This window comes from Oncorhynchus masou, chromosome 15, assembly GCF_036934945.1.
Source record: "Oncorhynchus masou masou isolate Uvic2021 chromosome 15, UVic_Omas_1.1, whole genome shotgun sequence".
Taxonomy (NCBI): domain Eukaryota; kingdom Metazoa; phylum Chordata; class Actinopteri; order Salmoniformes; family Salmonidae; genus Oncorhynchus; species Oncorhynchus masou.
This window is the reverse complement of record NC_088226.1, coordinates 65,677,151-65,810,031: the sequence shown is the minus strand read 5'-3', so window position 1 is coordinate 65,810,031 and position 132,881 is coordinate 65,677,151. Positions and strand designations below refer to the sequence as shown.

The window sequence follows — 132,881 nt, the reverse complement described above, 5'->3', positions numbered from 1 at the left end:
ATTCGGCTATTTTAGCCATGCCAGTTGCTGACATGTTAGTCAAACATTGGCAGTAGAATGGCCTTAATGAAGAGCACAGTGACTTTCAACATGGCACCGTCATAGGATACCACCTTTCCAACAAGTCAATTTGTCAAATTTCTGCCCTTCTAGTGCTGCCCCGGTCAACTGTAAGTGCTATTATTGTGAAATGGAAATGTCTAAGAGCAACAACGGCTAAGCCGCAAAGTGGTAGTTCACAGAATGGTACCGCTGAAGCGCATAGCTTTTAAAAATCGTCTGTCCTCGGTTGCAACACTCACTACCGAGTTCCAAACTGCCCGAATGCATAGTGCCAACTGTAAAGTTTGGTGGATGAGAAATAATGGCCAGGGACTGTTTTCCATTGTTCGGGCTAGGCCCCTTAGTTCCAGTGGAGGAACGCTACAGCATACAATGGCACTCTAGACGTTTCTGTGCTTCCAACTTTGTGGCAACAGTTTAGGGAAGGCCCTTTCCTGTTTCAGCATGACAATGCCTCCATGTTCAACGAGCAGGTGTCCACTTACTTTTGGTCATGTAGTGTATACGTTCCTCTCAAGTTCTTGGCTTTTTCCAGAGTTAAATGGGAAACACTGCAACATAGTCAAATCTTTAACACGTTCAAAAGTGTTATTTCAACACCAGTTCAGTGGGACACTTTCTGAATTAAAGGTACACCTTTGATTTTGTTGTATTTTAAGCCTACACTGTAAGAGTATTCTGTAATTTCAACAGTAAAACACTGTAGAATGCACAATATAATACTTTAAATATGATGTAGATTGCACTGCCTTATGGTTAATATGCTGAAAAAATTGTTATTAACTGTAATCAAAACAGTAATCAAAATTGTTAAGTGCCGTTTTATGTCTGTGTTACTGTTTAATCTAATAGTTAAAATATATATATACTGTACATTAATACTATAACTAGGCCTAATCTTTATTGCTAGCCAACTTGGGCTTTGGTGTTTGTGGGATCTTGTCTATGTGTAGTTGCCTGTCAGCACTCGTTAGTATAGATTCACGTTTTGTTAGTTTGGTCAGTGTTCATTCTTTAAATAAATAAGGATGTACGCATACCACGCTGCGCATTGGTCCGATCTTTATGACGAACGTGACCAACGGACCAAGCAGCGTGTTCAGGAGGAATGGACCTGGGAGGAGATTCTGGATGGAGCAGGACCCTGGACGCAGGCTGGGGAGTATCGCCGTGGAATAAAGGAACGTGTTGTCAGTTTGGTGCCACCTGAGTCAGCTCTCCGTACTCGTCCTGAAATGTGTGTTAAAGTTCCGGAAAAATTGATGCCGGCTATACACACCAGGTCTCCAGTGTACCTTCGAAACCCAGTGTGTCATGTGCCTGCTCCCTGCACTCGCCCTGAGGTGCATGTCACCAGCCCAGTACCACCAGTGCCGGTACCACACACCAGGCCTCCAGTGCGCCTCCCACAGTCCAGTACGTCCTGTGCCTCTTACCCGCACTCGCCCTGAGGTGCGTGTCATCAGCCCGGTGCCACTTGTACTGGTCCCACGCACCAGGCCTCCAGTGCGCCTCCACAGTCCAGTACGTCCTGTGCCTCTTCCCCCGCGCTCGCCCTGAGGTGCGTGTCATCAGCCCGGTGCCACTTGTACCAGTCCCACGCACCAGGACTCCAATGGGCCTCCACAGTCCAGTTCATCCTGTTCCTGCTCCTCGCCCTGAGGTGCATGTCCCCAGCCCGGTACCACCAGTGCCGGCACCACGCATCAGGTCTCCAGTGTGCCTCCACAGTCCAGAGCTTCCGGCGACAGTTCCCAGTCCAGAGCTTCCCGCGACAGTTCCCAGTCCAGAGCTTCCGGCAACGTTTCCCAGTCCAGAGCTTCCCGCGACGTTTCACAGTCTGGAACCTCCAACGACGGTCCCTTGTCCGGGGTCTCCGGTGACGGTTCCCAGTCCAGGGCCTCCGGCGATGATTCGCAGTCCAGAGCCTCCGGCGATGATCCACGGTCCGGTTCTACAAAGGCGGTGGGATCAGCATAAGGAGGAGGGGCTGCGTCCAGAACCGGAGCCGCCACCAAGGGTAGATGCCCACCCGGACCCTCCCCTATAGGTTCAGGTTTGCGGCTGGGAGTCCGCACCTTTGGGGGGGGGTACTGTCACGCCCTGACCTTATGTCAGGGTGTGAGGTGGGTACGCTAGTTTTTGTATGTCTAGGGTTTTTGTATTGTGTAGAGGTTTTTGTATATCTATGTTGACCTGATATGGGTCCCAATCAGAGACAGCTGTTTATCGTTGTCTCTGATTGGGGATCATATTTATGGCTATCATATTTATGACTTCTGACCCACTAGGAATGTGATGAATGAAATAAATACTGAAATATATAATTCTCTCTACTATTATTCTGACATTTCACATTTTTTAAATAAAGTGGGGTTCCTAAATGACCTAAGACGGAATTATTACGAGTATTAAATGTCAGGAATTTGGCTAAGGTGTATGTTAACTTCCAACTTCAACTGTATATACTGAATATGCATACATACTGTATATATTTGTGCACGTACATGTACATGTGAGTGCTATGACAAACTGCAGTGGACTCCACTGCACACTGAACATGCAAAAGACACAAGTTAGTGCTGTTTTACATTTGTCACATCTGTGTGTAGGTGGAGGGTATAAGAGCTAATCATTTGATGGTTTGTGTGTAGAGTTTTGATGCAAAAACACAACTTTGAGAAGAGTTCAAATAGTTTTGAATGAAGTGTTTGGTTTTGCAAGAGATGTGTGACGTTTTGCATGTTGTGTGTTTTGGGGTTTTGTGTGCAGAGTCTAGAGAAAATGAGCCAGAGTTTCAGAAATCATGTGTAAGCAATTGTCAAAAACTGTAACAGAATTTTTCCAAAATAGCATCTACCACATTCCACCATACAGGGAAACAGACTTTTCCCAGATTGGCAGCAACCATCTTCAGAGACGATGGTGAACGTTTCATCCCATGTAGGAGCTACACCTATTTAGCACATTTCTGGGATAATATTGTCCTGCCAAATTTCCAATGTGGAAACTGTCCGTTTAATGAGGAATGTACTGTATTTCTGAGCTGGAGGTCCAGAGTAAGCAAATTGAAACATTGCAATGTATCCTGGATCGGTCGCACTCTAAGACCTTTTCCTATACTACTCCTCAGCCTGGTCGTTGTGCCACTGCATCACCACGGTGTTGCCACTCTGACTGGGTAGGGTTGCCCTGCAGAGACCCTCCCTAGTGAAGTCACCACTACCCCCCCATCCCCCTCTTTGGAGAATAAAGGAGCAAGGACGCTTTATGAGGAGCTGGTGAATGCCACGGTCATCAATCCTGCATCCCAGCATTTATTTGGGCTGCAACTTCTGAGGCTGGTACTGTTAATTAAAAAAATGTGATTTGGGGTGTTGTTTTAACACTATATGGTGTAAAGCCTAATTTGCATATTTCCCATAGTGCCTTTTCCTTCCGGGCGAAGCGTAGAGTTAATTCCCATGATATGAAGTAACTCTAACATGTTTGTTGAATTCTTTTTTTCTTACCACCTTTTCATGGTATCCAATTGTTAGTAATTACAATCTTGTCTCATCGCTACAACTCCCGTACGGGCTCAGGAGAGACAAAAGCCATCCGTCCTCCGAAACACAACCCAACCAAGCTGCTTCTCTCCTGAGCCCACGCATCCAACCCGGAAACCAGCCACACCAACGTGTCAGAGGAAACACCTTGCGACTCTGTTTAGGGTGCCTGCCACGGGAGTCGCTAGTGTGCGATGAGACAAGGATATCCCTACCGGCCAAACCCTCCCTCAACCCAGACGACGGGCACGAACCCAGAGTCTCTGGTGGCACAGCTAGATGCAGTGCCCTAGACCACTGCGCCACCCGGGAGGCCACTAATTCTTTCTTTTTAAAGGCCTGTGTCTGTCATCAAATAAGTATATAGTTTATCTTCATACCAGTACAGCGATAACAAGGCTTCGCTTTGACGGCTTTGTTTTACACTTAAACAGTGGAGTTAAGAAAATCCTAGTTTACAAATTAAAGGCCACGTCAAGCCTGCAAGTCATGTGCTTGCTGGCAAAGTGATGTGTAATTCCTTTAGGAATTCAACCAGAGGAAGGAAATGCAACAGTTGGAATGTTTATTTACCTGCAAACTGCATTCAGAATGACTACCAGGGTTAGGAAATCTATTAAAGAAGACTACCTCAACCATTTAAACCAGAACAACCATTTCAGTAACATGTGCAATAAATCTAACCAACTGATTGGAGTAGTTTAGAAAAGTGCATTTTATGTATCTTTGTGTAGCATAAGATTAATCAATCAATCAATGTAAATGCCATAAAATCGGCCTGCAGAGCATGCTTGGAAATATGCTAATGATGGGTGTGGTTTTGATGGAACTGTTTATCTCCACAGTGTATGTAAAAGAAACTGTGGTTATTAACAGTAACAATGGGGTTATTTTACTCACTGTCATGACACTAGCCCTTTCAGTGAATTGGCTAGTAGAGATGTGAACAATTTGAGAACGGAACAATATTCCTATTTTGGAGAATGTGTAAACGGTCAGTGGAGAAGCCAGCTACAACCCAGTCTGTTTTGTTTCATGTTTGTGACCTCATGAAAGACAATACAGCCACATTACTCTAACTCTGTTTATACAGGTGCTTCAGTTATGAGGTTTGCATCGAATTCTTGTATAAAATTAATGAGTAAAGATTAAACTATTTGCGAAATTATGTAATGTGATGTGAACTTTTCAAATTAGAAAATCATCTTCCCTGTAAAGTTTAACTAAGTCAGCAGCCACGCCCAAGAGAATAGGCATTGGTTGGAAATTATAAACCAACCCCTTTCTACATTTCTATAAAAGTCCCCGTGACCCAAAGTCACCTAAATTCCATTATAACAGGAAGACTTGACCTCACGTTTAAAAAGGGCTAATTTATAATTTCAACCATACAGGCCAGGAAACGTGAGAGCTTGTGCCACACGTGAAATGGCATGAACTCTGAACTATTGATCACCTAAAGAAGAAGTGCATACTAAACTAGCATATATCAGACTGCAGCTGAACATGTGCGTAAATCTAGTACGAGAACACTGACCGACGTGGACGAATCTCTAGAGTGAGATAAACTTTTCAGACCCCGTAACCACACAACGACCCGGAAGATTCCACAAAGGACAGGGCAAACCAGAGCCTCACATCACCAGCTTCACGTAAATACAATGCATTGCTTTTGCGAATGAGCGATCATAAGTGGCATATGTATTTATGTGAGAATAGCTTCCCAGGTCCGATAAGGTTTCCTTCCAAAATCCCCTTCTCTTCTCTCTGAATCTATCATGTTAACCAAACTGTTTTTGTTTAGTTTAATCACATAATAATAATTACAGAGAATTTATTTGATAAAATAACAATCTTCAACTTTAATGATGCCACAGACACGATGTTACAACTTCTGCCGAAGTCGTTGCCTCTCCTTGTTCGGGCGGTGCTCGGCGTTCGACGTCACCGGTCTTCTAGCCATCATTGATCCATTTTTCATTTTCCATTGGTTTTGTCTTGTCTTCCCACACACCTGTTTTCAATCCCATTCATTACCTGTTGTGTATTTAACCCTCTGTTTACCCTCATGTCTTTGTCAGAGATTGTTTTATTGTCAGTGTAGTTTGATGTTGTATAGGTGCGCGTCGGGTCCTCGTACCCATGTTTGTATGTTTATGTACATTTTAGTGTTATGGAGCATACTACTTGGACTTTATTAAAAGACTCCATTTTACACTCCGTTTGACTCTCCTGCGCCTGACTTCCCTGCCACCTATACACCTATGCCTGACACATGACACCACTGAGTGTTAATTTCCCTCCAACTGTGTTAATTTAACTCCTGAATCAACACTAGAAATTAAACACTGAAAAATCAACACTAGAAAAGTTACAATGAAAAATCAACACTGGACAATTTGCTGTGTAATAACAGTACTTATTGTACTAAGACAAGAAGCGACACAAATGAGTCACATTTCCAAGATATTGACTCTGTGTTCTTGTCTCCAATCTGCAGTTGCTGATGGATTTGTCTCCATTGGGTCATAAAAATGTACTGAAATAGCAAGTCTGCTATCAGTTTTCAACATCAGAGACTTACAGTTAACAACAGGCTTAATGTCTTGCTGCATCTCACTCAATCTCCAGGGGTAACTGTCATAGAGGTGTCATTGTGGAACGAGTGCCAGCGTTCAATGCTTGATTTGCCTGTGATCGTGTTGTGCTGCAAACCTTTCCTCTATGGTGCCTCGCGAACACTATCCTCGGTGTCCATGCAGGGAAAGAGGGGTGATGTAGGCCATATGAAATGTGACCCTGGCACGCTGTACGGCTGTTGTATAACGATTCATTACAATTGAATCATTGACCCGAGCTGTCTGAGCTAAGGGGCGACTGTCACATTGTCCTCATTATGACTTCAGAGTAGCTGCACCGAAAGAAGGAAAAAAACATGTTTTATCACTTCTTAAGAAATTAAGAGACGTGGCAGATAATAAAAATACATTTTATTGGGGCAATGTTGTTTATGCCAGTGTTGCTGTGTAGAGACAAGCAAGGCTTCACCTTTCTGCTTTTACAGGTACAAGAGGTGGCTGGAGCGTTTTCAACATGTGTGAGCTAATAACCCAAAGGCAAAAAATCATAGGGCATTGTTAAGCAGTGGGCCAGTGTCCATGGATAGAAGGGGGATTGGAGGACATTGTTAAGCAGTGGGCCAGTGTCCATGGATAGAAGGGGGATCGGGGGGGGGACATTGTTAAGCAGTGGGCCAGTGTCCATGGATAGAAGGGGTATCGGAGGACATTGTTAAGCAGTGGGCCAGTGTCCATGGATAGAAGGGGGATCGGGGGGGACATTGTTAAGCAGTGGGCCAGTGTCCATGGATAGAAGGGGGATCGGGGGGACATTGTTAAGCACTGGGCCAGTGTCCATGGATAGAAGGGGGATCGGGGGACATTGTTAAGCAGTGGGCCAGTGTCCATGGATAGAAGGGGGATCGGGGGGACATTGTTAAGCACTGGGCCAGTGTCCATGGATAGAAGGGGGATCGGGGGACATTGTTAAGCACTGGGCCAGTGTCCATGGATAGAAGGGGGATTGGAGGACATTGTTAAGCAGTGGGCCAGTGTCCATGGATAGAAGGGGGATCGGGGGGGACATTGTTAAGCAGTGGGCCAGTGTCCATGGATAGAAGGGGTATCGGAGGACATTGTTAAGCAGTGGGCCAGTGTCCATGGATAGAAGGGGGATCGGGGGGGACATTGTTAAGCAGTGGGCCAGTGTCCATGGATAGAAGGGGGATCGGGGGGACATTGTTAAGCACTGGGCCAGTGTCCATGGATAGAAGGGGGATCGGGGGGACATTGTTAAGCAGTGGGCCAGTGTCCATGGATAGAAGGGGGATCGGGGGGGACATTGTTAAGCACTGGGCCAGTGTCCATGGATAGAAGGGGGATCGGGGGACATTGTTAAGCAGTGGGCCAGTGTCCATGGACAGAAGGGGGATCGGGGGGACATTGTTAAGCAGTGGGCCAGTGTCCATGGATAGAAGGGGGATCGGAGGACATTGTTAAGCAGTGGGCCAGTGTCCATGGATAGAAGGGGGATCGGAGGACATTGTTAAGCACTGGGCCAGTGTCCATGGATAGAAGAGGGATCTGGGGGACATTGTTAAGCACTGGGCCAGTGTCCATGGATAGAAGGGGGATTGGAGGACATTGTTAAGCAGTGGGCCAGTGTCCATGGATAGAAGGGGGATCGGGGGGGACATTGTTAAGCAGTGGGCCAGTGTCCATGGATAGAAGGGGTATCGGAGGACATTGTTAAGCAGTGGGCCAGTGTCCATGGATAGAAGGGGGATCGGGGGGGACATTGTTAAGCAGTGGGCCAGTGTCCATGGATAGAAGGGGGATCGGGGGGACATTGTTAAGCACTGGGCCAGTGTCCATGGATAGAAAGGGGATCGGGGGACATTGTTAAGCAGTGGGCCAGTGTCCATAGATAGAAGGGGGATCGGGGGGACATTGTTAAGCAGTGGGCCAGTGTCCATGGATAGAAGGGGGATCGGGGGACATTGTTAAGCAGTGGGCCAGTGTCCATGGACAGAAGGGGGATCGGGGGGACATTGTTAAGCAGTGGGCCAGTGTCCATGGATAGAAGGGGGATCGGAGGACATTGTTAAGCAGTGGGCCAGTGTCCATGGATAGAAGGGGGATCGGAGGACATTGTTAAGCACTGGGCCAGTGTCCATGGATAGAAGGGGGATCGGAGGACATTGTTAAGCAGTGGGCCAGTGTCCATGGATAGAAGAGGGATCTGGGGGGACATTGTTAAGCACTGGGCCAGTGTCCATGGATAGAAGGGGGATCGGGGGACATTGTTAAGCAGTGGGCCAGTGTCCATGGATAGAAGGGGGATCGGGGGACATTGTTAAGCAGTGGGCCAGTGTCCATGGATAGAAGGGGGATCGGGGGACATTGTTAAGCAGTGGGCCAGTGTCCATGGATAGAAGGGGGATCGGGGGGACATTGTTAAGCACTGGGCCAGTGTCCATGGATAGAAGGGGGATCGGGGGACATTGTTAAGCAGTGGGCCAGTGTCCATGGATAGAAGGGGGATCGGGGGGACATTGTTAAGCAGTGGGCCAGTGTCCATGGATAGAAGGGGGATCGGAGGACATTGTTAAGCATTGGGCCAGTGTCCATGGATAGAAGGGGGATCGGAGGACATTGTTAAGCAGTGGGCCAGTGTCCATGGATAGAAGAGGGATCCGGGGGGACATTGTTAAGCACTGGGCCAGTGTCCATGGATAGAAGGGGGATCGGGGGACATTGTTAAGCAGTGGGCCAGTGTTCATGGATAGAAGGGGGATCGGGGGACATTGTTAAGCAGTGGGCCAGTGTCCATGGATAGAAGGGGGATCGGAGGACACTGTTAAGCAGTGGGCCAGTGTCCATGGATAGAAGGGGGATCGGGGGACATTGTTAAGCAGTGGGCCAGTGTCCATGGATAGAAGGGGGATCGGGGGGGGGGGGACATTGTTAAGCACTGGGCCAGTATGACACACTCCTCCAAGGGGGCACAGTGTGTATGCTAGCCAGGAAACGGATGAGGATACGGTAGCGTGCAGATAATTCAACCTTTAGGCTTCGCCACATCAAGCTCATGGCCTTTCACCTACTAAAAGAGAGCCCTCCTGAACTGTTCACTTCTACCTCTTCTTCTTTATGTACGCTGTTTTCAGATATTGAGGTATTTTTAGACAGTCTGCTTCTATAAAGGATGCTGGTATACAATGTGTTGGTCTGAGTCCAACTCGAACCTTGGCTCATTCAGCCCCAGCCAGAAGAAATCAAGAGAGAAGCATAAATGGATGTCCTGGCTGGCTGGAGTGCAGTACAGTCCATGTGGGGTGCTGGTCAGGAACTTTTTTGCTGAGACACTTGTGTTCTATATTTACTCAATTTGAACACATTCCTCTGTGTTGGTGGGGGAGGATGAGGATTAGAGATATTCTCGCTTCCAAAGCTTTGCGTATTTGTCACGTATACAACATTCCACACACAGATAGCTACGCAGCAAACAGAGTACCCCCCCCCCCCATTCCAAGTCCACTTCAGGCTACAAACAGAGTGTGTATGTGTGTGTGTGTGTGGGGGGGGGGATGCACTTACCCCATGTTTGTGTGCATGTGTAACCTCTGACCTCGTATAAATCCTGCTGTAGAAGGCAGAATGGCAAACCACTCACCTTTAACTTGGCTATTTCTATTGTTCAGGGATATTTATAACTGGATGGGCTTGATTTCCCTGCAATGGCCTCAAGCCTGGCCTTCCTGTGAGAGAGCAGGGCAGACTGAAGTTAGAAACTCTGATTGGATCCAGATTCCTTTGTCTCAAACTCAGAATCGTTGAGCCCTCACAGAATCCAACACAATGCTATAACCTTGTTGTTGTATTACCCTTGTTACATAAAGGCAGTGATAACTGAACCCACATGTGTCATTGTGATGCAACAGGACAGGTGATAGTAGTGTCTACATGACCCCTTAATTCTGTATGTTCTCTGCCTATATTTCATGGTTTGCCACTTTATGAGAGGCTGTGTTACATGTGCTTGAAATACGCATAAATGTTTTCTATTCCAGGTTTTATAGCTGTTTACAATCACCACACATTTTCTGCATTGGTATCAGAAGTCTGATAACACTATGGGGTCTATTAAATTACCTTTTTCTTTCATTTTTTTAATGGGTTGACGTTAAGGGGTCTACTACCAAATATATTTATATATTTTATTAAATACATAATTGTTTAAACTTTATTTAACCAGGAAAAGCCCATTGTGGACCAGAGTCTATTTTTCAAGGGAGACCGGGACAAGAAGTCAGATACAATCAATACATTACAGAATTAAAACATACAACAATACAATACAACAACATGATCCAGAATTTTTAAAAGCATTTACACTCCTCTGTAACAGTCTCCTATCAATATTTTGGCACTAACATGTCTAGATGAAGCATGGATTGTAGACTATTCCATACGTCTGGTGCACAAGAAGAGAAGGCAGTCTTGCCTAATACTGTGAATGTCCTGGGGACTTTAAGTAGCAACGACCTTGCAGACCGGGTCTGGTAACTGCTGGTGGTGAAGGAGACCAGACTACGGAGGTAAAGAGAGAGTTTACCTGCTGGTGGTGAAGGAGACCAGACTACAGAGGTAAAGAGGGAGTTTACCTGCTGGTGGTGAAGGAGACCAGACTACAGAGGTAAAGAGGGAGTTTACCTGCTGGTGGTGAAGGAGACCAGACTACAGAGGTAAAGAGGGAGTTTACCTGCTGGTGGTGAAGGAGACCAGACTACAGAGGTAAAGAGGGAGTTTACCTGCTGGTGGTGAAGGAGACCAGACTACAGAGGTAAAGAGGGAGTTTACCTGCTGGTGGTGAAGGAGACCAGACTACAGAGGTAAAGAGAGAGTTTACCCAAAAGGGCTTTGTAGATGAACACATACAAAAGTATATTTCTGCGCATATAAAGTGAGGTCCAGCCTACCATTTGGTACAATGTGCAATGGTGGGTGAGTGACTTGGCATTTGTAAAAAAGCGCAAGGATGTATGATAAACAGAGCCCAGTCTCTGTAAGACGGAGGAGTCTGCATGATAAACAGAGTCCAGTCTCTGTTAGACAGAGGAGGCTGCATGATAAACAGAGCCCAGTCTCTGTAAGACAGAGGAGGCTGCATGATAAACAGAGTCCAGTCTCTGTTAGACGGAGGAGGCTGCATGATAAACAGAGTCCAGTCTCTGTTAGACAGAGGAGGCTGCATGATAAACAGAGTCCAGTCTCTGTTAGACAGAGGAGGCTGCATGATAAACAGAGCCCAGTCTCTGTAAGACGGAGGAGGCTGCATGATAAACAGAGTCCAGTCTCTGTTAGACGGAGGAGGCTGCATGATAAACAGAGCCCAGTCTCTGTTAGACGGAGGAGGCTGCATGATAAACAGAGCCCAGTCTCTGTAAGACAGAGGAGGCTGTATGATAAACAGAGTCCAGTCTCTGTTAGACAGAGGAGGCTGCATGATAAACAGAGTCCAGTCTCTGTAAGACAGAGGAGGCTGCATGATAAACAGAGTCCAGTCTCTGTAAGACGGAGGAGGCTGCATGATAAACAGAGTCCAGTCTCTGTTAGACAGAGGAGGCTGCATGATAAACAGAGTCCAGTCTCTGTTAGACGGAGGAGGCTGCATGATAAACAGAGTCCAGTCTCTGTAAGACAGAGGGGGCTGCATGATAAACAGAGTCCAGTCTCTGTAAGACGGAGGAGGCTGTATGATAAACAGAGTCCAGTCTCTGTAAGACGGAGGAGGCTGTATGATAAACAGAGTCCAGTCTCTGTGAGACAGAGGAGGCTGCATGATAAACAGAGTCCAGTCTCTGTAAGACGGAGGAGGCTGTATGATAAACAGAGTCCAGTCTCTGTGAGACAGAGGAGGCTGCATGATAAACAGAGTCCAGTCTCTGTAAGACGGAGGAGGCTGCATGATAAACAGAGTCCAGTCTCTGTAAGACGGAGGAGGCTGCCTGCATATACAACGAGTCACTGTCATCAATTACAGAGAGAAAAGTGGCCTGAACAAGCTTCTTTCTAGCCATAAGTGGGAAGCAAGCCTTATTACGAAAATAACATTTTATTTAAGCTTTGTCACAAGATTATCCATATATGAACATTAAAGGATAACTTGTCGTCCAACCAAATACCTAGGTGTTTGTAGGATGACACTTATTCAGTGAATAATCCACCAGATGTGACAATGCTAACGTTCTCTGGCTCTGGTAAAGGTCATGAATTTAGTTTTTTGTACATTCAAGACCAGTTTGAGACCATAAAGGGAGGCCTACAGTGACTGAAAAGCAGTCTGGAGCGCTTCAACAGCCTGAACCAGAGAGGGAGCACACAAATAGTTGACTGTATCATCTGAATATAGATGTAACCCATTTCCCAAAACATGAGGAAAAATTTAGAACAACACAGGAGCTAAAATGGAACCCTGGGGCACACCTCTATTTATCACAAGAAAGCTTGACTTGTGATTGTCAGTATATACACGTTGTGTTCTGTCAGAAAGATAGTTCCTAAACCAATGTACTGCCCCTTCACTGAGACCAATGTTTCTGAGTCTAGCTTGCAACATTTTTTAATCAAAGGCCTTTGATAAATCCACAAACAGAGCAGCACAATGTTGCTTTTTATCAAGTGCATTACTTGGCAAAAGTATTTTATTTTGATACATTGGTCTTTTAGATAAGGTTTTTCTATTTTGACGTATCTTTATCTCCTTTTATGAGCTGAGGGTGGACATATGTTTGTATCACTGACCTGAACAAAACATTTCTGTGGACATGTTAACATAAGCCTACCGTAGAGACAAATGCTGGACAGATACTATGATATACTATTTCCATCTTGCCAGATGCTTGTTTAAGGTCACTCAGCTTTTACTACATCTGAATGCCGGTTGCAAGGGAATAAAAAGTCAGACTCTGGTTTTGCTTCATTACGCACACGCCTGCACTGAGGAGTCTTCGGAGTTGTGTCTCTATTTTTCATTTATTTCAATAGGCTAGTGGACAGTGCTAGTAACAGTGGCTTGACTGCGGCTGGTTTTGTTCCCTTGAGGAGACGACAGACTGCAAGCCTTGAGGCGAATAGAAGCCCTGCCGTGGCAAGCCTTTACTCCCTCTACCCCCTGGCCTGCAGACGGAGAAGGATGTAATTGCAAACAGCAATTAGGGGGCGTTTTCAGATATAGGCATTTCTTGATATCAAGTCACACACATTGATACTCGCCATTGGCCCGTGGATGTTTCTTTTGCATCGGGGACAACAGTTATTGGCAACTGTAGTATTGTAGCTAAGCCAAACTAGAACCCTTTTCCTAACCTTAACCTCAGCCTCCTAACCTGCCACGCTAATTCACCTAACCTGCCATGCTAATTCACCTAACCTGCCATGCTAATTCACCTAACCTACTATGTAAACAAATAATCTGTGTCTCATAACAATGGAAGTGACCAATGGCTGGTATCAAAGGCCGTTTCCTGATATCAGAGAACACCCACATCATGAAACGGCCCGAATTGTGGTCTTCAATTACACCATATTCTGCAGGCCTCCCCTGCTTTCTATCTCCCCATCTGCCTTCCTCAGGCCACAACTGACCAGATAAGGACCAGCTGACCGACCACCCGGAGCAGTTTCACCAGAAGGAGACACCAGACCAGACCAGATGCAGAGAACACCACCACGAAGGAATAAAGCCCTTTAAAGATACCAACCCACGTTCGGAGCGAGCAGACCACTGAGGAGTGCCTCCATTGACCTTCGGCTCACGAGCTTCCAGGTGTGTCTGCTCGCTCTGAGGTTGCCCTGCCTCCCCCTGCAGGAACAGAGCAGATCAATGACCAGACCAGACCAGACAACACCAACACCAAGACCAGGCCAGAACCAACACCATTCCAACCCCCACCTGACGATAAGTGGTCTATGGTTATGTTCTGTAAGTCAAAGTTAAAACTTATCTAGGGTAGGGGTCAGCATTGGGAATTTTGGATGAAAACCTTGCTCAAATTAAACTGTTTGCTACTCAGCCATAAAATATAGAATATGCATATAATTAGTAGATATGGATAGAAAACACTCTGAAGATTCCAAAACTGTTTGAATGATGTCTGTGAGTATAACAGAACTCATATGGCAGGCAAAAACCTGAGACAAAATCCAACCAGGAAGTGGGAAATCTGAGGTTTGTAGTTTTTCAACTCTTGCCCTATCGAATACACAGTGTCTATGGGGTCATGCTGCACTTCCTATGGCTTCCACTAGATGATAACAGTCTTTAGAACCTTGTTTGATGCTTCTACTGTGATGTGGGAGCTAATGAGAGGGGAATGAGTCAGAGGTCTGCCAGGAGCCACGAGCTGACCAAGTGCGGTCACGTGAAAGTTAGCTTGCGTTCCATTGCTTTTCTACAGACAAAGGAATTCTCCGGTTGGAACATTATTGAAGATTTATGTAAAACAAATCTTAAAGATTGATTCTATACATCGTTTGACATGTTTCTACGGACTGTAGCGAAACTTTTTGACCTTTCGTCTGCTGCTAGTGACCGTGCATCGTGAGTTATTTGGACATAAATAATGGACATTATCGAACAAAACATTTATTGTGGAACTGGGATTCCTGGGAGTGCATTCTGATGAAGATCATCAAAGGTAAGTGAATATTTATAATGTTATTTCTGACTTCTGTTGACTCCAACATGGCGGATATCTGTATGGCTTGATTTGTTGTCTGAGCGCTGTACTCAGATTATTGCATGGTGTGCTTTTTCCTTAAAGTTTTTTTAAAATCTGACACAGCGGTTGCATTAAGGAGAAGTGAATCTAAAATTCCATGTATAACACTTGTATCTTTTATCAATGTTTATTATGAGTATTTCTGTAAATTGATGTGGCTCTCTGCAAAATCACTGGATGTTTTGGAACTACTGAACATAACGAGCAAATGTAAACTCAGATTTTTGGATATAAATATGAACTTTACCGAACAAAACATGCATGTATTGTGTAACTTGAAGTCCAGCATGTCACATGTCAAACCAGAGGGAGAAAAAAACTCTATACCACCTTTACATCAATGACGTCGTCCCCACAGTGACCGTACGTACATATCCAAACCAAAAGCCACGGATTACAGGCAACATCCGCACCCAACTAATGGCTAGAGCTACCGCTTTCAAGGAGCGGTACACTAATCCGGACACTTATAATAAATCCCGCTATGCCCTCAGCTGAAGCATCAAACAGGCAAGGCGTCAATACGGGACTACGATTGAATCCTACTAAACCGGCTCTGATGCTCGTTATATGTAGCAGGATTCGCAAACTATTACAGACTACAAAGGGAAATCCAGCCGCGAGCTGCCCAGTGACGCGAGCATACCAGAAGAGCTAAATGCCTTTAATGCTCACTTCGAGGCAAGCAGCACTGAAGCATGCATGAGAGCACCAGCAGTTCCAGATGACTGTGTGATCACGCTATCCGTAACCGATGTGACCAAGACCTTTAAACAGGTCAACATTCACATGGCCGCGGGGCCAGATGGATTACCAGGACGGGTACTCAGAGCATTCGCGGACAACTGGCAAGTGTCTTCACTGACATTTTCAACCTCTCCCTGACCGACTCTGTAATACCTACATGTTTCAAGCAGACCACCATAGTCCCTGTGCCCAAGAAAGTGAGGGTAACTTGTCTAAATGACTACCGCCCCGTAGCACTCATGTTGTTAGTCATGAAGTGCTTTGAAAGGCTGGTCATGTCTCACATCAACACCATCATCCCTGAAACCTTAGACCCACTCCAAATCGCATACCGCCCCAACAGATCCACAGATGATGCAATCTCAATCGCACTCCACACTGCCCTTTCCCACCTGGATGAAAGGAACATCTATGTGAGAATGCAGTTCATTGACTACAGCTCAGCGTTCAACACCATAGTGCTCACAAAGCTCATCACTAAGCTAAGGACCCTGGGACTAAACAACTACCTCTGCAACTGGATCCTGGACTTCCTGACGAGAGCCCCCAGGTGGTAAGGGTAGGCAACAACACATTTGCCACAACACGGAGCCCCTCAGGGTTTTGTGCTTTGTTCCCTCCTGTACTCCCTGTTCACCTGTGACTGAGTGGCCAAGCATGACTCCAACACCATCATTAAGTTGATACGCCTGATCATCGACAACAACGAGACAGCCTATAGGGAGGAGGTCACACTGCCAGGACAACAACCTCTCCCTTAATGTGAGCAAGACAAAGGAGCTGATCGTGGGCTACAGGAAAAGGAGGGCCGAACAGGCCCCCATTCACATTGACAGGCTGTAGTGGAGCAGGTCGAGAGTTTCAAGTTCCTTGGTATCCACATCCCCAACAAACTATTATGGTCCAAACACACCAAGACAGTCGTGAAGAGGGCACAACAACACCTTTTCCCCCTCAGGAGACTGAAAAGATTTGGCATGGGTCCTCAGATCCTCAAAAAGTTCTATAGCTGCACCATCAAGATAATCCTGACCGGTTGCATCACCGCCTGGTATGGTAACTGCTCGGCATCTGACCGTAAGGCGCTACAGAGGGTAGTGCGTATGGCCCAGTACATCACTGGGGACAAGCTTCCTGCCATCCAGGGCCTATATACTAGGAACGCCCCAAAAAATTGTCAAAAACTCCAGTCACCCAAGCCATAGACTGTTCTCTCTGCTATCGCACAGCAAGCGGCACCGGAGCACTAAGTCTAGGTCCAAAAGGCTTCTTAACAGCTTCTAACCCCAAGCCATAAGAATGCTGAACAATTAATGAAATGGTCACCCAAACTATTTACACTGCTGTTACTCACTGTTGGTTATCTATGCATAGTCAGTTTGCCCCACTTACATGTACAAATTACCTCAACTAACCTGTACCCCCTCACATTGGCTCAGTACCGGTATCCCCTGTATATAGCCTCCGTATTGTTATTTTACTGTGTTACTTTTTATATATTTTTTACTTTAGTTTATTTAGTCAATATTTTCTTAACTCTTCTTGAACTGCATTGTTTTAAGGGCTTGTAAGTAAGCATTACACTTGTTGTACTCGGCGCATGTGACAAATAACATTTGATTTGATTTGATTTGATGGAGTAAGACAGTGTATAACCATCTATTTGCATATCCTACGCTCCAAACAGCCAGAGCAGGTCCAGAGAGACTCGAGGCTCCTTAACTTGGAGTACCCCTTCAAAGCATATACCTGAAATTCCTTGGTCTTTCCAAATTGTCTGTATTTGCAGGCTTTTTCCACCCCTGCGTATCTTGCTCTGCGGATACACTGAGACACGAGTTCACACACAGACCCCCAATGGATTCCATCTTTGTGGATACACAGATACACGGAGACACTCTCTCTCTCTCACACACACACACACACACACACACACACACACACACACACACACACACACACACACACACACACACACACACACACACACACACACACACACACACACACACACACACACACACACACACACACACGCGATAGATTCCAGATCAGAGGGGGAATTTATTGCATTCTCTGTTTCGCATCACGTCCCTGGAATGTTGTACTCAGGCTACAGGCCTCATAACCCCGAGCTGATGAATTTGAGGAAGTTTAAGGAGGCATGATGGGATGCAGACTCCGCTGGGGGTGGAGGGGGTTTGACAGAGCGCTTCCGGAGTGGTGCTTGGCGTTAATGACAAGCTGCCCTGTTGCTTAAAGCAGTGTTAGTACAGCTGTGGTGTGTGTATGTGAAGCGCATCTGGAGCACATCTTTAGGTTTTTTTCCTGACTGCCCTCTCGCTCTTTTCACTCAAGCAAATGAACAACGATTGCACGATATGCAAGGAAGACAGGGTGAATAAAATAGTTCATTATTGTGGAGAACAGATTAGCTTGATTGATTGGCTTTTGAGAGTTTGGGATGTTTAGAGTTTACACCTGTTTAGAGTTTATTCTTCCCTCCATCTCTTTGTATTTTCACTTGACCTGCTGCCTCTTTGCAGCCAAAGAATAAATTGCATCGCCACTTACTAGAAAAAAAGAGGCCCTTCGGGATCTTCTAGTCCAGAGATTTTGGCCAGAAAAGCTATGAAAACAATATTTATTTAAAATATGAAAGAATGTTCAAGTTTTTCAGCAGATAATTACTAAACAATGCAGACAATATTAGTTTACACAGGCTGTCCAATTCTGATCTTTTGACCAATCAGTTTAGCTCTTTCTACAATAATTGGGCAAAAGATCAGAACTGGGATGCCTGTGTAAACGTAGGCGTAAGGAGAAGACAAGAATCTATTTTATTTTGGAAAGTGGCGGGTTTGTGCAGTGTAGTAATGGAAATAGGGCCCCATCACTGAAGACACGCATGTGCGCATGCACACACATACAGTTGACAGCATAACAGGTTGTATTCATGACATAGTTTACTTTAATTCATGTTGTAGGGATCATCAACTAGATTCAGTTGCGGTTAAAATAAATTATTTAGCGGATGGTCGGATGGCCGGAACATAATTACAGATCAATTGTAGACTGTAAATTGACCGCAAGAAGCACAAACATATCTAATATTTGACTAAAACATAATTACAAAACTTGCTTACATTTGTATACTATCATGTCTCTATTATGTATGGGAATACTTGGGAACAGATTTCCTTAAATTACAATCACTTGGGGCTGATTATTGTTTTTACAGTCTTTTATGTCCAACATAAAAAAATGGATTATAATAATTTTTGGGCTCAAAACTTGGGAGGCCAAATAAAAGCCTGCGGGCCACCAGCTGGGGTACCCTTTTGTAGGAAATGACGACCAACGATGTGTAGCCTTGCCTTTCTGAAACTGTAGTGCCCCCTGGAGGACATCATCTCAAACAACCATACTAGTCCCGTTGTATCGCTTGCAGCATCATATCAACTGCAGAGACTGGGTTCTTATGTCTATCAGTGGAGGCTGCTGAGGGGAGGACAGCTCATAATAATGGCTGGAACGGAGCGAATGGAAATGGAAACCATGAGTTTGATACCATTCCACTCCAACCATTATCACGAGCCCATCCTCCCCAATTAAGGTGCCACCAACCTCCTGTGATGTTTATTGTGTTCTGTTATGAACATTGTTAAATTATACATCAATAATCAGTTGATAGAGAACAAATGTGTAACTACTTGCAACAATTGCACAAAACTACTGTTTAAGATTGATGTAATGTTTTATTACAGGGTTCTTTCTTAAGCGATTTACAAACATTAAAGAATAGAAAAAAAACTAAAAGTTCAATAACAACTCCATATCCCCCATGATCATGGATCTGGTACGGAGGTACAAAGCCCTGTAATTTGCTAGCAACAATGCTTCAAGTGTAATGTTGCAAAATGCCCTGTTTCTTACAGTATGTGTACACAAAAATGACATGAAATACTGGGAGCAGTACAGTATGATGGCTAGTTATTGAGATAAGCTCCGGCCATTTGATTTTCATGAATTGTCATTTCATGATGTTATCATGGGATATTTGTTCGTACTTACATGGGCTATTTAAGTGCTATACATTCTATCACTTTGACAATGGAACCAAAAACAGTCACTAAGCAAGCTGTAGTTTTAAACATGCAAAAAAGACAAACTGTGAAATCTTAGGAAAAATTGAAATACGCCAAAACACGCTCAAAAACATTTTGATAAAAACGACTCCACCTTCCCCACAGACATTTCATTATTAGTGTGAAGTGTGCAGCTCCTGTATTCCTTCATATGAAAGCTATGTTAATCTTGCTGTTCATTTCCCTCTAAGGCTATCCAGGTAGTATCCAGATCTGTGCAGCACCTGCTCTGAACTAGGTTGTGTTCATTAGGGGACGCAATAGAAAACCTTTCAAAACGCTTTGCAACAGAAAACAAAAATTTGCCTTTCGTATTGGACAGGTCCAGGTAGGCCCTCACCGTTTTATAACCCTGGTGTCTGTGTAAAAACAAGCCTGCCTTTCCTGTTTTCTTTTGAGTTGGTCAACGAATGCTGAAGACGCAACTTGGCACACTGAGGGCAACATTGCATTAATGTTCCAGCAACCATGAGTTTGTTGAATGTGGGAATGGGGGCTCTACTGGTTCTCGGCGGCTTGGTTCTTCCTCTCCTGCCAGTCTTTCTCCCGCAAGCTCAGTTCTGCCTCAGTGAAGGACGCTGGGCCCCAGTTAGTGATTTTCTGAGGCCCCTTCGAACCTGAGAAAACAAATCAGAAAGTTCACTCACATCAGTGCAGACAAAGGAAAGTTCACTCACATCAGTGCAGGCAAAGGAAAGTTCACTCACATCAGTGCAGACAAAGGAAAGTTCACTCACATCAGTGCAGGCAAAGGAAAGTTCACTCACATCAGTGCAGACAAAGGAAAGTTCACTCACATCAGTGCAGGCAAAGGAAAGTTCACTCACATCAGTGCAGGCAAAGGAAAGTTCACTCACATCAGTGCAGACAACGGAAAGTAAATGAGGAAAGGAAGCCACTTTAGATTATTGAGATGGATGCACCCAGAGAGGGTGAACAAAAAAACAACACAACAGAGGGAAGAATGAAGAGAGAGTATTGATAAAAGGAGGAAAGTGTACAGTAATATAGTGTTGTGTTACCTGGTTGAACGAGGCGGACTAATCCCTCATGGTGGGCCACTTTATGTTTCCAGGTCCTGGTGTTATTCGCTGCATCTTCCAGTTTCTGCACTACCTCCTGTGACAAACAAAGAAAATACGATATCAGTTGTTTTTTTGATAGTGATACAGGACAATCCATGGCTCATCTGTGGAACTCTACTGCCACCTACAATTGTCATCTGGTACTATTTGCTTCACAAGGAACCCACCCTTCTAGCACCCCCTACATGTATAATTAGGTATTGTTCTAGCACCACAACTCAAGCATCCCTGTTCCAGCTGAACAAAATGAGTCCTACTCCTGAACAAAAAATAATTGAGAATCTTTGTTCAAAGTACACTTTAGTCCAAAAATAGGCCGTGGAATATTTGTCCTGGAAACCGGCCCTAAAACATGCCTCACCTGGTATTGCTCCAGTGCCCCCTGCCTCTCTTTCTCTAGCTTTTCCAGCTGCAGCATGGCGGCCTGCAGGGCATTCTCCTTGGCCGTTCCCTCCTTCCGCAGCTCCTGCTTCTCCACCTCTGTCTCAGAGATGGCCCTCTGCTGGTGGAGGTGGATCTGTTCCAGCTCAGCCCGCTTGATAGCCTCCTCCTCTAGTAACCTGGAGAGAGGTACATTAAGTACAGGGAACAGCCTCCTCCTCTAGTAACCCGGAGAGAGGTACATTAAGTACAGGGAACAGCCTCCTCCTCTAGTAACCTGGAGAGAGGTACATTAAGTACAGGGAACAGCCTCCTCCTCTAGTAACATGGAGAGAGGTACATTAAGTACAGGGAACAGTCTCCTCCTCTAGTAACCTGGAGAGAGGTACATTAAGTACAGGGAACAGCCTCCTCCTCTAGTAACATGGAGAGAGGTACATTAAGTACAGGGAACAGCCTCCTCCTCTAGTAACCTGGAGAGAGGTACATTAAGTACAGGGAACAGCCTCCTCCTCTAGTAACCTGGAGAGAGGTACATTAAGTACAGGGAACAGTCTCCTCCTCTAGTACCCTGGAGAGAGTTACATTAAGTACAGGGAACAGCCTCCTCCTCTAGTACCCTGGAGAGACGTACTAGGGAACAGTTAGTTCAGAATGTGTAATATACAAACAAAAGGGATATGTTGATTAAAACAATTATATTGCATACATATCCATCCTGGGGGTAAACACACATCGCGCACACACACACACACATACAAATTCCCATTGAGAACACAATGTGAAAAGTGCTGAGCCCAGAGAAGCACAAATGTCAGCACAGAGGAAGAAAGGGTTTCTGGACGGGAGGGACTGTTGCCTTGTCTATGTAGGAAACATGTAGATGCCTTGGTGTGTGTGTGTCCCCCTTGTGTCTCATTGTATCCACATAAATGGAATTGTGTGTGTGCGTGTGCGTGTGTCACCCTCTTCCACATTGACTCACTCCACTTGTCAGACAATTACAGTGACTCTAGTCAGAGAGACAATCAAGTCCATCAATTCGTCTCAAGAGTGTGCATGTGTGCATATGTACAGTCTGTGCCTGCCTATGTGTCTGTGTGTTGAGCACCGACCGGGCCTGGAGCCTGCGGACCGTCTCCTCGTCCTGCCTGGCACGTTTCTCGTCCTCCAGGGCGTCCTCCAGGCGGTGGTACATGTCCTCCAGCTCATTGACGCGCTGCAGGTACTGCTCCAGCTCACTGGACTTCTGAGCCACCTGCTCCTCCATCTCCTGTCGCACCTGAAGACCGGCAACATGACAATGTAGAAAGAGCACCACAGTTCACCTGAAGACCGGCAACAAGACAATGTAGAAAGAGCACCACAGTCCACCTGAAGACCGGCAACAAGACAATGTAGAAAGAGCACCACAGTTCACCTGAAGACCGGCAACAAGACAATGTAGAAAGAGCACCACAGTTCACCTGAAGACTGGAAACAAGACAATGTAGAAAGAGCACCACAGTTCACTAAAACTAAATCTATTGGTGCTCTTGGACCTGAGGAGTCCGTGCTTAGTAGGTTGTAGCACTGATAGAAGGGGTTGGTTGGTTAGCAACAAAACCAAAGAGTGCACAACTATGGAGAAAAATGAGCACTTGTTGTCTCTCAAATATGTTGTTACAGTTGGTTAGCTAGCTAGCGAATCCGTCAAAACAAGACATGGTATCAATAACGAGATTCTTTTGGTCACATAATCTATGTGGACACCTGCTGGTCAAACATTTCATTTCAAAATCATTTGCTGCTATAACAGCCTCCACTCTTCTGGAAGGGCTTTCCACTAGATGTTGGAACATTGCTGCTATAACAGCCTCCACTCTTCTGGAAGGGCTTTCCACTAGATGTTGGAACATTGCTGTGGAGACTTGCTTCCATTCAGCCACAGGTGCATTAGTGAGGTCGGACACTGATGTTGGGCGATTAGGCCTGGCTCGCAGTCGGCTTTCCAATTCATCCCAAAGGTGTTCAATAGAGTTGAGGTCAGGGCTCTGTGCAGGCCAGTCAAGTTTTTCCACACCATTCTCAACAAACCATTTCTGTATGGACCTCACTTTGTGCACGGGGACATTGTCATGCTGAAACAGGAAAGGGCCTTCTCCAAATTGTTGCCACAAAGTTGGAAGCAAAGAATAATCTAGAATGTCATTGTATGCTGTAAGCGTTAAGATTTCCCTTCACTGGATCTAAGAAGCCTAGCCCGAACCATGAAAAACAGCCCCAGAACATTATTCCTCCTCCACCAAACTTTACAATTGGCACTATGCATTGGGGCAGGTAGCGTTCTCCTGGCATCCACCAAATCCAGATTCGTCTGTCAGACGGTGAAGAGTGATTGATAAGAGAACGCGTTTCCACTGCTCCAGAGTCCAATGGCAGCGTGCTTTACACCACTCTAGCCGACGCTTAGCATTGCGAATGGTGAGTTTAGGTTTGTGTGCGGCTGCTCGGCCATGGAAACCCATTTCATGAAGCTTCCGACAAACAGTTCTTGTGTTGACGTGGCTTCCAGAGGCAGTTTGGAATTCGGTAGTGAGTGTTGCAACCGAGGACAGATGATTTTTACACACTTTAACACTCAGCGGTGATGTTCTGTGAGCTAGAGTGGCCTACCACTTCGAAGCTGAGCCGTTGTCGATCCTAGACGTTTCCACTTCACAATAAGAGCACTTACAGTTGTCCGGGGCAGTTCTAGCAGGGCAGAAATTTGATGAACTAAATTGTTGTTGACGGTGCCACGTTGAAAGTCACTGAGCTCTTCAGCATGGGCCATTCTACTGCCAATGTTTTTCTATGGAAATTGCGAGGATGTGTGCTCAATTTTATACTCCTGTCAGCAACAGGTGCGGCTGAAATAGCCCGAATCCATTAATTTGAAGGGGTGTCCACATACTTAAGTTTATATAGTGTAAAACGGGCTGAAACGAGCCTCCTACAATTCCCCACATGGCAGCTAATTGTCCTTGTTGTCAGCTATTTGACCTTTCGTTGATGCATGTTGTCAGCCAAGCAGTCTATTTAACTCACTTATTGAATCTAATATGGCTGAACTATCCCTTTAATATAACTAACTTAACCCATTGCGTCATCTCTTTCACATATTTATTGGAGACCCATTGTATCTTATAACCACTCATTTGAATTTAGTATCCTAACTAACTAACTAACTTCCTACCATTCAGTCCTACCCTTCAGGCTATGAAAATGAATTATGTGATGATTGGAAACACTTGCCATCGCTAATGCTAATCTGTAAACGTTCCCTTCTTTTTTTTATACATATAACAAAGAAAAGAGGAAGCAACCCTTCTGGATACTTCCTGAAACAGAGCAGACATTGGCCTGAGATCATGAAATAATGTAACACCTTATTAAGCTGAGAGAAATAAATGTGAAACCTTATTGATGGCAGTCCTATGAACGGAGGATGACATTTATAAAGTGTGTCAGTAGGAAGGATGTGTGGAATAAATGTCAAAAGTTATGAGCTTAGGGGTATAGATGGGAGGATGAAAGAACTAGAAAGTTGCAATCATTTTCATGGACCCAAGAATTTACTGAATAAATGAAGAAAACCTGCTGAACAAGTTGAATCAGTGGTTAGGGACAACTTCCACCTACTCAATGAAGTCTCACAGGGTGCAGGACAACTTCTACCTACTCAATGAAGTCTCACAGGGTGCAGGACAACTTCTACCTACTTATTGAAGTCTCACAGGGTGCAGGACAACTTCTACCTACTTATTGAAGTCTCACAGGGTGCAGGACAACTTCTACCTACTTATTGAAGTCTCACAGGGTGCAGGACAACTTCTACCTACTTATTGAAGTCTCACAGGGTGCAGGACAACTTCTACCTACTTATTGAAGTCTCACAGGGTGCAGGACAACTTCTACCTACTTATTGAAGTCTCACAGGGTGCAGGACAACTTCTACCTACTTATTGAAGTCTCACAGGGTGCAGGACAACTTCTACCTACTTATTAAAGTCTCACAGGGTGCAGGACAACTTCTACCTACTTATTGAAGTCTCACAGGGTGCAGGACAACTTCTACCTACTTATTGAAGTCTCACAGGGTGCAGGACAACTTCTACCTACTTAATGAAGTCTCACAGGGTGCAGTGTGTATCTGTAATTCTGAAGTAACCAGTGTAAGGAAAAATTTGCCAACTAAAAGTGTGAGGGGGAAATTTTGTTAAAGTCAATTAAGTAGCCGGCCACATAAGGGGTAGTAGTCAGCGATGGGTGTAGTTTACAGTACAAACATATTCTCCTTTGACCGCTAAATTGTGAGTAGCTAGGTAGGTACCATTTTCTCCCTCTCCAGGTCCATCCTGTAGCGATCCTGTTGTTCAGTCTGGGTCTGCAGGAGTCTCCTCTCCTCCTCCGCCGCATTGGCCGCCGCCTCCTCTAGTTTCTAACCAATAGCAGAGGGGACAGTCGTTACATAATTGAAGACAGATACACAATCTTCTCTTCGTCAAAGTTGACTGCGTTTCTGAATTTAAAATCACTTCCTGAATTGAAAATTAAATCTACCCAGTGCAATGCATTAACTAAATTCTTAACCTAAGCTAATGGATATGCGGCTTTGTAAACAAAACGATCTGAAAAGCTCCTAAAGAGGAAGCAAGCACAGCACTGACGTCTGACTTGGCGTCGTCACAGCACAAACAAATGTATTGGAAACATTGCCCAATGTCATCTAGTGCTGACAATGCATAGAAAGTAATATATCTTAGTGAGTTGTATGATTTTTTTTCTTTCTAAATTAGCGATTTTTATTCAACTTTTGTTTAGAAGGGGCATTATTTAGTTGGTACATCCATTTTTGGACTAAATTAATTATATGTACGCAGTGACTATTGATTTTTTTTTTAACTTAGATGCGTAATGAGCTTAGTTCAACTGTAATACCACCCCATCAGACCCCAAAATCGAAGTTTGTTTTACTCCATTGTTTGTAAACAATGTAAATGTAAATCGACATTGTGTGCAGACTCAAAACATTGTTAAAACCATCATTTTGATCTCACAGATGGTCAGTCCCTGCATCCATAACTCTGTCTATGAATTTGAGAGTGGTTACATTTCTACAGCCCCATAGCTCAGGTGTTTGCCAACATAATGGCAGGGTCGTTTTTGTTATTGTTTGAACTGCAGATTTCCCCTTGGTTGTTAATCGGTGATTCCTCTAACATTTGACTCTTTCCATACAGCTGTGACTTGTCATTTGACCTTTCTCATTCGTTACTCACTCACCATGGCAGGTTAGTGTGAAGTGACCAGCCAATTACAGTGGCTATTGTGTACACGTGAATCCAAGGTTAAAAGGTTTAAAGAGGGTTGACCCTCAATCTCCAGTCCTGTGTGTATCAGAGAGTACGAGAGACGGGGACTTGTTGCACCTCAATGGGAGAATGTCTAAACATTCATTGTGCCTCTACTCCTCGATGCATAATGAAAGAACAACAAAGAGAGATTGTTTCCTCAGGAAATCCAATGATTGTCCACGGCTACACTATACGTGTTACATTGGACAATAAAGTTGTATTGTAAGTCTCGTGTGAGTTTGTCCAAATGAATTGTCAAGGGTCTCATCTATAAGAGCTCAGCTACAATGGGTATTGAGGACAGGCACTGGTATTGAAATGTACAGCACAATCTCTCTACCAATCTCTACAGCGTGAATAAAACTTGTTTTTTGTTTGTTAGAACTATAAGAGTGAAATGCAATGACCACATAAGACAACATTTATGAATGTTATTTCACTCATAACTAGAACTGCCTTGTTTATATAATCAGCTCAATAGGAGAATATTGTCACTATGTATTCCATGTTTGTTTGCTGATGAGTGAAATGAGGAAACATCTAATTTAAGTGACATTTCATCCGTAATTAGAGACCCAACTGAGCAGCGATAATTGGATTTAAACTGTCAAACAGCATCAGAAGGCCAGACTAAAGAACTTCATCAGGATTAAGAGGTACTGTACAATTTAATCACGATTAAGATAGGTACTGAGGCTGGTAAAAATGAGTTGCGGGACAGGATAAGGTGAGCTGCGGGACAGGATAAGGTGAGCTGCGGGACAGGATAAGGTGAGCTGCGGGACAGGATAAGGTGAGCTGCGGGACAGGGGTGAGCTGAGCTGTGGGACAGGGGTGAGCTGAGCTGTGGGACAGGGGTGAGCTGAGCTGTGGGACAGGGGTGAGCTGAGCTGTGGGACAGGGGTGAGCTGAGCTGTGGGACAGGGGTGAGCTGAGCTGTGGGACAGGGGTGAGCTGAGCTGAGCCGCGGGACAGGGGTGAGCTGAGCTGCGGGACAGGTTAAGTTGAGCTGCGGGACAGGATAAGGTGAGCTGCGGGACAGGATAAGGTGAGCTGCGGGACAGGATAAGGTGAGCTGCGGGACAGGATAAGGTGAGCTGCGGGACAGGATAAGGTGAGCTGCGGGACAGGGGTGAGCTGAGCTGTGGGACAGAGGTGAGCTGAGCCGCGGGACTACCTTTTAAAACCATGCCTAGCTTTATTTCCCAAACACAATTCTACCTAATCACAACTGCGTTCTTGTCTTTTAATCATTTTAATCATCTTTCAGGCTTAACAAACACTTTGTACTTTTTAGTCGCTGGGATATGAGGTAACAGGGCCTTGCATTACACCTGGGAAGCAAACACTTCAATTTACTCAACTTGACATTGACTCAACTTACCCCATGGCCATTGGCTCAAATCACCCCAAGGAAAACATTTTTACTATTTTAGCACACAGCTAAATGGATGCACTTTCATGCTAGGTTTATGACCTCATATTTAAGCTAGAGACACCAACTGATGTAAAGCACCTTCAGAAAGTATTCACACTCCTTGACCTCTACCACATTTTGTTTTGTTTCAGCCTGAATTTAAAATTGATTAAATTGTGTGTTTTTTTGTCACTGGCCAACACACAATAGCCCATTATGTCAAAGTGGAATCAGGTTTTTGGAAAATTTTACAAATTCATTAAAAAAACAAAACGCTGAAATGTCTTTGAGTCAATAAGTATTCAACCACTTTGTTGTGGCATGCCTAAATAAGTTCAGGAGTAGAAATGTACTTAACAAGCGACATAATAAGTTACATGGACTCACTCTGTGTACAATAAGAGTTTTCAACATGGTTTATGAATGACTACCTCATCTCTGTACCACACACATAAAGTTACCTGACATGGAATATCCCTTTGACCATGGTGAAGTTATTAGTTACACTTTGGATGGTGTGTCAGCACACCCAGTCACTAGAAAGACACAGGCATCCTTCCCAACTCAGTTGTCGGTGAGGAAGGAAACCGCTCAGGGATTTCACCATGAGGCCAATGTTGACTTTAAAACAGTTACAGAACTGAATGGCTGCGATAGGAGAAAATTGTGGCTGGATCAACACCATTCTAGTTACTTTACAATACTAAACTAATTGACAGAGTAAAAAGAAGGAAGCCCGAACATCATAAAATATATTCCAAAACATGCATCCTGTTTGCAACAAGGCACTAAATTAATACTGCAGAAAATGTGGCAAAGCAATTCACATTTTGTGCTGAATACAAAGTGTTATTTTGGGAGCAACATCCACATCGAGCTAAAGTCTAGAGCTGCCACTTTCAAGGAGCAGGAGACTAATCCGAACGCTTATAAGAACTCCCGCTATGCCCTCAGACGAACCATCAAACAAGCAAAGTGTCAATACAGGATTAAGATTGAATCCTACTACACCGGCTCTGATGCTCGTTGGATGTGGCAGGGCTTGAAAACGATTACGGACCACAAAGGGAAACCCAGATGCGAGCTGTCCAGTGACGCGAGCCTACCAGACAAGCTAAATGCCTTTTATGCTCACTTTGAGGCAAGCAACACTGAAGCAAGCACGAGATCAACAGCTGTTCTGGATGACTGTGTGATAACGCTCTCGGTAGCTGATGTGAGCAAGACCTTTATTAAACAGGTCAACATTCACAAAGCTGCTAGGCCAGACGGATTACCAGGACGAGTTCTCAAAGCATGCGCAGACCAACTGTCAAGTGTATTCACTGACATTTTCAAACTCTCCCTGACCGAGTCTGTAATACCTACATGTTTCAAGCGGGCCACTATAGTCCCTGTGCCCAAGGAAGCAAAGGTAACCTGCCTAAATTATTACCGCCCAGTGGAACTCCCGTCGGTAGCCATGAAGTGCTTTGAAAGGCTGGTCATGGCTCACATTAACAGCATCCTCCCGGACACCCTAGACCCACTCCAATTCGCCTACCACCCCAACAGATCCACAGATGATGCAATTTCAATCGCACTACACACCGCCCTTTCTCACCTGGACAAAAGGAACACCTATGCGAGAATTCTGTTCATCGACTACAGCTCAGCGTTCAACACCATAGTGCCCACGATGCTCATCACTAAGCTAAGTACCCTGGGACAAAACACCTCCCTCTGCAACTGAATCCTGGATTGCCTGACGGGCCACCCCCAGGTGGTAAGAGTAGGCAACAACACTCAGTCCCCTCCTGTATTGCCTGTTCACCCACGACTGCGTGGCCAAACACGACTCGAACACCATCATTAAGTTTGCTGACGACACAACAGTGTTAGATCTGATCACCGACAATGATGAGGCGGCCTATAGGGAGGAGGTCAGAGAACTGGCAATGTGGTGCCAGGACAACAACCTCTCCCTCAATGTGAGCAAGACAAAGGAGCTGATCATGGACTACAGGAAAAGGCGGGCCGAACAAGCCCCCATTAACATCGACAGGGCTGTAGTGGAGAGGGTCGAGAGTTTCAAGTTCCTTGGTGTCCACATCACCAATGAACTATCATGGTCCAAACACACCAAGACAGTCGTGAAGAGGGCACAACAAAACATTTTCCCCCTCAGGAGACTGAAAAGATTTGGCATGGGTCCCCAGATCCTCAAAAGGTTCTACAGCTGCACCATCGAGAGCATTCTGACCGGTTGCAATACCACCTGGTAGGGCAACTGCTCGGCATCTGACCGTAAGGCACTACAGAGGGTGATGCGAATGGCCCAGTACATCACTGGGGCCAAGCTTCCTGCCATCCTGGACCTACAGTTGGAAGTTTACATACACTTAGGTTGGAGTCATTAAAACTCGTTTTTCAACCACTCCACAAATTTCTTGCCAACAAACTATAGTTTTGGCAAGTCGGTTAGGACATCTACTTTGTGCATGACACAAGTAATTTTTACAACAATTGTTTACAGACAGATTATTTCACTTATAATTCACTGTATCACAATTCCAGTGGGTCAGAAGTTTACATACACTAAGTTGACTGTGCCTTTAAACAGCTTGGAAATTCCAGAAAATTATGTCATAGATTTAGAAGCTTCTGATAGGCTAATTGGAGGTGTACCTGTGGATGTATTTCAAGGCCTACCTTCAAACTCAGTGCCTGTGTTTCACATCATGGGAAAATCAAAAGAATCAGCCAAGACCAACAGAAAGAAATTGTAGACCTCCACGTCTTGTTAATCCTTTGGAGCAATTTCCAAATGCCTAAAGGTACCACGTTCATCTGTACAAACAATTGTACGCATGTATAAACACCATGGGACCACACAGCCGTCATTCCGCTCAGGAAGGAGACGCGTTCTTTAGTGCGAAAATTGCAAATGAATCCCAGAACAACAGCAAAGGACTGTGTGAAGATGCTGGAGGAAACAGGTACAAAAGTATCTATATCCACAGTAAAACAAGTCCTATATCAAAGTAACCTGAAAGGCTGCTCAGCAAGGAAGAAGCCACTGCTCCAAAACGGCCATAAAAAAGCCAGACTACGGTTTGCAACTGCACAAGGGGACAATGGTCATACTGTTTGGAGAAATTTCCTCTGGTGTGAAGAAACAAAAATAGAACTCTTTGGCTATAATGACCATCGTTATGTTTGGAGGAAAAAGGGGGATGCTTGCAAGCCGAAGAACACCATCCCAACTGTGAAGCACGGGGGTGTCAGCATCATGTTGTGGGGGTGCTTTGCTGCAGGAGGGACTGGTGTGCTTAACAAAATAGATGGCATCATGGGGCAGGGCAATTACGTGGATATATTGAAGAAACATCTCAAGACATCAGTCAGGAAGTTAAAGCTTGGTCGCAAATGGGTCTTCCAAATGGACAATGACCCCAAGCATACTTACAAAGTTATGGCAAAATGGCTTAAGGACTACAAAGTCAAGGTAATAGAGTGGTCATCACAAAGCGCTGACCGCAATACTATAGAACATATGTGGGCAGAACTGAAAAAGCGTGTGCAAGCAAGGAGACCTACAACTTGACTCAGTTACACCAGCTCTGTCAGGAGGAATGGGCCAAATTTCACCCAACTTATTGTGGGAAGCTTGTGGAAGGCTACCCGGAACGTTTGACCCAAGTTAAACAATTTAAAGGCAATGCTACCAAATACTAATTGAGTGTATGTAAACTTCTGACCCAATAAAAGCTGAAGTAAATCATTCTCTCTACTATTGTTCTGACATTTCACATTCTTAAAATAAAGTGGTGATCCTAACTGACCTAAGACAGGGAATTTTTACTCGGATTAAAATGTCAGGAATTGTTTAAAACAGTTTAAATGTATTTGGCTAAGGTGTATGTAAACTTCCGACTTCAACTGTATATAATAGGCGGTGTCAGAGGAAAGCCCATAAAATTGTCAGAGACTCCAGTCACCCAAGTTAGACTGTTTTCTCTGCTACCGCAAGGCAAGTGGTACCCGAGCGCCAAGTCTGGGACCAAAAGGCTCCTCAACAGCTTCTAAGTCCAAGCCATTAGACTGCTGAACAATTCATAAAAATCGCCACCGGACAATTTACATTGACACACACCACCCCCCCAGCAATGTCGGTTAAGGGATTGTAAGTAAGCATTTCAATGTAAAGTCTACACTCGTTGTATTTGCATGTGGCAAACAAAGTTTGATTTGATTAATACTTTCTAAAGGCACTGTATCGAACAATCTTAAAATCATCTACTTTGGTTTATTTACAAGCATCACGAAACCTCTAACAATAAATACATTTGACTTGGTGAAAATATTTTTAGGGGACCTAACTTGCTTACCACATTTCCACGTGTTTTTTTCCTTCACAGACCTCTTCCTAAATATTTGGTAAAATTATACATTTGGTGTATGGTTTCCTAGCAACAAGGGTTGCTCAACTTACCCCACTCTCCCCTGCTGTTAGTATAACCGTGTGTTAGTGCGGGTTTTCAGTGAATTTATGTAAATCATGAAGCTCCTCTGCATGTCCTGCAGTGCAGGACATTTTTAAGCAACAAAAGAGTAATCAAAGTAAGATCTTACATCTGTAGAGAGAGAAACACTTTCCTTCTGCCTTCCCACTGGTATGGGTGTTCCAGCAAACAGACTCATGACTTCCAGTTAGTCTAACTTCACTAACAATCTAAGAACCATTCACACCACCTTACTGTGCTGGCTTGGATGTTCTCTCTTCACATTGTCCTTTTCACATTGTTGATGCATAACTCGGCCAGCACAGTCGAGCTCAGCTCAGTAGTGTGAAAAGGGCATAGTAGCAAAGGGAGGACTTTGACCGTTGTGAGTGGGCTGTCTGGGCTCACCTTCCTCATGGCCTCCAGTTGGTGCTGCTTGTTCTCGTTGGCCGTCTGCAGCTCTCTCATCCTAAGCTCCAGCTCCTCCTGCTCCGCTTGCTGTTTCTGCCTCAAATCCCGCCGCTTCTGAAGGGACTCGCGGTGCGGCACTGTCCGCCCCAACTGCAGCAGACTGAGACACATCTGGATGGCTGAGATGGAGAGGAGACATACCAGACAGGGGTCAGTTCCAAGGCTGGGAAATATTCAGTATAGGCAAACGTTGTGGCACGTTGCAGATTGAAATGTGATGAGTAAAGCTGATGCGATTCCTTATTCTACATTTCAGAGAGGCATGTCTGTTCTACATAACATATTTATATCTGAACATTCTACAATGTTGTGCTCTGCTGAACACCCCCCTGTACATATACCTATCAACCAAGTCTAAATGTCCAGTCCATGCTTTCCATAATACTAAAAGGAGATAAATTACACTGTGAGAGAATTGTCCTACCCTGAATCCATTCCTGTTTCCTCTTCTTATCCGACGCGTTGATCTCATAGCTTTTGTCAGAGCATTTGATATAGAACAGGCACTTCTTTCCTTCCTTATCTGGTAACGACTGCAAAGACAAATTCTGAAATAAATGTCACTCTTTCACCAATGTACACTGAGTATATAAAATATTAGGAACACCAGCTCCTTCCATGACAGACTATCCAGGTGAACGCTATGATCCCTTATTGACGTCACATTTTAAATCCACTTCAATCAGAGTAGTTGAAGGGGAGGAGATTTTTAAGCATTGAGACAATTGCAACATGGATTGTGTGCAATTCAGAGGTTGAATGGGTTAGACAAAATATTTAAGTGCCTTTGAACGAGGTATGGTAGTAGGTGGCAGGCACACCGGTTTGTGTCAAGAACTGCAATGCTGCAGGGTTTTTCACGCTCAACAGTTTCCCGTGTCAAGAATGGTCCACCGCCTAAAGGACATCCAGCCAACTTGAGACAACTGTGGGAAGCATTGGAGTCAACATGGGCCAGCATCCCTGTGGAACGCTTTCGACACCTTGTAGAATCCATGCCCTGACAAATTGAGGCTGGTCTGAGGGGGTGCAACTCAATATTAGGAAGGTGTTTCTAATGTTTTATACACTCAGTGTATATTACTAGTTAGGTTAAGGTGTAAAATTAATGTATGAGCCTTGTTTGTTGTTGTTTAGTGTTCCTTGCCTCGACACAGCAGTTTGCATTCAGCACGATGTCGCCCTTCTTCTCAGCCAGGTCCTCGCTCACGTAGTAGGACATGGAGTTGGGCCTCAGGAGGAACCAGCGCTCTGTCCAGTTTTTCCTCTTGTGGCCCTTTTTCATCATGTAGCCCTGCATCAAGAGAATACAGTATGTTTGTCTTCTTTTTTTCTTTTTTTATGTATCTGTCGGTTTGTGTTAATATCTGTGTTGAGATAATGGGATGGCTCCTGTCAGTTTAACTGCTTAGTTGACCACTGCACAGCCAACACTGTGCATATGAGATTCAAATTGTCAATATTCATGTAGTCCCTATAATATGGCTCTCTACTACACTCGACTGACCATCGCTTTGGTATGCTGTGTTTAAAAGCTCACTCCATGCTACAGTATTGCTAGTACATAACACAGGTCAACACTATCCATCAATCATGATCACATGGAGGACGATAATGTGGTTGATGTCAACATCGTGCCAAGATATGGAGATATAAATGGGTCTGATGCCAACCTGTTTGAATACATCAAGGATGAGCTCGTGGAAGACCTCGGTGATGCCCATGGAGAGGGTCTGGCGGTCCATGCCCTTGCTGAAGGTGCCCGTGCCCACCAGTGTGATGAGCTCCCAGGCACTCAGACTCTGCTGCTTGATGCTCAGCTCTAGCTTGTAGTCCTCAAAGAGCTCCTCCACCCAACTGCCACCCATGGCCTCTGTCAACTTGCGCAGGAAGTACTCGATCTGACAGAGGTGGGGAAGAAACACAGGTGAGTACACAGACAGGTCAGCATACCCACAGACCAACAAAGAAAATACCCAAACTTCCTTTGAAGTGACACAATCTGTATTTTACAGTGGGGAAAGGGGATACCTAGTCAGTTGTCCAACTGAATATATTCAACTGAACTGTGTCTTCTGCATTTAACCCAACCCCTCTGAATCAGAGAGGTGCAGGGGGCTGCCACGTCTCCGGCGCCCGGGGAACAGTGGGTTAACTGCCTTGTTCTGGGGCAGAACTACAGATTTTTACCTTGTCAGCTCAGGGATTCTATCCAGCAACCTTCCAGTTAATGGCCCAAGTCTCTAACCACTAGGCTACCTGCCGCCTCTACACTCTAACCACTAGGCTACCTGCCGCCTCTACACTCTAACCACTAGGCTACCTGCCGCCTCTACACTCTAACCACTAGGCTACCTGCCACGTGTTTATATGGAATAATAAAAATGAGTAATAATCCTCACAGCAATAATTATATGAAACTACACCCAGCTTCCATTAATGACCTTATAATAAATCATGCCGTGTTGTAATTTAACAGCAAGCTGCTAACTTCCTGTTCTGTGAGAGCTGTTGGGCAATGGTGATGGTCTTTCCCCAAAGGAGTACATAAAATATAACAGTGGATCTGAACAATACTTCTTTACCTATAACCTACTCCCTTATTGTGACAGAGGTAGAGGTATCGTTGATACGGAAGAGGAAAACAATGTTATATCATGAGTTTCAGACTGATTATCTGTACAACTGATCTGTTAATAAACAAACTAAATTTCGCACAAAGTCAGGTTTGTGTTGGGGCTAAATGTGCCAGCATTAGAGCCCAGGTCATGTTCATTGGGACACTTGACACAAACGTTTTAAAACCTTTTACAACAGAAAATGGAAATTAGCGTTTGTTATTGGACAGTCCCTGCTTGTTTCAGTCGGTTTTCCTCTGTTTGGTGCCCAATGAACACAACCCCTGCGGCAGGGTAGCCTAGTGGTTAGAGCATTGGACTAGTAACCGGAAGGTTGCAAGTTCAAACCCCCGAGCTGACAAGGTACAAATCTGTCGTTCTGCCCCTGAACAGGCAGTTAACCCACTGTTCCTAGGCCATCATTGAAAATAAGAATTTGTTCTTAACTGACTTGCCTGGTTAAATAAAGGTAAAATAAAAAAATTAAATAAAAATCTCACCTCCTCAGTGACGATGGCCAGTGGGTATTTCTCTTCAGACAGGAAGTTGAAGATGCACCAGATCTTGAAAGCGTCTTCGTCAGAGATGAGGAGGTTGGTTCTGTTGAGGTTCTTACGGGCGCACAGGGTCCAGCACATTCTGTTAAAGTCCTGCCGGTCAAAGTTGTCCTGGACCTGCAATTAGGAACAGTCTCAGGTCAGGTCACTTGGCTGAAGACCAGCATTTTTCATATGAGAAAAAGACAGCAAAAGGCACAATAAGCTGACTCTGTACTAAGGACATCTTCACTCTTCTCTTTATACTACAGTTAAGGTTAAACATGGCATGGAAGACCATACATTCAGTGTACCAAATTCATAGGACAGAATGAGGAGAAACTTTAATTTTCATAAACAGTTGACCTGGCCACTATTATTAGCATTTTCACGCTAAAGTATCCAAAAGCTCAATGATGTTATTTGGATATGAAGAGCGAAAAAGCTAATATAGTACCATTGACTTGTATTGGATTTGTGTCACAAAAACTAAAATGTTAGCATTTGAAACAGTGGCCAGGTAAACAAAAACAAAGCACGGGTAGCTGTCGTATCTTGTCCATAGACCGCTTACAGGGTAAGGAAACCAATATGTCATTTGGTCATTTAGGTGAACGATTCCTTTAACATTTAGAGGGGGGGATTCAACGGCACCATCTATTAGCAGGAACAGCATCATGTAGTGGTCAGAACCAGGTAATATCAGGATGCAGGACGGAACATAAACCTAACAACTTCATTTACTATTTTCTGTGAACAGGGAAAAACAACAACATTAAATTCACTGAGAATTTATTAGATAGGGATGATGGAAACATTAGTCCAAGCTGCAGCTCCATGCCACTTGTTAAACAGAGAACTCCTACTGTTTACTTGTTAGGGTGGAATTGGCATGGGGTGTCTATGGGTGTTGGATTTGGCATGGGGAGTCCATGGGTGTTGGATTTGGCATGGGGAGTCCATGGGTGTTGGAATTGGCATGGGGAGTCCATGGGTGTTGAATTTGGCATGGGGAGTCCATGGGTGTTGGATTTGGCATGGGGTGTCCATGGGTGTTGGATTTGGCATGGGGTGTGGCTTGACTATTTCTTTGGCATGTCTTACTCGTTGAATATTAGAATATTAGAATTAGAATATATAAAAATGTGCTTAATTTCTCAGAGATTAAATTATATTTCCACAAAATGTTGAAGACCTGCTAATTTGATCTGTTACAGAAATGATTACAGAACACCATATGAGATGGTGGGTTTCATCGCTTGCTGAATGGACGTTGAATGACACTTAGCTGTTTATACAGATCAACTCAACTCAGCTAAATCACAACAGAGAGATCGGCCAGATAATGATTATCAGCAATCTACAAATAGCAAGTGATGCATCAACAGAGAAACAGACTTTTGAAACGCAAGTGGAGTATGTATTAAGGAGGTGTCTTTAGGAGTGTTTAAAACATACATCTAAACCCTAATCTGGATGAAAGATGAAAATGACCACAAACAAAAACCTGAAAATGCTCCTCCCATATGAAAAATAATCATGAAAAGCAAATAAGAATGTTGTAGGGCAGAATAAGATTAAAAGCTAAAAAGTATCTGATAGTGTATGTGTGTTAACATGTGACATACACAAGTCACTACATGATCATGGTGAATTGCTTACAAAGATAGGGTATGACATATTTGAGACAAACTATATGAGCCATCTAGGAATTTTATGAGAAAAGTGTATGTTCTGACATTGTAACCTCTACAAAATAAATGTTTTCCTTATAGGTTTCACATTGTTTATACACAGAGCATTCGGAAAGTATTCAGACATTTTACACATGTTGTTACGTTACAGCCTTATTCTAAAATTGATTAAATTGTTTTTTTGCACCTCAATCAATCTACACACAATACCCCATAATGACAAAGCAAAGACAGGTTTATAGACAGTTTTGCAAATGTATTAAAAATAGAAAACTGAAATATCACATTTACATAAGTACTCAGACCCTTTACTCAGTACTTTGTTGAAACACCTTTGGCATTGATTACATCTTTGAGTCTTTAAACATTTTTATTTCACCTTCATTTAACCAGGTATTCTAGTTGAGAACAAGTTCTCATTTACAACTGCGACCTGGCCAAGATAAAGCAAAGCAGTTCGACACAAACAACAACAGAGTTACACATGGAATAAACAAACATACATAACACAGTAGGAAAAGTCTATATAAAGAATGGTGTTGTCTGCGTAGAGGTGGATCAGAGAATCACCAGCAGCAAGAGCGACATCATTGCTGTATACAGAGAAGAGAGTCGGCCCGAGAATTGAACCCTGTGGCACCCCCATAGAGACTGCCAGAGGTCCGGACAACAAGCCCTCCGATTTGACACACTGAACTCTAGCTGAGAAGTAGTTGGTGAACCAGGCGAGGCAATCATTTGTGAAACCAAGGCTGTTGAGTCTGCCGATAAGAATGTGGTGATTGACAGAGTTGAAAGCCTTGGCCAGGTCTTCTTGGGTATGACCCTACAAGCTTGGAGTACCTGTAATTGGGGATTTTCTCCCATTCTTCTCCGCAGATCCTCTCAAGCTCTGTCGGGTTGGATGGGGAGCGTCACCACACAGCTATTTTCAGGTCTCTCCAGAGATGTTCGAACAGGTTCAATTCTGGGCTCTGGCTGGGTCACTCAATGACATTCAGAGACTTGTCCCAAAGCCACTCCTGCATTGTCTTGGCTGTGTGCTTAGGGTCGTTGTGCTGTTGGAAGGTGAACCTTCGCCTCAGTCTGAGGTCCTGGGCGCTCTGGGGCAGATTTTCATCAAGGATCTCTCTGCACTCCATTCATCTATCCATCGATCCTGACTACTCTCCCAGTCCCTGCCAATGAAAAACATGCCCACAGCATGCCCACAGCATGATGCTGCCACCACCATGCTTCACCACAGGGATGGTGCCAGGCTTCCTCCAGATGTGACGCTTGGCATTCAGGTCAAAGAGTTTAATCTTGGCTTCATCAGACCAGAGAATATTGTTTCTCATGATTTGAGAGTCTTCAGGTGCCTTTTGGCAAAACTCCAAGCGGGCTGTCGTGTGCCTTTTACTGAGGAGTGGCTTTTGTCTGGCCACTCTACCATAAAGGCCTGATTTGGTGGGGTGCTGCAGAGATGGTTGTCCTTCTGGAAGGTTCTCCCATCTCCACAGAGGACTCTGGAGCACTTAGAATGACCATTGGGTTCTTGGTCACCTCCCTGAACAAGGCCCTTCTACCCCGATTGCTCAGTTTGGCCGGGTGGCCAGCTCTAGGAAGAGTTTTGGTGGTTCCAAACTTCTTTCATTTAAGAATAGGGTGTCATCCGGGTTAGGGGAGGGTTTGACCGGGGTAGGCCGTCATTGTAAAATAAGAAGGGGCGGCAGGGTAGCCTAGTGGTTAGAGCGTTGGACTAGTAACCGGAAGGCTACAAGTTCAAACCCCCGAGCTGACAAGGTACAAATCTGTCGTTCTGCCCCTGAACAGGCAGTTAACCCACTGTTCCTAGGCCGTCATTGAAAATAAGAATTTGTTCTTAACTGACTTGCCTGGTTAAATAAAAGTAAAATAAAAAATAAAATAAAAAAACTGACTTGCCTAGTTAAATAAAACAGAATGATATGAGACCACCGTGTTCTTGGGGACCGTCAATGTTGCAGACATCTTTTCTACCCTTCCCCAGATCTGTGCCTCGAAACAATGATGTCATCTCGGGGCTCTACAGACAATTCCTTCAACCTCATGGCTTGGTTTTTGCACTGTCAACTGTGGGACCTTATATAGACAGGTGTGTGCCTTTCCAAATCATGTCCAATCAATTAAATTTACCACAGGTGGACTCCAATCAAGTTGAAGAAACATCTCAAGGATGATCAATGGAAACAGGATGCACCTGAGCTCAATTTCGAGTTCCTAGCAAAGGATCTGAATACATATACACTGCTCAAAGAAATAAAGGGAACACTTAAACACAATGTCACTCCAAGTCAATCACACTTCTGTGAAATCAAACTGTCCACTTAGGAAGCAACACTGAATGACAATAAATGTCACATGCTGTTGTGCAAATGGAATAGACAACAGGTGGAAATGATAGGCAATTAGCAAGACACCCCCAATAAAAGAGTGGTTCTGCAGGTGGTGACAGTGGACCACTTCTCAGTTTCTATGCTTCCTGGCTGATGTTTTGGTCACTTTTGAATGCTGGTGCTGCTTTCACTCTAGTGGTAGCATGAGATGGAGTCTACAACCCACACAAGTGGCTCAGGTAGTGCAGCTCATCCAGTATGGCACATCAATGCGAGCTGTGGCAATGCGAGCTGAGGCACTACCAGGGGACAGGCCAGTACATCAGGAGACGTGGAGGAGGCCGTAGGAGGGCAACAACCCAGCAGCAGGACCGCTATCTCCGCCTTTGTGCAAGGAGGAGCAGGAGGAGCACTGCCAGAGCCCTGCAAAATGACCTCCAGCAGGCCACGAATGTGCATGTGTCTGCTCAAACGGTCAGAAACAGACTCCATGAGGGTGGTATGAGGGCCCGACGTCCACAGGTGGGGGTTGTGCTTATAGCCCAACACCGTGCAGGATGTTTGGCATTTGCCAGAGAACACCAAGATTGGCAAATTTGCCACTGGCGCCCTGTGCTCTTCACAGATGAAAGCAGGTTCACACTGAGCACATGTGACAAACGTGACAGTCTGGAGATGCCGTGGAGAACTTCTGCTGCCTGCAACATCCTCCAGCATGACCGGTTTGGCGGTGGGTCAGTCATGGTGTGGGGTGGCATTTCTTTGGGGGGGGCCGCACAGCCCTCCATGTGCTCGCCAGAGGTAGCCTGACTGCCATTAGGTACCGAGATGAGATCCTCAGACCCCTTGTGAGACCATATTCTGGTGCAGTTGGCCCTGGGTTCCTCCTAATGCAAGACAATAGTAGACCTCATGTGGCTGGAGTGTGTCAGCAGTTCCTGCAAGAGGAAGCCATTGATGCTATGGACTGGCCCGCCCGTTCCCCAGACCTGAATCCAATTGAGCACATCTGGGACATTGTCTCGCTCCATCCACCAACGCCACGTTGCACCACAGACTGTCCAGGAGTTGGCGGATGCTTTAGTCCAGGTCTGGGAGGAGATCCCTCAGGAGGCCATTCGCTACCTCATCAGGAGCATGCCCAGGTGTTGTTGGGAGGTCATATAGGCACGTGGAGGCCACACACACTACTGAGCCTCATTTTGACTTGTTTTAAGGACATTGCATCAAAGTTGGATCAGCCTGTAGTGTGGTTTTCCAATTTAATTTAGTGTTTTAGTGTTCCCTTAATTTTTTGAGCAGTGTATAAATAAGGTATGTTTTTTTATTAACAATAAATTTGCTAACATGGCTAAAAACCTGTTTTGACTGTCATTATGGGGTATGTAGATTATTGTGTGTAGGAACATTTTTGAATAAGGCTGTAATGTAACAAAATGTAGAAAAAGGGATGGGGTCTGAATACTTTCTGAATGCATATACAAAAACATGAAAAAGTACAATATTTGTATATACACTGAACAAAAATAAATGCAACATGCACTAATTTCAAAGATTTTACTGAGTTACAGTTCATATAAGGAAAGCAGTCAATTTAAATAAGTGAATTAGGCTCTAATTTATGGATTTCACATCACTGGGAATACAGATATGCATCTGTTGGTCACAGTTACCATTAAAATAAGTAGGGGTGTGGATCAGAAAACCAGTCAGTATCTGATGTGACCACCATTTTCCTCATGCAGCGTGACATCTGCTTCGCATTGAGTTAATCAGGCTGTTGATTGTGGCCTGTGGAATGTTGTCTCATTCCTCTCCAATGGCTGTGCGAAGTAGCTGGATATTGGGGAACTGGAACACGCTGTTGTACACATCAATCCAGAGCATTCCAAACATGCTCAATGGGTGACTGGTGAATATGCAGACAATGGAAGAACTGGGACATTTTCAGGAATTATGTACAGATCCTAGCGACATGAGGCCGTGGATTATCATGCTGAAATATGAGGTGATGGTGGTGGATGAATGATACAACAATGGGCCTCAGGATCTCATAAAGCTATCTCTGTGCATTCAAATTGCCATTGTTAAATTGCAATTGTGTTCGTTGTTCATAGTTTATGCTTGTCCATACCATAACATCACCGCCACCATGGGGCACTCTGTTCAATGTTGACATCAGCAAACCGCTCGACCACACAACGATTTACACGCTGTCTGACATCTGTCTGGTACAGTTGAAACCGGGATTCATCCGTGAAGAGCACATTTCTCCAGCAAGCCAGTGGCCATTGAAGGTGAGCATTTAACCACTGAAGTTGGTTACGGCGCCGAACTGCAGACATGGCCAAGACCCTGTTGACAACGATGAACATGCAGATGAGCTTCGCTGAGACCGTTTCTGACAGTTTGTGCAGAAATACTTTGGTTGTGCAAACCTACAGTTTCATCAGCTGTCTGGGTGGCTGGTCTCAGATGATCCCTCAAGGGAAGAGGCCAGATGTGGAGGCTGGTGTGGCTACACGTGGTCTGCGGTTGTGAGGCCAGTTGGATGTACTGCCAAGTTGTCTAAAACGAACGTTGGAGGCAGCTTATAGTTGAGAAATGAACATTCAATTCTCTGTCAACAGCTCTGGTGGACATTCAAGCAGTCAGCATGCCAATTGCACACTCCCTCAAAACTTGAGACATCTGTGGTATTGTGTTGTGTGACCAAACTGCACATTTTAGACAGGCCTTTCATTGGCCCCAGCACAAGGTCCAACACTTTACATGTCGCGTTTACATTTTTGTTCAGTGTACGTTTACATTTTCAGGTATGAGTTTCCATGGTTAAGGCTGGGCAGCACATTATACTGGACAGTGGATTTATTTACAGGTCACCCTTCCTGCCTTTGGTCTCCCATACAGAGTTTTAACCAAGCCCAGCCCTGCTTAGCTTTGACATGTCACTGACTACTACCAATGTACTACTGTGAGAATGATTGTTGAGGGATCTCAAAATAGATTCACTGCTGCTATCAAACTCATTCCTCCTCCTCCTCTCTGCCGCTGTTTCTCCTCCTCCCGCTCCTTCCGATTTTCCCCTTCATCCTCCTCTTGCTCCTCCTCACAGCAGACAAATCCTCCTCTTCTTGCTCCTCCTCCTCACAGCGGGATATGCTTCTTTCTTCAATAAGTGTGTCAATGACATCAGACAGTTGTGTGTCCCATGAAATGTGTATGTCCCATGTATGCGAGACCTTCTAAGGCTTAGCTTACATGACTCTTGTATGTTTTTTAAATAATACATGCAACATTTCTGTTTAATGTTACGACCTCTAATTCAGACATTACAAGAATCTTCTCAGTGTATTTGCTGCCGTATGTATTAGTTCCAGGTAGAACATACAGGAATCTTGTTCAATTCTTCTGTGTCTTTTCGGTGGATGGCGTAAACAGAGTAAATCCCATTTTAACGTAATAGAATTAGCCAGTGGGGAACTTATGGAATAGACAACGCCTGGAATGCAGTTTTAACCAATCAACATTCAGGATTAGACCCACCCGTTGTATAAATCCACAATAATAAGATGACATATATACAAAATAATAGCATACTGCTATTATTATTATTATTGAGTAATTTGTTCGATGTGTCTCTAATTTCCCTCCCCCTCACGAGGTGGTGGGGGAATATTTTACAACAGGGCTGTGTTCTGCAGGATAGAACATTGTGGAACGTTCAGTAAAAATTATGTACAATAAACATTACTCTTTGACATGTAGAATGGGCTTAATGTCAGGTCAAGTCATAACATTTCTCACTGCAACCCTCCACAGAGTTTGCCTATTGAACGTGGCCCAGGTAAGAATCAGGTCAATGAACTAAGGGGAAACAGGTGTGGCATGTCTGCCTTCAACATCAGCAGACACTATTTATAGAGCTGTGGTTTGTTTTGGGTGAGTCAAAGATTTCACAGTAACACCAACTCAAGGGAAATTTAGTTTCACAGTAACACCAGCGAGGTAAGCAGAAAGACGATGCGGAGGGAGGAGCAATAGAAGTTGTGAAAGTGGCATTATTATGAAATAGCAGCTCTCTCTTTGTCCTCAGAATGTTGTGTCATGGTCATCTCGTTCTCGCTCTGTACTAGCTGGTCCAGACTGAGGTCTCTCTCTGCCGTTCTCCCACTCTCTGCACCTTAATAATGGGGGCCTTGTCAAGGCCCCTCCAGCACCCAGTCCTGCCTCTCCACTGCAGATACACATGCTCGTTAGTATTCCCTGCAGTGGAATGTCCAAACAGGTTTACAAACAGTCTTATCACTGTCCTTGGCCCTCCAGGAGACGGAAACTTCCTACCGTCAAATGGTCACACCACAGAGATGCCTGTTGTTACTGTCGCGCGAAGGCAGAGGACAGGTGATTCAAAAGTAATTGTGAAATTGCAAACAATGTACAAAATTATATAGAGCCTATGTGTTAGTCTATTGTGAAACGTGGATCGAGACGAGACTAGCACGGACAGTGGTTGAACTAGCAAGACATGAAATGAGGAAATAATTCAGCCACAGCAGCCTTAAAAATGTTAACTAAATGAAGGTCACATGTTCACAGCCTTGAACTATTTTGGTGCTCTGTTGTTTGTGTAACCTTGCTTTCTTTTGTTCCCCTTCTAACAAAAGAGGAACAAATTAAGGTCCCAATTAACAATGCATTCCAGGTTTCTACAGGGTCAGTTGGCTTGGAAGAATGATGTGCTCCACATAGTGAGCGACTGCTGAGTCCCAAATGACAGAATGGGGAATTCTGTGGAACAGTCAGCGATGGACTTGATTGCCTCTCCGCCTGAGTCACTGTAATTGTCTGACAAGTGGAGTGAGTCAGTGAGGAAGGCACACACACACACGACTGTTAGGATGGAGTCTCCCTGGGGAGTGGGGGTGGTGCTCCCGACCTGTTTGGTAGGGTCATATCCACATGGGTGGGGAGACTCTTGACGTTTGCCCATGATGTCATATCTAGGTTCCTGAAACCTTTTTGTTGTATTAGAGGAATGAGAGATCGAGGAAGTGACAGGAGAAGATATATTAACACATCAGAGAATAGAATGGGCTCATGTACCGTAAGGTGTGTTGTAAAATCCCTTGTCATCTATTTCCTCGTGTGTGTCATAGGAAGCACTTGAACAGTAGATATCTGCCTTCAAATGGAAATCCCAGACTATGAAATGCGCACAAAGTCCAAAATGGGTTCTTACCAGGAACATTTTCAAAGGTTAACCAAAAACATTCAAATTTTAAACTGTCATTGATTACAATAAATTCTGTAGTAATTATTTAGAACACACAATAATTCTGTCATGAAAAACAACAAGTATGAAAACAAGTATGCCAAAACATTTACGATAACTCTGTGACATTTCACAAGAATTAGCCTACAAATTGTCATCATGGTAACCTTTAATATAATCAATAACTACAAAACTGTCCCAAAAGCTCCCCTCTGTGAAATGAACAAAGGTGTCTTGCTGTAGTAATTCTTTCTGACACCACTGAAAAATTCCACAGAAACCATAGTAAGCCTTTATGACAGCAGAAACCATTTCCAAATGTGACATGGTAAGTTTACACACCTTTATGACACCTGTAGAAAGCGGCAAACTTGATTTGCTAACCCTCGATGACCCATGGGCTCCTGAGTAGTGCAGCGGTCTAAGGCACTGCATCTCAGTGCTAGAGGCGTCACTACAGACCCTTGTTCAATTCCAGGCTGTATAACAACCAGCCGTGATTGGGAGACCAATAGGGTGGCGCACAATTGGCCCAGCGTTGTCCGGGTTAGGGTTTGGCTGGGGTAGGCCCGTCATTGTAAATAAAACATTTGTTCTTAACTGGCTTGGTTAGTTAAATAAAGGTACCATTTTTTTTTATTACACAAGAATACTCATATTTATGACAGTGGCAAAGGAATGCCTATCTGTCACCGAGGTATCCATGTTGTGATCCTTTACTCTCAATATAATTACCCATTTGACCAACAATAGAATCACTAACATTTACTGAAGTCAAGGTTGAAGATGTCAAACTAAGGCAATGGAATTCTAACCTTGTCATCTTTATCCTAGACTTCAGTGACCCTTTATCACAAAACAGTAAAACATATAAACAGCAGTGAGTGAGAGAATGATTGACTGAGGGACATAGATACTCTACGTATTACTGTATGTGCGGCTCACCTTGTCCAAAATGAACTTGTTCAAGTAGGGCATGTAGCCCTGAGTAGAGACAGGGCCTACGTCGTCATGTTTGAAGTGCTCTTCAAGGGCCACCGGGTCATGGGGGATTCTCATCACAGTGCACAAGCTATGCGAGAGCACCTGCAAAGACAAAAATACCACTCTTATCAGGACTTCACAGTTTACACAGAGGCAATAGTTATATTAAATGCAGCAACAACGCCCAAACAGCATATATTTCTACTTTGAACACATCAGTCACTGGGAAGGTTCCTAGTCAATGACACCAGCGGTTACAAAACTTTTTCACTTGGAGGCCCCCCCTTCCAGCTTTCCGGAAACAATAACTCGTCATCGCCCCACTCCTGCAATTCTACACCTTTTGTCACGGGGTGCAAAGTACATTTTGCAGTTTTAAAGCATATTTTCTTGCAATACTATACATTTTGCCATGTCTCTTTTGTATTCTTGTGATATTTGAGTGACTTGAACATCTACTACAAAATCTATGGGCTAAAAAACCTAGCTAAAAATGTTAGCTAGCTGACATGGGCAAGTTGCTCTGGACATTTCTGACTCGTTATAAATAGATCTAAAATAGGCAATGACTGACATGACAAGAGAAAAACTGATGATGCACTACCCAATTTCGAAATTGCACCTTGTGCAGTCTACTATTACAACTATTAATTAATCACATCAAATTATTTGACTTTACCCTGAATGATTTCAGCACTATGGTACTGATAAGTGCCCTTCTCACGAAACTAGACCATAAACAAGCTAAACACACAACTCTGCATATATGCTGTTTAAATGTTAGGCTACTTAGACAAACACTTAACATTGATGAAGTGGCTGTTATAGTAGGCATAACATGACGTGGATTATGAAGTAAGCACCGTAGGCTATAGATCTCGTCAGCAAAAGCGTCATCTCAACAATTTATTATTCTGTTTTAAAATAAACAAAATACTCCGACAATCAGTTAACGTCCACAGGTGTGCCATACCAAGAGGTTCCCTTTAACCATACACAAGCAGTTAAAAAAAAACACCATTGACTTATGACATGCACCGTGTCTGTGCTGTAGTAATATGAAGGCAGACAATGATTTGGGCTAAAATGACATTTCAAATGCATCTTCGACTATTAAGTATCATCCATCCAAAATCAGACGACCTTCACTTTGATTGCAACCTTTTTTGGACGCTCAAATAGTTTCTGCGTGTAACTTTTTAATAATGAAGGGAACGACGTGCCTCGGGGTTGTTTGACAAACACTATCTAGGTAAATATAATTCCATACCTTTAACTGTGATTTGGACACTTTCCCACTTTTGTCCAGGTCCAACGCTGTAAACGCGTGCCATATTGGCTTTAGAAGTTCGTCTCGTAGTGCCATTGAGATGGCTGCTTGCTTGACTAAAAGTAGCTCGTGTTGCGGAACGTTTTTCTCATAATAGGATACAATGAGACAGTCACGTGACAAGCTGCCAGACGCTTGTCCACGAGTGTCAACGCACATTTTAGTTCTGCATTTCCTCATGGCAGCTAGTCAAAATACATCTAGTAGATTAGTCACATTGAACTGAATTGGTTACAACGTACCAGGTGTGCGATAAGGGGGTAATACAGTCATGTTGGGCCTTATGTAATATGTGACATGAATTTGAAGACCAGCATGAATTTGATAAGAATTTATTAAAAGATAATGTACAGGCTATAACAGAGTTAGAAACGGAGAACCTACAGAACAATGATTTATTTAATGCTACATAGGCAGGGTTGAAGCTGGAGGAAGTTGGAGGCTATACTCCTGTTTAATTTTGGCAAAGAAAGCACTTTTTTAAAACCAGGTTTGATAGACACCATTTTCTTACATGTATTGCATGATACATTTAAAATATATATATAGTGGATAGTTTAAACAAAAAAAATGTGTTATGGTCCACAATTTTGTCCACCAAATATGATAATGGATGCAATGATTTAAAAACTACCCTAATGGGAAAACGAAAAATCCATTAACCCCGTAGAACACAGACATGAATAGCAGCAGGTTATGTGGCAAGTTCCCCATTGCTTCCAAAGTGCTCTTAAAAGCATCGTCTGACAGACCCTCGGATGCCTGGAATCAGGCAGTAAGGTGCACACATCTGTGGCCTGGTACATTCACACACTGAGGGCCTCTCTGTGTCCCTCTCCATCAAAGAGCAAGGCTTTTAAGGAAGTGCATGGAGTACAGTGGAGAGCCTCGACAATCTACTTAGACTTGCGGCTGACAAAAACAAAACAGAAAAAAAAGGTACATTAACTACCTTAAGGAATGCTTGGTCTCTGTCAAGATGTCCACTACCAGAATTACTGGTCAAATATTTGACAAGTCAGTACTAATTGAGTATGGCAATGTCTCGTCTCAGTCTTGACCGAGTCCGACAAGAAAGGTCCACCCACAGCACAGAGTTTGACAGTGAAGTCTCTCTTGTGACCAGTGGAAATTGGGTCCATTTTCAGCACTTGTACCCAACAGAATACGTAGCTAGTCAGTTTTCCAGTCCATGTTCCAACATCATTGGGGGAGGGACGTGTCTGCATTTCAGTAAATGGTCAGGCTCATTGAGCGGTTCATCTTCTTGCCGATGAGTCTGGAGGTTTTGGGGTTGGGCTGGACAGTGGAACGGGTCAGGACTCTGTCTGTGGACAGAACCTTATCCTCAGCAGCAGCTTTGGCAATCTGGGCCAACTTCAGCTCCCTGGGGAAAGCAATGAAGAACAGTTAGACCAACCCTGAAAGACATTGCACCATGAGACAAACAGATGAAACCGAAAGTCCATACAGTGAATCTAATTTACAAGCCTCACCTTTTCTACATCTCCTATTGGCTCACTATGTAAAAGCATGAGCAACAACTAGCTAACCACTGCCTTTAGTGTTGACAAAAATCAGCCAGGGGGGCTGCATCAGATCCTTGTTTCACTTGGTGTCAGTGCCATTCTGTACTTACTTCTGGAGCAGTGCATTCTTGAACTTCTCTGCGTTGAGTTCCACACGGAGCTGGTCAGCAGTCATCCTAGCTGCGGTCAACAGCACCGGGTGCTTGATGAGGTCAGAGGTGGACGGCCGCCTGGTGGGGTCAGGGTGAATCATCAGCTGCAGAAAAAAAATAAAAAACGTTACCTCCTGAAAACTAGCAAATGTAAATAGCCCAACACCAGCCATTTGATTTTTGAGCTCACAAAATTCAAATGAACAGTATATCTTTCAATATCACACAGCTTTATCAGTTTGTCCAATAACAGGACAGTGAACATCACTGAATAGCAGTGGCATAGAATCATATTTTCCAACTGTACCATTATCTGGTTATAATGACAATTCTCAAATGCCCTTCTAGCCAATTAGAAACTGGTATTCAACAATGCTGTGTTATAAGCAAAGGTATAGGGTCAAGAGGAAAATGACTGCTATTAGAAAACCTTCATAACCTTCTTAAATTAACCTGTCACATTTCAAAGGAAACGCTTATAGGAACATGAAGTTCTTACCTTGAGTAGACTCAGGAGTTCCTGAGAGAGCACTTGTGGGATGGGTGGCAGTTTTCCCTGACGGATCTCGTGCCACTTATCCCCATTGGTGGGCAGAGGCTCTGCCCCCGAGGCACTGATAACAGTCAGGGCCAGGGCAAAGATGTCCGCCTTCGTCAAGTTACTGTAGTCCTGAAGGAAAAGTTTGACGTGATTAGGAACGTTGTAAAGAATCATTTGAATTACCCTGGATTTCCAAATAATAATACTTTAGCTGGGGCAAGTTTATAATGGAGAAAACTCACCTCTTGGAGGACTTCATTTGCCAGGAACCTGCTATCGCCTTCTTCAACTTGAGGATTGTTCACCCTCGTCACATGGCCAAGGTCACCTATTTTGTATACCACACTGGTTGCCAGTCCATCCTTTTCGTCCTCCTCTTCATCACATGCGTCTACACTGCACACCGTCTTACGTGAGATAAAAATATTGCCTGAAAGAGAGAGAATACACAAATTCATTTTTGTTGTCAATGACTAAGTAAAAACAAACACTTCAAACAAATTGCATTGAATTAGGGATGTGAATCAAGATTTTCTCCTGTTAACAACTAAGCTGAATTTTTTAAGTAAAAAAACAAAACAAACTGTGCTGGTTTCTCTCGTCTCCACTGTTAACTAAACATCCACTTCATTATTACAAATCCCATCTGACATTAAAGTTCATGCTTTTCAACCTCTCAGTGGTACTTACTAGGCTTGATGTCCATGTGGACCAGCGAGGATGAGTGGATGTACTTGAGCCCGCGAGTCACCTGCAGCAGCAGGTCCTTCAGCTCCAGCTCCGATAGGAAGCCGAGCCGCCGATAGTTCTCGGCCGTGACATCTGAGAGGGTGCCGCCGTTGCAGTACTCGTTCTGGATGAGCATATGGTCATCCTCTGCCCAGGCTGAGTAGTAGCGAACCACGTGGGGGTGCTGGCCCAGCACAGCATGGGCATACACCTCCCGAAGGGCGTTCTGCCTATGGGTGGAACGCAGATGTAGTTAGATTAGGCATTTCTTCAAGTTGGTTAACTGTGGTTAGGATAACTAACATTATTGATTATTTCAAGGACCGTTAGAGAATAGACATAAAATACTATTCCCGAGACTGGTTGGAATACATAGTGACAGCAACAAAGGGAGGATGTCAGAATGGCTTCAGCAAGAGTACCCATACACAATATATACTGAACAAAAATATGAACTCAACACCTGTTGGTCCCATGTTTCATTAGCTGAAATAAAAGATTCCAGAAATGTTCCATATGCACAAAAAAACTTCTCTCAAATTTTGAGCACAAATGTGTTTGCCAAGATAATCTATCCACCTGACAGGGGTGGCCTATCAAGAAGCTGATTAAACAGCATGATCATTACACAGGTGCACCTTGTGATGGGGAAAAAAGTCCACTAAAATGTGCAGTTTTGTCACAATACAATGTCACAGATGTCTCACGTTGAGGGGGCTGACTCACAGGAATGTTCAACAGAGCTGTTGCAAGAGAATTTAATTTTGTAGTAGGTCAGTATATTTAGAGCGTGCTCCTGTTTCAGATAGAAACTCCAACTTACTCATCCACAGAGCCTGCCAGGGGCTTCTTTGAACGCTTGATAGCATAGATGCAGCCGTCCAGTCTTTTGACACACTTGAAGACGGCCCCATACTCCCCGCAGCCGATCTTCTCCAGCTGGTGGAACTCAGAGGCGTATCTGGACTTCATATTACTCTCCATCAAGGTGATTCTCTGAGGATGGAGAGGAGGTTTAATAGAAAATCACAATAGTCTAACTAAATGTTATTTGGATTATGTTATCCATCTAACTGGATATGTATAGGTTGAGAGCTTTGCTGAATAACATGCCTGCGAGTGAACCAAGTTCATCGCAATGCTATAAAGAAATCAGGATGGTGAGATAACTACCTTTGGCGGAGGAATGATTTCTTCGGTTTCAGCGTCACTCGCCTCCATGTTCTCACCACAGGAGCTGAATTACAAAAAAAAACGAGACAAAGAGTTTGTTAGCATACATTCCAACCACCAGAGGGCAGCACTGAGGCCTTCACACACACATGGCAGAGTTCATTAGTGACCATGACATGTCTTGGTTTCCTGCCAGACTTTTGCCTTACTGATGCTTAGTCAACGGATTTAACGATTCCAGCTAGCAATAACAATGGGTTACAATCTGTGTGTGCCGACATATGGACACATCTAGGTATCAAATGAAAGCACAAAAACATAAGTGATCAATTGTTGTCTGTTGAATTTGGACTAAGTCTAATACTATCTAAAACAGGTGAACTAACTTATTTGGCAAAAATAAAGACAGGATAAATGAGTGACATACTCATTCCAGTGTGCCCTCTTCCTGTTATTCTTCTGTTGAGTGGTAGACTGGATGAGAAGGGCTTCCGGGGTGAAGGGGTTGATGTTGACCAAAGGGGTCTGGCTTCTCCTACTGTCTGGACCAGATTTTCCTGTGGAATCCACATTCCTGAAGAGAGCCACTCTCCTACTTGAGGACACTGAGCTGGCAGTTCTGGCTTTGTTCAGCAAACTCTGTGAATGAAAATATTCAAGACATGTTGAGACACTTAGAGAGCAAACTATTGTGATAAAGTGAAATACCCTTAATGAACTGAAATAACACATATAAATAACTAATTTGGGTAAAGTTGAGGTGAAATTTAAGTGAAAGTGTATACAAATATGCCTATCAATGCAAAATATTGATGTTGACAAGGATTCCAGAGTGGATAACTGGGAGCATGTCCAGCCATGAAAATGTCTAGACTTCGAATCAATGACTCAATTTGCAAGGCTGACTGCTGGGTTATATAATTGTATAGCACTACTGAAAATAGGTCATTGGGCGGTTACTATTATTCAACAAAAGCTACCTTTAAAAACATTTTAAAAAGTACAGATTCAATGAGTCACTATGTCATGCTGCCAGCCTTTTGTACAGTCCTACAAAAATGCCATGCATCATTACTACGTCATAAATGTTAGCTAAGTATGCTACAATGCATTAACTCTGTTGTCAAAACAATATTAACAAATTGTTGGTATGGTACAGCTTGGAGGTTTTCTGGATCAAATGGTCAAACCTTTGGTGTGTGTGGAGTATCAAAAAGGCGAAGTTTTCTGAAGGTTTTGTGTGGAGGTGTGTCGGGGCAGTCTGGAATAGGTGAGCTCGAGCCTTCCCCATCGTCCTGAATGTATGACCGCTCCGGTGAATTGCCGTACACCCGAGAGCTTTTCCGTGGTGACCGGGACCCCTTCGTGAAAATAACGCTACTGGGGGACTGAAGGTGAGACGGAGAACCGAATCCCTCTTCGTCCCATAGTTCCACATCACCGCGTTCCCCAGTCCGATTCAGAGGGCTGCTGTGTTCGAGTCGTTTATCAACACTGTCCCGTAGCTCATGCATTGGAGAGTCCAGTTCTGTAAAGCCCGATTCTGCTCCTGTGCTGTTGTTGCCGTCCTCAATCGGGTCATCCTCTTCATCACTCGGTGCAAACTGTAACTTCTGACGTATTGGTCGGGCGTTTGGAGATGAACTTCCATGCCGACGACGGCAACTGTAACTCTGCATTTTCATTTAAAACCAGGCTATCGCTTAAAAAAAAAAAAAGTGTCCGTTTATAGCTAACGGTGTAACGTTAACCAACTGTTCGCTAGCTAATCCGCGTAATTACTATGCAACTACTGTAGTATGCATATAATCACCGTAAAATAAATTAATGTAGCTTGTAATATCAAGTCAGTCGGCTAGCCACGCAGCAAAGTTGACGCTACTACCTGGCAAACGAGAAGTATGGCAAAAAAAAAAATCAAACTTCCACCGAAATCTCCCTGACGTTCAGCGAACACTTTCTCTTGATGACGGGTCGCAAATTGTAGCATACATCTCAAGCAAGTTTATGTTCATCTGATAAATTTGCTCCGAAGATGTGTCGCTAGCTATACAGTTAGCTTACCAGCTACACGCCCCTGCCGTGGTCACTCCTACTAGCTATAGCCAAGTTAGCTTATAGGTACCGGAAAATGGCTGTGGCGCACTGCAACCCCTTCTCCAGAACCCAGCGCGAATAGAAAAACATCAAATCCGTCGGGGTACCTAAAAAAAATAATCCCAAAAACTCGCAATGAAATGACTTGGTTATCTTAAAACGTTACAAACTATAAAAGTGTATTTTCACAACAAATCATTGGCTAGCTATGTTTACATACATTGATCTAGCGAAACTCAGCATCGTTATGAAGCGCATGGTGAAGGGCTTCCCGCGACCGTTGGTCAGATGATCTACTCCTCAGCCAATTGGAGCGAACCATGCGCGTTTAAAAGATAGGCGTTGCAGTAAGTGCTACGTCATTTACATTCTCTTTGATGAAACGTCAATTTGGCGCGAATGATCATCTTTCATCAAGTTCCAAGCGAAGCAATCAAATTAAAAACCCGTTTAACGGGACTACTTTCAAGGCCGAAGTTAATTTTTTTTGTAAAAAAATCGGAAATTATTTACATAAAAATGTAATACCAGGCCATTATGAACTAACTGATCGTAGACATACAATTGTCCTTATACATATGTATATATGTATTTGGATGGATCTGCATGAAATAGGTTATTTGCATGAATAATCATACATTATTGGAACTGATCTACATTTCAAGTTTTATATGACTCGTGTTTGGCATTAAAGATGACATTTTTCAGTTGAATGTTTAGATATAGCTCTTAATTTAATATTCTCATCCACACCTTGTTGCCATAGGCTTTCAAGACTTAATTTCAATAAATCGGCAAGATAGATCATAAAAATATCTATATATCTCAAGATTGTGTCCACAACATTTAACTAAGTGGTAGTTGTTCTATGCATGTCTCAATAAAACTGTAAGGTAATGGGACCAAGGGGTTCATGATGTTCTGTCTTTCTCTGTTCCCCAAACAAACTTTATGTACACAGTATATTGTGTGATCAATCTTTTTATTACAAAAAAAAAAAATGAGTTAGCTGTACATTGCAGTTGCACAATAGAAATAATTCTGTCCTCACCAATGGCTGAAGGAGCACATTAAATTCACATAGGACTCTAGTTATCAAAACACACATATATACATATATATACACACATACAATTATTGTAGAATCTAGAAAATAGTTTAGACACAATTTATTCTTTGCTATTAGTTAATTGTGGAGTTAATCGTCCAATCCAGTGGTCTCGCCTTGCTGTATTCGCGACGCTATTCTGATGGCTTCTTCCAATGATGGTTGATCACGGAGCTAAAAAAACAAAAAAAACACCATATGTTATTAGAAATTAAAGTGTAACATATTTAGCACAAGTTTAATCCATTAATCTCCCCACCACTCAAACCCACTACCATTTCCTCATCAGTATTATTGCCCTTTTGTGTGATTAACGAGCTTGACAGGCTGTTATACCACAGAGGGATTAGAGAGTGTTTGCATTTTCATTAGCATGACAAGAGGGCAGATCGAAGCAATCAATGGGTTAACAAGCCAGTATATGTATCTGCCCACTTTGGCTGTTCCAGAACCCCCTCAGGCAGAACAATGGCTTGCTTTGTTTAACACCTTGTAGCACTGAAGTGATATTAGTCCTAGGGAGCTTTGAACTTCTGAATGATTAACTGTTATTGACTTACTGGCTACATGATTTCAGTCTAATTTCTCACAAATGTTTTCATTATTATTAACAGAACAGGTGTTTATATAAAAACAAACGTTTCTGTGACAAAGTTTACTGTTGCAATTCATTTTGTTTACTACATATCAACGTTGACATTTTATTTAATTACCAAATGACCCAAAACAGATACAGGGTGGAGCCTGGAGGTTACAAGTGGAAAGAAACACTTTGCCAGGGGGACTGGCTTCCTTCTGTACCTCATGATAAGATTCAGAATGTAGTAAATCACGTCAATTCTAGGTGTTTCCTGGAGTAGCAGGAAATACATGTCCCAAATGGCACACTTTACCCCTCATATGTTGCACTACTTTTGACCAGAGCCCTGCTAAAAGAAGCGCACTATATAGGAAACAGGGTGCCATTTGGGACACATACTGGTAAGCAACAAGCCACTCTGTGGGATCAGCCTACTCAGTAGTGGGCCACAGGGCTAGAGGCAGGTGTCCACTGGACCTCGATTGCATAGAAACCACAGTCCACACATTATGTGACTATAGGCCTTCTTTCATTAAGACAGTTAGGTCAACACCAGAACTGGAGAGTGGTCACCACAACCCTTGGCACACAGCTCCTGCTAAACCCCAATCCAACCCCACCTACCCATCAAGTTCACCTGAGAGTTTAAACAGCAATACACAGAGGTTGGGTGGGGAGGGATTAGCCAATGGCAAATAGCTCAGGTTTAATCTTTGCTGATGACTCTTTGTTTGGTCTGAAACTCATGTGAATATCATCAACGGCAGAAATATCCGGCAAAACTACGGGGAACATTTAAACAGAACACATAATTTAAGACGGATACTGAATGAATAGAGCAGGCGCTGTCCTTTTTTTCACATGGAATCTCCTCTCTCATACATATATATATTTAAATTTATACCTGCAACATCAGGTAATGTGATAACCAAATACCACAGGCTGTGGTCTTCCAATGGTAGCAAATTAATAATTTGGGGCAGAGCCAAGCTAGAGAGATTCTATTGGTGAGTTCTAGCATGTACATGTATATATCCATTACATAACACCTATTCTGAAGTCCACGCAGTGCAATTACTCAACTCACCCTTGCACTCAAACTAAACAACATCATTTTTTTTTTTAGAAACTTTGTCAAAGGGTAAAGGCTAATTTTTTTTTTTTTTAAATGTCCACTAACAGATAGTAGTTTTGGGAAGAGAACACATTGAGATAAAATGTTTAATGGATGAGAAAATTTGCAGAATGTCAGACAAAATCCATCTCGCTCAATCTTCTCCGGCCACTGGGCTTCCCATCGTCACCATATTTGGTAGTGAGTGGAAATGCCAACCGTATGCTTCAGGTTTATACATCATGTGAAACATCTGTGATCTTACCTTCCATCTCCCAAACCAAGTAGCTCGGTAACATGTTCACCAAAGCTGTGTTTACACAGCCATCTGAAGAACCCAATTCAGGTTATATTCTGATTGACACTCAGTTTTACATGTGACCTCTATCCGATCTGTTTATTCACACGTAGCCTCTCAAACTGAGCAAAGATGCAACGCTAATTTCCTGTCACTGCTCCTTTAAATTTTGTGGTGGTTGTCATGGTAACAGCAGGTAATGTGAAAGATGTGTGTGTGTGTGTGTATATATATATATATGAAGCATCAGGATTGAGATTCACATACGAATGCACTTACACAGGCAGCCCAATTCTGATCTTTTTCCACTAATTGGTCTTTTGACCAAACAGGTAAGCTCTTTTGCCAATAATTGGCCTTCCTGTGTAAACGCAGCCTAAAGATCAGATTCTGTGTTGTTTTTTCCATTTACACATTGGGGAAAAGATCAGATAGACCTAGGTATCAGATTTGCCAATACACTAGAATTGGGGTAACTGTGTAAACGCAGCCTAACTAACATCCATAGGCTGCTCATTATGGCATACCTGTACAGCGATGTGAGTGCCATTGGAAGTAGCCAATAGGGTGACTGGTTGAGGGCTTGAAGACACCATCTGGTGCTCCTGTTCCTGGATAAAATCCACCTCCTCCACAGTCTGGAAGGTGGTCATATCTGGGGTCATAATTTGCACCTGCAGAGGACAGAAATAACATTCGAAAAAGAGAATACAGAGTATAAAATATAGAATGCAAAAATCAAAGACACAAAGACTTTTCTCCGAAGTGAGATTGATTAGGCCTGGAAACATTTTGTCCCTTAAGTCAAAATAAATCCTGTATTCTGTGCGTTTATTATTATAAATATTGTAGATTACATGTAATTATGCTGTAGTACGTTTTGTTGTTGGTCACTCATGTTTTGAAAATATATATATATATTTTTATAAATAAATCCCACATGTATTGGGAGTCTGTGGAATCTTTATTTTCTTTTTGCTGAAGGTATACTTGGTTTACCAACATCTACCCAGAAAAAAATCGTAGGTACATATATTTCTGTTTTTTCCTAGTACATAGAATGGACATTGGCAGTAGTGCAGATGGGCAGCAACCCGGAATATAAAAACAATAAAATAACACACCCAACTTTACATAAAAATAATTATAACTAAACATTCTTTAATAATTGATTTATACCTGTCCCTCTGTACCATCCTCTGTCACCATGGTGACAGAATGCCCTTGTGACATCAGCTCATGGGCTGGGATGGTGATGGTGGTACCTTCTTGTGTTACCATGGTAATTGTACCGCCCATCGCTTGCAAATCCGCCTCGGAGATACTGACCTGAAGTATAACAAAATCAGCTCGTTTCCTACTACTCCAACCGTCACAACACGCACTCATCAACATACATGTACGAATGGTGTTTCTTCATGTCCTCTATAAAAGAGTTATTGAAGAACAGTTCCTTTTACGCACCCAGCAATGCATTATTTAAGTTTAAAGATCATTCTTTCCAGCGAAAAGACATGAAAAGCAAAGAATAATATAAAATCCATCCATATGCAAGGGAGAGAAGGTGAGCCAATAGTAGGCGAAACACTGATGTGTGACATGGATGCTTACCTGCTGTGTTGTTCCATCCTGTGTGACTAGAGACACTTGGTGCTGTTGCCCTAGAACCTCTGGGGTCCCTACAGACACCTGTTCCAACAAGGAGTCCTCCACCTCCACGACAGATGTGTAGGTGACCTCGGGATCATCAATGGCATCTGAATCAGACAGGGAAAACAGGGTCAAGCTTAGAAAACCACAGAATAAATGAATAGGGTCAGGTTTAACGTGTTGATGACAGGTCGTCTGAGATTGAATGAGGGCCAATGAAAGTCATCTCCGTATCCAAGCAATCATTGCAATTAGTCAGTATTCAACATAATTTAAGAAATCAATGATTTCATCATTCGCCATTTCTTTAGAAAGAGGTAAACTGCTATTCTGTCTACTATATGTCACAGCTGAGTATAGAGTGCATTATTACTTTTCTCTCTCATTATGTGCACAGGCGTACACACAAACACTGACCTGTGGGTTGCTCAAAGTAGGCCTGGTGCTCCTCTTCGATGGGCTCCGTGTCGTTGTGCGCTGTGCGCTTGTGCATAGCCAGGGTGGAGATCTGTTTGTAAGTCTTCCCACAGTAGTTGCAGTTGTAGGGCTTGCAGGGCGTGTGGACCACATGGTGCTTGTACAGGCTGGAGTACTCCGTGAATCGCTTATCACACCCTGGCACGGTGCACACGTAAGGTTTCTCTCCTGGACACATGGACAGGTACAACACATTGTTATCATTGGGCAAAAAAACTACACAGTCAAGGTATATTGTGATTGCTTCAAAAAAAAAAAAAAGAACATGACATTTTGGTCCAAAAAGTCTCCATCAGACAGCTCCTTCCTATATGGCCATGTAAATAACATGTAACGAAGAAGCCTAGTATTTTGGTACATGCCTGTATGAATCCTCATGTGGTTCTTGTAGTTGGTGGCGCTGGCGAAGGATCGCCCGCAGCTGGGCTCAGCGCAGTAGTACGGCCGCTCTCCAGTGTGCGTGCGGATGTGAACCTTGCGGATGTTGGAGGTGGTGAACGACCGTCCGCAGCCCTCAACAGGACATTTGAATGGCTTCTCTCCTGAGAACAACACAAGGCAGGACAAACAAGAGTAAGACTACGTCTCAGAATGTACATTAGACATAATGGGGGTTTGAGAGTGAGAAACCTGAGATCTATCAATGGCCTATATTGAAAATAGCAACCTGACCCCAACACAAGGCAGAGGAGACAGTGACAAAGAAAACTCAATAGGTGGAAGAATAAGTGGAACCCATCCTCTTCCTTGCACCAGTGCATGTCTACCGGGAGTGTGTTGCACCAGTGCATGTCTACCGGGAGTGTGTTGCACCAGTGCATGTCTACCGGGAGTGTGTTGCACCAGTGCATGTCTACCGGGAGTGTGTTTCACCAGTGCATGTCTACCGGGAGTGTGTTGCACCAGTGCATGTCTACCGGGAGTGTGTTGCACCAGTGCATGTCTACCGGGAGTGTGTTGCACCAGTGCATGTCTACCGGGTGTGTATTGCACCATAGCATTTCTCCCGGGAGTGTATTGTACCAGTGTATTGTACCAGTGCATGTCTACCGGGAGTGTGTTGCACCAGTGCATGTCTACCGGGAGTGTGTTGCACCAGTGCATGTCTACCGGGAGTGTATTGCACCAGTGCATGTCTACCGGGTGTGTATTGCACCATAGCATTTCTCCCGGGAGTGTGTTGTACCAGTGCATGTCTACCGGGAGTGTGTTGCACCAGTGCATGTCTACCGGGAGTGTGTTGCACCAGTGCATGTCTACCGGGAGTGTGTTGCACCAGTGCATGTCTACCGGGAGTGTATTGCACCATAGCATTTCTCCCGGGAGTGTATTGTACCAGTGTATTGTACCAGTGCATGTCTACCGAGCGTGTGTTGTACCAGTGCATGTCTACCGGGAGTGTGTTGCACCAGTGCATGTCTACCGGGAGTGTGTTGCACCAGTGCATGTCTACCGGGAGTGTGTTGCACCAGTGCATGTCTACCGGGAGTGTGTTGCACCAGTGCATGTCTACCGGGAGTGTGTTGCACCAGTGCATGTCTACCGGGAGTGTGTTGCACCAGTGCATTTCTACCGGGAGTGTGTTGTACCTGTGTGTGTCCGTGTGTGCTTCTGTAGGTCTCCGGATGTTTTGAAAGACTTTTGGCAGTTGATCTCCTGGCAGCGGTAAGGCTTTTCCCCAGTGTGTGTACGCGAGTGACTCTTCAGCCCATACCCTGAAGAGGACAAAACACGGTGCCAAACAACTTTAGTCTAGAGACAATTTAAACACAAAGGAGAAATCAGCAAGGTTGTATAACCCATGAGAAGAGTTAAAGCCCTCACAGTAGCTTGCTACCTGTAGCAAACTTCTTCCCACAGCCAATGTGGTCACAGATATATGGCTTATCTCCAGTGTGGCATCTCTCGTGTACCTGTGGGAAACACAAACAAAGCTATATTACAGCAACAGTAAAAACAAACTACACACACACACACACACACACACACACACACACACACACACAAAATACTCTAGCTTTTATTAGAAGTAAGAAGAACAAAACTCATTAGACAAAATATTTGACATAGAGAGGAGAATGGTATTGAGTCGAACACAAGGCCTTGCTTTTAGATGGTGAGCAGTGGTGAAGAGTTTCCCACAGCCCTCGTGGTCACAGTGGAAGGACTTCTCCCCTACGTGTGAAACCCTTCCTGTCCTACCCTCTTGACCCTGGAGAACAATCTGAAGAGAAGAGGAGACATTAGGTCCTCATGACAAACCAGGGTCTTGTTCATTAGCCACCAAACAGGAAGAGACCGTACTAAAATACAGAGGATCTACCTGGACATGTGGAGTAAGATACGTACCTTTTTGTTTTCCATTGCAAAATGTTTTCAAAAGTTCTTTGTTGCGTGCCAGTTTAGGGTTAAAACAAAAATGTGAAACATCTGGGTGCGAGGGTTGAAAAACCCTGCTCTAATGAACATTATCCAGCTGAGTGACAGTACCTGCATGTGGATGCCATTATCAGTCTCCTCTCGGCCAAACAGCTCACTCTCTAAATTCTCCACCTGGCGAACAAGCAAATTAAATGCATCATTATATAGTGCTTCTGAATGAGACTCTCTTCACAGCAATACTGCAGCCCATAACCTTGAGTCCTCAAACTCTACTCTGGACCTCAAAGCCAGTTCCACTGCATACTTTCATTGTTCCCCTCTAATAAAGGGACTGACTTAGACCTGGGACAACAGGTGCGTGCAATTAATTGCAAGGTAGAAACAGAAAACCAGCAGACTCTGGACCTCGTAGGTAAGAGTTGGGTACCCCTGCACTATAGTAACATGGAACATTCTCTACTCCCACCCAGCTTTAATGTGTGCAGAAATAAGGGAAGGAACCAAATACTTTGTCAACCCAGTCTTTTCATGACCATGTTGCAGAGCAAAGCAGACGTGACATGTTTAGTATCCATGTCTATATGAATAAATCTATACTTCCCTCTATGGCTCTGGGTTTAGATATCACACTACCTTGGTGGTGTACTGCTCCAGCACACTGATGGTCTCTGGGTCTATGCCCCCGTCTGTCTGCAGGTCGGAGATGGTGCCGTCGGCCTGAATGGCCAGGATGGTGTTGGACTGGGGCATGTGCACCGTGTGCTGGATGTACGCCGTGCTGCCGTCCTCCAACTGCACCGCCTGCAAGCTACTCTGTTCATATGTCTCTGAGGGGGTATCAGGAGAAAGGTTAAACGTGAATAATGTGACCCCTAGTCACTACTCCCCTAGGTATTCTTGTACACCCGAGATAGAATTTGAGGCAAAACATATCACATGGCCTAACAAAGAGAAAGGTGTCACTTCTATCCTAATTGCTAATGATAAATAATTATACCTAAACCTAATGCCAATCCAAGAGAAGAAAGTAAGAGACCAGACAGAAGCTGGCCTACATCCTTGATGAACAACATTTACCTTTGGGTGCATGAATGTAGGCTGTTGTTCCATCTTCTAGCTGGACAGCCTGTCCATCTTCAAGTTGCAAACTGTCTCCTCCTACAATATAAACATGCAATACACATGGTAGTCTCTAGAAATGCATTATACACAAACATCTGTCAACGAAACACAGATGTTATCCAGGTTATGCCTGAGAAGCACAGGTCAAAAAATCAAATGTTTATTTTCACATGCATTGTAAACAACAGGTGTAGACTAACAGTGAAATGGTTACTCACGGGCCCTTCCCAACAATGCAGGTAAAAGTACATGTAAGAGTCTGGTTCATATCCTTCACCTGATTTTGGCATGGACATATGCTGGACGTATGCAGTAGACCCATCCTCCAGTTGGATGACCTGTCCGTCCATTAGCTGTCCATCTGAAAAGGAAACTACTTCTCTCAATTAGACTGAACTCTAATCAGAGCTGTCACTGAGCCACAACATACTTGTCTCAGAAGCCCCTGCTAAGCACAGATCTAGGATTAGCTTACTCCCTTCCCTTATCTTTACCATAGAGGATAAGACCTTGCATTTGTACATGGAGAAGACCTGAGGCAAATGTGGACATTTTTGCTTTTCTCTCACCTCACTGATAATGACATGAGAGAGTGATGCACGCTTACCTCTGTGGTCATGCTGTATGTATGCTGTGGAGCCGTCGGCAAGGGTTACCGCCTGTAGACTCACTGTGTCCATATGATCGCCGTCTATATAGGATCATAACAGTCAGTATTATCGTACTCAACTAAGAGCTGGTCGAGACACGATAATAGTTGTGGTGGTGCACTTTTTCTATTAGGCAGTATGTTACTTTAATTAGGTCCCATGTTGAGTTCCAAAATCCATCTACATATGTTGATATAGTGGAATGACAGTGTTGATACAGATAGTAGTTATACTGTGGGAATATGAAAGCTATTTTCCTAACCCAGTCTTGGGATATAAGCAAAGTACCAAGCTTGCTGTAGTATTTTACTCTGAACTGTGATACATACATCTAATTATATTCTCTGACCACTTCCCATTAGTAGTTGGTTTGAACCTTTGACCTCCCCTGTGTTGGGTTAGGACCCCGACAGAGCTCACCTGCCACGGTCACTGCCTCGGCCAGACAGAGGGTCACCTGCTGGCCGTCTGCATCCTGGAACTCTGCCATCCCCTGGGAGTCACGGTTTATCTGGGCCAAGAGCATGTCTCAACCTACTCAAACAAACAGGACAAAAAAAAAAACATGATTCAAGATCTGGTTCTGAATTTAGAGAACTGAACTTGAAAACCTAAAATCTAAGAAGTTGAATATATGAAACTTTGGTCAATTTGAAATTATAGTTTTGTAAACTTGATACACAGATGGATTTTTTTTAAATATCTACCATGTTGAAACTGAATATATAAATATTGAATTTGAATTTTCAATTAAATTGAATTTGAAAACAATGCAATGCTCAATTCAGTTTCAAATTATGAAATACAAGTTTAATTTAATAATTAAATTATTTAATTTGTGCATAAAAAAAAGGGGCCTCACAATCACATCACTGTATTTTTTTTGCATTCAAAATGCCGTATTTAAAAATGCAGTTGTATTCTTTGTCCGTAGCTAATGCCTGCCCATACCATAACCCCAACATGGAGCACTACGTTCAGCAAACTGCTCGCCCACACGACACCATACACATGGTCTGCGGTTGTGAGGCCGGTTAGACGTACTTCCAAATTCTCTAAAACAACATTGGAGGCGGCTTATGGTAGAGAAATGAAAAATGTTTTATTTGATACATTAGGATCCCCATTAGCCAACTCCAATGACAACAGTCTTATTTGGGTCCGACAACAACAAAAAACATTACAGACAAAAAGACTTTACAATTTACATACATTGAAAAACATTAACATGTAATGCATGTGCATCTATCAGTTACACATACATGTCAGTACATAGACAAGTAGATTACATGGGAGAAAGGCATTGTGCCGTGAGGAGTTGCTTTATTTGTTTTTTGAAACAAGGTTTGCTGTTCCCTTGCACTATATAAGATGGGAATTTCATGCACTAATGGCTCTGTATAATACTTACTGTATGTTTCCTTGAATTTGTTCTGGACCAGGGGACTGTGAAATGTCCCCTGGTGGCATGTCTGGTGGGGTGTGTATGTCAGTGCTGTGTGTAAGTTGACTATGCAAACCATTTGGAATTTCCAGCACATGAATGTTTCTTATAAAACGAGAAGTAACGCAGTCTTTCCTCAACTCTTACCCAAGAGAGACTGGCATGCATAGTATAAATATTAGCTCTCTGATTACAATGAAGAGCAAGACGTGTGGCTCTGTTCTGGACCAGCTGCAGCTTAACTAGGTCTTTCTTCGCACCACTTGACTGGACAATAATTAAGATACAAATAAAGCCTGCGGGACTTGCTTTGTGGAGTCAAAAAAGCAGAGCCTCTCCCCGTCTTTACAACGATTGAATCTATATGTTTTGACAATGATAGTTTACAATCTAAGGTAACGCCAAGTAATTTAGTCTCCTCAACACCATTCATTACCAGATTCAGCTAAGTTCTAGAACATATGGAATAACTTGTACCAAAAACAATGCTCTTAGTAGACATGTTCAAGGCCAGTTCATTATTAACACTAACATTCAATTCTCTGGCAACAACTCTGGTGGACATTCCTGCAGACATCTGTGGCATTGTGTTGTGACAAAACTGCACATTTTAGAGAGTGGCCTTTTGTTCCAGCACAAGATGCACATGTGTGTAATTATCATGCTGTTTAATCAGCTTCTTGGTATGCCACACCTGTCTGGTGGATGGATTATTTTGGCAAAGGAAAAATCCTCACTTACAGGGATATAAACAAATTTGTACACAGAATGAGAGATAAGCTTTTTGTGCGTCTGTAACATTTCTGGGATCTTTTATTTCAGCTACTGAAACATGGGATCAACACTTTACATGTTGCGTTTATATTTTTGTTCAGTATACTATGTGCTAGATGCCTTGCTTAAGTTAAGATTGATGATTAAAAACCACCCCGATTGCTGAATCATTAACCCATATTTTCAACCTGATGATAATATCTGGTACTATCCCAAAGGTTTGGAAGGCAGCCCATGTTCTCCCCCTTCACAAAGGTGGTGACCTAAATAATTATTAAATCGCTCTGCTCCTAAAATGTTCTTGCTGAGCGAAAATATTTGAATCCTTGATTAATTCTCAGCTAAGATCTTTCTTATCTTGAACTGTAAATCAGTCTGCATCCCTAGTTATAAATGTGGTTAACTGTATGGACAAGTCAATGAAGAGGGCAGCAAAGGCTTTTGATACTGTTGATCACACACTAAAATTGGCCTAGACCAGGCTGCATGGAAATGGTTTAAAAATGACTTGACAGATAGACCTCATTGTGTATCTATCGATGGTGTTAAATCAGATTTCCTGGATATTACAAAAGGTGTCCCGCTGGTGTCGATTCTGGGTCCTGTACTTTTTACAGCTTAAATTAACAATATCGACTTGTCTGTAAAAAATAACCTGCACTTATATGCCGATGATACTGTTGTGTATGCTATTGCCCCCACAGGTGACCAGGCTCTATAGTCTACCCTCATTGTATTACAGAAAAAAACTTTATAGACCTGAAAATAGTACTGAATGCAGGTAAAACTAAGCATATGTTGTTCTCTAGAGCACATAAAAATAACTATGATGATTTAAGCTTATGTACTTTGGATGGTGTCCATATCGATCCGATCGGGTTCCTGCTTAGAAATATCTGGACATATGGATAGATGAAACGCTGTCTTTTAAAAGGAATATTGATGAGTTAGTTAAGAAGCTAAGAATAAAAATGTGCTTCTTCTATAGAAATAGGTCCTGCCTCTAGCTAAATATTAGAAAGCAGATTATTCAGTCAACGGTCCTAGACTGTGAATGTGTTCGTTTTTAAGAGCCTGTAAGTAAGCATTTCACTGTAAGGTTTACACCCGTTGTATTCGGCTCACGTGACAAATAAACTTCGATTTGAATTTTTGTGCCCGTGTTTTTCTTTCTGCTTGCACTTTGTATTTACATCGATGTGTATTTTCTGCTATTCAGGGCTCATCTGTAAAAGAGACCTTGGTCACAGTATGACTCCCTGATAAAATAAAAAGGTTAAATAAAATACAAAAAATATCTAGGGCAAAAAGATGTAGCGACAGCCATTGACACTATATACACAAAATATGACGATGCCTTTAAATTATGTAGGCAACGCCACGCACATTTAAGTTAAATTCCCTTTACAAGTCAGAATGTTGCATACACTTCAGTTGAACTTACTCTACCAATTATCCATGTTTTGGTCCTTCACTTGGTTGACATTTTAGACAAAATATCATCAGGAAAGTGTTATTTACCCAACTTCAAAACGATGGTCTCGGTATGTGGCAATAAAGATTTGTTTGCTTGTGACCAAAGGCATGTGCACAAGATGGAAGAACATGCACCGACACATGAATGTAAGCCAAGTCTGCAGGTGTTTACATGGTTCTGCACATGTACCAGGTGATATCAAGTTCAACGACAGTATCGGTGTTATGATACTGATGATTTCTCACCACCGATGGAACTTTAGTTTCTACCCTTGTAGTTAGACGGAGTCGGCCTACCGCTCTATCCAGTGGTCTTATCAGGGACAACTGTTGTTGACAACTGTAGCATGGTAGCTAAGCCTAAACCGCTATGTTAATTTAATTCACCTAACCTACTGCATTAGTTCTCCTGACCTGCCAAGTTAATTATTTTAACCTGTTACGTAAACAACCCCTCTCTGGCAATAAATGATCAGTATCCTGAGTGGCGCAGCGGTATCTCAATGCAAGAGGTGTCACTACAGTCCCTGGGTCGAATCTAGGCTGTATCACATCCAGCCGTGACTGGGAGTTCCATAGGACGGTGCACAATTGGCCCAGCGTCATCTGGGTTTGGCTGTCATTGCAAATCAGAATTTGCTCTTAACAGACTTACCTAGTTAAATAAAGGTTAAATGTAAAAAAAAATAAAAAATCAATACGCATCTAAAAAGCCAGGTAAGCAATACTTCACTGTGGATGTGTCTCAAAGACCAACCACACATACAACCTGCAACAGAGTAAGTGCAAATGTTATTTTATTCAGCATTCTGTCTTGTAAAGAAAACGTAGACAACTTTAAATAGCTATGTATATTAAGTATTGGTATACACGTTTAATTTATTAGGCAACATACACTAACTTTATTTGGTAAAATGACTTGCAAGCTTGAGACAGACGCGTTGTTAACAAATGTTGCAACTTCTAAACTGGCATGTGCCAGAGCAGGAAAACTCGGAAAGTTTTTCCCTGCCAATACTAGACCCACTGAGGGCGTTTGCCCTAGCCAAAGCGGGTACTTCGACATGAGTCCATAGGCCTGCTGGTAAAATGCACATGAGGGAATACTCCGGCCAGAGAAATTTAATTGGCGGTACAGTAACCTTAAAACGTTGGGAACAACTGAGTTAGAAGACTGCACACGAGTTAACGATACATAAAGATAATCTGTGTTAAAACAAACCGCAATTCATCAAGTGATAGCCTAGCCTAAATTTGTTGAATTGGAGTTTCCCAATAGGCTACATTGACTGTTACACAGCCAGCTGTGTAGCCTAACAACAATTCGTCGCTTCATAGGAACACTATAATGGGTTGCACACGTAGCTGATAATGCACTTAGGCAACAAGAAAATCTATTGGCTAGCTAATTCAGGTTAAGAATGATTGTTCTTTGACAATCAATTTTATTGTAAAGCAGGTTTCTCCCGTCCCTCATTTACAGTCCCTGTTGTAGTTCTTCTCAGAGATGGCTGTGGGAATAATGCACACTGGGTAAAAAAAAAAATACCCAATTTATATACTAACCTCCGCAATTTTCCAACAATCCCTCCGTTCGACCACCATGCATCAGTGCAGGAAACGTTATGAGAGCATTTGCACCCGGGAACATGTATGAAGAAAGCCGTTGCAACAAAGACCAACCCCAACTGAATTCACCACCATTCTATTGGTTGTCTACACCTCAATGGTGGTCTTCCCATTGGCCACATACCAGCTAAACCTTCGCAATTTCAGGTAATATTTTCACTATACACGTTCATGGGCCCCTAGCAGGCGCCATTATGTGTATTGTTTGTGGCGTTTGACTAAATGTTATTTTTTTAACGTTACAAAACGGTTGACGCTTTGCATTTTACGTAACATGTAACTAGATCGTTATGAGCCTTTCTAATTTCTGTCTTATGTCATACAGCTGAGATCAAATTAGTCTGTAAATGTTCCATGTAAACAACATTGACTGGCAAATGTCGAGCATCCATGTTGAAAACAAGGTTGTGTGGGAAAAAAATGGGGGTATGTGGGCAATGCAGTGAACTGAGCTCATGATGGCTGAGTATTGATGCAGACATGATAACGTGACCTTTATGCAAGCTTATTGTATATCTGACTTAATGAAACAGAATTACCCTACAAAAGGTAACGTATAAGTTGGATATATAAGGGCTCACACTCATTTGTAATTTTTATAGTCTATTTTTAGGCCATGGCTACATATACTGAGTTTTCACCCACGCCTACCTAAGGAAAATAAAATATGTGTGTGTGTGAAATATCACAGATAAAGTTAATTTTTTTGTGGGGGGTCTTATTACACTATAGACAGTTACATTCTAACAAATTTTGTCGATGCGGCAGGTAGCCTAGTGGTTAGAGCGTTGTGTCAGTAACCGAAAGGTTGCTAGATCGAATCCCTGACCTGACAAGGTCCAAATCTGTCACTCTGCCCCTGAACAAGTCACTATTCCTTGGCCATCATTGTAAATAAGAATTTGTTTTTAACTGACTTGCCTCGTTAAATAAAATGTTATATATATATATATATATAACAAAATGTATATAATATAATAAAATGTTATATATATATATATTGGAAATCAATTCTAAAAAATACATTTTTTTAAATTGTATTTTTTCTTAAAGCTAATGATCCGGATCATTTTCTGCGCATGCGTTTCATCTAACATAGCTGCTGCTAAGTGTCAGTATATCCATAATCTTTGCTAACGCTGAGCTAACCAACGTTTTTTTCCGGCTATTAAACAACTAATTGACCAACGTTGGTCCAATTACTTGAATTCCATTTAGGTAGGTTTTTTTGTGAGCCCAACCTGTGGTTTCTTTAGAGAGAAATCAGATCATTCACGAGAGAAATTAAGTCAAGTTTTAATCCCGCAGGTGAAGATGTGGACCTGACAGGACAATGGAATATTTTCCATGTTTTGTCAATTTAACATTGAACATGTTTGGCTAAGGGAATGTCCATTATTAAAAAGCTTGAATCATTCTGAACCACGATGATGCAGCCTATGTCTCTGCCTTATTTCTGAACAGCTGAAATAAAAACCCTGCATCTATTTGAACAAACAGTGCATTTGAAAAGTATACAGACCCCTTGACTTTTTTCATATTTTGTTATGTTACAGCCTTATTCTAAAATTGATTAAATTGTTTTCCCCCCTCATCAATCTACACACAATACCCCATAATGACAAAGAAAAAACAACTGAAATATCACATTTACATAAGTATTCAGACCCTTTAGTCAGTACTTTGTTGAAGCACCTTTGGCAGTGATTACACCCTTGAGTCTTCTTGGGTATGACGTCGCTGCCCAGCTATTTTCAGGTCTCTCCAGAGATGTTAGATTGGGTTCAAGTCCCGGCTCTGGCTGGGCCACTCAAGGACATTCAGAGACTTGTCCCGAAGCAACTCCCGCGTTGTCTTGGTTGTGTGCTTTGGTTCGTTGTCCTGTTAGAATTTGAACCTTTGCCCCAGTCTGAGGTCCTTAGCACTCTGGAGCACGTTTTCATCAAAGATCTCTCTCTACTTTGATCGGTTTATCTTTCCCTCGAGCCTGACTAGTCTCCCAGTCCCTGCCGCTGAAAAACATCCCCATACAGTGTTGGACAACTCCAGTCCTCGAGGGCCTGATTGGCATCACACTTTTTCTCCATCCCTAGCAAACACAGCTGATTAATCAAATTACATACTAAACTGAAGAGCATGATTAGGTCAGACAGCTCTAGGAAGAGTCTTGGTGGTTCCAAACTTCTTCTATTTAAGAATGATGGAGGCCACTGTGTTCATGGGGACATTCAATGCTGTAAACATTTTTTGGTACCCTTCCCCAGATCTGTGCCAACACAATCCTGTCTCGGTGCTTTATGGACAATTGCTTTGACCTCATGGCTTGGTTTTTGCTCTGACATGCACTGTCAACTGTGGGACCTTATATAGACAGGTGTGTGCCTTTCCAAATCATGTCCAATCAATTCAATTTACCGCAGGTGGACACCAATCAAGTTGTAGAAAACATCTCAAGGATGAGTCAATTTTGAGTCTCATTGCGAAGGTTCTGAATACTTTTGTAAATAAAGTATTTCTGTTTTTATACATTTGCTAACATTTCTACAAACCTGTTTTCACTTTGTCATTATGGTGTACTGTGTGTAGATTGATTAGGATTTTGTATTTTTTTAAATCAATTTTAGAGTAAGGCTGTAATATAAAAAAAAAAAAATTGGGGGGGGGAGTCAAGGGATCTAAATACTTTCAGAATGCACTGTATTTGCAAATACTTGTATTTTAATGAAATAAATTTTTAAAAATACAAGTATTTTATCATACAAAAAAACCCATTTGTAATAGTGTTTTGTAATTTTTGCCCATTCCTGTGTGTTCCTCCATTTCCTGATTGAGTATAGTAACAGTTGAATTTGCATACACGTAGGCACATGCACAAACAGTACCTCACGTGTACCTGCTCGTCGAACATCTCATTCCAAAATCCTGAGCATTCGGAGTTTGCTACACCAAACTCAGCAAAAAAAGAAACGTCCCTTTTTCAGGACTCTGTCTTTCAAAGATAATTCGTAAAAATCCAAATAACTTCACAGATCTTCATTGTAAAGGGTTTAAACACTGTTTACCATGCTTGTTCAGTGACTCATAAACATTGAATGAATATGCACCTGTGGAATGGTCGTTAAGACACTAACACCTTCTCAATCCCATTGAGCACGTCTGGGACCTGTTGGATCAGAGGGTGAGGGCTAGGGCCATTCCCCCCCCCAGAAATATTTGGACTCATTGTTATTCACTGTGTATTTATTCCTTGTCACTTTTTTATTTTACTCTGCATTGTTGGAAAAGGACCCAGAAGTAAGTATTTTCCGGTTTGCCTACACTGGTTGTTTATGAAGCATTCGCTTCATACTCATCGCCAAACCCACTGGCTCCATGTCATCTACAAGACCCTGCTAGGTAAAGTCCCCCCTTATCTCAGCTCGCTGGTCACCATAGCATCTCCCACCTGTAGCACACGCTCCTGCAGGTATATCTCTCTAGTCACCCCCAAAACCAATTCTTTCTTTGGCCGCCTCTCCTTCCAGTTCTCTGCTGCCAATGACTGGAATGAACAACAAAAATCTCTGAAACTGGAAACACTGATCTCCCTCACTAGCTTTAAGCACCAACTGTCAGAGCAGCTCACAGATTACTGCACCTGTACATAGCCCACCTATATTTTAGCCCAAACAACTACCTCTTTCCCTACTGTATTTAATTTATTTATTTTGCTCCCCATTATTTTTATTTCTACTTTGCACATTCTCCCATTGCAAATCTACCATTCGTGTTTTACTTGCTATATTGTATTTACTTTGCCACCATGGCCTTTTTTTGCCTTTACCTCCCTTATCTCACATCGTATATAGACTTGTTTATACTGTATTATTGACTGTATGTTTGTTTTACTCCATGTGTAACTCTGTGTTGTTGTATGTGTCGAACTGCTTTGCTTTATCCTGGCCAGGTCGCAATTGTAAATGAGAACTTGCCTACCTGGTTAAATAAAGGTGAAATAAAATTAAAATAAATAAAAAATGTGAAAAATACAATTTGATTTGAGCTGTATGATGAAAATGCAGTAACTTAAAACTGATGATTAAACAAACCAAAACTAAGTACAACATGCATGGTTCAACCATAAATATGATTACATCTGTTGATTTGTCAGGGAAAGTACCTGGAAATTCCAGTGCACCAAAAACTATCTACCCTGACATTAAGATCAGTGGCTCACCCAATCACAGCTCAGCGTTTCACCCACTTGCTGGTTGTGAGAGGAGAAGGGTGACCATCAGGGATGTGTTTCGCTTGACAGACTCCAGACCTCATCCAAAAACAATACTTCAGTTAACCGCTGGCAACGCGGCCACAACTGTTTATACATTAAGGTTTTGTCTATCAGATATGAATCTTGTGGAGAACATGTATTAAACATTTGATTGAGAGTTGTTGAGTTGACAAGAAAAACTGTGCCATAAACTAAATGATCATTGATATAAAATATATACTTTATTATACTGATATGACAAAAAATATAAATTATTTACATGATGTATTTGGATAGACATTTTACATACAAAATTGAATATAAAACAAAATCATGATTAAATCATCAAAATGTGGCTTCTCATTCAGCATCAAATTAATAACACTATCACTGTCGCTCTGAAGCGACATTTCAACAGAAGACGATAGTATGACGTGAAAATATGTACGTAAACATTCAGGTTGGGCAGGTTTGTTATTGTTAGCAGAAAGGTCATGGGGATTGGTCAGGGTTGAGAGGTTAGAGGTGAAATGTGAGGTTCATGCTCTCTCCTGCATTAATGCGTACTACCCGGGTCTGTTGCTCTGAGTCCTGCGTTCCTGCAGTAATTTGATAGGTACCTGGAGACACCTCAATGTGGAAATCCCCAGGTGATGACTGTGCCTGTAGAAACACAGGCAATAGCTTAGTATCTCAACCACAGGAGTATGACAAGAAACACCATTTCAAATGTACAATATGGCTTTATGACAGCTTGTTGCACTGGAAGGCTGTAACTTTGCCTCACATGTTTCCTGGTCTGCAGTGAGGTCCCTGGGTGTTGGTGAGATTGAGAATGGTATCTACACACATGGGTTCTCTCATTTTCCATAGGCTCTGTCTCCGACATGTAAAAGTTCTGTAATACAAACATATTTATCTAGCATTGACAAAAGCATGCACAAAGTAAGGGCAGTAGAATTGGTTTGGAGCACATACCTTGCATTGATATGTTGTCTGTGCCATGAATTCAGCTATGGTCTCAAAAGCATCATCCAGGCTGGTGTGGGCTGAGTCTCCCTGAACCTGAATATGGACAGTTAGACATCAAAGTGGCAATCAGCAGTAGAAACAATAACAAAGAGCTATAGATGCAATGACTCACCACTGATGCTACCAAATGTATAGTTTAACCATGTTGAGTCTATACAGTGTTTTAGATTGACTTTGTTTACAAACATTGGAGTTAATCAAACTTATATTATAAGGGGCGGCAGGTAGCCCAGTGGTTAGAGCATTGGGCCAGTAACCAAAAGGTTGTTCGATCAAATCCCTGAGCTGACAAGGTCAAAATCTGTTGTTCTGCCCCTGAACAAGGCAGTTAACCCACTTCATAAGTCTTCTTTGTAAATAAGAATGTTGTTAACTGACTTGCCTAGTTAAATAAATAAAATAAATATATATTTTGGGTTCTGATAGGGTACGACAGTTGAACTAAGCTCAAATAAAGTGGGAATATGTAACTTTTGGGGCAACCCGGCCAAATTCAAAATAGAAATGTGGGTTATAGATCTAACATTTACTTGAAAGCAAGTCAAAGAAGCAGTAGCATCTGTTCTATGTGCGCTATTTCTAAGCTTCCCGTTCTAAAATGTTTTGTACACCAGCTTCAAACAGCTGAAAATACAATATTTTTGGGTTATGGAAAATATATTTCACAGCGGTTTAGATGGTACAATGATTCTCTACACTCAATCAGCTTATTTGGTCACAAACTGAAATTAGGCAAACAATTCCTTTTAGCAACCAGGAAAGGGAAGATCAATTTCTGCATATTGCAACTTTAAATTATATTCTTCAAGAATCAAAGGGGTACATATCCTTAATTTATTAGTCAAAAAATGGATGTAGCAATTGCATGAGACAAATGAGATAAGTTCCCAAAATGCCCCAGGGCTTCACATATTACAAAGAAACCAGAGAAAACAAGATAGCTGACAAAGACTGCACGGCTCCATGAGCGCAATAATAGAATTATTGTGGATAGTCAGATTAATATAATAGTTCGTTTAAAACGTTTACATGAATAACGATGTCACTAATAAATCTGTATACAATACATGGCACATCTGAAATCTGGCTACTGATGGTTCTTTTTATAAATGCAGAAAATCTACCACAGTGACCATGTTATTTTTACTAAGACTATCTGATTCCGAGTTCGGACAAATAAAGTTTGCACGTGAGAACCATTTTTTAAATGCATACTTTCAGTGAACTCACTCCATTCGCACAGAATGGGAAGTTTGCGCTGAAGGTGCTAGCACATGCGCATATCAGGTGTTGAGATGTCCTAATACTTCGAAAGATTAAAATACCAGGTTTGCTGTGCAATCTGCGTATGCTTACTTCGATTATGACTTTACGCCGATTAAGATAAACATAGGTGTTTGCATGACTAACGCCATACTCGGCCATAAATGTAATATCGAATTAATAGTGTGCATGTAAATGTACTCAATTACACATAGGTCTACCTCCTCACTCCCGGCGTTGTCATCCTTTGGTGTTGTACTGGGATACGGATTCGCACTAGACCAGTCTACACTCCGTCTCGAGGCTCGCTCCAGTACTTCCAGGCCGAGTCTGGCGGAGCGGAGCAGGGATAACTCCATCTGCCAGGCGTGCCTCGCGATAGGAACCAACACCGCGGGTCAACCATCTACTGTACCCAACCCACCGGCAAACAACCTTATGACAAGAAAAATATTGTAGAATAACGTAAACATAACGCTGACGTCACAATCTCCCTTGCTTTGGGCGCGCAGATTTGACAGCGCACGAGCAGCAATGCAACAGGCAGTGAGCGCTCGAGTTGATCTCTTAATTTCGAGAATATATTGAACACGAATTCCCATCCAATTACAATAATTTGTGTGGACGAGAAACAATGTATTCACAGAAAGTTACTAGTCAGAATATGTACACCTGTTTAAATAACTTTTGCGCGCACTGAACTTGCTATAAAGATTGTCGTCACATTTCCGGTGTAGGGCGCTGCCTTTATAATCTGGATTAACTAGATCCCGCTCCGTCTCTCGCCAAATTAATATTTTTTTCTGGCATAAATGTCAAAATATTTAATTAATTCAAATATATTATTCAAAAATGGGCATTGCTCATGGCCCGAATCAATGTGCTGTGAAATGGTTACTTACACTGCCGGATGTAATCATGTCTTGATTAAAAATAGTTTTTCCATTAGTGACTCTTTTAGGTTGTTTTGGTAATGTAACAGAGACATCAAATACCAAAACTACGAATGTACACCTACTTCATTACAACAGAAAATTCAGGTGATTAAAACAACTTCAATCATGACCTGCAAACTGTATTTGACTCAACGTGGTCACAAACATGGTCCTGCAAACTGTATTTGACTCACCGTGGTCACAAACCTGGTCCTGCAAAACTATTTGTACAGGTTGACCGAGCCAAACACTGACACCTCATGCATTCTATTATCCTGGCAGTTATTTGGTGGATTCAAGGTAACTTGTAGATCAGCTATTCTGTCCAGGCCAATTGCAATGTCTCAAACACACCTTGATTAGCCAAATCAGATGTGTACATGTTGGTTGGAACTAGTCTCCACACCCTGTAACTACAAGGACCAAGGTTGTTGACCAATGTAACAAAGGCATTCTTCTATGCAGCAAATCAATCCATTCTGTTCCTTTGACATATTTTACCCAACAATGTGTGAGCTAAACTTCAGGCAACATTTACATCTTCGACAGACCACAAGACAAGTCAATCCTTTTATACAGTTTATTTGAAAAACATTGACAGGAGCTTATGCCATCAGCACACAGGCTCCTCCCACTGCCTTGATCTTCTCCTCCGCCCGTCGGCTGAAGAACTTTGCCTTGACGATCACAGGCTGCTTGGGCAGCTTGCCTTTGCCCAGCACTTTGAAGTAGCCCTGTGGGGAGCGACACAACCAACATTAACCAACACAGGACAAAGTCTGTCCTACATGCCATGCCATTGCCATGTAGTTACTCAAGTTTAATCTGCAAAACGAGTGACCCCAAAATGACAGGCAGCAGATCTTGAAGACATACATGGCTCAAATTACCAGTACCACCATCTCTATCCCCATAATAAAGCATCACAGCACAGCAGCTACTGCAGTAATGGTGCTTCCACCATGATCTTTTTCTCCAGCTGTAGTGGTAAGGGTAGCGGGTTGTTAATTCCCATCGAAATCTGTCTGTTTGCATGGACTGTATCTCAATCCATCTGCCTATGACGGCTTTCTGCGGTGGGAGAGATACCGCACTGTTTGTCTGACCAGGAAACATCCCGATAATCGGTCTTCTTACAAAAACATTGTTAGCGTCTGAACAGTTTGGCCTATAAACTAATATGACCCCTCTGGAAAGATGACTCACGAAAACTATGGCGTTCTCCGTTTAGCTCCACGACCCCCACAAGAGTCACGGGACTCATCTGAAGTTGGTACTGCTGATCTAACTTCTGTCTGTAGCATCCAAACAGTTTGGGCTACACAGTAACATGACCCCACCATGGAAAGGTGACACTCTCACAAACACATACATATCGGTTGTTTTTCTCTAGAACACCCACAAGCCTCATTTGAATTTACCCCGGTACTAGTTACATTTATGGAAGTACTTTAGTGCAATGTTCCCTCTGTGGAATGATGGCAGCATTCGCACGAACCTGAAAGCACGAACCACTGCTTTTAATCAGGGCAAGGTGACCGGAAACATAACCGAATACAAACAGTGTAGTTATTCCCTCCGCAAGGCAATCAAACAAGCTAAGTGTCAACATAGAGACAAAGTAGAGTCGCAATTCAACGGCTCAGACACGAGAGGAGAGGGTAGTAAGTTAAGTTCCTCGGCGTACAAATTACGGACAAACTGAATAGATCCACCCACACAGACAGTGGCGAAGAAGGCCGAAGAAAATTTGGCTTGTCACCAAAAGCACTCAAACTTTTACAGATGCATAATCGAGAGCATCCTGTCGGGCTGTATCACCGCCTGGTACGGCAACTAAAATGTATCACTAGCCACTTTAAACAATGCAACTTAATTAATATGTTTACATACCCTACATTACTCGTCTCATATGTATATACTGTACTCTATACCATCTACTACATCTTGCAATCTTTATGTAATACATGTATCACTAGCCACTTTAAACAATGCCACTTTATATGTTTACATACCCTACATCTCATATGTATATACTGTACTCGATACCATCTACTGCATCTCGCCTATGCCGTTCTGTACCATCACGCATTCATTTATTTTTATGTACATATTCTTCATTCCTTTACACGTGTGTAAGGTAGTTGTTGTGAAATTGTTAGGTTAGATTACTCGTTGGTTATTACTGCATTGTCGGAACTAGAAGCACAAGCATTTCGCTACACTCGCATTAACATCTGCTCGCATGTGTATGTGACAAATAAAATTTGATTTGAAGCTGCGCGTCTGCCCAGCTCCCCCAGGAGAAATGTCAGTCTGTGCAGAGAAGCACGAGATTGAACTTCACTCAACGTTTCCCTTTAATTCAAATTAACACAATATTAGCCATTCAATGCAACATACCGAAACAAAACTAACTATGTAGTGGCAAGGGTAGCTTTTGTTGTAGACAGAATGCATCAGAGTAGGATTCTATTGCATTGATAACTCAGGTCCGTACTCTACACAGACTGGTGCTCCATAACCAATCAGAGCTGCAGTAGGCCTATTTAGACCATTGCCATATATGGATCTGTGCCACTCACTTTGAACTGGACTGTGTTTACAGCATGAGCGGTTGTGAGTAGATGCGCTTGTTGAGATCAAAGCAAGAGCTGCATGTAGCAACGTGTGCACATTTGTTCATATCCTTTGCTAGTTAGTGAGTTATTAGCCCAGTTATAGATAATTCTTAGTCAGCACTGGGGGAGTGATTGCTTCCTACAATCTTTGAAAAGTGAGTCAGGTAAAATAGCTTTTTTCTCCTTCTTAAAAGGGGCAGAGTTGTATTTTGAGACAGGCTTGAATAAGATTATTAGCTAATAGACGGCAGGTAGCATAATTTGTCTGATTCTCTGTAATAATGGTATGGGAATAATGATGTATTTTATTTTGTAAAGTGGTTTCTTGTATTGAACACCACAATATAATTTCTCTACATTGAATACCACACATTGGCTGCTACTGTCGGCTGAGCGATACAGCCACTTCCATTTTGTTTATGGTAGGCCACTCTGGTAGGCCTGCATTATGATCAAAATAGCCACAATACCCTACTTGCCCACTGTAAAAATAACTTAACAGGTACAGCCTCAGTATTCACAGTAAACACACAGCGGAAATTGCTGAATTTTCACAACTTCGGTAGAAGTTGATCAGCGGAAATTTGATCAGCGGCAGAAACATCACTGTAGTGTCGGGGTCAAATATGGGTAAAAATACAAACATTTTAATTTCTTAGATATAGGACAGACTCCAAAACAAATTTCTTTACAATAATGATTTTTAACTATCTGTTTCGCTCTGCATGAATACGTTATTCAATGCATTTCTATGGGCTAATAGCAGTAAAGCCAAATTCAACATCTCATTAAAAAAATTATACTTACAGCAATCCTAAAATTAAAAATCAAATAGCCAAATAAATCATTGGTATGACCATCTTAAAACAATTCCACATGTTAGCCAGAAATGAATAAATATATATATTTGTAAAAAAATATATACATTATTTGCAGCGCTGGCAACAATATAGCAGCGGTGAGCCACCACTGCTAAATGAATATAGGGGAAACACTGAACACAGCTCCTTTCACACCAATGTCAGTCGAACATTCCAAGCCATCAAAGCCAGCATGGCTACAACAAACTAGATTTTAAAAACAAAATATTGACACCCTTGAGCAAACGGTCAAGAAGCCAATATGTTTCTCAACAACAGCAGGGGGCTGTCATCTGTTTAGGGCTCTTATTATGGACTATTTACAGCAGTTAATTTTGAACAACCAGTTAGTACGCAAGCAAGCTTCCAACGTGCCTACATTTAAAGATAAATATTGTGTCCAATAGAGGAAAAAGGCCAGAGCTCCGGCTCAAGCCTGGATCTAGAACAGTCTAGGCTAGTTTCAGCCAATGACTGAGGTTAGGTCAGTAAAACCTGTGCTGGGGCTCAAAGCCATTTACTGTTGCCGAGTGCTGACTCGAATGGAAAATAATTTGTCCTGCTTGTGGAAAAATCAACATCTGTATCAGGGGTGGCTAACCCTCCTGAAGACTACTTGAACATGTCCAGCAAGAAAAACTCATTTTAGTTTTCAGTTCACTTCATATATGGTCAATTGAGTTGTTTGTAACAATGTATGATACTTGTAACGGTCCATGTGGCCGATTGACCTATGAGAGGACCAGTCGGTGAATAGGAACAGTCTTCACTCTGAGAGAACTCTAGCACACCAAGACAATGGTGTTTGTCAAGATGAGACTCTGAGTCTCTGGCTGCATCACTCACTGTGTGGCATACTGAACACCACCATAGCAGTCAGCCACTAACCAGGCCCATGATTACCTTAAATCAGATACGTTAGAACAGGACTGAAGGCCTGTAGAAAAGTCTTTACAACAACTGTTTTCCATTAACTGTATGAATCAGCAACTTCAATCTGGGACCAGACAAACTGTCCCGTTGGGAAGATACTTACAGCGCGCACAGCATCAATGATGGGAGCGGGGCCCTCAGGCTTCTTGGCGTAGTTGAGCCTGGTCTGCTCGCTCACCAGCGTCCACAGCTTGTCGAGGTTGACAGTGGGGCAGTGCACCGTGTTCCTCTTGAGATGGTAGTGTCTCATACCCACCTTACCAAAGTAGCCCGGGTGGCTGTGGAGGCACAGAGGAGACCAGACAGGTGATATATCAAGCATATTGTGTTACACCAATTGTTACTGGTGATAAAGCTGAAAGTAAAAAGTTCAGTCTTAGGGCCTCTACACTACATTGACAGCAAACTTGGTCCAGGAGAGATACTTGTGTAGTTTAATGAGACAGATCTAGATTCAAATCTAAGAGATCTCTTTTGGTGGTAGTATGGGGGACATCTACACCACATACACCCCCCATTTGAGTGTTATAGTGTAAAGACAACAGCTCTCCCACACCACATGTCCCTGCAAGAATTACCTTAGTACCAGTAAACAGAATTTTTCACTGTTAGCCAAATTAAAAATGAAAGGCTTAAAATGTCCACACATTTGAGAAAAATTGCATTAGTTAAAACCTCTTGAAGCTAGGGGGCACTATTTTTATTTTTTGAAAAATAACGTTCCCAAAGTAAATGGCCTATTTCTAAGGACCAGATGCTAGAATATGCATATAAATGACAGCTTAGGATAGAAAACACTCTAAAGTTTCCAAAACTGTAAAAATATTGTCTGTGAGTATAACAGAACTGATATTGCAGGCGAAAGCCTGAGAAAAATCCAATCAGGAATTGACTCTTATTTTGAAACCTCTGTGTTCCTATGCATCCCTATTGACCATTGAAAGGGATATCAACCAGATTCCTTTTTCTGTGGCTTCCCTAAGGCTTCTATAGCCTTTAGACGTAGTTTCAGGCCTTTATTTTGAAAAATGAGCATAAACGTCCACATTGCGTAAGTGGTCAGTTGTTGGCTCTCAGTGTGATTTTTGCGCAAAACAGAGAGGTAGCCATTTTCCCTCCCGGTCCTAGTGAAAAGCCAACTGTCCCGGTTGATATATTATCGAATAGATATTTGAAAAACACCTTGAGGATTGATCATAAAAAACGTTTGCCATGTTTGTCGATATTATGGATATAATTTGGAATTTTTGTCTGCGTTGTCGTGACCGCTATTTCTGGTGGATTCCTGGGCATAACGCATCAAACTAACGGGAGGTATTTGGATATAAAAAATAGCTTTATGGAACAAAAGGAACATTAGCTGTCTAACTGGGAGTCTTGTGAGTGAAAACATCTGAAGATCAAAGGTAAACGATTAATTCGATTGCTTTTCGTGACCAAGTTACCCGCCGCTAGGTGTACATAATGTTTTGCAAGTATATCGATAAACTTACACAAACGCTTGTATTGTTTTCGCTGCAAAACATAATTTCAAAATCTGAGAAGACAGGGTGATTAACAAAAGGCTAAGCTGTGTTTCGAGGTTAATAACCTCTTGGAACCACCCATTCCAGATCCGGGATAATTGTCATCAACTACGCTAAATAGCATAGCGCAACGGTTAAATAACCTTACTAGAAAATATTCATATTCATGAAATCACAAGTGAAATATAGCGAAACACAGCATATATATAACACACACTTTGGTATTTACGGTATGCTAATAGCTGTACACACACCAAATCCACCCTTAAAGTTGAAAAAATAAAAAATAAATCCACCCTTAAAGTTGCACTAAACACAAATCACTTAGCCATTTCCTGGTTAATGAAAAACAGTGCACCTAATTTCAGTTATTGTGACAAAATAAGACTGTTTAGTGTAGAGAATCAGTGTACCATCTAAACTACTGTGAAATATATTTTCCATAACCAAAAATTGTTTCTTTCATCTGATTGAAGCTGTTGTACAAAACCAAAAGACAGACACCAAAAAAACAAAACTTTAAGGGAAGCATAGAAATAGCGCAGAGAAAATAAAAATGACCACTTTTTAGACTTGCTTTCAAGTCAAAATGATAGATCTATAACCCACATTTGTATCTGAATTTGGGTCACACTGCCCAAAAAGTTACATATTGCCACTTTATAACAGTTTTCCATGATGACAATGTAATCAACCGATGAGATCTGAAGTGGTAGGACAACAAATCCATCAGCTATGAGTACCTGACTATTGCCTTATAGCATTTAATTGTAACTTTACCAGAAGCACAAAATGAACGTGATGAGGGATGATTTCATCCCACAACCTTCAGTAATGTGCGCAAAATACTATGTGTTGGACATATAGATGTGTTGGCAACAATGCATGACACTTGTAACTGCCTGTGTGGGTGACTGGCCTATGAGAAGGCCAGTCGGTGAATAGGAACAGTCTTCACTCTGAGAACTCTAGCACATCAAAACAAAAGTGTTTGTCAAGCTGAGACTGAGTCTCTGACAATAGCTCACTCTTAAAAAAACATTGATCATGTTTTCTTACTACTGAAGCCACCAAACAATGCAGTGTAGGCTTACTGTAAGATATGCTGAATAGTGTCACACTGAACCAGACAAGGTAAAAGTGCTCTCTCTACTCACTATTTGTCAAAGTTAATTCTGTGGTGATGCATGCCACCAGCATTACCACGACCTCCAGGATGCTTCCTGTGCTTGCCTACGAAGAGAAACGACAGTTGTCACATCTTGTAATAACTTTATAAACACACAAGTATAACCAATGCTGACTATGCTCAACTCACCGATACGACCATGTCCGTGGCTTACGTGCCCTCGGAGCTTTCTGGTCTTGGTCTTCTTGGTAGGCTGCAAGACATCATTTGAGGTTAGCAAACTAGGTAACAACAGTCATGATTGGCCCACCAGTAGCCGACCTTTTCAGCCAAGCATGTCATGTCAACCCCAAACAGAACACTTCACAACCTGGTCAATAATCAAATAGAAAAATATACACCTAGGCATAATGTGCACGAGCCTCATCTTCGCCCTCCCCCTGCCAGGTAACGTTAGCAGCTAAATGACTAGTTAGCTAGAAAGCTAAGCTAGGACAACATATCGCTGGTCACAATGGCCAAGGTTGTAAGTATTACAATACGTATATAACACATTTTACAAAGTTCCGTGACATAATGTATCTAATTTACACCATCGTAATCTCGCCAGTAAACGTAGCTAGTTTTGAACGGCATGTATCCAACATCATTGAGTTTTCGCCGATATACGTTTCTTCACCACATAATCAGTAATAGTGACATGGGAGCGGGACATTGTCTGTCACATATAAGACAACTTAACAAATGTGTGTTTTTTTCTACTCGCAAAACTCAGGATGGACATAGATTTAAGCCAGCAGGGTATACATGTAAGTACCTACCATCTTGGAGGATAAATTAAAGAGGAACGCGAATTGGAAATCCCACGGTTTTGTACGAGATTTGAAACGCGACACAACTTTCAAAGAACCCTACAGCGACATCAGACGGACGGTCCGTGCTATACGGAATTCTCTGGACGTCCCTACTTCATTGATTTTTTTTTTTAATTGTTAGGTAAGTGTTATGGGACGGGTACCAACATGACTACAAAAAAAAACATTTGTGCGAATACAAGCTGATAAAGTGAGAAGTTTATGAATATGAATTGAAACAATGCTATTCATTCCTGAGTTAGACTGAATGGTATCGCAGTTGATCCCCAACCAAATCATGACCACACGAAGCTGCAGTAGGCTTGTTTATTTATTAGGCTATAACAAAAATTTCTCAGATACCAGTAATCTTTGTTGGACAATTTACATCCCAGCTAGCACATAACGTTCTGAGAACCATGTTTCTTAGCGCTTGGCGAGAGCGTAGTTGTCCTATGGTTATTTTGCATGCAACCTTCCTACACATTTCTGGGAATTCTGCAAGATAGCTGCTTCACACTGGGCACACACGGGTTGAATCAACATTGCTTCCACATAATTTCAATTCAATTACGTTGAGCCAACTTGGAATTGACGTCTGTGCCCTGTGTGTTGGTTCTGGAACATTCTCAGCACCTTTATGGAACTTCACAAAAATACTTTATTTTCTTGGTATTTCATTATTTTAACAGAACGTTTCCTAAAAGTTCAAACATGGTTACGTTTCATTTCAATTTTGGTAATGTTCTAGGAACGTTCTCCAACTGGTTTGACATTGGGAATGTTTTCAATTAGTTCAGAGAACATTAAGAAACAACATTCCCCTCTTGTGAGAATTTCAGTACTTCAGCATAATGTTCCCTACAGGTTTTCCCATGGTTCTATATAAAGTAATGTTCTCAATGTTTATTGTTTATTATTTTCGTGTTGTTTGTATTGGTGCGCTTCGGGTCCTCGTACCCACCTTGTTTTGTGTATTTTTTTCATGGTTTTGGAGTTGTGTTTTTTACGTCATTAAACTACTCCATTTTTACCAATAATATTTCTCCTGCGCCTGACTTACTTGCCACCTATACACACTCTTATGCTGTTGAATCTAGTGATTTGTATCTTGTTTTTGTTGTCTGAATACAATACCTGTTTTGTAAAGTAGACCATTTCACATGAATGGGATACAGTACCTCCAGTTCCTTGTTTTAATTGGTTAAGTTTATCCAGCTCCTCTGACTTGCTTCACCATTTTGATGTGGTCCTCTGCCTTCCTCTTTACAATTTTGATGTTTTCTAACCTAAACAGTTATAAATTCCTGAATTGCACGGTAAGGCCCTCAGATTTACTGAAGCACATATATTTTTTAAAGGTAATTAAACATTACAGACCAAACAAAAATATTAAATAAAGGGGAAAATTTAAGAATAGGACATGTAAAGTATAAATCAAGTGAGTTTCGTGTACAGGCGACACAAACCACAACGTAGCATTTCGATATGAGGCAGTTGAACTTAATCTACTCACTTGACCTCTGCTGGTCTCTATTCTCTCTACTCGCTCGATCTCTGCAGGACTCGAGTGATTTGTAGCTTGTTTTTATTGTTTTGTCGGAATACAATACCTGTTTGGGTTATTGCTCTGTCCATCACTGACTCTTTGCAGCAATCACAGGCAACACCTCGATGAGCAACTGCAACAGGAGATAGCCCTTTCCACCAACTGGATCATGTACAGAACATCACCTTCATCTGCCAACCACAGTTCAGCAGTGAGCTGGTGAGCACTTCACCATATTTGTTCACTTGAACAATGCTCTTGGACCCTTTCTTGTTTGACTTAATCGGCAGACCTGCACATGATCATCTGATCATTTATCCCTCCAGTGTTAATCTGCAAAATTGTAATTATTTGCCTACCTCCTCATGCCTTTTGCACACAATGTATATATACTCTTTTTTTCTTTTTTTCTACTGTGTTATTGACTTGTTAATTGTTTACTCCATGTGTAACTCTGTGTTGTCTGTTCACACTGCTATGCTTTATCTTGGCCAGGTCGCAGTTGTAAATGAGAACTTGTTCTCAACTAGCCTTCCTGGTTAAATAAAGGTGAAATTAAAAAAATTAAAAAATATGTTCTTGGAGTATGTTTGAAATGGCCCCTTATCGCCATTTGTTGTAGAAACAGAAGGCCAACCCACTGGTTAAATCAATGTTTCCATGTTGTTTCAAAGAAAATACACTGAACCATTGTGAAATAGATGTTGAACTTATGTCTGTGCCCATTGGGATGTCACGTGATTCCTTCAGTGTTGGACAAACATTTTTTGTTTATACAACACAAATGTGGGACCATCACTGCTGTTTAGTAGGCCTGTGTGTAATCAGAATACATTTTGTACTGTTCTTTTGTGTGGCCGGAAGCATAATGGAACTACACACTGGTGCAAAACTATCCATTTGGAAAGAACAGTAACAAATTGTGAGACTGGGTACGAGGTTACTGTTCTTTTCAAATGGACGTCTGTTGGTTATTACGATAAGAATGTTTGCTCAAATGTTACCGTTAATGTCATGCAAATAACTCCAAGCTTTTTTATTAGCTGAAGAATGATAGGGTGACAAGGTGTGCTTTTTTTTATTGTGCTTCTATTACCCACAAAGTCTGGACCGAATATTAAAAATACATCCGTATAGAGATTCCATAACTCAAACCCTTGTTTGTCAGATTTGTCACCATGTACAAGACCTCCTGGATTCTATAACTCAAACCTTATTTGTCAGATTTGTCACCAGGTACAAGACCTCCGGTAATCCTTAGTCCTTACTACTAGCACCTCAAGTCAAAATTCAGTTATACTGGGACTCTAGCCTTTGAACAAGGCAAATAGCCACTCTACGTTTGAAAATCTTCCCATATCAAATAATGAATATAAAAAAAAATCTTTGTCAATACGACTTATAAGATACCGTTTGGGTATTTAATTTGTCTTGTAAAAAGTTGATTTAACTGAGTGTACAAAACATATAGAACATCTGCTCTTTCCATGACAGACTGGCCAGGTGAATCCATGATCCCTTATTGATGTCACTTGTTATATCCACTTAAATCAGTGTAATGAAGGGGAGGAGACAGGTTAATGAAGGATTTCTAAGTCTTGAGACATGGAATATATGTGTGTGTGTGTGTGTGTGTCATTCAGAGGGTGAATGGGCAAGACAAAAGATGTATGTGCCTTTGAACCGGGTATGGTAGTAGGTGCCAGGCTCACCGGTTTGTGTCAATAACTGCACCGCTGCTGGGTTTTTCACTCAACAGTTTCCCATGTGGATCACAATTGGTCCACCACCCAAAGGACATCCAGCCAACTTGACACAACTGTGTGAAGCATTGGAGTCAACATCGGACAGCATCCCTGTGGAATGCTTTCAACACCTTGTAGAGTCCATGCCCCATTTGTTCTTAATATTTTGTAGACTGTGTATATCCAAAAGTAATGTATTTAAATCACGACAGGCCATTTTGGGTTAAAAGCTAATTTTATTTGTCTACATTGAGGTTATCTGGTCACTGAGGGAGAAAACCGGCATGTTTTTGAGGAGTGGAGCAGTGTCTCTTTTGTAGCAGTGTCTCCCAAAGCTTCAGGCAGTCTCCTCTTTGGCTTCCACTGCCCTCTTGAATCAGAGCTATGGTTCTCTGCTCTATACATTTACATTTAAGTCATTTAGCAGACGCTTTTATCCAGAGCGACTTACAAATTGGTGAATTCACCTTCTGACATCCAGTGGAACAGCCACTTTACAATAGTGCATCTAAATCATTTAAGGGGGGTGAGAAGGATTACTTTATCCTATCCTAGGTATTCCTTGAAGAGGTGGGGTTTCAGGTGTCTCCGGAAGGTGGTGATTGACTCCGCTGTCCTGGCGTCGTGAGGGAGTTTGTTCCACCATTGGGGGGCCAGAGCAGCGAACAGTTTTGACTGGGCTGAGCGGGAACTGTACTTCCTCAGTGGTAGGGAGGCGAGCAGGCCAGAGGTGGATGAATGCAGTGCCCTTGTTTGGGTGTAGGGCCTGATCAGAGCCTGGAGGTACTGCGGTGCCGTTCCCCTCACAGCTCCGTAGGCAAGCACCATGGTCTTGTAGCGGATGCGAGCTTCAACTGGAAGCCAGTAGAGAGAGCGGAGGAGCGGGGTGACGTGAGAGAACTTGGGAAGGTTGAACACCAGACGGGCTGCGGCGTTCTGGATGAGTTGTAGGGGTTTAATGGCACAGGCAGGGAGTCCAGCCAACAGCGAGTTGCAGTAATCCAGACGGGAGATGACAAGTGCCTGGATTAGGACCTGCGCCGCTTCCTGTGTGAGGCAGGGTCGTACTCTGCGGATGTTGTAGAGCATGAACCTACAGGAACGGGCCACCGCCTTGATGTTAGTTGAGAACGACAGGGTGTTGTCCAGGATCACGCCAAGGTTCTTAGCGCTCTGGGAGGAGGACACAATGGAGTTGTCAACCGTGATGGCGAGATCATGGAACGGGCAGTCCTTCACAGGGAGGAGGAGCAGCTCCATCTTGCCGAGGTTCAGCTTGAGGTGGTGATCCGTCATCCACACTGATATGTCTGCCAGGCATGCAGAGATGCGATTCGCCACCTGGTCATCAGAAGGGGGAAAGGAGAAGATTAATTGTGTGTCGTCTGCATAGCAATGATAGGAGAGACCGTGTGAGGTTATGACAGAGCCAAGTGACTTGGTGTATAGCGAGAATAGGAGAGGGCCTAGAACAGAGCCCTGGGGGACACCAGTGGTGAGAGCGCGTGGCGAGGAGATTCTCGCCACGCCACCTGGTAGGAGCGACCTGTCAGGTAGGACGCAATCCAAGTGTGGGCCGCGCCGGAGATGCCCAACTCGGAGAGGGTGGAGAGGAGGATCTGATGGTTCACAGTATCGAAGGCAGCCGATAGGTCTAGAAGGATGAGAGCAGAGGAGAGAGAGTTAGCTTTAGCAGTGCGGAGCGCCTCCGTGATACAGAGAAGAGCAGTCTCAGTTGAATGACTAGTCTTGAAACCTGACTGATTTGGATCAAGAAGGTCATTCTGAGAGAGATAGCGGGAGAGCTGGCCAAGGACGGCACGTTCAAGAGTTTTGGAGAGAAAAGAAAGAAGGGATACTGGTCTGTAGTTGTTGACATCGGAGGGGTCGAGTGTAGGTTTTTTCAGAAGGGGTGCAACTCTCGCTCTCTTGAAGATGGAAGAGACGTAGCCAGCGGTCAGGGATGAGTTGATGAGCGAGGTGAGGTAAGGGAGAAGGTCTCCGGAAATGGTCTGGAGAAGAGAGGAGGGGATAGGGTCAAGCGGGCAGGTTGTTGGGCGGCAGAACCCTGTGGACCAGACTTCACCCTAAGATGGCCGTGTAGTGGTTCTTCTCCAGGCCTTCTACAGATCACACTAGAACTGTGGTCTCCTCACCAGCCCCTGGTCCAGAGGCTACAAGCTAGCCAGGGGCAGATGGACATGGGATGGTACTCAAGGCAGCAGACAGAGCTGGGTTGGGGTCGGGTCGATTTGGCCAGCTGAAGCACATGACGGTGCACAAGGCCCTTCGAGTCAGAAGACGTCAAGCACAGGCCACACAGAGGAACAGCAGGAGTTACAGTTGATTAAACTTCCAGCACAGAGACAACAAGACCAAGTCTAAAACCAGATACTGCTGTTTGTGTCCAAGTTAACATGTTGGTACCCACCTGCAAGCTTTGTTAGTATAGATTGCATGTGTGTGCTTCATCATCAATAATTGTGACAGCAGCTTGAAGATTTGAGTGTCCAGCTTTTCACATTTTAACACAATAAAACCAAGCTTGTGAGATGCTTTTCCATCTACACCCCTACCACTATCTGACTTGTAGGTGGATTAATATGGAACACTTTGCGGTGCACTGCAAACTCACATGTACAAAACCAGGGTTGTGTTCATTAGTGACAAAATGCAAGAAAAATAGTGAGCTGCTGCCTGAACCAAATAGGAACACTTGTTTTTGTTTTCTGTTGCGAAATGTTTTTCCAAGGTGTGCCCTAATGAATACAATCCAGGTACTAATGAGATGCCAGGGGGGAGAGGACGCGTGTAGGGACAATTTTTGCGTCGAACGTTCCTCCAATCAGGGAGGACCACCGTGATACTCCCCAGTCATCTCTTTGCTTCTTTCCTCTCTTCATCCATCAACATCAATCTATATCATCCCATCTTCCACTGTCCCGGAGAAAAGGAAAAGCACTACCACTCTTCTCATTAGGTCAGAAACACAGTTATTCTGTAGTCACACACTCATATTCGTTGCTTAGAAAAGTTTATTGTTGCACTATTGGGACATTGTAGAGGTAAGTGTTATTCTGCTGTCACTATAGTGAATCGCTATTTAAAAAAAAAATGTTTTACTGTAGACGTCTGTGCGTTCTGTCGTCTTGTCGTGACGTGGTAATGTTCGCTGGATGTCAAAAATTGTCGTTTTTCTTTCGACTACAATCCGCACCTGGTGGTTTTGTTCATGTAGATGTAGTGTATAGTTCAGGGCATCTTTCGTTATGGTGTTTATGTAAATTCAGTGCATAGTCCGGGGCATCTTTCGGTGCTTATGTAGATTTAGGGCATCTTTCGTTATGGCATACCATTGGGACATTTGTTTTGCTACTGTAAACTGGCCTATGGCTGTAGGGATGTAAGACTATTGTTAACTGGCCTATAGCTGTAGAGATGTAGACATGACCAACTCACTGTCTACCACCCAGGGATCCAGTTCGCTGGCGATGGCAGCGGCGGCCCGCAGGCGCCATGGCAACATGCCCCAAAGGCGGGCGACTTTGTTGCCGCGGGGATTCCAGCGCTCCATGGCCAAACGGGTGACATCGACAGCAACGGAGAGACAGTCCACTGGGAAGACTGAGACTACTGGCCCAAACCTGGTAACCACAGCAGGTGCACCGAGGCAGACAACACAGCAGGTAATACGGGAAAGGGGGGAGGGGTAAAAGAGAGAGTGAGAAAGTGGTAGAGATAAGAAAGTAGAGCAATGAAGATGTAGAAAGGGGCAGAGGGGGATATAAATACATAGAGAATTGGAGAGAAAGTGAGATGGCCTTTTTATGTGTTTTTTTGCATGGACTTTGAACGAAAGTGTTACACCGATTAGGTTGACAGGAAGTCGAAGTGGTTATCTTACTCTGATGATGCTGGTCCATCTTTGTCTGCCTCCCTGTAGCCTGGCACTATTCAGCCCTGTGGGATAGAAATGGGGCCAGGTTGGACATTTATCTGCAAAGCCAAGATGTCCCCCTCATCCCCTCAGCAGCGTCAAAATCACCCTGACACAGCCATCGCTCCTTTGACAGTCTGTCAGACAGAGCCCGACATACAGTGTTCTCATGGTTGTACCCTAAGATATCTCAAAGGAATTAAATACAGTGGAATGCCAAAGTTGCTGCTCTCATAAATGTACTACTTATCTCCTCAGTATGGGTCCATAGTGGGAAGAACAGAGAGGCTGATGGGAATAACAGAACCATAGCAGCTTCACTGGAGAGAATCAGGTATGCCATGTCAGTTTCAGAAAATAATGACATCCCTTGGATAGTAATGCTCAGTCTTGTGTGTTCGCTCAGACCTACGGTGTCCATTTCAGGACAGAACCAACAACTTCCATCGATGTGATTGTCCTAATATGGACACCGTACAAACCAAAACATGATATTCAAGACAGTGAAGTGAATGCAGATGAAATATTACATAAGGGAATGGTAATTTGCTAGCAACATACATAGCAACGAGACCAGTTTGAGACAAACAGAAACGTAAAGCGAAACTAACAGACATTTCAACTTACTTTTTTAATACATTGGCATTGACATCAAATTACTACATTGGTCTTGTAATATCAACATATTCAAATAACTACAGAGCAAAATGGCCAGTGTTATTTTGTAGCATATTATGTTTAAGACAGGACCTCGTAGACTAAGGCCGTTTTCCATATCCTCAGGATCCATCCAGAGTCCCAGAGGATTTTGGGCAGTTCCTGTGTAGCCACTGTGCGTCTGGAGCGTCTGAGGATCAAACTGGACCCCGGACAGTCCGTTGCCCTGTCAATGGTACCGCCACTGGTGTCACTGTTACGCCAACCACACTCAGAGTTGCTGACTGAGGACGCTGCGGCGCCTCCGCCGGCAGTCATTACCCCAGAGGAGCATGTCCAACAGGTACAGACCATAGAGTTGGATAGAGGGCGCACTTGCCACAAAGCCTGCATGCTTTGCCATGAAATGTTACCATGGGTGCTGATGAAAGGGACTGGTAATTTGCTAGCAACATACGCAGCAACAAGACCTGCAGTGCCATTGAGTACTTTCAACATTTTGAAACAGTCAACTGGGTGGTACTTCGTATGGGTAAACAAGTAATCATAGAATTACATACAAGTCAGCAGGAGGAAACAGCCAATGAATTATAGCCCTGAGCAAACATTCCATTCACTGCATGTGGAAGTAAATCACCTACATTGGCTTTATGCCTGTTCTGACAGCACACTCCAGATGGCAGGAGTCACCGTTTCAGTTTGTTTACAGACTGCCAACAAACTCCTAGAAGTTGAAAAATAAGTAATTGTCTACTTTAAAATTGCCCTCAATGGTGCGGCCCATGCTGTCAAAGTCATTCTGGTAAAGATGCAAAGAATGGCCCTGTATCTACCTCTACAGATTCACCTCGTTCCCCACATATATCTTCTCATGTTATGATACAGTGTTACAAATACGTTAGTGCTTTAAAAAGTACTACTCTATTTGACGAGTCAGACGTTTCATCCCTAAATCAGGGTTTAATGTCAATGAGAGTTGCATGAATGGACGTTTCTCAAATTAGGATTCGGCCACCTCGAATCACACTGGGTTAGAGAGGTTACACAGTTACGGTAATTGCCTGGGGTTCAACGTTTGAAATGGCTTTCCTCCACGCCCATCAACCAAGCTGACCTGTCCCTGTTCTACATAGAGTAATGTGTTTATTGGCCAATTCTATAAATGTGACTTTAGATTCCTGTCTGTCTTCTATTTGAAGACAGGGTCCAGTCTGGATTTCCAGCAGAGTTCAGCAAACAGAGAAGAGTCATCTGGATCAGAACCAGGGGCCTCATGGATGGAGCCAACACAAATACAGGGGCCCCTTTGGACTGAACCACCACACCTTCAGGAGAGACCTGCACTCCAATCGCCCCCTATAGGACAAGCACCAGAATCAGATCTAGTACTCAACTTGGAGTCTGAATCGGAGTCTGAATTGGTTCCAGGTCTGAAATCTGGCTCAGATTCACTGGAAATAGAATCAGACCTGGAGCCAAAGTCAGAACTGAGTCTGCCAATGGAGTTAGATCCAAAGTTGGAATCAAAAACTAAACTGGAATCTGATTGGGAGCCTGCAGATGGGGAGAACAGTGAGGGGGGTCATGTGGGGCAGTGCGCACCTATCGATGGGTCTATAGTGTCCCAGGAGCAGCCTGAGAACGAGAAAGGGGCAGCAGGTATGGAGAGTGAGGATTTCTGTGCGGTGTGCTTCAATGGGGGCGACTTGCTGTGCTGCGATGGCTGCCCTAAGGTCTACCACCTCTCCTGCCACATACCACCCCTCCGAAGCTCCCCACTGTATGTATTAAGATGCCATTGTCCGTGTTTATGAATGTTTTATAATTATTTCTTCTAAACATTTTTCCAAATAGAGTTTCACATCCTTTGAATATTTGTGTATCCCACACATTTGACATGTGGAGATACAGTATAATACACATTTTCCTGAAATTGTAACGCAGACCCGGCGCCAAAACGAATCAGTTGGATGGCCTTTGATTTCCATAGGTGGGCTTGTTTTTTCACAGAACCCCCCCATGTGTGCACGTGCGTGCATATTTGAATGGCTGGGGCAGCAGGGTAGCCTAGTGGTTAGAGCGTTGGATTAGTAACCGGAAGTTGCAAGTTCAAACCCCCAAGCTGACAAGGTACAAATCTGTCGTTCTGCCCCTGAACAGGCAGTTAGCCCAATAACCCATAGCCGAATCCACTAGTTTGTAGGGGTGGTTTGTTCTTTCACACCGACGCTTGGTGATTATCGAGGCTGGGAGTGTTAGAAAGATTTTTCAAATACGGAGGAACTATCGTTTGTAATAGATGTAAAAAAAATTTTTTTTTAGACTTTGTTGACTTGTGTTAGTCCGAAGAAAAAATGACTGAGAATCTCAGCTTATTAATGGTGCAGGTGGTAAGTTAAGACCAGACATCCAAACCCTTTTTTAAAGCAATGAGGCTGATGCAACAGATCAGAATGTTTAGCTTAAAATGTTAATAAACTATTAGGCAATTTCTTCACATTATAAGTGCAGCAATGCACACACAGCAGTAGGCTATACGTGGGAATGTTCCAAAATACATCAACTGCACCCCATGGGTTGTTAATAGGAAAGAAAGTTGAGAACATGAGACAAGTACAGGTTTCAATGGCATATGAGGAAGTGATTATAAAAGAATCCCTTTAGCATTCTTATGGTCGGAACACGGTAAAATATACCTTATAAAATGACAAGTCCAGGTTTTAAACAATTACGTTTATGGTTGAATAGTTTTAAAATGTTGACTGCCTCCTGTTTAGACTTCAAGGTGGGTGACGTTGCGGTGCGCAACAAGCACGGGCCTTTCTCCTATTTGGGGCGACAGGTAGCCGAGTGGTTAGAGCATTGGACTAATAACCGAAAGGTTGCAAGATCGAATCCCAAGCCAACAAGCTAAAAAGCTGTCGTTCTGCCCCCAAACAAGACAGTTACTTCTATGCGTGCTCAGTCATGCTTGTGTTATCAGGACAGAGAAACCAGACTCATTGCTCATGGAAAACTCCATAGAAAAGATCGACAAAACTCACAATCGTTGTGATCTCTGCAAATAACTTTTCCACTCCGAGAATGAGAACGGTAAATGACTAATTAATACATGCATTAACAGAAATGTGTGTAACCAAATGAAGAGGGATTAAGGGTACATTTACTAGACCTACTGGTGACATGTAATGGGGAATTTATGAAAAAGAAACCATCAAAGGGCAAACTATTCACACAATGAACAGGAAAGAATTGGTGGGAGACAGCTGAGCGCATTCTGTAGAGCTGAGTGCATTCTGTAGAGCTGAGTGCATTCTGTAGAGCTGAGTCCATTCTGGAGAGAGACACACCATATCTTTGCCACACACGTTCTTGTTGCAACATTTTAATGATACTCAAGACACATTATCTTCACACATATTTGAGATGCTTTTCACTGACAGCCTCAACTCAATCAGCTAGACATATTGCCATACTCACCGCCCAAATTGCAGGATTTCCAAATAGGTATAGACCTACACATTTATGATTTGAAACAATTCACAACATTTTTTGGGAAAATCAGCTAATGATCCTCTGTGGCTAAGTCATGCTCTCTAGTGAAGTATTTTTACTGTTTTTATTTAGACAGGAGTAGTAATTCTATAATTTTGGCCAAACATCAATTTACTTTTGGGGAAGCCAGCATCCTAACAGTGCACCAGCCAATTTTCCTTTCCAATTCGCAAGAGGCTGAAACCAGAGATCTGTATATAATGACAAGATGCTCATGTCTCCGCCCTAACAAAGGGAGTCGTTGTCCCAAAGGCGGGAAGGCAGGCGACAAGCTTAGGTCTGCACAGGGGTGCAACTTCCACATGTCCCCCCAACATTCGGAAATTGCATTTTTGTCCCCCACCCAGCTTTATCCTTGGAATGTGATACAAAACAAGGCAACGGTGTGCTTTAGGACCATGCAGAAGCCTCCGAGCGGTCGGGAAGGCTGTTTTGGAGTGTTTATCCAACTGAAAAATCGAAAAAATTAAATAATAATAATTGGTCCCCCCACTTCTAAAACCAAAGTTGCGCCCCTGGGTCTGCATATAATTCCCAAAGACACTCATTGGGCTTATTCTGGGCAGATTTTGGCAAGAGTGAGCCCTCTCGCTTCACCTCTTCCGCTCTGCTGAAACTCTCGATTGGTACATCTTTCTGTCGGCATGCATCTCTGTCAAATACATGATCAATATTTTATTTGGACTGGCACAGCGGTACGGTAGGGTGGGCCAGGCTTCCTAAGGCCTGCACATAACCCCGGCCCTGCTGTAGTGCAAAACTATACCGGTCTTGAGTTGGCATTGTTGGCAATGTTCACAGGGCAACAGTATGTGTTCTGTAACCAATAACCATACTGACAGTTTATGTAATACTGAAAGCCTCTGGATTAGATGAGGAAATGGAACAAATATGAATCTGACCCTCTCTCTCTGTCCCACAGGGGCGACTGGGTGTGCACATTGTGCCGGAGTGACCAAGAACCTGGGGTGGGCTATGACTGTGAGACCATACATCCCTCGACAGACCATCAGGGGGCAGGCACACCATACACACTGTCCAGCCTGGACCAAAGAGTGGGTTATGATGATGATCTTCACTGTATCCGTTAGGACATTCTTTCCATGTCATATAGCAGTCAAGCATACACATATTCGCATAGACAGATTTACAGCACATCGCCAACATACACTAAAGGAGAGTAGATAAGAGCCAGCTACAGTGTCTGTTTAGGATTGGGAACTATCATGGTTTAATGAAGGGAATAGTGGGGTTCAGGATGATTTTAGTTACGTGTATCTCTTTCTTTGCAGAGGTGTGAGAAGCTGACTCTTCTGTTGTCCAGCCACGTCCTCAGCGCTCCATTCCAGGAGCCTGTCAGCCCACTGGTAATAAGGCACCAATCATCTTCCTCCAAGTCTATTGACATATCTTCCTCTATTCAGTGGTGGAAAAAGTATCCAATTGTCAAACTTGAGTAAAAGTAAAGATACCTTTAATAGAAAATGACTCAAGTAAAAGTCACCCAGTAAAATACTATTTAAGTAAAAGTATAAAAGTATTTGGTTTGAAATATACTTAAGTATCAAAAGTAAATGTAATTGCTGAAAAAGTAAAAGTATAAATCATATCAAATTCCTTATATTAAGTAACCCAGACATTACAATTTCCTTGTTTTTTAAATTTAATTTATGGATAGCCAGGTGCACTCTTCAACAGTCTGACATAATTTACAAACAAAGTTATTTGTGTTTAGTGAGTCTGCCAGAGGCAGTAGGGATGACCAGGGATATTCTCTTCATAAGTGGGTGAATTAGACCATTTTCCTGTCCTGCTAAGCATTCAAAATGTAAAGAATACTTTTGGGTGTCAGGGGAAATGTAAGGAGTAAAAAGTATATTATTTTATTTAGGAATGTAGTGGAGAGAAAAAGAAGACAGCACCCGGAGAAGACGGCTGATGTTTTACATGCTCCTAACGGATTGTGTTTTTATGTTCATTTTTTTTGCGTTGTACATAATGTTGCTGCTACAGTCTCTTATGACCGAAAATAACTAATTGACATTAGAACATTGATTACTCATCGCGGACTGGCAGAAGCTTTTTTTTTCCTTTAACGAGCCCGACATGAACGACAATCTGCTTTCCCAGGAACAGGCCCAAATCCCTGTCATTTGCGTGAAGAGACGACAGAGAAAAAGGATAGAGGTCGGGCTGCCTTCTGAGAATTTGAAGGTGATCGAATAAACCCCCCCTGCCTTCTGTTCTTCTAGCTAACTTCCAATCATTGGAAAATAAAATCGACAACCTACGAGGAAGATTAAACTACCAACAGGACATCAAAAACGTTAATACCTTATGCTTCACGGAGTCGTGGCTGAATGACGACATTATCAACATAGAGCATATAACCAGCCAGCTGTATCGGCAGGATAGAACCGCGGCGTCTGGTAAGACCAGGGGTGGCGGACTATGCATATATGTAAACAGCGGGTGCACGATATGTAAGTAAGTCAAGGTTTTGCTCACCTGAGGTAGAGTATCTAGCTGTAGACCACGCTATCTACCTAGAGTTTTCATCTGTATTTTTCGTAGCTGTCGACATACCAGGTTGTAAATGAGAACTTGTTCTCAACTGGCCTACCTGGTTAAACAAAGGTGAAATAAATAAATACCACCACAGACCGATGTTGTAACTAAGACCGCACTCAATGAGCTGTATTCCGCCATAAGCAAAAAGAAAAATGCTCATCCAGAGACGGCGCTCCTAGTGGCCCGGGGACTTTAATGCAGGGAAACTGAAATCTGGTTTTACCAAATTTCTATCAGCATATTAAATGTGCAACCAGAGATGAAAAAACTCGAGACCACCTTTACTCCACACACAGAGACACGTACAAAGCTCTCCCTCGCCCTCCATTTGGCAATTCTTACCATAATTATATCCTCCTGATTCCTGCTTACAAGCTCAAATTAAACCAGGAAGCACCAGGGACTCGGTCAATTAAAAAGTGGTCAGATGAAGCAGAGGACTGTTTTGCTAGCACAGACTGGAATATGTTCCGGGATTCCTCCGATGGCGTTGAGTACACCACATCAGTCATTGGCTTCATCATTAAGTGCATTGATGACGTCGTCCCCACTCTTGCTCACCCTGAGGAAGGCACAGTGATGCCGAAACATTGGTAAATACCCATTAAATGGCTGGGTTTATACATGGAGTGTAATTACATACCCCAACCAGAAGCCAGGGGTTACAGGCAATATCCGCACTGAGCTAAAAGCTAAAGCTGCCGCTTTCAAGGAGTGGGACTCTAACCCGCAAGCTTATAAGAAATCCCGCTATGTCCTCCAACGAACCTTCAAACAGGCAAAGCATCAATACAGGACTAAGATCGAATCGTACTACACCGGCTCCAACGCTCGTCAGATGTGGCTGGGCTTGCAAACCATTACAGACTATGAAGGGAAGAACAGCCAAGAGCTGCTCAGTGACACGAGCCTACCAGACGAGCTAAACAACTTCTATGCCCCCTTCGAGGCAAATAACACTGAAACATGCATGAGAGCACCAGCTGTTCTGGACGACTGTGTGATCACACTCTCCACAGCGGAAGTGAGTAAGACCTTTAAACAGGTCAACATTCACAAGACCACAGGTCCAGACAGATTACTAGGACGTGTACTGCGAGCATGTGCTTACCAACTGGCAAGTGTCTTCACTGACATTTTCAGACTGTCCTTGACTGAGTCTGTAATACTAACATGTTTCAAGCAGACCACCATAGTCCCTGTACCTAAGAACACAAAGGTAACCTGCCTAAATGACTACCGATGACATAGCACTCACGTCTGTAGCCAAGAAGTGCTTTGAAAGGCTGGTCATGACTCACATCAACACCATTATCCCAGAAACCCTAGAATTACTCTGTTTTGTATACCGCCCTAACAGATCCACAGATAACGCAATCTCTATTGCAATCCACACTGCCCTTTCCCACCTGGACAAAAGGAACACCTATGTGAGAATGCTATTCATTGACTACAGCTCAGCGTTCAACACCATGGTTCCCTTAAAGCTCATCAATAAGCTAAGGACCCTGGGTCTAAACACCTCCCTCTGCAACTGGATCCTGGACTTCATGACGGGCCGCCCCAAGGTGGTAAGGGTAGGTAACAACACATCCGCCATGCTGATCCTCAACACTGGGGCCCCTCAGGTGTGTGTACCTGGTCTTCTCCTGTACTTACTGTTCACTTATAACTGCACGGACAGGCACAACTCCAACGCCATCATTAAGTTTGCAGATGAAACAACCGACAATGATGAGACAGCCTATAGGAAGGTTGTCAGAGACCTGGCCGTGTGGTGCCAGGACAAAACCTCTCCCTCAACGGGATCAAGACAAAGGAGATGATTGTGGACTACAGTAAAAGGAGGACTGAGCACGCCCCATTCTCATCGGCGGGGCTGTGGTGGAGCAGGTTGAGAGCTTCATGTTCCTTGGTGTCCACATCTCCAACACACTAACATGGTCCAAGCACACTAAGACAGTCGTGAAGATGGCACGACAAAACCTATTCCCCCTGAGGAGATTGTTAAGATTTGGCATGGGCCCTCAGATTCTCAAAAGGTTCTACAACTGCACCATCAAGAGCATCCTGACTGGTTGCATCACTGCCTGTTATGGCAACTGCTCGGCCTCCGACCACAAGGCACTACAGAGGGTAGTACGTACGGCCCAGTACATCACTGGGGCCAAGCTTCATGCCATCTAGGACCTCTATACCAGGCGGTATCAGAGGAAGGCCCTAAAAATTGTCAAAGACTCCACCGTCCTAGTCATCGACTGGTCTCTCTGCTACCACACGGCAAGCGGTACCAGAGCGGGAAGCCTAGGTCCAAGAGGCTTCTAAACAGCTTCTACCCCCCAACCCATAAGACTCCTGAACATCTAATCAAATGGCTACCCAGACTATTTGCATTGCCGTCCCCCCCTTTACGCCACTGCTACTCTGTTATTATCTATGCATAGTCACTTTAATCACTCTACCTACATGTACATATAACCTAGACTAACCAGTACCCCCTGTATATAGTCTCGCTATTGTTATTTTACTACTGCTCTTTAACTACTTGTTACTTTTATTTCTTATTCCTATTTTTTAAACTGCATTTTTGTTGTATTCGGCGCATTTTTGTTGTATTCGGCGTAAAAATAAAAGTTGTCAAAAATATAAAAAGTAAAGATACCCCAAAAACGACTTAAGTAGTACTTTAAAGTATTTTTTACTTAAGTATGGGACAATGCCAACAATATAATGCTTCAACATTTCATCCACAAATTCTCCACAGTTCGATCATTGCATGCTGTAAATTTAAAAGAGAGAATATCTCATTCAATATGGTATGATATCAAACTTTATTTGTCACATGCTGTCACGACTTCCACCGAAGGTGGCTCCTCTCCCTATTCGAGCGGCGCTCGGCGGCGGCGTCACCGGCCTACTAGCTGCCACCGATTCCTTTTTCTTTTCTGGTGGTTTTGTCTTGATTGTTTTCACCTGTACCTTATTTGTTGTTAATTCGGGGCTATTTAAACTTCCAAATGAACTGATCGTGGACTACAGGAAAAAGCGGGCCGAACAGGCCCCCATTAACATCAATGGGAATGTAGTGGAGCGGGTTGACAGCTTCAAGTTCCCTGGTGTCCTGATCACCAACAAACTACCATGGCCCAAACACACCAAGACAGTCGTGAAGAGGGCACGGCAAAACCTTTTTCCCTTCAGGAGACTGAAAAGACTTGGCATGGGTCCCCAGATCCTCAAAAAGTTATACAGCTGCACCATTGAGAGCAACCTGAGCTGTTGCATCACCACCTGGTATGGAAACTACTCGGCATCTGACCCTAAGGTGCAACAGAGGGTAGTGCGTACAGCCCATTACATCACTGGGGCCAAGTTTCCTGCCATCCAGGACCTACACTACCATTCAAAAGTTTTGGGTTACTAGAAATGTCCTTGTTTTTGAAAGAAAAGATACTTCGTTAATATTAGACATTGCACACCAGCTGTTATTGACAAAAAGACATCCAAGCCCACCCCTCATCTTACCAGACGTAGCATCTCTGTTCTGGCGGTGCATGGAAAATCCCGCCTGCTCTGTATTGTCTGTGTCGTCATTCAGCCACGACTCTGTGAAACATAAGATATTACAGTTCTTAAGGTCCCGTTGGTAGGATGATCGTAATGGTGGGTCTTACATTTTATTTTCCAATGATTATATGTTAGCAAGTAGAACGAAAGGCAGTGGGAGTTTACTCGCTCGCCTATGGATTCTCAGAAGACAGCCCATCCTCTGTCCTCTTTCTCCGTCGTCTCTTCACGCAAATTACGGGGATTTGGGCCTGTTCCCGTGAGAGCAGTATATCCTTCTCGTCAGACTCGTTAAAGGACAAAGCTTATTTTAGTTTGTTGTGAGTAATCACTGTTCTGATGTCCAGAAGTTATTTTCGATCATAAGAGATGGTAGCAGAAACGTTATGTACAAAATAAGTAAACAAATAAGTTACAAACAATGCAAAAACAAAAACAAAAGAGCACACCTGATCAGGAGCATGTAAAACATCAGCCATTTTCTTCTTATCATTATGTTGTGATAAAATTAAATTGACTCTGTGATTGGGCTCCAGGCTCGTCATTACTACCAGATCATTAAGAGGCCGATGGACCTATCAGTGATCAGGAGGAAGCTGGACAAGAGGAATACTCTTCACTACTTCACAGCCCAGCAGTTTGTGGACGACGTCCTACTCATGTTCAGGAACTGTGCAACTTTCAATTATGTAGGTCAAATCCATATGAATTAAATCATTATTTTGTTATTTAAAAAATATTTTGTTAATGTTAAGATAATATTCAATTTCCAGAAACTAAAACTATACCTATCTTTTTTTCTTGCCAATAAGCCATAGGGATTTTCCCATAGACATATAGGAGCCAGGAACACAGCTTTAGATTTTTTTTGAATTTGTACATAAATTCTCCTTCATTGTGTTGAAAGTTGGACTCTGCAGCTCCCTTCATGACATCTGACCTCTTGACCTGTAGCCGGATTCTGAGGTCGCCAACGCAGGTCGTAACCTGGAGGTGTTCTTCCTGACCAAGCTGAGGGAGGTGTTTCCCAGCCAAGCCTTCCCCACGCTGACCCAGGACAGAGCGAAAAGGAACAGTCTCGCTTGGCTGAACAGGAAAAGGAGGGACTACCACAGGAAGAAGAAACGAGGTCACTTCCTTGACTTCTGAAGTGGTCTGGTGTAATGTTGTATGGTGACAAAACATCTCACATAGTTGTATATTTTTAATATTAATTAAATCTTAGTCTGGCTATATCTAAATACATTATTTTATAATCAAGGAATGAAGACATATGGGAACTTTTGATTCATAATTTGTGTTTTACAGTCTTGTCAAATTTGAAGTGATTAAATGTCTTTATTAAACAATTAGGGGCCAATTGAATCCATCGATGGATCTTTTGTTAAACCATCAATACTGATAAAATCATGCACACAGTGATCTTAATAGCAACCATTATTGGCCACCGATTTACTGCTCCGTGAAGCAGATGTCGGAGTTTACTCTTAGTCCTGATTGCTGCCATCATTTTTCAAGACTTATTTCACCTTCCGCTGGTTTTATCATCAGAAAAATGGAATCCTGCTATTATAGCAATTTATCTATTTGACAATCATTCCGTACAACTGAAATAAACTTAATTTTCCTAGTTTAGTTTACCACTTGGTTGAAGATGGGAAGGTTACGACAACGGCGTCACAATAATGTGGAGGTTCTACCACTCTGAATCAACCATGGGACCAGCTCAAGAGTTGTAGCTACGCTGCCTAGGCAGCAAAAAGACCACAACCATCTAGCCAGCTAGCTAACGTTAGCATATGAGATCTGTTGCGTCTATTCATGGAAGCCAGGTGTCCACAAAAAATGGACAAAAAAACACCAACAAAAAAACATTAATTAATTGACCTTTCATCTCTGTTTCATCATTTTCCTTCAATTCGCAAGAGACTGAATGTATCTTACCAGCGAATCATCCGATCGAGCAAAACAGCACCTCTCTGTATGTGTAGCTCATCTATCTGATGCTGTCTGGTCAAAAATAGTATGATATTTTTGCTGCCCGTAGCATTGAATGCATGGGAAGCCAGCACACATTTGGCCTACCTTGATATTTTTTTTTTATACAATAATATCTAATCAGCGTTGAGCTAAACTGGTCCTGGCACACCACATGTTTAAGTGTCAAGGGAAGCCAGTTTGAATTTGGCTTCACACCAATCACATCAAGCCAAACGTCATTTATCAGAAAATAAATTGAATTGTTGCATCTCGTTGAGTTGATAACCTCTGGTGGCTAGCTAGCTAGCTAAAATTGTTCCTTTCCTAAATTAGCCATGGACAGAGAGAGGGATTTGGACTTGCGGTTTTACTTAATGCTCCGTACTGACCAATGATTATTATAGCGATTCCGATTCAACCATAAATTCATACATTGTGCCTCTGGCCTGAGAGAATGGAAGTTTAATATGTAGCTAGATGTAACAGTAGTAGGCTAATGTTAACTAGCTGGCTAATTGTTGTCCATGAAAGGAAGTTAGGCTAGCCAGTAAGCATTTTGGCCAGGTAGCCTAAGACAACAAAAACTAAAAGTGTGTACTGTATGCCAGTGTCATAAAACATTTTGTTAACATGAAAGAGTGGAGGATGGCATTGGCCGTAGGGTGAGTTAACATGTTTTTTCCACTTATGCACACACACACAGGAATCAGTACCATGGACAGCCACATTGTAGTTAGCTAACGTTGTTTGGACTAAATTGTTTTTGGAATCTTTTAGTTGTTACTGTATTAGTAGACTAAGTATAGGTGAATTGATGATGTTGAAATGGTGTTGGAATAGTGGAGGCAGTTCCGGTTTTCTTTGCAACTTGCAGTAACTCGGGTGTTCTAAATCAAGTTGTTTAGTAGTCCAAAAATGTCAGAAGCATTAACTTGCTTGACCATGCTATAGGTCATGTAACTGTCTGTTACATGCAGTGGTGTAAAGAACTTACAGTAAGTAAAACTACTTTAAAGTACTACTTAAGTAAATTTTTGTGGTATCTGTATTTTACTATTAATATTTTTGACAACTTTTACTTCACTACATTCCTAAAGAAAATAATGTACTTTTTACTCCATACATTTTCCCTGGCAACCAAAAGTACCCTGTGTCACGTCCTGACCATAGAGAGCCTTTATTTTCTATGGTGGAGTAGGTCAGGGCGTGACTGGGGGGTGGGTCTAGTTTATATTTTCTATGTGGGGTTCTAGTTTTGTTTTTTATGTTGGTGTTTGGTATGATTCTCAATTAGAGGCAGCTGGCTATCGTTGTCTCTAATTGGGGATCATATTTAAGTGCCATTTTCTCCACCTGTGTTTTATGAGATCTTGTTTTGAGTTATTGCACGTAGCATCGCTGTAGTCACGGTTAGTTTATTGTTTATTTGTTTTTGTCTTTGCTAAGTTTCACTTTCTAATAAATAATGTGGAACTCAACATCTGCTGCGCCTTGGTCCGTTTCTACAAACGAACGTGACAACTCGTTACATTTTGAATGCTTAGCAGGAAACGAAAATGGTCCAGTACACGCACTTATCAAGAGAGCATTCCTGGTCATCCCTACTGACTCTGGCGGACTCACTAAATACACATGCTTTGTTTGTAAATGTTGTATCCGTAAATTTAAAAAACAAGAAAATGATACTGTTTGCTTAATATAAAGAATTTTAAATGACTTTTACTTTAGATACTGAAGTTTATTTGAGCAATTACATTTACTTTTGATACTTAAGTATATTTAAAACCAAATACTTTTATACTTTTACATTGGTATTATTTTACTGGGTGACTTTAACTTTAACTTGAGTCATTTTCTATTAAGGTATCTTTACTTATGTATGACAATTGGATACCTTTTCTTCCACTGGCTGCATGCAATATGCTTTGTGGATCCCACTAGACAGATGTTGCTCTCTGTTTTTGTGTTGAAACAAAGGTGTGGTTGAATTTGTTTTGCCTTAGGCTATATCAAGGTGGCAAGCCATATGCGCTTAACAGGTTATAGGGCAATCAACGCAATTATCACAACACACAGGTTGTAATATGGCTTGTTTTTATTCATACATAGCTGACATACAGTGAGGGGGAAAAAGTATTTGATCCCCTGCTGATTTTGTACATTTGCCCACTGACAAAGAAATTATCAGTCTATAATTTTAGTGAAAGGTTTATTTGAACAGTGAGAGACAGAATAACAACAGAAAATCTAGAAAAAAACACATGTAAAAATGTTATAAATTGATTGTCATTTTAATGAGGGAAATAAGTATTTGACCCCCTCTCAATCAGAAAGATTTCTGGCTCCCAGGTGTCTTTTATACAGGTAACGAGCTGAGATTAAAGGGAGTGCTCCTAATCTCAGTTTGTTACCTGTATAAAAGACACCTGTCCACAGAAGCAAGCAAGCAATCAATCAATAAGATTCCAAACTCTCCACCATGGCCAAGACCAAAGAGCTCTGTCAGGGACAAGATTGTAGACCTACACAAGGCTGGAATGGGCTACAAGACCATCGCCAAGCAGCTTGGTGAGAAGGTGACAACAGTTGGTGCGATTATTCGCAAATGGAAGAAACACAAAATAACTGTCAATCTCCCTCGGCCTGGGGCTCCATGCAAGATCTCACCTCATGGAGTTGCAATGATCATGAGAACAGTGAGGAATCAGCCCAGAACTACACGGGAGGATCTTGTCAATGATCTCAAGGCATCTGGGACCATAGTCACCAAGAAAACAATTGGTAACACACTACGCCGTGAAGGACTGACATCCTGCAGCGCCTGCAAGGTCCCCCATCTCCACCGTCAAACATGGGGTTGGAAACATGCTTTGGGGGTGTTTTTCTGCTAAGGGGACAGGACAACTTCACCGCATCAAAGGGACGATGGACGGGGCCATGTACTGTCAAATCTACAATCATCGAGGGCAGTGAAAATGGGTCGTGGATGGGTATTCCAGCATGACAATGACCCAAAACACACGGCCAAGGCAACAAAGGAGTGGCTCAAGAAGAAGCACATTAAGGTCCTGGAGTGGCCTAGCCGGTCTCCAGACCTTAATCCCATAGAAAATCTGTGGAGGGAGCTGAAGGTTTGAGTTGCCAAACGTCAGCCTCGAAACCTTAATGACTTGGAGAAGATCTGCAAAGAGGAGTGGGACAAAATCCCTCCTGAGATGTGTGCAAACCTGGTGGCCAACTACAAGAAACGTCACACCTCTATTATTACCAACAAGGGTTTTGCAACCAAGTACTAAGTCATGTTTTGCAGAGGGGTCAAAAACGTATTTCCCTCATTAAAATGCAAATCAATTTCTGTTGTTATTCTGTCGTTCACTGTTGAAATAAACCTACCATTAAAATTATAGACTGATAATTTCTTTGTCTGTGGGCAAACTGTTCAAATCAAATCAAATCAAGATCAAATGTTCAGTCATTTTGTAATCAATGTTCATAAATTCCAATTATCTTCATCTGTCTGATACCCAGAGGTTGTAAAGTTCTGGTCTTAAATAAAACAGACAGAATTCCCAGCTCACAATTGATCAGATCCAAGTTTATTTGCGAGAGCTCTGCCGTGCATACACAAATACGTTCCTTTTATAACATTCTATCTAACCTATGCACATACATACACACCAACATAGGGATTTTCTCATGAGTCTCACCACATGAGACTCACCATAACCACTCAGCTGACAGTTCCAGTCTCCCCCAGATACTAGAGCTCTGGAGGGGCTCTCCCTGTCCTATCTTATCTCCCCAGAGTTACAGCCAGGTCGGTTCAAACATAGGTTAATGCTCTTCTTCATTCTCTTTCTGCACCCACATACATTCCTTTCTTCCTAGATCTATGCTACATAACCCCTTCCTAATGAACAAACATTATTTAACACTACTAGAAAGGCAGGGTAGAATTATGTTAGTTATAATTCTACGTTAAATGTATACATCATTTAGTCATTATTCATAAAAAATCCCATAACACAAACGTACAAAATCAGCAGGGGATCAAATACTTTGTCCCTCACTGTAGCTAGCTGGTCAGGTTGAAGATGGAAAGGTTAAGACAACATAATTCCGTGCAGAAGCTTTTGAAAATGAACAAATTCATGGGACCAGCGCCGTTACTGGATTCTACAGGATTAGCATTGAAAACGTGACCACGGTTGGGAAATCTAGTAATAAAGTGGCTGTAGATTATTTAAAAAACGTCTAAATTAATAGAATGACAGTAAAGCAGTTATGTTATTTATTAGCTGAGTAGAATATTATAAACTGGGTTTAAGCCCTCAATCCTGATTGTCTGACAGCCGTGGTATATACCACGGAAATGACAAAACATTTTATTTTTACTGCTCTAATTGCGTTTATAATAGCAATAAGGCACCTCGGGGGTTTGTGATACATGGCCAATATACCACAGCTAAGGGCTGAATCCAGGCACTCCGCGTTGCATCGTGCGTAGAACACCCGCTCGGGCATTATTGCTTAATTATAATCCTATTGTCTTAATATACTATGACAATGTAGCCTACCCTACACATTTAATGAATGGAAAAATCATGGTATCGGATAAATCTTTTTTTGTTCCAATTTATGTAAATCGATTAATGATTTTACCTGTCTTATTAAAAGTGGAAAAGTAAATATTCCTGAACTCTAGGCTACACATTTGACATTTGACATTTGTGTTTGTGTTGTATTTTTTATCAAATGATATTGTATTCTAATAAAGTTATTTAAAGTTGCACAAATTATATAATTATGTTTTCATATTTTCTTACAGGGCTAGAGTAATTAAGACAGTAGCCCTGCTGTGGAATATTATACTTTATTGAAGAAACAATGTCTGAATTGGAATGTGTTAGGGAGAGTTCATTATTATTATTAGGAAGTTATCTTAACCAAAGAAACAGATACAAGTCGTCATCACGAAGTGCTTTGAGAGACTAGTCAAGGAACATATCACCTCCACCCTACCTGACACACTTGACCCACTCCAATTTGCTTACCGCCCAAATATGTCCACAGACGACGCAATCGCAACCACACTGCACACTGCCCTAACCCATCTGGACAAGAGGAATACCTATGTGAGAATGCTGTTCATAGACTACAGCTCAGCATTTAACACCATAGTCCCCTCCAAACTCGTCATCAAGCTCGAGACCCTGGGTCTCGACCCCGCCCTGTGCAACTGGGTACTGGACTTCCTGACGGGCCGCCCCCCAGGTGGTGAGGGTAGGTAACAACATCTCCATCCCGCTGATCCTCAACACTAGGGCACCACAAGGGTGCGTTCTGAGCCACCTCCTGTACTCCCTGTTCACCCACAACTGCGTGTCCATGCACGCCTCCAACTCAATCATCAAGTTTGCGGACGACACTACAGTGGTAGACTTGATTACCAACAACGACGAGACGGCCTACAGGGAGGAGGTGAGGGCCTTCGGAGTGTGGTGTCAGGAAAATAACCTCACACTCAACGTCAACAAAACAAAGGAGATGATCGTGGACTTCAGGAAACAGCAGAGGGAGCACCCCCCTATCCACATCGACGGGACAGTAATGGAGACGGTAGTAAGTTTTAAGTTCCTCGGTGTACACATCATGGACAAACTGAATTGGTCCACCCACACAGACAGCGTTGTGAAGAAGGCACAGCAGCGCCTCTTAAACCTCAGGAGGCTGAAGAAATTTGGCTTGTCACCAAAAGCACTCACAAACTTCTACAGATGCATAATCGAGAGCATCCTGTCGGGCTGTATCACCGCCTGGTACGGCAACTGCTCCCCCCACAACCGTAAGACTCTCCAGAGGGTAGTGAGGTCTGCACAACGCATCACCGGGGGGGGGGCAAGCTACCTGCCCTCCAGGACACCTACACCACCCGATGTCACAGGATGGCCATAAAGATCATCAAGGACAACAACCACCCGAGCCACTGCCTGTTCACCCCGCTATCATCCAGAAGGCGAGGTCAGTACAGGTGCATCAAAGCAGGGACCTAGAGACTGAAAAAACAGCTTCTATCTCAAGGCCATCAGACTGTTAAACAGCCACCACTAACATTAAGTGGCTGCTGCCAACATACTGACTCAATTCCAGCTCACTTTAATAATGGAAATTGATGTTTAAATTTGTATCACTAGCCACTTTAAACTATGAAACTTTTATGTTTACATACCCTACATTACTCATCTCGTATTTATATACTGTACTCGATACCATCTACTGCATCTTGCCTATGCTGCTCTGTACCATCACTCATTCATATATCTTTATGTACATATTCTTTATCCCTTTACACTTGTGTGTATAAGGTAGTAGTTGTGGAATTGTTAGGTTCGATTACTTGTTGGTTATTACTGCATTGTCGGAACTAGAAGCACAAGCATTTCGCTACACTCGCATTAACATCTGCTAACCATGTGTTTGATTTGAAGCCTTCGTTATAATGATATTTAAATTGGCATCATATATTGCTGCAATCCATGTCAGTTTAATTTACAATGTGGTATTTTAATTAAGTTGTTCATGACTTTATTTTCATAGAAGAGTAGCCTCGATGTAGTTAACTAAATCATAGGCCTAATTGATATAGGCTGCATTGTTAACACATTTAATTGCAGACAATTACTTAGTCAAATTACGCCTACATCTAGGCGGTGCAGCATGCGTTCAATATTTTCAACTTCTGCATTGCTTTACCGTACACACAGACTCCGACTAGCTAGATTTTAGCTAGTTGAAAAGCAAAGCACATGTGCGTCAAGTACGGAAAATACAGTCTAGACATCTGGCAAAACAAAATGCAAATGCATCTGATAGTCAACAAACATGGAGCACTTTGATGAAAGGCTATCAGAACAAGTTCAGAAATCAAAAACATCTTTATGAAAGCTCATGTAGGGATTTCAAAGACACAAAAATGAGTTTGAACTCCTGGAAAAAGATCTGGGAGGTAATGGGGGTAGATGTGGTAAGAGGTCAATAGAATGCAAACTGGGGGGATTGAAGGACACTAGACACTGGCGCACATTCAACAAATCTAACAAAGTGGATATTTGTCAAATCCGTCATGACTGATATATTGTAACAGGCCCATAATGTGGTTACTAACATCCGATTTGTATATATTTGAAATTGGTCGTGGTAGTCAAAGTTGTTTTTAAGTATGATGCACTTGATTTGACGATGACGTGAACATAAATTGGGGTTGACATCCATATAAGCATTAACATCAGATTTTTACCTCAGCACACTGTGAAATACACAGTTACACAATAGGCTAATTTTGGCTAATTTTGCTGGGGGGGGGGGGGGGGGTGTCATTAGGGAGATTCGGAATGGAGATGCAGGTGAGAACTGTGCAGCCTTTTTACCTCATGCTATCTTGGGCGAGCTCCTATGTCAAGGGCCAGAAAAACAGACAGGTATTTTTGTTTAGCCAGTTGCTTGTAATTAGCTGGATGTAAACCCTGTAAGGTTACTGCAGACGTTGGATGATTCTTCTTCTTTCTTTGAGATTGGGTTGGTGGATCACATCCAACTTTTAGATGCATACACCGCCACCTATGGCACCGGAGTGTGAGGCCAGTCAGTCCTCTCATGATCCCTCACCCTGTATCCATGTTCCTCTACCACTCTCTTCAGCATACAACACTTTTTGTACTACTCTGACCCTGGCAACCTCAATCTGCCTTTCTCTCACTGGACACCTCTGATCTCCAGCCCAATGGGCACCTCCACAGCATACACACAACTTTCTCCACCTGATACTACACATTCCTTCATCTCATGCCCTCCTGCACACTTCTCACATCTAGGAATCTCCCACCTCCCAATCTCTCACGGAATAACTAACACATCCTAACTTGACGTTGTCGGGCCAGTTGTCGGCTTGACCTTTAAAACCCCTTACGGTGAACTTTTGTAGAATCATGACCCTTTTGAGTTGTCAGTTCATCGTTCGCCGGTAGGCTAAATTTCCTTCTGTAGGGGGAGGGGGCAATTCATGAATATTCATGAACCGTCGGGTGATTGGTTGAGCCTTCTTGAAAGCATAACATTTTACATTGACATTTGAGTCGTTTTAATGACGTCACACAGATGCTCTACAGAGCCGTCTGTTTAGCTAGTTGATTTCATTGGCATGGGCAGTTAGCACCGACCAAACTATTTGGGAAACACAGCTTCAGCTTGATCACCAAATTAATTGGCAAATAAATTAAAGCCTCACCAGCTAGCTAGCAGTTTATTTTAGATTCACTGTTTGATCATTCAAAAAACGAGCCCACTAATTGTTATTTTGACCTTTCCACAAATGGTCTGGTACGTATTGCTTGATATGAGCAAGTTAACACAAATGTATTCATCCATGATAAGTTAATGGCTACTGCCTGGCCAGTGATCTAGCTAGCTACATTTCAGAAACTAGCTATCCTCTTAAATTCAGTGGTCAGTGGATAAAATAAGTCGAAGAGTTGAAAATATTTGTCGCCAGCTATTGTTGGTTATCATGTCTAACCAGTTGGCTCCTGAAGCCTATCTATGTCCCCATGAGCTCCCGAGTCTAGCTAATGTTAGCTAGCTAGCATTTCTGAATCAAATACTGTAGTTAACAAGCCCTCATCGACAACAATTTTATTGGGGAGCAGAAATGTCAGATTCGTATTTAAATTTTCTGTTAACTGTCATTGAATTTGGTGGTTAATACTGGTTTCAGACCCTAGAGAAATTGTCCGCCATTTTTTGTGTTTCGGTAAGCAGAGTGACGTCGCGCACTCAAAAAGGCTCAAGACAATACCTGACAGGGTTCTATGTCGAGACTCTTGAATATTCTTTATGAATAGGCGTCCTGCGTGCTCTGGGCATTGCTGACTCAAATGAACAAAATGAGTCAAAAGATTTATTCGAAAAAATGAGAGTCAATAAAAAAGCCGAACTTCCCATCACTAGTTGTAATATGTCATATTCTTCCATTTATATTTTTACTATTCTGATCTCGTTGTTCCTGATAGGATGTTACTTCATTGGAGGCAGGAGTATTGAATGAAGCCAATGACTGTTTCCTCTGTCTAGTATCAACCCCGCTTGACACCGTAACAATGTCAGATCAGCTGGTCTGTATAGATCCTCAGTTATTTTCTTTGCAACCACGATTATTTTAGCCTGGAGCTCCATGTAATCTCCTGTTAGTAGAATTTAAAAAAATCCAGTGCTAACCTGTAGGTGTTATGATGCTGATGGTTTTCGAGACTGATTGTTTGTGGCTATCATTACAGCTCCATCTAGTTGTCGCATTGAGGATAACAGTTGTTGACATCTGTAGCATTTTAGCTAACCCTAACACGTTTCCTAACCTTAACCTCAGTCTCCTAACCTGCCACATTAGTTGTCCTAACCTGCCAAGTTAGTTCTCCTAACCTGACACGTTAATTCTCCTGACCTGCTTGTAAACAAACCAACAGTGCCGACAACCCATCAATATCAACCCACAGGTGGGCATTAAATTCTGCATCTTTGTTGCCATGCACCCACCATCTGAATGTCTTTTATGTATTTGTGTATCCATGGTCATTAACAACAAATGAAAGAAGACACATGGAAGGAGATAAGATCCCCTTTTAAAAGCCTACAGCCTTTTAGGTGATGTTAAGTAAAATGGGGAAATTGATTTTGAGATTGTATCAAGGGGAAGGATAATTCTCTACACATGCATGTTCTTTACTTTTTTCTAATTCTAAAGAAGCCGAGCCACATGTGTTTTTGACCGTTGTTGGGTGAAGAGCCAACACACCTCAAGGGAGTACAACCAGCAAGCCCCATGTAATGGAGACATATTCTACTAGACCTACATGTATTGTTTACTCTACACTCAATCGCATAGACTAGAGCCAGCAGGAAATGTGCGTTATGAACCATACACTTGCTTACCATTCACTGTAAGGGATTTAATCATTTTGGAAGCAATGCAATATGTTTAAAAACGCTTACAGATATGTCCATGACAGTTTTCCGGCTGCTAGCGTCTGGCCCAGTGGTAGCGCGGCTGACTCCGGAGTACACACACACGCCTGCGACTGGGTTACTAATCATGCCTTGGCTCCTACTCTCTGTCTCTCTCTGTACCTGTCTCTTTCTCTCTCTCTCTGTACCTGTCTCTCTCTCTGTACCTGTCTTTCTCTCTCTGTACCTGTCTCTCTCTCTCTCTCTGTACCTGTCTCTCTCTCTCTCTCTGTACCTGTCTCTCTCGCTGTCTCTCTCTGTACCTGTCTCTCTCTCTCTCTCTCTCTCTCTCTCTCTCTCTCTGTACCTGTCTCTCTCTGTACCTCTCTCTCTCTCTCTCTGTACCTCTCTCTCTACCTCTCTCTCTCTCTCTCTGTACCTCTCTCTCTCTGTACCTGTCTCTCTCTGTCTCTCTCTGTACCTGTCTCTCTCTGTACCTCTCTCTCTCTCTGTACCTGTCACTCTCTCTGTCTCTCTCTGTACCTGTTTCTCTCTCTCTCTCTATCTCTCTGTACCTGTCTCTCTCTCTCTCTCTCTCTCTCTGTTACGAATGTCTAAGCAAGAAAAAGCAATGTACATGTATTTATAAAACAAAAATAAAGTACATTTTCTAATTAAGACAAAAAGAAACGACTTTACTCGCTTTCCTCTCAGAAGCCTGGAATAAAACAACTCATAAAATTATCCAACATTCATGAGTAAAATATTGAGTCTATAAACAGGAATAGCAGGGTGCGTTGTTTGTTTTGGACTATGTTGACAACAGTGGAGGCTGTTGAGGGGAAAACAGCTCATAATAATGGCCGGAACGCTTTTTTAGAATTTGTGTCTCATTCATTACAAAATGGCCAATATTTAACTGTCAGATGAATGAACATGCCCGGGAAAATACTGTGAAGGAGGTCATTTCTAATCAAGGGCTGCTTGGACTGTCTTCTCCCTAATATCTGGGCCACAGAAATCTTTAACTAAATATCGTTATCCTCATAATATCCTACAGAACACCCTGATCAAGACATGAACTTGGATCAACATTACAGCACAACAAAGACTGACTCAAGTTCAAACGAGGCGGAGCCAAATGAACATCTATTCAATTAGTGTTTCATTCATTTGTTATTTCACTCCATGCCCAGTATTTGAACTTCGAGAGAAGAAGTATGTCAAAGCCTGCCTTATGCCCAAATTTGGGAATCTAACTCGGCAAGAGGAAAGAACATTATCCATCACACCATGAGAAAAAGAGCGAAGTGTGTCAAATGATGTCATTTGACCTGCAGTCTTCATTCCTGTAGTGTACTTCAGCTATCTAGGCTATATGCCCTGTCTGAAATATGTTATCTGGTAAAGTAATGCACAGTATGTATCCAGTTTCACTCAGTTTGCCTTGTGCTGTTCATACCTTTGTTCCTTTGTTATTTATATTACAACTTTAGAAGGTAACTGAGCTGGATGTAAGTGGAAAATATTGCTGGTTAAGAAGACATTACAAAATAAACCTTTGATTACCCAGATTTGGTGGATTTAGGATTATAACTAATGCAATTCAAATATATCATTGTTACATTTGCTAAATTGTCTCCTCTGAGGATATAAAACACTTGGTACCTAATGATCATTTAGTTGATCTGTAAAGTGCTTTTCAAACATTATCTACACACAATGCACTTGATAGCACTCACCCCAATGACGCACTATGCTCTGGCCATTTGGGGTCAGAATGCTCACCAGTACTATATGTTAGTAATGAACCTCTCCCCCACCTACAGTGCTGGAGAAGCATATTGGCGTATCCCTAATTTCACCATTGGCACTTTACCGTTCTGTCTCAGCCCCATGAGACATTCTTATGACACAGACGTTATGTAATACCATGAAGGGCTGCGTTACCCCTTAAACCATACTGAGAGCTGGAAAGAGCCCTTTCTATGTGTGTTGAGTGGGTTTATACTGCGACTTAGAGCGAGTTAGTTGGAGGGAAGGAGTGCATGAGATGATGACCTGTACACTGTACACTGTAGTTAAGTGAGTTTGATGTTTTTTTGAGTATGTGACATTGACTCTTGCGCAGTAGTGATATACAGCCACGTGTGGGTGTTATGTACTTGAGTGAAGACCCAAAAGTGGTTTTAACAGAAAACAGAGTTCTTTAATGAAAAACAGGAATGGCATAAATCCTCTTCCAACGTTGTCAATGGAACAAAAAGAACGTTAGTATAGTGCAGGATGCACCTGCCAGGCAGACTCCGACAGGATAGGACAAGGTGGAAGCAAACGAGACGACAGCTTGCTTCTGGCATGAAAAACACAAACAAGAATCAGACACTGAAAGTAGCAGGAACAGAGAGAGAAATAGAGACCTAATCAGAGGGGAAAGAGAGAACAGGTGGGAAAGAGTGAATGAGCTAGTTAGGGGAGATGTAGAACAGCTGAAGAAGGAGAGACAGAGAAGGTAACCTAAAAAGACCAGCAGAGAGAGACAGAGTGAAGAGAAAGGACAGGAACAGACATAATAAGACATGACAGTACCCCCCCACTCACCGAGCGCCTCCTGGCGCACTCGAGGAGGAAACCTGGCGGCAACGGAGGAAATCATCGATCAGCGAACGGTCCAGCACGTCCCGAGAGGGAACCCAACTCCTCTCCTCAGGACCGTACCCCTCCCAATCCACTAGGTACTGATGACCACGGCCCCGAGGGCGCATGTCCAAAATCTTACGAACCCTGTAGATAGGTGCGCCCTCGACAAGGATGGGGGGGGGGGGACGAGCGGGGCGCGAAGAACGGGCTTAACACAGGAGACATGGAAGACTGGGTGAACGCGACGAAGATAGCGCGGGAGAAGAAGTCGCACTGCGACAGGATTAATGACCTGAGAAATACGGAACGGACCAATGAACCGCGGGGCCAACTTGCGAGAAGCTGTCTTAAGGGGAAGGTTCTGAGTGGAGAGCCATACTCTCTGACCGCAACAATATCTAGGACTCTTGGTCCTACGCTTATTAGCGGCCCTCACAGTCTGCGCCCTATTACGGCAAAGTGCCGACCTGACCCCCTTCCAGGTGCGCTCGCAACGCTGGACAAAAGCCTGAGCGGAGGGGACGCAGGACTCGGCGAGCTGAGATGAGAACAGCGGAGGCTGGTACCCGAGGCTACTCTGAAAAGGAGATAGACCGGTAGCAGACGAAGGAAGCGAGTTGTGGGCGTACTCTGCCCAGGGGAGCTGTTCTGACCAAGACGCAGGGTTACGAAAAGAAAGACTGCGTAAAAATGCGACCAACAGTCTGATTGGCCCGTTCGGCTTGACCGTTAGACTGGGGATGAAAGCCGGACGAGAGACTGACGGAAGCCCCAATCAAACGGCAAAACTCCCTCCAAAATTGAGACGTGAACTGCGGGCCTCTGTCGGAAACGACGTCAGACGGAAGGCCATGAATTCGGAAAACATTCTCGATAATGATCTGAGCCGTCTCCTTAGCAGAAGGGAGCTTAGCGAGAGGAATGAAATGAGCCGCCTTAGAGAATCTATCGACAACCGTAAGAATAACTGTCTTCCCCGCTGATGAAGGCAGTCCGGTGATAAAATCTAAAGCGATGTGAGACCACGGTCGAGAGGGAATGGGAAGCGGTCTGAGACGGCCGGCAGGAGGAGAGTTCCCAGATTTAGTCTGCGCGCAGACCGAACAAGCGGCGACAAATCGACGCGCGTCACGTTCCCGAGTGGGCCACCAGAAACGCTGGCGAATGGAAGCGAGCGTACCCCGAACGCCGGGGTGGCCGGCTAACTTGGCAGAGTGGGCCCACTGAAGAACGGCCGGACGAGTAGGAACGGGAACGAACAGAAGGTTCCTAGGACAAGCTCGCGGCGAAGGAGTGTGAGCGAGTGCTTGCTTTACCTGCCTCTCAATTCCCCAGACAGTCAACCCGACAACACGCCCCTCAGGGAGAATCCCCTCGGGGTCGGTGGAGACCTCAGAAGAACTGAAGAGACGAGATAAAGCATCAGGCTTGGTGTTTTTTGAGCCCGGACGATAAGAAATAACAAACTCGAAACGAGCGAAAAACAGAGCCCAACGAGCCTGACGCGCATTAAGTCGTTTGGCTGAACGGATGTACTCAAGGTTCCTATGGTCAGTCCAAACGACAAAAGGAACGGTCGCCCCTCCAACCACTGTCGCCATTCGCCTAGGGCTAAGCGGATGGCGAGCAGTTCGCGATTACCAACATCATAGTTACGTTCTGACGGCGATAAGCGATGAGAGAAAAACGCGCAAGGATGGACCTTGCCGTCAGAGAGAGAGCGCTGAGAAAGAATGGCTCCCACGCCCACCTCTGACGCGTCAACCTCAACAACAAACTGACTAGAGATGTCAGGTGTAACAAGAATAGGTGCGGATGTAAAACGATTCTTAAGAAGATCAAAAGCTCCCTGGGCGGAAACGGACCACTTAAAGCACGTCTTAACAGAAGTAAGGGCTGTGAGGGGAGCTGCCACCTGACCGAAATTACGGATGAAACGACGATAGAAATTAGCGAAGCCCAGAAAGCGCTGCAGCTCGACGCGTGACTTAGGAACGGGCCAATCAATGACAGCCTGGACCTTAGCGGGATCCATCTTAATGCCCTCAGCGGAAATAACGGAACCGAGAAAAGGGACAGAGGCGGCATGAAAAGTGCACTTCTCAGCCTTCACATAAAGACAGTTCTCCAAAAGGCGCTGGAGGACGCGTCGCACGTGCTGAACATGAATCGAGAGAGACGGTGAAAAAATCAGGATATCGTCCATGTAAACGAAAACAAAAATGTTCAGCATGTCTCTCAGGACGTCGTTAACTAGTGCCTGAAAGACAGCTGGAGCGTTAACGAGGCCGAAAGGAAGAACCCGGTATTCAAAGTGCCCTAAGGGAGTGTTAAACGCCGTCTTCCACTCGTCCCCCTCCCTGATGCGCACGAGATGGTAGGCGTTACGAAGGTCCAATTTGGTGAAAAACCTGGCTCCCTGCAGGATCTCGAAGGCCGAAGACATAAGAGGAAGCGGATAACGATTCTTAACTGTTATGTCATTCAGCCCTCGATAATCCACGCATGGGCGCAGGGACCCGTCCTTCTTCTGAACAAAAAAAAACCCCGCTCCGGCGGGAGAGGAGGAGGAGACTATGGTACCGGCGTCGAGCGAAACAGACAAATAATCCTCGAGAGCCTTACGTTCGGGAGCCGACAGAGAGTATAATCTACCCCGGGGGGAGTAGTTCCCGGAAGGAGATCAATACTACAGTCATACGACCGGTGTGGAGGGAGAGAAGTGGCCTTGGAACGACTGAACACCGTGCGCAGATCGTGATACTCCTCCGGCACCCCTGTCAAATCGCCAGGCTCCTCCTGTGAAGAAGAGACAGAGGAAACAGGAGGGATAGCAGACATTAAACAGGTCACATGACAAGAAACATTCCAGGATAGGATAGTATTACTAGACCAATTAATAGAAGGGTTATGGCGCACTAGCCAGGGATGACCCAAAACAACAGGTGTAAAAGGTGAACGAAAAATTAAAAAAGAAATGGTTTCGCTATGATTACCAGAGACAGTGAGGGTTAAAGGCAGCGTCTCACGCTGAATCTTGGGGAGAGAACTACCATCTAAAGCGAACAAGGCCGTGGGCTCCCCTAACTGTCTGAGAGGAATGTCATGTTCCCGAGCCCAGGTCTCGTCCATAAAACAGCCCTCCGCCCCAGAGTCTATCAAGGCACTGCAGGAAGCAGATGAACCGGGCCAGCGGAGATGGACCGGAAAGGTAGTGCGTGATCCAGAAGGAGAGGCCTGAGTAGTTGCGCTCACCAGTAGCCCTCCTCTTACTGATGAGCTCTGGCTTTTACTGGACATGAGGTGACAAAATGACCAGCGGAGCCGCAGTAGAGACAGAGGCGATTGGTGATTCTCCGTTCCTTCTCCTTGGCCGAGATGCGGATACCCCCAGCTGCATAGGCTCAGCATCCGAGCCGGCGGAGGAGGGTGGCAGTGATGCGGCAGGTGGCAGTGATGTGGAGAGGGGAGCAACGGAGAACGCGAACTCCTTTCCACGAGCTCGGCGACGAAGATCAAACCGTCGCTCTATGCGAATAGCGAGAGCTATTAAGGAGTCCAGACTGGAAGGAACCTCCCGGGAGAGGATCTCATCCTTAACCTCGACGAGGAGACCCTCCAGAAAACGAGCGAGCAAAGCCGGCTCGTTCCAGTCACTAGAGGCAGCGAGAGTGCGAAACTCAATAGAATAATCCGTTATGGATCGATTCCCCTGACATAGGGAAGACAGGGCCCTGGAAGCCTCCTCCCCAAAAACAGAACGGTCAAAAACCCGTATCATCTCCTCCTTAAAGTCCTGATACTGGTTAATACACTCAGCCCTCGCCTCCCAGATTGCCGTGCCCCACTCACGCGCCCGTCCGGTAAGGAGAGAAATGACGTAGGCGATGCGGGCTGCGCTCCTGGAGTAAGTGTTGGGCTGGAGAGAGAACACCACATCACACTGAGTGAGGAATGAGCGGCACTCAGTGGGCTCCCCAGAGTAACACGGCGGGTTGTTGATCCTGGGCTCCGGAGACTCGGAAACCCTGGAAGTGGGCGGTGGATCGAGGTGGAGTTGGTGAACCTGTCTTGTGAGGTCGGAGACTTGGACGGCCAGGGTCTCAACGGCATGTCGAGCAGCAGACAATTCCTCCTCGTGTCTGCCTAGCATCGCTCCCTGGATCTCGACGGCGGAGTGAAAAGGGTCCGGAGCCGCTGGGTCCATTCTTGGTCTGATTCTTCTGTTATGTACTTGAGTGAAGACCCAAAAGCGGTTTTAACAGAAAACAGAGTTCTTTAATGAAAAACAGGAATGGCATAAATCCTCTTCCAACGTTGTCAATGGAACAAAAAGAACGTTAGTATAGTGCAGGATGCACCTGCCAGGCAGACTCCGACAGGATAGGACAAGGTGGAAGCAAACGAGACGACAGCTTGCTTCTGGCATGAAAAACACAAACAAGAATCAGACACTGAAAGTAGCAGGAACAGAGAGAGAAATAGAGACCTAATCAGAGGGGAAAGAGAGAACAGGTGGGAAAGAGTGAATGAGCTAGTTAGGGGAGATGTAGAACAGCTGAAGAAGGAGAGACAGAGAAGGTAACCTAAAAAGACCAGCAGAGAGAGACAGAGTGAAGAGAAAGGACAGGAACAGACATAATAAGACATGACAGTGGGTCCATTTGGTCAGATTAAAAGTTTTATACTGTTATGAATGGCTGAGTCTGGAAGCACGTCTTTTATTTTTCATCAGTGGCGGAATATTTCTCTTCATTAAGAAGATTTTGAGATTTGAGGATGAGAGGCGACAGAAGAATGCAGTCTTATTCTCTGGTTTACTTGCTTTTATCAACTGCACATTTTATCTCTCCATCCTCAATCTAACTGGCTGTTTTTAATCAAGGAAGATGTGAGGCAGCCCTTCACTTTTTTTGTTTATAGGATAGAGACATAGTGGAAAGATAAGAGAATATACTGAGATGGCAATAGGGTGGATGTAAACCCATGCTGAAGTGGTGTTTATGTGCTCCAGAGACAGCGGCGTAGACCGCTAGACCACCCCAGGCCACATCAGGAGCCTTTAAGTACAGGTCAGATCTGTGGCATTTTAAGTGTATGGGGTTATGTCACTTTCAGAAGAAGTGTTCCTACACTATTTATCAGTGTTATATGTTGGAGAGGACTCATCACAGAATTGCAATTAGATTACATTTCATAAATCAATGAAATTATACACGGTATGTATAACACAGTGCATTATCAAATCTATTTATCACAAAGTGCTCAACAGCAAACTGGGCCTAAGAGGAACCTGTTGTAACAGTCTGAAAAGGCTTAACTCCTTGACAGGATCCCCGTCTTCCTCTGGATGACCGTAGAAGATCAGGCCGGACAGTGGACGGTAACTCTGTCCTCCTCTGGATGACCGTATATCATCAGGCCAGACAGTGGACAGAAACTATGTCCTCCTCTGGATGACCGTAGAAGATCCGGCCAGACAGTGGACAAAAACTCTGTCCTCATCTGGATGACCATAGAAGATCAGGCCGGACAGTGGACGGTAACTCTGTCCTCCTCTGGATGACCGTAGATCATCAGGTCAGACAGTAGACAGAAACTCTGTTCTCCTCTAGATGACCGTAGACGATCAGGCCAGACAGTGGACGGTAACTTTGTCCTCTTCTGGATGACCGTAGAAGATCAGGCCAGACAGTGAACGGTAACTCTGTCCTCCTCTGGATGACCGTAGATCATCAGGCCAGACAGTAGACAGAAACTCTGTCCTCCTCTGGATGACCGTAGACGATCAGGCCAGACCATGAACGGTAACTCTGTCTTCCTCTGGATGACTGTAAAAGATTAGGCCAGACAGTGGACAGAAACTCTGTCCTCCTCTAGATGACCGTAGAAGATCAGGCCAGACAGTGGACAGAAACGCTGTCCTCCTCTGGATGACCGTAGAAGATCAGGCCAGACAGTGGACAGAAACTCTGTCTTCCTCTGGATGAATGTAGAATATTAGGTCAGACAGTTGTCCATGCAGGACAATTATTAAAAGGACATTCTGGGATTTGTACATACAGTTGAAGTTGGAAGTTTACATACACCTCGGCCAAATATATTTAAACTCAGTTATTCACAATTCCTGACATTTAATCCTAGTAAAAATTCCCCGTTTTAGGTCAGTTAGGATCACCACTTTATTTTAAGAATATGAAATGTCAGAATAATAGTAGAGATAATTATATATTTCAGCTTTTATTTCTTTCATCACATTCCCAGTGGGTCAGAAGTTGACATATACTCAATTAGTATTTGGTAGCATTGCCTTTAAATTGTATAACTTGGGTCAAACGTTTAGGTAAGCCTTCCACAAGCTTCCCATAATAAGGGCCCATTCCTCCTGACAGAGCTGGTGTAACTGAATCAGGTTTGTAGGCCTTCTTGCTCATATACGCTTTCCAGTTCTGTCCACAAATTTTGTATGGGATTGAGGTCAGGGCTTTGTGATGGCCACTCCAATTCCTTGACTTTGTTGTCCTTAAGCCATTTTGCCACAACTTTGGAAGTTGCGACCAAGCTTTAACTTCCCGACTGATGTCTTGAGATGTTTCTTCAATATATCCACATAATTGCCCTGCCTCATGATGCCATCTATTTTGTGAAGTGCACCAGTCCCTCCTGCAGCAAAGCACCCCCACAACATGATGATGCTACCCCCGTGCTTCACGGCTGGGATGGTGTACTTCGGCTTGCAAACCTCCCCCTTTTTCCTCCAAACATAACGATGGTCATTATGGCCAAACAGTTATATTTTTGTTTCATCAGACCAGATGACATTTCTCCAAAAAGTACAACCTTGGTCCCCATGTGCAGTTGTAAACCGTAGTCTGTCTTTTTTATGACAGTTTTGGAAGAGCGGCTTCTTCCTTGCTGAGCGGCCTTTCAGGTTATGTCGATATAGCACTCGTTTAACTGTGGATTTAGATACTTTTGTACCTGTTTCCTCCAGCATCTTCACACAGTCCTTTTCTGTTGTTCTGGGATCAATTTGCCCTTCTTTATTTTTACATCCACAGGTACACCTACAATCGACATAATGTTTGTCAATTAGCCTGTCAGAAGCTTCTAAAGCCAAAATATAATTTTCTGGAATTTTCCAAGCTGTTTAAAGGCACAGTCAACTTAGTGTATGTAAACTTCTGATGCACTGGAATTGTGATACAGTGAATTATAATTGAAATAATCTGTCTGTAAACAATTGTCATGCACCAGGTAGATGTCCTAACCGACTTGACAAAACTATAGTTTGTCAACAATACATTTGTGGAGTGGTTGAAAAAATAGTTTTAATGACTCCAAACTAATTGTATGTGAACTTCCAACACCAACTGTACAACTTTTGACTTTTAACTAAATAATATACAGTTAAAGTCGGAAGTTTACATACACTTAGGTTGGAGTCATAAAGACTTGTTTTTCAACCACTCCACAAATTTCTTGTTAAAAAACGATAGTTTTGGCAAGTCGGTTAGGACATCTACTTTGTGCATGACACAAGTCATTTTTCCAACAATTGTTTACAGACAGATTATTTATCTTATAATTCACTGTATCACAGTTCCAGTGGGTCAGAAGTTTACATACACTAAGTTGACTGTGCCTTTAAATAGCTTGGACATAACAGAAAATGATGTCATGGCTTTAGAAGCTTCTGATAGGCTAATTGACATAATTTGAGTCAATTGGAGGTATCTGTGGATGAATTTCAAGGCTTACCTTGAAACTCAGTGCCTCTTTGCTTTACCACATGGGACAATCAAAATAAATCCGCCAAGACCTCAGAAGAAAAATGGTATACCTCCACAAGTCTAGTTCATCCTTGGGAGCAATTTCCAAATGCCTGAAGGTACCACGTTCAACTGTACAAACAATTGTTCGCAAGTATATACACCATGGGACCACGCAGCCGCCATACCGCTCAGGAAGGAGATGCGTTCTGTCTCCTAGAGATGAATGTACTTTAGTGCGAAAAGTGCAAATCAATCCCAGAACAACAGCAAAAGACCTTGTGAAGATGCTGGAGGAAAAGGGTACAAAAGTATCTATATCCACAGTAAAATGAGTCCTATATCGTCATTACCTGAAAGGCGGCTCAGCAAGGGAGAAGTCACTGCTCCAAAACCACCATAAAAAAGCCAGACTACGGTTTGCAACTGCAAATTAATTTTTTTAATTTGTTTATTTCACGTTTATTTAACCAGGTAGGCTAGTTGAGAACAAGTTCTCATTTACAACTTCGACCTGGCCAAGATGAAGCAAAACAGTGTAACACAAACAACAACACAGAGTTACACATGGAATAAACAAACATGCAGTCATTAATACAATAGAAAAAGTCTATATTCAGTGTGTGCAAATCAGGTAGGATAAGGGAGGTAAGACAATAAATAGGCCAGAGTGGTGAAATAATTACAATGTAGCAATCAAACACTGGAGTGATAGATGTGCAAAAGAAAAGTGTGCAAGTAGAAATACTGGGGTGCAAAGGAGCAAAATAAATAACAGTATAGGGGAAGAGGTAGTTGTATGGGCTATTTACAGATAGGCTATGTACAGGTGCAGTGATCTGTGAGCTTCTCTGGTGCTTAAAGTTAGTGAGGGAGATATGAGTCTTCAGCTTCAGTGAATTTTGCAGTTCGTTCCAGTCATTGGCAGCAGAGAACTGGAAGGAAAGGCGGCCAAAGTAGGAATTGGCTTTGGGGGTGACCAGTGAGATATACCTTCTGGAGCGCGTGCTACGGGTGGGGGCTGCTATGGTGACCATTGAGCTGAGAAAAGGTGGGGCTTTACCTAGCAAAGACTTATAGATGACCTGGAGCCAGTGGGTTTGGCGAGGAATATGAAGCGAGGGCCAGTCAACGAGAGCATACAGGTCGCAGTAGTGGGTAGTATATGGGGCTTTGGTGACAAAACGGATGGCACTGTGATAGACTGCATCCAATTTGCTGAGTAGAGCGCTGGAGGCTATTTTGTAAATAACATCGCTGAAGTTAAGGATCGGTTGGATAGTCTTACAAGGGTATGTTTGGCAGCATGAGTGAAGGATGCTTTGTTGCAAAATTGGAAGCCGATTCTAGATTTAATTTTGGATTGGAGATGCTTAATGTGAGTCTGGAAGGAGCCTTTACAATCTAACCAGACACCTTGGTATTTGTAGTTGTCCGTCTATTGTAAGTCAGAACCGTCCAGAGTAGTGATGCTGGACGGGCGGCAGGTGTGGGCAGAGATTGGTTGAAGAGCATGCATTTAGTTTTACTTGCATTTAAGAGCAGTTGGAGGACACGGAAGGAGAGTTGTATGGCATGGAAGATCGTCTTGAAGTTAGTTAACAAAGTGTTCGAAGAAGGGCCAGATGGAGACAAAGATTGTACTTTTTAGAGAAATATCCTCTGGTCTGATTAAACAATTAGAACTGTTTGGCCATAATGACCATCGTTATGTTTGGAGGAAGAAGGGGGAGGCTTGCAAGCCGAAGAACACTATCCCAACTGCGAACCACGGGGATGGCAGCATCATGTTGTGGGGGTGCTTTGCTGCAGGAGGGACTGGTGCACTTTAAGAAATAGATGGCATCATGGGGAGGAACATTATGTGGATATATTGAAGCGACATCTCAAGTCATCAGTTAAAGTTAAAGCTTGGTTGCAAATGGTTCTCCTAAATGGACAATGACCCCAAGTATACTTCCAAAGTTGTGGCAAAATAGCTTAAGGACAACAAAGTCAAGGTATTGTAGTGGCCGTCACAAAGCCCTGACCTCAATCCGATAGAAAATGTGAGGGCAGAACTGAAAAAGTGTGTGTGAGCAAGGAGGTCTACAGACCTGACTCAGTTACACCAGCTCTGTCAGGAGGAATGGGCCAAAATTCACCCATCTTATTGTGAGAAGCTTGTGGAAGGCCACCTGAAATGTTTGACCCAAGTTAAACAATTTAAATACTAAATACTAATTGAGTGTATGTAAACTTCTGACCCACAGGGAATGTGATGAAAGAAATACAAGCTGTAGTAAATAATTCTCTCTATTTTTCTGAGATTTCACATTCTTAAAATAAAGTGGTGATCTTAATTTTTACTAGGATTAAATGTCAGGAATTGTGAATAGCTGAGTTTAAATGTATTTGGCTAAGGTGTATGTAAACTTCCGACTTCAACTGTATATGCCTCATGGTTATCCTGTCTTACCCCAACAGAAACCAAACTATAAGCTTATTTTACTCCATGGTAAACAGATATTGTATAGCTTAAAACAATCATTTTGATCTCATGGATGATCAGCCTTTGCATCCCATAAATCAATCTATGAATTATTGTGTGGTTACATTTATCTCGCTCCATCCCTCAGCTTTTTGCCCAAAATAAATTAATGCAGTGACTCCTTTGTTGTCGTTTGAATTCCAGATTGCACCTTTAAAGATAATGAAGCAGATATTAAAGGAAACAAGTTCCGTCCTCTTTTCATCCCTAACTCATTGCAATGTGGTAGCACTTATGTCTCCTCATGTGAGGTCAGCCCCTCTGGATACAATTTGAAGTGAGATTGAATTTGAAGAGCAAATCCATATTTTAGTAAACATTTCAAAAGCCCTTTGTGTCTGAATGGAGTACCACACAATATAGCTGCTGAGTATCAACATGTCGTGGCTATGTTATTATTTTAGATTCTAGAATTGCTCGCATTTAACCTAACTTTAAACCAGTTAAACGGTGCTGTTTCAGTTTTCCCAAACAGTGTTATCCTAGGTGAACACAGCCACAGGGTCAGTGGCTTTATAGTCAACAGATACAATTAGATCCAATTAAATCGGATTGGAATGGGGCACGAAGGCCCTGCACAAGCAAAAGAAGGTCGGGGAAAACATGTCTGAAATTTCTATAATATTGCATTTCTTGGCTGGTGTTAGTCTACTGTCTATGGAATTGAGGTTTAAGGATGATGGAATGGCTACACGTGCCACATTCTATGTGGTGGGAAGCTGAGGGGAGACGGATTGTTTGACATCTCATCCAAAACAGCTCAGTTCGATGTCAGAGTATGATCGATGTTTTGATACAGAGTTTTGATGTCATACAGTATTAATCCAAGACATTCCCACTAGCATGGCCACTAGCAACTCACCACCGGAACTTCTTCAATGTGTGCACTGTGGATTGTATGTAAATGAATGTATTTATTTGTATGCCCAATGAAGTACAACTAAATACATTACAGTATAGGAACAGTAATGCTATAGGTGAATAAGGGGGAGGGAGCTGAACTTCAAAACAATGAAACCGTGTATAGAACATTCATCCAATGGGAAAAGGCAAACATCACATGGTGAAAAGAGGCATAGAATACTGTACAGACGGAGATGAAAGCATAAAGAGCGGATAGAAAATATTTACTTCAGTGACCTTGAAGTAACCTCCACCTTCGTGGGAGAAAAGACGGAGAGGAGAGAAAGAAACAGACAGACAGACAGAGGACAGAGAGTAAAAGATATAAAAAGGCAGACAAAAGGAGAGAGATAGGAATTAAGAGTGGGAAAGAGATATAGTGGAGAGTGAGAGAAAAAGAGGGATGTGCGTCTCGTGAGAGGGAAGCATTTGTGAAACCTTCATTTGTGAAACCACTCTTTGAAGGGGCAGTCCACACTCTGTTGCTTTCAAGACCAAAAGGCATGTTAGTGTGCTAAAGCTAACCATCTAACACCATAGCACAGCACAGGACTGGACCAGAGTGAGATCAGAGGAGAGAGATCAAGAGCGACATGAACGACATCAAACTGGCCCTGCTGGGCAGTGAGGGCGCTGGGAAATCAGGTGAGAGATCCACCGGGGAGCAGAGAAATCTCTAGGTCAGATAAAGCCCCTGTGCCTGGAGGGAGGGGAATATATGGTGGTCAATATGCAGGGGGGGGGGGTCTGTAATCTAATCGATCTTCTAAAGAGAAGCAAGTTCAAGATCAAAGTCATACAAGTACACACCTGTATGTATGTGGGAGCATGCAAATAATGGTTTCATCATACAGAATTTGGAGGACTACACAGCATTTCATCACGTGGCTCCAAATTGACTTCGATATTATGGTTATAACTATTTCTTGAACTGCATTTGTATTTCTATTTGTTATGAATCCCCATTAGCTGCTGCTTTCTGAGGTCCAGCAAAATTAAGGCAGTTTATATCATTTTAAAACATTACAATACTTTCACAGATTTCATAACACACTGTCGACCAATAATTGTTGGTTAAGGGCTTTAAGTAAGCATTTCACGGTAAGGTCTACACCTGTTGTATTCGCTGCATGTGACAAATATATATATATTTTTGATTATATCAATATTTGCACATGAAGCTCTTTTCACCGCCTTTTCCCTCAGAATTTATTTTACTGACACAAAAGATCCCACCATGTCGAATGAACAAATTATCGGTCGACATTTATGAAGATACACCGAAACTTCCTGTTTACATCACAGCTCTTATTTATTTTATACAATATGACTTTACACGCATAAAACCTGTGGATGGAAACGTGGTTACTGTGGTGATATCCAAAAAGGCAAATTTGTACCATAATCATTATCATATTTTTGTTTAACTATCTGTGATTTTGCATTGATTCATTCATGTTATGCTACATAAACATAAATAACATTAATTTTTCTAAACTAATCAATACAGTTGTTGTTTTTTGCACCCGTTATTGAAATGGTTGTTCCAGTTTAATTGACTTAGTTAGTCTCGTCACATTGTCTCTGAACCTGGATGTCAGTGAATGAGGGTTGCTGTTACATAATAATTCCACCTGTTGGATAGTCCAACTCTGGCTGGATTCCAAAAGGAATTACTTATCCCTTTGCAAGCTAGCATCGTGTGAATTGCAGGTAGGTTTGCAAAATTCTGGAAACTTTTCCATGGTTGGAACTGGGATGGAATAAGCAGGTAATGTGAAAAATTACTGCAATCTGATGTGGCATGTAAACCATGAGTTTCAGCCTACTGTATTAGGGTAAGCACAGACCCTCAAAATAATGCCTTATGAGATGTATTTTATTGTTATAATTACTTACATTTGAATGACAAAATTCACCTAGGTCCTCGCTCGGTGAAGGCCACAGGGCTAAAAATGTTTCTTGTCATTATTTTATTTTATTTCACCTTTATTTAACCAGGTAGGCAAGTTGAGAACAAGTTCTCATTTACAACTGCGACCTGGCCAAGATAAAGCAAAGCAGTTCGACACATACAACGACACAGAGTTACACATGGAGCAAAACAAACATACAGTCAATAATACAGTATAAACAAGTCTATACACGATGTGAGCAAATGAGGTGAGATAAGGGAGGTAAAGGCAAAAAAAGGCCATGGTGGCAAAGTAAATACAATATAGCAAGTAAAACACTGGAATGGTAGATTTGCAATGGAAGAATGTGCAAAGTAGAAATAAAAATAATGGGTTATCAAATTATCAAATACAGTAATGGGTGGTAACTCTACAATTCACTCGAAAAGGCAAGGCACACTGGGAAATTATTTTGGAGGCATGGCTTTCCGTTAGTTGTTTTTGGCCACCCGTGAGTGAAAGTGTTGTGCCAGTTTAAGTAGTCTATGGTAGAGGTAAACATTTTTGTCACTTACAAAGAAAATTGCTTTTATTGTGGTTCTACCCTAAAAAGGCTAAATGTACATTTTCTAAATGCATACCTGTGGACTACATGTAAGAAAGGTACTATCTGAGGCATGAACAAGGGTACAATCATGTTCCTATAACGGAAGGCACAAAAGATGACCTTACAGGGTACCACCCCAAGTGTTTGTAGCTCTTTAAGAACAAATTGTATCCTTTATTTCTAAGAGTGTATGTGGGCGCATGTAAATAATTGTTTAATCTCACCGTTTGTCATAATTTGTCCCACAATGTGATAATATATGGGAGTCCCATTCAGATATGGAGGGGAGTGTGGTCTGAGAAAACAAATCCGTTATGAGGGGTCGATCAGTGTAACTCTTCAATATGAGTATTTAGTCACATATAGTACTGGATATGCAGAATGAAGGTAATAAATATATCCCCAGATATGAATGTAATAAATATATCCCCAGATATGAATGTAATAAATATATCCCCAGATATTAATGTAATAAATATATCCCCAGATATTAATTGAATAAATATATCCCCAGATATGAAAGTAATAAATATATCCCCAGATATTAATTGAATAAATATATCCCCAGATATGAATGTAATAAATATATCCACAGATATGAATGTAATAAATACATCTCCAGATATGAATGTAATAAATATATCCACTGATATGAATGTAATAGGGAAATAAAATATTTCAGTGAATACTAATGAAAATGATCACAATCTTTATTATTTGCATCAGCTTCTCTGAGGGACTCATGAGTGAAAGAAACCCCATATATTTTCCACAATAAATCAATTGAAATTAACTTGGTAGGGACAGTGACTGTGCAGTCGTTTTTTCATTGTCTGGACTTGAGGGAGGCAGGGGGACTCATTAAGAGTCTTGTGGCTGCATGGCGCCCTGTCTGGTAAATATCAGTATTCAGTGAGTCACTGCAGCCTTCGGGAGCCCAGAGCCCATTAGTGCACACCGTAGCAAAACATTTTGCAATGGAAAATGTTTTTCAATGAAAACAAGTGTTTCTTATTGGACAAGTGCCGGTTAGCCCCTCCCTGTTGCAGACCATTTTCCGTTTGGTGCCTAGTGAATACGACCCTGGTATATGTGTTTAATAAAACAGCAGGGTGTACCATTGCCCCTGGCACACTGCACTGCAGAGTGGTTTCTGTGGAGATGCACCGACTGTGTTGTGAGGCTAGAAGCCCAGAGACTGCAGGAATCTGTGTGACAGTGAGTGTGAGAGAGAGGGAGTGAGAGAGACAGTGAGTGTGTGAGGGAGAGTGCTGCCATTGAGTTACTGTATATTTAACAATAAATATTTTACATTGTAGGTATGTATCGGTCTGTTTCTGTGTTTCTGCCAGTATGTGTGTGTGCTTGTGTGTTTGTGTGTCTGTGTGTGCTTGCGTGTGTGTGTATGCGTGTGTGTGTCTGTGTGTGCTTGCGTGTGTGTGTCTGTGTGTGTGTCTGTGTGTGTATGCGTGTGTGTCTGTGTGTGCTTGCGTGTGTGTGTCTGTGTGTGCTTGCGTGTGTGTATCTGTGTGTGCTTGCGTGTGTGTGTCTGTGTGTGCTTGCGTGTGTGTGTCTGTGTGTGTATGCGTGTGCATTACTGTATGTGTGTATGAGCATGTGTGGGTGCAAGTGGACTGGAGCGCTTCAACCAGAACTCAGTAAAACTCAACCTGGGGCTTCAATTGAGTCTGACGGCTGTGACCTCATCTCTCACAGAGAGGGTAGTGTGTTCAGAATTTGGAAAGGGAGAACGAGCAGAAATAGCCAATTTTGCTTGCCAAATATGCACACATCCCTCGAGGTAAACCCATCGAGGCCAAACCTTTCATGTGTGGGGTTAGATGAAACCCCTGATTCCTCAGGCATTTGGAACCCTCATCAAGCCTGCACCCTCACCAAGCCTGCGTCCCAAATGACACCCACCTTATAAAGTGCACTACTTATTGACCAGGGCCCATAGGGATCAGGTAGGGCCCATAGGGATCAGGTCAATAGTAGTGAACATACTGTAAATAGGGAGCCATTTGGGACACATCCTCAGTCTGAGGGATCATATGAAAATGCATTTTCCTCCACTGGACAAACTGTAACCTTGTTTTCTTTTTAATTGATTGATTTCCTCCAGCTGTCCTGGTGCGGTTTCTGACCAAGCGCTTCATCGGGGAGTACGCCTCCAACACTAGTAGGTGCTCCACACAGGCCCCCAGGCCCATGATATCATGGCCATAGTGTTGTACACATACTGCAAACACACGGCCCCACAGGCCCCCAGTCCCACAATATCATGGCCATAGTGTTGTTCACATACTGCAAACACACGGCCCCACAGGCCCCCAGTCCCATGATATCATGGCCATAGTGTTGTTCACATACTGCAAACACACGGCCCCACAGGCCCCCAGTCCCATGATATCATGGCCATAGTGTTGTTCACATACTGCAAACACACGGCCCCACAGGCCCCCAGTCCCATGATATCATGGCCATAGTGTTGTTCACATACTGCAAACACACGGCCCCACAGGCCCCCAGTCCCATGATATCATGGCCATAGTGTTGTACACATACTGCAAACACACGGCCCCACAGGCCCCCAGTCCCATGATATCATGGCCATAGTGTTGTTCACATACTGCAAAACACACGGCCCCACAGGCCCCCAGTCCCATGATATCATGGCCATAGTGTTGTACACATACTGCAAACACACGGCCCCACAGGCCCCCAGTCCCATGATATCATGGCCATAGTGTTGTTCACATACTGCAAACACATGGCCCCACAGGCCCACAG

At 43.1% G+C, this 132,881-nt stretch overlaps 7 protein-coding genes and 1 non-coding gene across 9 annotated transcripts in view; 2 read left to right on the top strand and 6 right to left on the bottom strand.

Annotated features, from left to right (window-relative positions):
- Positions 1-19,440: 19,440 nt before the first annotated feature.
- On the bottom strand, positions 19,441-47,952 carry LOC135556670 (switch-associated protein 70-like). The gene is made up of 12 exons (XM_064990047.1): positions 47,801-47,952; positions 46,492-46,632; positions 36,185-36,358; positions 34,740-34,967; positions 34,214-34,360; positions 33,491-33,599; positions 33,004-33,185; positions 25,671-25,778; positions 22,432-22,598; positions 21,297-21,495; positions 20,873-20,969; positions 19,441-20,467 (listed from the first exon to the last, which is right to left on the bottom strand). Exons 1-12 carry the CDS (start codon positions 47,894-47,896, stop codon positions 20,349-20,351), a joined length of 1,767 nt encoding a protein of 588 aa, XP_064846119.1. The 5' UTR covers positions 47,897-47,952; the 3' UTR covers positions 19,441-20,348.
- Positions 47,953-48,176: 224 nt separating this feature from the next.
- wee1 (WEE1 G2 checkpoint kinase) lies at positions 48,177-54,371 on the bottom strand. The gene is made up of 10 exons (XM_064990046.1): positions 54,302-54,371; positions 53,175-54,188; positions 52,412-52,623; positions 51,985-52,048; positions 51,635-51,807; positions 50,773-51,041; positions 50,325-50,512; positions 50,041-50,211; positions 49,500-49,645; positions 48,177-49,247 (listed from the first exon to the last, which is right to left on the bottom strand). Exons 2-10 carry the CDS (start codon positions 53,667-53,669, stop codon positions 49,091-49,093), a joined length of 1,875 nt encoding a protein of 624 aa, XP_064846118.1. The 5' UTR covers positions 53,670-54,188; positions 54,302-54,371; the 3' UTR covers positions 48,177-49,090.
- Positions 54,372-55,046: 675 nt separating this feature from the next.
- znf143b (zinc finger protein 143b) lies at positions 55,047-68,802 on the bottom strand. Its single transcript, XM_064990045.1, has 16 exons — positions 68,723-68,802; positions 63,883-63,996; positions 63,420-63,503; positions 63,090-63,185; positions 62,768-62,848; positions 62,324-62,517; positions 61,799-61,861; positions 61,416-61,532; positions 61,146-61,221; positions 60,898-61,023; positions 59,671-59,850; positions 59,249-59,476; positions 58,793-58,938; positions 58,361-58,510; positions 57,709-57,855; positions 55,047-55,363 (listed from the first exon to the last, which is right to left on the bottom strand). The coding sequence occupies exons 2-16, from the start codon at positions 63,986-63,988 to the stop codon at positions 55,280-55,282; spliced, it is 1,878 nt and encodes a 625-aa protein (XP_064846117.1). The 5' UTR covers positions 63,989-63,996; positions 68,723-68,802; the 3' UTR covers positions 55,047-55,279.
- Positions 68,803-73,254: 4,452 nt separating this feature from the next.
- On the bottom strand, positions 73,255-76,034 carry LOC135556675 (A-kinase-interacting protein 1-like). Its single transcript, XM_064990058.1, has 4 exons — positions 75,551-76,034; positions 74,013-74,099; positions 73,822-73,932; positions 73,255-73,697 (listed from the first exon to the last, which is right to left on the bottom strand). Exons 1-4 carry the CDS (start codon positions 75,686-75,688, stop codon positions 73,554-73,556), a joined length of 480 nt encoding a protein of 159 aa, XP_064846130.1. The 5' UTR covers positions 75,689-76,034; the 3' UTR covers positions 73,255-73,553.
- A 796-nt stretch (positions 76,035-76,830) lies between these two features.
- On the bottom strand, positions 76,831-84,179 carry LOC135556676 (large ribosomal subunit protein uL15). Its single transcript, XM_064990059.1, has 5 exons — positions 84,155-84,179; positions 83,523-83,586; positions 83,362-83,437; positions 80,782-80,956; positions 76,831-76,998 (listed from the first exon to the last, which is right to left on the bottom strand). Exons 1-5 carry the CDS (start codon positions 84,155-84,157, stop codon positions 76,870-76,872), a joined length of 447 nt encoding a protein of 148 aa, XP_064846131.1. The 5' UTR covers positions 84,158-84,179; the 3' UTR covers positions 76,831-76,869.
- On the bottom strand, positions 80,448-80,578 carry LOC135557000 (small nucleolar RNA SNORA3/SNORA45 family). The gene has a single exon (XR_010458127.1). It is a non-coding gene; the product is annotated as a small nucleolar RNA SNORA3/SNORA45 family (small nucleolar RNA).
- Positions 84,180-90,440: 6,261 nt separating the features above from the next.
- Positions 90,441-105,215, top strand: LOC135555165 (E3 ubiquitin-protein ligase TRIM33-like). Its single transcript, XM_064987513.1, has 10 exons — positions 90,441-90,546; positions 90,955-91,167; positions 91,425-91,590; positions 91,677-91,752; positions 92,202-92,418; positions 93,275-93,855; positions 96,553-96,685; positions 96,923-96,997; positions 102,305-102,457; positions 102,723-105,215. The coding sequence occupies exons 2-10, from the start codon at positions 90,973-90,975 to the stop codon at positions 102,915-102,917; spliced, it is 1,791 nt and encodes a 596-aa protein (XP_064843585.1). The 5' UTR covers positions 90,441-90,546; positions 90,955-90,972; the 3' UTR covers positions 102,918-105,215.
- Positions 105,216-127,971: 22,756 nt separating this feature from the next.
- LOC135555164 (ras-related and estrogen-regulated growth inhibitor-like protein) overlaps positions 127,972-132,881 on the top strand; it is a 14,120-nt gene continuing 9,210 nt past the window's right edge. The window contains exons 1-2 of one of the 2 annotated variants that reach the window (XM_064987511.1): positions 127,972-128,231; positions 132,214-132,270. In XM_064987511.1, coding sequence (XP_064843583.1) covers positions 128,180-128,231; positions 132,214-132,270 — 109 coding nt within the window. In that variant the 5' untranslated portion in view covers positions 127,972-128,179. The remainder of the gene's footprint in view (positions 128,232-132,213; positions 132,271-132,881) is intronic. The other variant, XM_064987512.1, reaches the window with a different exon arrangement.

Coding starts and splice junctions, on each gene's coding strand:
- LOC135556670 (XM_064990047.1), bottom strand. CDS start 47,896: ATGGCACTACGAGACGAACTTCTAAAGCCAATATGGCACGCGTTTACA. Junction 46,633..47,800: donor TGTCCAAATCACAGTTAAAG/GTATGGAATTAT, acceptor TTGTCTTTGCAG/GTGCTCTCGCATAGCTTGTG. Junction 25,779..33,003: donor AACTGGAGGCCATGAGGAAG/GTGAGCCCAGAC, acceptor GCTATTGGTTAG/AAACTAGAGGAGGCGGCGGC.
- wee1 (XM_064990046.1), bottom strand. CDS start 53,669: ATGAAAATGCAGAGTTACAGTTGCCGTCGTCGGCATGGAAGTTCATCT. Junction 52,049..52,411: donor AAGAGGGCACACTGGAATGA/GTATGTCACTCA, acceptor TTTGTAATTCAG/CTCCTGTGGTGAGAACATGG. Junction 51,808..51,984: donor AAATCATTCCTCCGCCAAAG/GTAGTTATCTCA, acceptor CTCCATCCTCAG/AGAATCACCTTGATGGAGAG.
- znf143b (XM_064990045.1), bottom strand. CDS start 63,988: ATGCTCTTGGCCCAGATAAACCGTGACTCCCAGGGGATGGCAGAGTTC. Junction 59,851..60,897: donor GCACACACGGACACACACAG/GTACAACACACT, acceptor TGTTGTTCTCAG/GAGAGAAGCCATTCAAATGT. Junction 55,364..57,708: donor GCACTCACATCGCTGTACAG/GTATGCCATAAT, acceptor TTGTTTTTTTAG/CTCCGTGATCAACCATCATT.
- LOC135556675 (XM_064990058.1), bottom strand. CDS start 75,688: ATGGAGTTATCCCTGCTCCGCTCCGCCAGACTCGGCCTGGAAGTACTG. Junction 74,100..75,550: donor ACAACGCCGGGAGTGAGGAG/GTAGACCTATGT, acceptor GTCCATATTCAG/GTTCAGGGAGACTCAGCCCA. Junction 73,933..74,012: donor AGACAACATATCAATGCAAG/GTATGTGCTCCA, acceptor TTTGTATTACAG/AACTTTTACATGTCGGAGAC.
- LOC135556676 (XM_064990059.1), bottom strand. Junction 83,438..83,522: donor CCACGGACATGGTCGTATCG/GTGAGTTGAGCA, acceptor TTCTCTTCGTAG/GCAAGCACAGGAAGCATCCT. Junction 76,999..80,781: donor TCATTGATGCTGTGCGCGCT/GTAAGTATCTTC, acceptor CGCTCCCCACAG/GGCTACTTCAAAGTGCTGGG.
- LOC135555165 (XM_064987513.1), top strand. CDS start 90,973: ATGGCAGCGGCGGCCCGCAGGCGCCATGGCAACATGCCCCAAAGGCGG. Junction 93,856..96,552: donor CCCCTCCGAAGCTCCCCACT/GTATGTATTAAG, acceptor TCTGTCCCACAG/GGGCGACTGGGTGTGCACAT. Junction 96,686..96,922: donor TGTCCAGCCTGGACCAAAGA/GTGGGTTATGAT, acceptor CTTTCTTTGCAG/AGGTGTGAGAAGCTGACTCT.